Here is a 102,015-nt window from a genome sequence, read left to right as displayed (position 1 = left end):
TTTCTAAAGAGGATGGCCAGCTAATGGATGCTTTCCTAATTATGGTGTTTGTTCACAAAAGTACCCCTGCAAATTATATGCACGAGGAAAATCATGGTGTATGAAGAATTCATACTCCTATCTACGCAGGTGTCCGACAGGTTTGTATTTGAATTCAGTGGTCCAGAATTAAGAAATAAAAAGTGAAACTCTAAGGTATAACTACTGGGAGGGGCTGCAGCTGTGCAGTAGCAATTGCATTGCAGGTGTGAGACCTCAAGTTCAACCTCAGCAGATCCAGCTAAAAGTTTTCATGCAACAGAGCTTGGAAGAAGGTCTTCCTGAGATTTTGGAGAGGTGCTACCAGCCCAGGTAGGCAATAATGAACCAGATGGATCATTAGCCTGTCTTATAAACAATTTGCTTTGTATTCTTCTCATGGGTGTAGCTTGTGAGATCGTTCTCACAAACAAAAATTGTAATATTCTAGAGACAGAATAAGAACCAGATTTACCTATGTGTCTTTAGCAGAAAAACCTCCCAGCTTACTCAAAACACAGGTATATTCACATTAAGCTATGGATAACAAACTCTTAAAACCCATGGGTCTCATTTGGATTTTGCTCCATAAGGTATGAATAAAGCTGGTTGGATATGTATCTGGATGGATACAGCTAGGAGCTGTACCAATCACTGCTTCTCTGCTGTAAGATACAAGTGGAATTGCAACTGACTTTCCACACTTCAGAATGGGGCATAGCACTTTTTTGGGAGGGGGGTGTACATTCCCCTGAACAAACTCCCTCCACTGCACACCAATTTTTAAATTCTATTCTTTAATTTGCATGAATGTGCTTATTTAAATTACAATTTTGTGATTACTTTCAGGATGTCAAAAATTATTAGAGGGCATTTTAGGGCAAATTTCATACATGGGGTGGGGTGTGAATTCATATATTGCTAAAATGGCAGCAGCCAAAAAGGTAGTGGAGGTTATTATAGTCATCCCCATCCCCACTTGAACATGCTAATGATATTTCATTTCAGCATTATTGCACAAATTTTTCCTTTAAAAATATAGCTGGAGACATTATAGCTCTAATTAAAAGACTGAATTTAAAAATAAGCATGATAATAAAATGGCACCCAGCCTGTGAAGGTGCACAGAAATGGCAATAGGTTCACCCTGCCTGATATATCACTGCACATGTCAGAAACATGCCTCTTAGAAGGGTGGAGGAGGAGTCTAAAGCAGCAGAGAGAGTGACTGTTCCATTTTGTGGGGGAGTCAGATTTGGCAAGTCTTTTTGGAAGGCAGTCTGAGAAAGGATGGAAGCAGCGTAGGAAAACACAGGACCACAACAATTTGATGATGCCATCGTATGGATGCCCCATAAAAGTGGAAAGCATGACAATTACACACTAAATACTTACAGCGCAATCTTAGGCATGTCTACTCAGAAGCAAGCCCCAGTGAGTTCAATGGGACTTATACTTGGGTAAATGGGTATAGGACTGAGCCTAAGGCACCCTGAGAAAGAGCTTTCATGTGAATCTCACATTTGTACTTGAGAACTGATGTATTACAAGAATCGGATAATATTTAACCAAGTTGCAGAACAAGTCTTTGACTTGGTATAAAAGGTGCTTGGGAAAAATGTATTTCCTCCTGTAGAGAGGCTGACAATGTAGTAAATACTTCTACTGATAAGAAAGTATGTGAAGTTGGGGGGGGGAGTAGTTCTGACTAAGCAAGATGTCTAAACGCTAACTTTTTAATCAGGTGTGTTTAACAAGAGGGTGGAGCTAAATATATCCCACGTCACCACATACTAAATCAGGCTGGAGACCCTCAAGCCCAGTGCCAGTTGCAGCCTTCCAGGCCTCTGTCTGGCCCTCACAACTCTCCCCTGACTGCACCCTCCTCCCCAGGCTGTATCCCTCACTGGTTCTGCTCCATGGGCTTTTATGTGACCAAAATACATCCTTGGAGTATGATTATCCACTTGCTTGCTTGGATGGGGAATGAAGAACTGTGTACATGCATAGACTTCTGACTTTTGTAGGGGTGCTCTATAGCCTCTTGTACAGAGGTAAGAGTCATGTCCATTACTATACTACTGCACATTTAGAGGTATCCTAAAACACAACATCACTGTAGTGCGCAATTGAAAAGCACGTTGTCCTAAGGACACACTGAACACCCTACCTGTCCATTAGGTCAATTTTATCATTAAGGAAATTGTATCTAATTTAATATTGTCATATTGCTTTTCTGCCAAAACACAACCAACACGTTTTTCTACAATAGCACAAATTACCATATTTTTCGCCCTATAGGACGCACCGTCCCATAAGGCGCACCTAGTTTTTGGGGGAAAATAAAGGGGGAAAATTATTTTTTTTCCCCAGGCGCAGGGCTGGGGCGGGGGAGGCCCGAGCTTCCCCCGACCCCAGCCCCCAAACAGGCAGCTCTCTGCAAGCCGTGGGAGCCCAGCGCTGGCTCCCGCTGCTTGCTGAGAGGTCCGCGAAGCCTGGACGCTTTGATCTCAGCGCGCGCAGGCTTCGGCATGCAGGCAACTCTCCGCAAGCAGCGGGAGCGCTCCCGCTGCTTGTGGAGAGGTCCACGAAGCCTGGAGAGCGAAAGGGGTCAGTGCGCACCGACCCCTCTCGCTCTGCAGGCTTCAGCGAAAGCCTGCATTCGCCCCATAGGACGCACACACATTTCCCCTTCATTTTTGGAGGGGAAAAAGTGCGTCCTATAGGGCGAAAAATACGGTACATCAAAAATATGTCAGATACCTTGGAACAGAACAAAATTTTAAAACACAATAAAAATAAGCAGCACTATATAAAACATTAAAGCCTTAAAACAGACAACAACAACAAAAGCATTAACAGAGTGAGGTTCTAATCCTAAACCTTATCTGGAAGCATGTCTCAATGAACTCCATGGGACATAGTTCTTAAACTGACAGGTATAATATTGCACTGTAAAACACAGTTCATACTTTTAAAGCTGACTGGAATAAATGGAGTACCGTATCTGCCTCCAGTTTAAAAAAGAGGAAGTCTGGCAGAGCTTCACAAGCAAGCAGCTCCACAAACCTGATCAAGGGTCAGCAAACTTTTTCAGCAGGTGGCCAGTCCACTGTCCCTCAGACCTTGTGGGGGCCGGACTATATTTTTTTTGGGGGGAATGAATGAATTCCTATGCCCCACAAATAACCCAGAGATGCATTTTAAATAAAAGCACACATTCTACTCATATAAAAACACCAGGCAGGTCCCACAAATAACCCAGAGATGTTTTTAAAATAAAATGACACATTCTATTCATGTAAAAACACGCTGATTCCCGAACCATCCACGGGCCGGATTTAGAAGGCGATTGGGCCAGATCTGCCCCCCCCCCTGATTTAAAAGAGCCTTGCAGCCTTAGGTTACTCGTAGCAACTGTGTTAAGGATAATGCCAAACACAGAGAATAAAAATCCACATTAAAAAAATAATAATAATAATAGTGTAGTGCACTAAACAAATCAAATAAGGGGCTGATGCTGGTGAGTGCACCCAGTGAGTTTTCTAGGTTGATGTGAGAATACAGAGTAAGCTAAGGTGTACAGCTTCATACATTTTGAGAAACACTGACGCAGTGAGGTTACTATAACATCCTAAACACTTCGCCCATAGGGCCAAAAAGTGTTGTTGCATTTGCCAGTGGATGCACACCCTCTCTTAACATAAACATCTGCAAGGACACCGGCAAGTGGATTGGGTTATATGTTTTAATCTCTGGATTTGATTATAACCATGGCCTGTGTTTATATATTTTAATCTTTGGATTTTATTATCTTTCCATTGTGGTTTGAGGATTTAACTAATACATGCCACCCTCCTAGAACAACCTCTAATGTCAGTATAATGCTGCATGATTCAAAGAATACAGCTTGAGAACTTTTGTCTAAAGGTTTTGAAACTACAGATCATCTTCTAAACCAAATCCTCACGTAGGGCATGCCCCAATTTTCCTTGTAGTAATGGGCATCTTTGCAGGCAGAATCACAATCTGCCTGTCCCCACTCAACTTCTCCACTGAGCTGCATATGACTTGAAGTTGCAGGAAGGAATGTTTAGTGATAAGAATCAAACCTTCACCACTCAATGAGTATTACGGCAAGCAGGCTCTGCTGACAGCCTGGCATATGAATGGACTGTTTCTTGTCTAGGGAGAGCTCAGCAAATCCCTGGCTTAAGTGGCTCAGAATTTGACTCAAAGGAAAGGATGCAACAGGTGGCATTATCACTGCTAACTTTGCCTGCCCCCACTTTCTTACCTGTTGCAACAGTGTCTTTTGGTTCTTGCATAGGGCACACTTATGACCCTTCTTAAGTGCCCTAACAAGAAAGTAAATTACTGCCTTGCGCAGATTACCCATAAAGCCTTGCAGTTAGGAGGGGGGAAATGAAAAGCTACTTTTGCAACAGTGCCATTCCCTTTCATTAGCAAAAGAAAGCAGATCTCATGAGGTCTGTGGAATGTTAAGGAATGCAGTAACTAATGGGAAGGAAAGCGCTCAACAGATAACGTTTGCAGCAGTTTGAATTTTCATAAGACGACCCTGTGAACTAGTATTTCAGAGGCTTACTTATGAAGAGAAAGAAAATGTGGGGGGTGGGGGGCAGCAAGTTCTGTTAAGTTGTGGGTCGACATAGCAGACGACACAGCGATTTCTCCAAAGCAGCTCTTTATTTGTAAGCTGGAACAGAACTGAACTGAAGGCCTCAGTCAGCCTGCTTATATAGAGATCCAGTACCTTGTTACTGTAACAACTTTCTAAAACTATCCAATCACTGAACGTCACTTTCGATCCTTCATTTGCATACAAACTATCCAATCACTGAACATCACTTTCGATCCTTCATTTGCATAACTATCTACAGTATCCCCCTGCTGGCCCAGGGTGAGAACTTCAGTACATAACAAGTTCCACTCTCCTAAACAAATTCAAAAAGGTAGAGCTAAAGGAAAACGCTCAATTCTGGGTTACCAAAACATAAAAATAACATTTTAATATTCTAATAGATAAAATATATGCTACAGATAAATATTTGGCCAGTGCAAAAGGACAAAAGAAGTGCAGAACTTCCTCATCTCACCTCGTTGCTTTAGGGATCCCTTAGGCTGTGATTGGTTTAGAGCCATAGACATCCCTTCCTGGGTGTGCGTAGCATCAGTCCTGTGCTATCTCGCTATGGAAAGGTCAGGGACACACTGCTTCCCTGCAGTCTAGATCTGCCTGACACGGCTTGTTCACACTTCCGCTTGCCTAGAAAGCATGAGGCTGAGAGGTTTCCCCCTTGCTCTGCTCTTTCCCAAGGAAAGCCCACTCTTTAGCTCTACATTGGAACAAATGGAAATCTGTAGAAAACCTGGTGTGTTTGCTTCAACTGAGCACTGAAGAGCAGTTTTCCCTTGGCAAAAACCGTGGGACAAGAGGAAGAATGGATCAGCCCAGTCTCTCCCTCTCCCCATCTCCATCTGCTCCACAAGACTGACACCCCCTTTGAGTCGCACCAGTCACTTTGCCTTAGAAAAAAATGACCAGAGTCTGTTACTATAATCAATAAAGCTGTTTATCCCTTGACAGCTTTGACTACATAACACAGCACAGTCACTAAGCAATCCAGTAATCGCAAAGACAAAGTTTGTCTCCAGGTTTTCCATAGTTTCATATAGTGAGTGTTCACATACCTGTGTGTATTAGGAAAATTTGGTTTGCAGTAAGATGCTGGAGGATTTTCAGGAGGATTTAAAAAAAAAGAACCCAAATTCCCAATGAAACCATGTGGAAATGGGGAGGACTGACTTTAAGATTTGAATAGTGAGAAACCGAAATGGACAGATTCACACATCCCTATACTGAAGTCAGAACAGCCATGTTAGGGTAGCAACTATCAACCTTCCGGAAAGCAGAACTGGGGAGAAAAATGTTTTGGTGTGAGAAATTGGGCTGACGGGGTAGCCACCAGGTGGCGCGTTGGAAGATGGCTGACAATAACATCTCTCTGACCCATACGAGGTAATTCAGGGGCTGCTATGGGAAGTAGGCAGCCTTCGCTTCCCCCCAGGAGGTGGGGGGACCCTGTCTTGCCAGCGGTGTTCATAATGCACCCCCTGATCCGAGAGATGGGGGTGCCGAACACTTGGCACGAGCCCTCGGTGAAGTCAGCTCTTCCTGACCCCGATTCCAATTAGCGCGTGCTGGTTGCTTCAGCTCGGAATTATAATTGGAAACATATGATTGGAAATGAAGCTGAAGCACATATATCAAGTAAAGCTCGACGATAAGGCTGCTGAGTAATGGATCTCTGTGACCGGGAGCGACGGATGGATAAGTAAAACTTTTGATGTGTCACCACTAAGAGACTGTATGTTTGGAATGAAGGGGGGGTGGAGGAAAAACCCTTTTTTTTCTTTTATATGATGTGACAAAATAACCCTCCACCCCAGAAAGAAACAAGATCGTCGCGTTTTTTAAGAATCATAAGCAGGATTTTAAGAACTGTGTGGGGATGGATTACAACAGGAGAGAAGATTTGAACAGTGAGAAAGTGGAAAAAAATTTATGACACAGTTAAAAAATGGCGTCTCGCCAAGACAGGCTTGCCAGAGAAAGAAGGACGGGGGAGGAGAATCAGGAATGTTGGAAAGAGGAGGAGTGTCGGAATTGAAAGTTTGACCTGACAGAGCCCTCTGGCCTATTTGATTTATTTGGCTAGCCTGGAAAAATAAAGGACAGACCGAAGATTAACCTTGTTTATGGAAGCGTTAAACAGAGGCTGTCCTGTGATATAGCTTTTGAAGAGTACAAAACCCACACAGAGACGCCAGCTTTCAGTCTGCTTGTGAGAATCATCAGAGATCGCAAAGAAAGGAATATATGACTACAACAAGATGAGAAAGAAAGAAAGTAATAAAGGACTATCCGGATTGAACGGGATAGAACTGATTAATTAATGCAGTAAAATAAGTGATGTCTGGACTTATCCGGAATTTTGGACTCGTGCGGAGCTTGATATATGGGTACCCTCAAAAATTTAAAATTTGGCTGTATAATTCGGAACCAATGTGATTTGAATAATGTGATGTGATTGGCCTGTTAATAAAAAATATTTTTTAAAAAGAGAGAAATTGGGCTGACAGCTGTTGCTTTATTACACGCTAATTTTCAAATACAGAAGCAATACCCTTTTCCAGGTTTCCTAATTAAATCAGCTGCGAAAAAAATCCATAGATAGAAGTTGTTCTGCCACCTTTTGGGGGGTTGCAGGGGCATTCAATTTGCCAAATGTAATCCTGAGCTTAAATTTAAGAAAGTAGGAAAAACAACTGGGCCAGTAAGAGACAATCTAAATCAAATCCCTTATGAATACACAATGGAAGTGAGGAACAGGTTTAAGGATTTAGATTTGGTGGACAGAGTGCCTGAAGAACTATGGATGGAGGCTCGCAACATACATGAGGCAGCAACGAAAACCATCCCAGTGAAAAGGAAATGCAAGAAAGCAAAGTGGCTGTCCAACGAGGCCTTACAAATAGCGGGGGAGAGAAGGCAAGCAAAATGCAAGGGAGATAGTGTAAGATACAGGAAACTGAATGCAGATTTCCAAAGAATAGCAAGGAGAGACAAGAGGGCCTTTGCAATGCAAAGAAATAGAGGAAAACAATAGAATGGGAAAAACCAGAATTCTGTTCAAGAAAACTGGAGATATGAAAGGAACTTTTCGTACAAAGATTACCATAATAAGGGACAAAAGTGGTAAGGACCTAACAGAAGCAGAAGACATCAAGAAGAGGTGGCAAGAATACACAGAGGAATTATACCAGAAAGATATGGATGTCTCGTACACCCCAGGTAGTGTGGTTGCTGACCCTGAGCCAGACATCCTGGAGAGTGAAGTCAAATGGGCCTTAGAAAGCACTGCTAATAACAAGGCCAGTGGAAGTGATGATATTCCAGCCGAACTATTTAAAATTTTAAAAAATGATGCTGTTAAGGTGCTACACTCAATATGCCAGCAAGTTTGGAAAACTCAGCAGTGGCCAGAGGATTGGAGAAGATCAGTCTATATCCCAATCCCAAAGAAGGGCAATGCCAAAGAATGCTTTAACTACAGCACAACTGTGCTCATTTCACATGCTAGCAAGGTTATGCTTAAAATTCTACAAGGCAGGCTTAAGCAGTATGTGGACCAAGAACTCCCAGAAGTGCAAGCTGGATTTCGAAGGGGCAGAGAAACCAGAGACCAAATTGCAAACATGCGCTGGATTATGGAGAAAGCTAGAGAGTTCCAGAAAGACATCTACTTCTGCTTCATTGACTATGCAAAAGCCTTTGACCACAGCAAACTATGGCAAGTTCTTAAAGAAATGGGAGTGCCTGATCACCTCATCTGTCTCCTGAGAAATCTCTATGTGGGACAAGAAGCTACAGTTGGAACTGGATATGAAACAACTGATTGGTTCAAAATTGGGAAAGAAGTACGACAAGGCTGTAGATTGTCCCCCTGCTTATTTAACTTATATGCAGAATTCATCATGCGAAAGGCTGGGCTGGATGAATCCCTAGCTGGAAGGACAGATCCTGAAGCTGAGGCTCCAATACTTTGGCCACCTCATGAGAAGAGAAGACTCCCTGGAAAAGACCCTGATGTTGGGAAAGATTGAGGGCACAAGGAGAAGGGGACGACAGAGGACGAGATGGTTGGATAGTGTTCTCGAAGCTACGAACATGAGTTTGATCAAACTGTGGGAGGCAGTGGAAGACAGGAGTGCCTGGCATGCTCTGGTCCATAGGGTCACGAAGAGTCGGACACGACTAAACGACTAAACAACAACAACAGTAAATAAGCCATCCCTGAACACAAGCCTCTTTCTTGGAAATAACGAGGGAAGAAACTTAGGAAAGGAGTGACATTTTTATCAAGTTACAACTGACAAGGAAAGGGGGTTATTTTATGTATTCTTCTGCTGAAGCAAAACGGGGAGGAGGGAAATGTAAATTAATTCCTGGCTTGTCTTTCAGGGCACAGTGCCCTCACAAGACAGCCTATAAAAGGAAATTTTAAAAGTCATAAAACATCAGAAGCACAATAAAAACAACAGATTACTGTTCAAAACCATTAATTTAAACCACCACCAGCCAAATGCTTTCAAGCATAGCACATTAATGAAATGTGAGCTGGGATAAAAGCATCCTCAAAATTCTCCTGAAAACCAGCAGTGACGAGGCCATACACATCTCCTTGGGGAGGCAGTTCCAAAGATGGGGTTCTGCCAGTGAAGAGACTCATCACTGGTAGACTGCTGTCTATCAAGTCTTACTAGCAGACCAGAGGGCAGGGTGGGAAGAATAGCTTTTCTCCAGGCTTTTCAAAACAGCTCCCTTCTTTTTCCATTCAGAAATCATACAGTTGGTACTTACCTAGAACGTGGGTCGAGATGTCAATCCCTGAAGAGCACTTCTATTGTTAAACTCCATGCAGCACTCTGCACATGGCCCAGGGTATTTTGGGGTAAGTGATAGAGAAATTTTGAAAATGTAATAATAATTCCCAGCAGGTACTTAAATGTCAATGTATTGTCTCCAGGAGAATGCAGTTCCTCATCACCACCACGAGCAAGTCCTTTGTAATTATGCAAGAACAGGGATGTGTTTGTGGGTGTACCTGGGTACCGCGGGTGGCGCTGTGGTCTAAACCACTGAGCCTCTTGGGCCTGCCAATGAGAAGGTCAGTGCTTCAAATCCCCACGACGAGATGAGCTCCTGTTGCTTTGTCCCAGCTCCTACCAACCTCGCAGTTCAAAAACATACCAGTGCCAGTAGATAAATAGGTACCACTGCGGCGGGAAGGTAAACAGTGTTTCCATGCGCTCTGGTTTCCGTCATGGTGTTCTGTTGTGCCAGAAGCAGTTTAGTCATGCTGGCCACATGACCCAGAAAGCTGTCTGTGGACAAACGCCGGCTCCCTCGGCCTGAAGTGACATGAGTGCTGCAGCCCCATAGTCGCTTTTGACTGGACTTAACCAGTCATTACTAGGGGATTTGCACCTTTAAGGAGCCTTTCAATTAAAAGTGAACTAAGCTCATGCTCTTCATATTTTGGTTTAATCCACAAAGGGTGTAGACTTTCTTCATGGTGGCAAATGTTCAATTTGCATGTGCCCATACTCTCCCAGCTTCTTCTTACACTGTTATTAGAAGGCCATTTTAAGTAGCAGCTCACTGCAGGCTGCAATTCATGAACAGTTTTTATTTATTGTTTTTGCATATGGTGGATCTATTAACTACAAAGCTAGATCTCTGTATTCTACCCTACATCACTTCGTTGACAGTCAAACTCTCCTTGTGGAATGCAAATTTCACTATGATCCAAATTCTGAAAGCAGCTGTACTTTTTCAAAATCTGAAAACAGCTGGAGTTTTTTGGTTTGGTGTGTATGTTTGCCAATAGAGAAATTTCACTGGTGCACCCTCAAGAAGAGCCTCATATAATTTGTTAGTTACAGTCATGCCTGGGAGGCCAATAAGAAAGTAAAGGAACCTGGCAATGGGAGCTCACCCTGTTGCGCTCTGTCCCAGCTCCTGCCAACCTAGCAGTTCAAAAGCACGCCAGCGCATGTAGATAAATAGGTACCGCTGTGGCAAGGAACGAAATGGCATTTTTGTGTGCTCTGGTTTCTGTCACGGTGTTCTGTTATGCCAGAAGCAGTTTAGTCATGCTTGCTACATGACTCGGAAAGCTGTCTGTGGAAAAACGCCAGCTCCCTCGGCCTGAAAGCGAGATGAGCGCCACAACCCCAGAGTCGCCTTTGACTGGACTTAACTGTCCAGGGGTCCTTTACCTTTTTACCTTTAGCTGGGTAGCATCTGTGAGTAACAAAACTCCCTCTTCTCATGCCCACTCCATGTTGCAGTCTTTAAAATGTTTTTGGTTTATTTCTGTTTTCAAACATATTTAGAGATCTAATACCACCCTGAAAAAGAAAAGGGGGAGCATTTTTTAAAAAGTGGCGACATTCAATAGAACTACCATTTCTCACTCCACCACCAGAACAGTGCCCTGCCATTTTAAAAAATCTTGTTTCTTCTATTTATCTTTAGGATTCATATTAGTAAAAGAAGAGAAGTGATCCCCCTTGCTACTGCATCTCCCCCATTTTAAAGCATTGTATATCTGTTACCCTGCAGCAAAGCAATCCATCCTTCAGACTTTACTCAGGCTAACCTACTGGTGGATCTTTGTGAGCACAAGCACTGTATGTATGAACAAAGTGAAAAATTTAAAGGTCCTCCGAAGCAAAACAGAGGGTTGGGGAAAATGTTATCTTTGCAACAGAACTACCTTGATGAATTTCTCTGGATCCTCTTTAATAAATGGGTAATTTACAGATATTTGTAATGCATCGGAATATCTAGAAAAGCCCTTAAGGCTGCAGCATCCTTAGAAACACTTTGTATTTGCATTCCAAACTGAATGTTCCTATAGTTACTACAGCGTCCCCTGGTGGCAAGAAGGTGCACCTGCACTAGGCAGGATCTGTGTTCAGCAGGTTTGGACTAGATGAACCCCAAGATTCTTCCTAGCTCTATAATTCTGTTATGCCTGCAACGATTAATGCTACATTGGCATAAGTATATTCATATCAACAAACTGCATTGAAATCATTTATGGCACAATGATCAACAACGTAGGCAAAGCTATTTAATGCTAGCACTACAACTATTTTATGTGAAAATCTAATTCTGCCCATATCTTCAGTAACAATGAGGAAGAAATTTGTTTTGTTTTGCAGTTCAGTGCAAACATATCGATTTATTTCACACCTCCCAAAACAATGCTTAGGCTTAAATAGTTATTCTTTGAAATTCAAATTTCTTGAATTTTGCAATGCAGTTCTCTAATCAAAAACATGTTCAAAAATATTTATACTGAGGGATGATGTTTATAAAAACGTGCATATATATATATATATATATATATAAAATAACACACAAAAATGTCTAATGTTACAGAAAATTGATTGCAAACATGTATTTTAGTCAAGACCGCATACTGAAATATTTATATTAGGGTACAAAGATCATTAAAATCCTGATTTTAATAAAACAAAGCAAAACAAAACACACACCTGCAAACTGATATGGAAATGTGGCAAACTGAATTATAGACAGGAAAAATGAGAAACTGAGATAAGCCAAAATTGACAGATTTGTCCAAACCTAATCTGCAGGTCTGCTTCAGAAATCAGTGGTTGAAATCTGTGGTCCCCTCTCACCTGGAGAACTCAAGCAACCTCTTTCAGAGGAGGCACACAAAGAAAGGCGCCATCCAGGGTGGCGCCATCAGAAAATGGCTGATTCCCTCTAACTCGGAGGGGACTGGCTCCACAGAAACTGGGTCTTTACCGCTACGGCGCAGCAGGGACCCTTTAAAAATCACAGGCAGGTGAAGCCTGTGACCGTGGGACTCGGCAGGCACCTTTTTGCGCCCCCCCCCAATCGGCAAAGGAGTCCAGTTCTGGGCTCCAGAGAGGAGCGGGGAAGTGGCGCTGTGCTGTGAGTCGTCTGCTTCTTCCATGGAGTGAAGCCGCGAAGCCGTTGCCGGAGAGTACTGCCTTCTTCCTGAAAATTTGGCACTAAAATCAACGATCCGTGAGTAGGTCAATTTTGGAATTAAAGGAACTGTATAAAAGATTTGGCACCGAACGCGGAGAGGTATAAACAGGAAGTCTGCCTCCCATTCTTGTAAATGAAGTAAAGCAATGAACTTGTAAGCGGAAACCTCAAAGGACGTTCTTAAGGATTCCAATCCGAACATCAAACAAGTGCTTTCCCCCCTTGGATACAGGGGAGGAGGGGGGAAAGGATTTGAACAGTATTTCCCTGTAAAAGAGAGAGCAAGAGCAGCTAAAATCCACCGCTCAAATCCCTGAGACTGGCTTCCAGCAAAGAGTAAAAATGCCGTATTGGGAAACGTGCTGCTGCTGAAAGTACTTTCTTTTTTTAACAGCTAACTCTGCGCCTGAAGATACAATTAAGATACAATATTACTGACTGGTTTCTCCTGATTTTAAAGTATCAGGCAATAAATTGAAATAGAAATAGAAACTGTTGTCCTTTTGAGACCGGGGGATGAAAGGGGAAAGTAAGTTACTTTAAAATATTATTGACTGTTGTTGCTATTGTGTCCCCCTAGAGGATCTTTGAAATTGCTGCAACTGCAGCTGGATTAAGGGAATTTTCCACTTCAAAACAAACTCTGACTCTGAGTGTGTGACTGGCCTTGACAGACTCTGACTCTGACTTTGAGTGTGTGACTGACCTTGACTTTTATCTGGAGCGTTATGGCAGATGGGAAAGACAAGTTAGAGTCCCTACAAGCAACTAGGTCTGGCAGAGTACTTCGTACAGACGGTGGGCTGCAAAGGAGAGCTTCGACATCCGGCCCTGCTGGCTTGCCAATAACAACCCCATCGGCACAATCTAAGCCTAAAGGTATGGCTGCTGACGATGCCCTGACCCAGGCACTTAGTAAAATAAATGAATCTTTGGATAAAATAAGTAAACAAGTAGCCGAGGCATCAAGTAAAATTGACCAAAACACCACAAGCATTAATCAAAACACTACAAGCATTAATAATTTGGGTCAGAAGGTGAACACTAATACCGAGACTATTCAGAAATTACTACAGGAATCAACTTTAATACGAAAGACAGCTGATGAGGCAAAAGAAATTGCAACCTATACAGCCACCGTTGTTGAAGAGAAGATACCACCGATACACAAACAACTACAAGACCATAGAGCAATATTGTCTATGATTGAGTTGAGGGAGAAACAAGCAAATTTAAGGGTCAGGGCGGTTCCTGAATTGGAGAAAGATAATTTGATTGAATTTCTTACACAGGAATTTGCAGACTTTTGGAATCCAGATTTGGAGAAGGACAGTTTCAAGATAGTGAGTGCTTTTAGACTCAGAAAAGGAGGGAGAAAGAACAGAGCAAGAGACTGTTTGATCACCCTTCGGACAAAAGAGGAGAGAGACAAAATCTTGAGTCTGCACTTCCAGAAGACTTTGGTAATACACCAGTCAAGAGTGGAGATATTTAACGATATTCCGAAACATCTTTTGGACCTTAGGTCCAATTACAGAGACTTGACTGCACTGCTGAGAAGTAACGGAATCTTCTTTAGGTGGGAATTCCCCCAAGGCCTGTCTTTTAGTTACAAAGGCAAGAAGATAAAAATAAGATCAGAGGACGACAAAGTTAAATTTTGGAGAGACCACGGAGAAGACTTGCAGAAGAAAGCTGAAGGAGAGTTAAGAACACTTGTAAGTGAAACTCTGGATATACCAGATCTACCTCCTGAATTAAAAGACCGCTTGAAGAAGGTGATACCACCAACAGAACAGGAACAGGCACTGGGTGCAGTTGGAGGAGAAGCATAGCAACTACATCTTGGCTCTGCAACTACTAAGTTGGAATTGTAATGGTTTGAACTCCCCTCAGAAAAGGAGATCTGTGTTTCACTTATTGAAAAAGGAACAATTGGATTTGATTTGTTTACAAGAAACTCATATAACAAGGCTACACAGGAAACTATTGATTAATAAAAGACTTGGTCAGGAGTTTATTTCATCGGACAAGGTAAAAAAAAGAGGAGTTGTGATTTACGCAAAAGAGAGATTACAACCGAAATTTATATTTAAAGATGACCAAGGAAGATTTGTGGCAGTTGAAATTCAAATACAGGGAGAAAAATTTTTGATAGTAGGTGTTTATGCACCAAATGAGGGGAAGTCTGATTTCTATAAAAAGTTGCATGAGACCCTGATGGACTATTTGGATTACAATGTAATTTTGCTGGGAGATATGAATGGAGTGGTATCTACACATATGGACAAGGCACAAAGACAGGTAGTCACCAAGGATGGTAGACTACCGAAAACTTTTTTTGAGATGACAGACAACTTGGATTTAGTTGATATTTGGAGAATAAAGAACCCCTTGGCTAAGGAGGGAACCTTCTTTTCTGAAGCCAAAATGACATGGACTAGAATTGACCAAATATGGGTAACTAGAGGAATGGCACCAAAGACTAGAAAAGTGGAAATCTGCTCAAAAACCTGCTCCGACCATAACGCTGTCAAGATGGAGATGAAACTAATATCAACTGGTTCCTTCAGATGGAGGATGAATGACACCTTATTTAGAGATGAAGAAGTGTTAAAGAAGGCCCAAAAAACCTTGAGAGACTACTTTGAGATAAATATGAACACCAATGTGGAAAAAAGAGTAATCTGGGACGCCAGCAAGGCGGTTATGAGAGGGTTCCTGATACAACAGAACGCACTAAAAAAGAGAATCCAGAATGAGAAGAAGGAAAAATTTTTTGGAGAAAATAAAGGAAGGTGAAAAAAAATTGAGAGCAAAACCCAAGTCGCAGGAGATTTTGAGAGAAATAAAGTTATATCAAGTGCAACTTATGAAAATGATGAACCAAGAGATTGAATGGAAAATTAAACAAATGAGACAAAAGACATTTGAGTCGGCTAATAAATGTGGGAAACTGTTGGCTTGGCAAATGAAAAAAAGACAAAAACTGAATACAATCACAAATTTAGAAGTGGAAGGAAGGAACATATAGAACCCAGCTGAGATCAGAAACTGCTTCCAGAGGTACTTCAAACAATTATACACACAAGGGCCACAGAGAGAAATCGATGTAGACCGATTTTTGAAGAAAAATGGATTACAAAAAATCTCTCAAGAAAATAAACTAATGTTAAGCTATAAAATAACTGAACAGGAGATAGAAGGTGCCATTCAGAATATGCAATTGGGTAAATCTCCAGGACCGGATGGACTGACTTCTAGATACTACAGATCCTTAAAGGAATGGCTAGTACAACCTTTGAAAGAAGTCTGTAATGAAAATAAAGGAGGATAGAACCTTTTTTATGTACGCTACAACAGCAGCAAGAATACTTATTGCAAAATATTGGAAGACACAAGATTTACCCACCCTGGAAGAATGGCAGATGAAGGTGATGGATTACATGGAGTTGGCGGAAATGACTGGCAGGATCCGAGATCAGGGAGAAGAGTCAGTGGAAGAAGATTGGAAGAAATTTAAAGACTATTTACAGAGACATTGTAAAATTAACGAATCTTAGAATGATGCTGGATTGAAATTAAGTGGTTTCTAGCTATAATGGTTTAAAAGAATATGAAAAAATGGTTTTTTATAAGTAAAAATTCAAGGTTAAAATAATTTAAGATTAAAGATCTGGGTAGAATAAAGAGGGAAAGAAACTGCTGAGCTAATAAATTGAATTGGAATACAAAAAAGGGAGGTATGAGGAGGTCCGAGAAACAAGTAAATGAAAAATAATGTGATGAAAAGATTGATTGTTTTTAACAATTTTTATTTTGTATATATTTTTTCTTTTTTTCTTTTTCTATTTTGTAAGGCAAAGATCTTAATAAAAATTTTATTTAAAAAAAAGAAAGGCTTACAGATTGTAAAAATATTATTCAAATTCAATTAAAAAAATTAAATAAGGTTTCTGATGACAAACCCAGGGTTTATGTAGATTAATACAGGAAGCAGCAGTCCTTGAAGTATTGGTGTTCTTGGTTGCATAAGGCTTTATGAATCAAAACAAGTTGTTTGCATGGAATGCAGAAGTCAATCAATGGCCAATGCAGTCAGGCCAAAATCAGAGTTATATGCTCAAACCATACTAGTCCCAGTCAACAATCTGGCGGCTGAATTCTGCATTAGCTGCAGCTTCTGAACAGGCTTCAAAGGCTGCCCCACATATAATGCGTTCTAACCTAGAGCATACCAGAGAAGAGATAACAGAAGCTAGGCCGTCCCAACTTAGAAAGGGCTTCAGCTGGACCACTAACTGAAGCTGATAGAAGGCACTCCCTGCCATGCAGTCTTCTTATGCCCCCATCAACAGCAGTGAATCCAGCAGCACACCCAAGGTGCACGCCTGATGCTTCAGAGGACTGCAACACAATCCAGAATGGGCTGAACCCCATTCATTCAGTCTAGGGAACCACCAACTAACAGTGTAACAGTCATATGTGGATTAAGCTTACTGGTTCTCATCTAGTCCATTACCAAAGCCAGAAATCAATTCAGCACACCCACCATCATTTAAAGGAGAAATAGAGCTACGTGTCATCAGCACATGTAATGACAATGCTGTCTAAATCTGTGCATGACTTCACCTTAATGCACTTTACTTGTGCAAACCTAAATTCCTAGTTTGACATGGAATCCCTCTCACAAAATGCTGACGGTCTTGAAGCAACCTGATAGTAAGGAATATATATATGTGTGTGTGTGTGTGTGTGTGTGTATATATATATATATATATACACACACACACACACACACACACACACACATATATAGTCATACCTCAGGTTGAAGTAGCTTCGGGATAAGTATTTTTGGGTAACAGAGCACGTTACTTCCGGGTTTCGCCGCATGCGCATGCGCAGACGGTCAAAATGATGTCATGCGCATGAGAGGAAGTGGCGAATTGCGACCCGTGCACACGCAGACACAGGTTGCGTTCGCTTCTGGATGCAAACGGGGCTCCAGAACGGATCCCATTCACATCCAGAGGTACCACTGTATGCCCATAATAAAACAGTGCCAGTTAAAGCCAGTGATTCTATCTGTAGGAGCCTAGTCACTTCTGAGAGAGAAGTTAAAGACTCGGATTTTCAGGGTTCTGCCAATATCACACGTATCAAATCATAGCAAAAGAGCACTTTGAAAATTCTGTCTGGCCCCACATCATGCAAGAACCTTGTAGTGTTACAGGCTTGTTTGACAACAAGAAACCAAGCCTTTAGTATCATCAGCCCAGTCCTGTGCTAATTCGGCAGGTGCTTTCTGGGCCAACTTTTAAACACCTTCTGAAAACGTTTCTATTCTGCCAGGCCTATGCAGGCAATTAAGAGTACATCCCCCACAATGGGTTGCTCTGTTTTTAACATGTTTTTAACTTGTTATGCTTTTGTTCTATGGGGTTTTTTTTATTTTTACTGTTGTAAACCACTTTGATACATTTTTGTGATATAGCAGTATATAAATATTTTCCATAAATAAATAAATACAGTGATCCAACTCGGAGGTTGCAATCCTATGAACAATTACTGTTCAACAAGTCCCACAGAATGCAATGTGGCTGACTTCTGATTGGGCAGACATGAATTCAAGCTGCACAGCTCCAATCCTGGTTTGTTTTTAATACTTTCACTGTGCTTCTACTCAGTGCATTTTTCCCTAGAAAAATAGGTGCCGGTACTCACCATGAAGCTGTTACAGTAAGTGCCACACTTTTTAACAACAAAAATAGGTGCCAGTACTGTGTATCCTTGAGCACCCCCTGGGAAAAAAAACACTGCTTCTACTCATATATGTGAATCAACATTTGATAATGGCTACAAACCAATAAAAGCAAGCTATGTGAATACTTTCAACAAAGCAGAATAATAAGCAGTCATAAAACCCCCAAACTAATCTGATGTACAATTACCTGCAAGCACCATAGAACACATTGGGGACTACATTGGAGTAAAGATGACTTTATATGCAGTGGCTTTCTGCTCAAACTTCACAAGAAACCTCTGAAAGTCAAGGGGTCTTCAAGAGCAGCATCCCATACAGTGGTGCAGTTAAGTAATTTGGGGCTCTGAACTGAATTGTATCACAGTTTCCCCCCAACCCCTAAGATGGGAATGAATGCACCTGACTTCGAAATGTAGCAAGCCAGCACTCTTGTACTTGAGAAGCCCTCGCACTCATTCTGCTGATGAAGCCTGGGATTTCTGCTTCAAAGTCGTCGTCCCCCAAACACATATCTGAAACCCAATCAACGTTATATGGATTAGTCAAGATTTTCTTCATTCCGGGTCAGAGAAATCTCTTTGATGACATTCGTCCTGGCATTTATTTTGGTTTAAACATGCTTAGTTGATTTTTTTAAAAAGTTGTAGTTTCACTGGCCCATTATTAGAGGCAGTATTGATCCCTAAAATTTTAAGAATTAAAAAATGGGCTACTTTCCTGATTCCTTTTATTCCCTTTGGCTGAAAACCTAAATCTAATAGTTAAGATCCATTGGCTTTCCAACCTCTCTCACATTTCATGATGTCCTACACATCTTGTCTTCTCTTCAGATCAATGACCAGCAACCATATGTGACTGTGTTGTGCACAACTATACAGTGGTACCTCGGGTTACATACACTTCAGGTTACATACGCTTCAGGTTACAGACTCCACTAACCCAGGAATAGTACCTCGGGTTAAGAACTTTGCTTCAGGATGAGAACAGAAATCGTGCGGTGGCGGTGCGGCGGCAGCAGCAGGAGGCCCCATTAGCTAAAGTGGTGCTTCAGGTTAAGAACAGTTTCAGGTTAAGAACGGACCTCCGGAACGAATTAAGTACTTAACCCGAGGTACCGCTGTACAATGAAATGTTGCAACTACAGTACTAAAACTAAGCACATTTCCAGAATGAGGTACAATTTAGTTAATTCGGAGCAAGCAAAACAGTACAATCTATGCAAGTCTACTTTGTAGTAATCCTTATTTAGTTCAACTGAGGTTACTTCCAGGTAAGTATATATAGAGCTGCAGCCTTACTTCCAGGTAGGTGGGCTTGGATTTACAGCATTTGCTATACTTACCTAGTTAGCTTACTTAAGCCTTGGAGTGGGGAAGACCTGGCTTAGCAATCAATTTCACAAGCAGAGACACACGCTGGAGTATTAAGATGACCTGTAAACTGGATTATCTCATCAGGTGTATGTTTTTTCCTTTAATGCCTTGTTAGAAAGGAATTACACCTGGATATTATTTAAGAAACCAGAACTGACCAGACCAGAACTGACTGACCAGACCTGCATGTGGAAAGGGTGGTTTCTTTGCTTCGACAAATCCCCATCATGAAGATTTTTGGGGAAGTACTTGTTTGTCTGTGGTCTCTAAGGCAACTTTTTTATGGCGTCTTGTGTTCCCTCAGTCCCAAGGATGAAGGGGGATCTCAGACATCGCTGGTGTCAGAAGCCTCTGAGCTGCCTCCAGTGTTGTTATTTTGTCCAGATGCAGAAAATGGCTATGGCCAGTTGCCTACCCCTTCCAAGATATTGTCTGACCACCATCAGCAGGAGTTGGGAGATTGTGTGCCAGGACCACAACTGGATTCCAAAGCCCTGAGATACATGAAGAGGCTTTATAAAAGGTCTACTACAAAAGAAGGATTCCCAAAGATAAACCATCTCTATAACACAGTCCGACTCTTATCTCCATGTGCTCAAGGCAAGCACCTCACCATAGGGCAAACAAAAGGTAAGTGAGGTGATATTTGATGAAAATGTGCCCCCCCCCAAAAAAAAACCCCTCACATACACACTTGGTGTTTTGGGGTTGAATTATTATCCCATCCGTAGATTTGTTGTTATTATCCCATCCTATACTGTTCTTCTTATAAAAGTGCAAAAAAATACAATTTATTGGTCCTGTATTTGTGTCTGTGCAGGTATGCAACCTTTAGAGGTCAATAAGCTCTCTGGTCATGCTCACATGGATCTTCTCTATGAGTAGTTCATGTTTCCAAGCATGTAGTAATGGGAATTTATCCTTTTCTAATGTGTATCTTCACACTGGATTTCTATTACGGGATTTTTAATGTGACTATTGGGTGTATATCCAAAACTGTGTGAGTTTTGTTTAATTATTTGTGGGACAGGCCAAGTGGGGATTGTAATAAAGCCAGTCTTAATTTTGGCAGAAAACTCGGAATGGGTCTGGTCATCTGGCCACAGTTTGGATTACTGTAATGTGCTCTTCATGGAGCTGCCTTTGAAAAGTGCTTAGAAACTGCAACTTGCTCAAAGTCCTGTAGCCAGACTGGTGACACACTGGTTATAGGGAGCATATGGCTGCTATGGACACAATTCAAAGTGCTGGTTGTCACATATCAAGTCCTGTGTAGACTCAGTCCAAGCTAACTGAAAGACCATATTTCTCATACGAACCTGCCTGAGCTCTTAGATATTCAGGGGAGGCCCTTCTCTTGGCCCCACCATCCTCACAAGCAGGCTTGGGACACGAAAGAGGGCCTTCTTGGTGGCTGCTCCCAAACTTTACAACTCCCTTCCTAGAGAAATTAGACTGGCTCCTTCCTTGTTGTCCTTATGCTGGCAGGTGAAGGCTTTTTTGTTGCTTTTGGGAACTGCCCATTTCTAAGAAAAGGGATTGAGCTGTGGTGTTTTTGTTGGAATGATATGTATGTTTTATTAGATTGTGTGTGCATTCAATTGTTTAATGATTGCTTTTTTCCCTATGTTTTTAGCTGTTTAAACTTTAGCTGTAAGCTGCCTTGAGTACCTGTTAGTGGAAAAAGGAGGGATATAAATAAATATAATAATAATTTTGGTGGCATTTATATAGATCTGTTTAGCACTGTGTGTGAGCACTGTTTGGATTTAATAATTTGTAACAATTGAGCCCTAGTTAGGATCCAAGCCTATTAGTTGTACCTTGGATCCCGAACACCTTGCAAGTTGAACATTTTGGCCCCCAAACGCCGCAAACCTGTAAGTTAGTGTTCCGGTTTGTGAATGTTCTTTGGAACCCAAACATCCGATGTGGCTTCTGATTGGCTGCAGGAGCTTCCTGCAGCCAACTGGAAGCTGCGTCTTGGTTTCTGAACTTTTTGGAAGTCGAACAGACCTGAAAAGTCAAGAGAAAGAAATGCACATTTTGGGCCCCTCTAAAACATTCTGGGGTTGCTCTAGGAATAAACTGCATCTTTAGAGTAAGGCACGCAATTGAAATCTTCCTTGATACTTATAATGCTATGGGAAAGCTGGAGTTGTGTGAGGAAATTGCTGCTTAAATAACATTATATTACGAATAAATTGCTATCATTGGTACAAAGTATTTTTTCTTTCTTTTGGCAGGAGACCTTCGTTCACCAGACTTCCTCTTCAGCTTGGACCGTGTTACTGCTTTGGAGCACTTAGTCAAGTCGGTCTTACTCTACTCATTTGATAAACCATTTCCTAAATTGTGGGCTGTTAAGTGTACAGGTAATCTAGTTATAAAGGAGGGTGGTGCCTCTGGTCACGCACACCCCAATATTGAACATGCCATGGCTTTCCATTTTGAACTTGGACGCAAACGGGCTGAGATTGATGTGACCTCTTTTATCTGGCCTCTGATAGCCTCTAACAATAGAAGCGTTTACATGGCTGTAAATATTGTTTGCCCGAATGACCAGCCCTCCAACGCCAAACAGGATCCCTTTAATATGACACAGGCATCGCTTTCTCTTCTCCTGTACCTCAATGACACCAGTGAGCAAGCTCACCCTACATGGGATTTTGTCAAGCACAAGAGAAGGAACTCCATGCGAGCCAGGCTGGAAAGGGGTCCTTTCGCAGGTCTCGGAGGAGAGGCAGGAAAATACCTCAAACAGAGCGAAAGAAAACCTCGTCACCGAAGAGATGGAGATGGGCAAGAGGAAAACATATCAGTTTCCATAGGCAACTTACGTAAGTACTACGAACAGTTTCTTTTCCCACAAAATGACTGTAAGCTTCACAACTTCAGGCTGAAATTCAGCCAGCTGGGCTGGGACAGTTGGATAATTGCACCATACAGATACAATCCTCGCTATTGCAAAGGTGACTGTCCAAGAGTATTTAGGCATCGCTATAGCTCTCCTATGCACTCGATGATACAGAACCTCATACATGAAAAAATAAACCCGTCTGTCCCCAGGCCCTCCTGCATACCTGCTGAATACAGCCCCCTAAGTGTCTTGGAGGTAGAGCCTGATGGATCAATTGTGTACAAAGAATATGCAGATATGATTGCTACCAAGTGCACTTGCCAATAAAGCCAGTGCTGATTTATTAATAATGTGGTATTTTCCCTTAACAGTAGAAGGAAAGTAACCTGTTGGTTGAAAAAAAAAAAGACTTAGAATGGAGTACTGAGGCAGGTATTTTCAGGACAGCATTTCATTAGCCCCCTCTGATTTGAAAGAGGCAAAGTATGGGCATAAGGAGGTTTCCTTGTTATCTTTTTTCTTCAAAATGGGGGGGGGGAGACATGAATTGTGAAATGTTTTGGCTAGGGGAAGAGTGGAAGCGCTGTTTCTCTAGATAAGCAAAAAAGTAGAATGCCTGTCCTTTCATGCCACTTTTGTAGTGTTCTTCTTTAATCATGTTGAAAATATTTTTTATTTTGAATAAATTTTATGACAAGTGTTTGGGCGCAGAAGGTTTTATTATTGCTAACTGCTCAATCACTTAATTTTAATAAGTACTTTTAGTGATTGAAACTGGTTGTCTGAGACAGCTCCTGTTCTTTATTATGATGACTACCAGATGTAAAGGTTTGTTTAAAGCAATGAATAACCTTTTGTTTAACTTTGAAGGCTCTCATGTTACAAAAGAATGTAATTGTAAAAAAAAAAATGCCCTAGTTGTGTGTCTAGGAAATACCTTACTAAGGTGGCTAAACACTTGACAAAATCCAGTGTGATGACACGTCTGAGTGGGCAGTAACCTGTAACCTGCATGCAGATCATACATGCAGATTTCTACATGGAACACAGGCATGACTTCATGCAAGTTTCTTGCTAAGTTCTACACAGAAGTGCCTTCAAATAGATCGGGGTGGGAAGTGGCTCACATTTCTGTCAATTGAATGGAGGGCACTGGGAAGGAATCTGTTGAACTTGTCCATGAGCCTACATCAGATTGGATTGATGAGCTCTGTTAAATATGGCATTCAGAAATGTTCAAATGCTTGCTGTCTTCTATTCTGGTTGGTTTATGAACAGGAAACAAAATTCACCTAAATACAAATTAAAACACAAAGTTACATTCTAGTGTAATAGTTAAGCGTGTCTGTAAATGAAAAGTAGGTGGGTTTTCCAGTGATAAGCTAGCTTAAAGCATTTTAATGATTCCTTTCTTCTCTTGAGGAACTGAAATTCTGTCTGAATGTATTTGTAAACCTGAACACTTGCTGGAAATAAATGTGAAGCAGTTATAGCTTGGCTTGTTTGTTTGCTCTTTCCAGGGAATAATTGTGATTCACTCATTTTATTTAACAGGCCACTGACAACCCAAGTTCACGATCTCAGTTAAAGGGGAAATGCTGCCACACCAAAACAAGGTAGTGACTTCTAAACCCTTGGGTGGGACTCCCCAGACATGTGAACTAACTAGCTAACTAAAAACAGAACACAAATAACGTATGGGATGTTTAAAGAGAGATAAGAAACCTCTATAACTCACCAGCTACATGGAGAGGAAACTTTGGGGTTCCTGCTGAACACCAAATCCCCCTCTTTGCTCTCCCTTTGTTTAGGGAGGCAGCAGGTGGGGGGGGCAAAGAGGACACATTGCTGCCCAGTCGCAGCTAAACTAAAATCCTGGATTTCGCCATTGTTTTCTATAGACAGTTCTCACTGCCAGGGGGGGTCTAAAGGAACTGGACTACTATAGCCTTGTTCGCATGTACAAAAAATGGTGTGAGAGCTTAACTGCAAAGGGAAAGTTGGTACACTATGACAATGCATGGTCCTTTGAATTCATGTTCTTTTGAATGCATGCATAGGGCTTGTGTGTTGAGCAATTAAATCTGTGGTTGGGGAAGTTGAAACATGGAATGCTGGTGGTTTGGGGGGTGAACAGGAAAATGGAAGTAAAGAGAGGTAAGGCATGCTTAAGCCCCGTAACTGTTCAAGATCTGGGAGGTGCACATTATGAAGTTCAGTGCTCTTGCCCATGCTAAAGAAACAAAAAGTGCTAATTTTTAAAAAAGTAGGTCTTTGTTGACTACCTAAGATTTTTGCAGTGAACACCATAGGCAGGCCTCTGTGAGAATGGAGGTGGGCGCTGTGACAAGAGATGGTTAATTACCCGTATTTTTTGCTTTATGAGACACACCAGACCACAAGACGCACCTAGTTTTTGGAGGAGGAAAACAAGAAAAAAAATATTCTGAATCTCAGAAGCCAAAACAACAAGAGGGATCGCTGTGCAGTGAAAGCAGCAATCCCTCTTGCTGTTCTGGCTTCTGTGATAGCTGCGCAGCCTGCATTCGCTCCATAGACGCACACACATTTTCCCTTACTTTTTAGGAGGGGAAAAGTAAGTCTTATAGAGCAAAAAATACGGTAGTTCTTAGCTGTATTCCTTACTAAACAGTAGGTACATACGTTGTTTCTGCTGCTATTCTGAAGAACTTGCTTCCAATATGACCTCACCAGACTTCATCTCTCTAAAAAGCCAATAAGCAAATTATTATGCAGCACATTGTGTACGTACAGAAGCTTGACACATAGACTATTACTTTGAACGATATATTTTTATCTCCAGTCCTCTAAAACCTGCCTACCAGATCACTGATCCATTTCTGCAACTTCTTTATATAGTGCTCCCCCTTAAGAGAACTATCAATTTGATAATTTAACGTTGCTTTCAAAGTTTTTGTGGTAGTTCAGTCTTGGAGACATGAATTACTTTTCCGTGTTTTCTCATATAAAATAGTGAGGGCATACAGATCTGTATGTTTTTCATCTCGGACATTATATTTAATGTATTTAAATATATACCTGGGTTTGGTCTAGCTTCATTTCATATGTTTGTCCAATTAACCCCAACACCATTCTCCAATATTTGGCTGCCTTTTACATACCGACCACATATGAAACAAGCCTCCTTTTTGTTGCTTAAAGCATCCAATGCTTTCCTTCCCCTTACAGATTTCCCAAGTTTGCCATTGGCTTGGACACATCTGTGTACTCATTTCATAATTCTCTTTATGCTGTGTGGTTATTGCAAACCCAGATTCTTTTGTATACCAGTGTACCAAACAAAATGGGGCCCAGGCTGACAGGAGTGACTGCATAATTTCAAAGGTAGGCAGCCCCACCCCTTAACAAAAGGGGCCTGCAGAGCATGGACTAGTCCTACATCTGGCTGAAAAAGTTTATCCACTCAAGTTATATATTCCATTTGATTAATTCTCCTTATTAGATTTTTCCCTAGCTATGTATAAATAAAGCATTTAATTTCAGAATTGGCAGCCAACCTCAAACCTAAGCCTTTTTTCATTGATGTAGCAGTCAGGTGTGGGAAGGTTTCAGGCTGATGGGAAATATAAAGGGAATTCTCTCAGAGCTTTAACTCCTGTTTCATGTTGGTGGCTGGGGATATACTGACACACTTTTTTGCGGTCCTTTTAATTCTAAATACTGTAGTCTTATTCTAAAAGTGAACAACTTTACACGCTTGCTCAGTCATGCTATGGTGCTGGGCTGCAAACCAGTGTTGGGCAGATTCCTCACCTTTGCGCTCTGCTAATGGCTGCAGGTGACCATGACCCTGACTGCCAAATCTGTCTCCATCTAAATGGGGTTTTTTAAATCCCAAATATGTAGAATAGCAATATATAAACAAGTACCAGTTCTATATGCAGAATAGTACAATTGATGAGTCAACTCTTGCAGCTGAGAAGATGTACAGTGACCATGGGGCCACTGGTGGAGGAAGAGGAGTGCGGGGGGGGGGAGCGCACAGCTCCTGGCAGCATGATCCCAGTGGGGTGCCATTGCAGCTGCCCCTGCCCGTGCTGGGCGCCACGCCCCTGCAGGTGGCATGCCACACCCCTGTGGGCGGTGCACCACGCCCCTGGGACACATGCCAGCCCCACCCCTACCTGCTCTCCGCCCCCTGGTGCTGGAGCATGAAGCTCTGCCACTGCATGGGGCACCCAAGCTAAATTAGTACAGAAGGTGCACGCGCGTGCACACACATATTTGGCTCTTTTTGGACATGCACGTGCCTCAAATATTAGTTTTCACATAACATGCTAAAAAAGGTGCCTTCATGCTACTGTGCTGCACACAAATTTTAATGCAGGATAGAAAAATGGCAAAGATAAATGGAATGCCCATTCTTGTCTGCAGCTGTAGAGTTTACCTTTGAATTACATAATTTCAGAGTAAAGTTCCTTTAAACATATGTGAGTAAACCATAACAAGTTGTTGCACAGACAGAAAAATAATAGTAGTGGAACAGCATATGTAACACAGCATAGCACTCAGTGATGCAAACAGGGCTGGATTTAGGTGTGATGAGGCCCTAAGCTACTGAAGCTAATGGGGCCCTTTATATGTCCAGCTGTCCTTTGTCAACTACAAATGGTCGCTGTTTTTTGTGTTGAATATATGCTATATGGTAATTTATGGACCTAATAGCCATTTGCTACTGTTGATGTATGTAGGTTTTATTTTGTTTTTTATCTTATAATTTGGAAATGTACATCCAGGGGTTTTTTTCGTTTAATTTTTTGGGGGCCCCAAGAGAGTGGGGCCTTAAGCTATAGCTTGTTTAGCTTATACGGAAATCCAGCACTGGGCAAAGCATATGATAGTATGCCTCTGTTCTGTATATGGGATAAATGCCCACTGTCCACATACATGATAGGAGCACCAGAAGCTGCTTTGCAGAGAGTCACACCAGTAGTCCATCAGTGTTTTCTACACTAACTGGCAGCAGTTTTCCAGGTTTTCAAATAGGCATTCATTTTCTCACCTATCTGGTTCGTGTTCTGGCTAATCCCTACTCAGCCAGGAAGGGGTTTTTTTTGGGGGGGGGATATAGAAATGTAATAAGCCAACTCTTCCCCCTCCTCGTCTTTCCCGCCGCCCCAAACAAAACGAGGAGGCACTGGATGCTCCTGCTTGGTGATGCTGGTGGGTTGGGTTAGTGTGAGTTTGGCCCTGCCCGTTTGAGGGTCAGGGTCCCACCAGTCGAGCGTGCGCGACTCTTTCCCTTAAGGTTGGGACTTGCTCGCCACACCTGAGGGGAAGCTGTCAAAGTGCTGGTAGGGGCGGGATGGGGGTGGCGATAAGTATCCTTTCCACTCTCTACCTGGAGCCATTCAAGGGCATTGGATATGGAAGAGGGCGGAAAGCAACGGCTGAGAGGGCTCGGCCCCCCCTTAGGCATGTGAATGTGGGGTTCCCGCCTTTGCCGTCCTGCAGAGGGCGCACCGAGCCCACGTCGCCTCCCCGGCCGCCGATCCGGCGCGCGAGGGGGGCGTCCGGGCTTCTCACGCTGCAAGAAACAGCGGCCTGAGGGCGGGCGCCTTGGGAGCGCTGCTGCAACGCGCGCCTCGCCCAGCCCAGTCCGTTTAATTTCTGAGAAACTTCTAAGAATAAAGGCTGGGACAGGCAAAAAGTCCGCAGCAGGCTTACAACAATGACGGAGGCTTAGCCTCTTTGTGGTGTTTTGGCACCGCCAAAGGCTAACAGATTGCTAATGGCTTCATAAATGCGTCACTCTTTAAAGGGCCGCAAGACTATTGAAAATTGCCAGGGAGCTGACGCGACCTGTGACTTTACCGCCGGCGATTGCTCTTGTTCTAAGGAGTTTGCTTACTGGCAGACAGGCGCATTGCTTGACTGGTTATAACACGTTTGTACAAGACTTACACACACACGTCACTTTTGCACCTTAAGGGCATTCTTTGAGTATATCTGCGTGTTGAACACATATTTTGCTGAAACCTCTAATGACTTCACCCCAAAGAATCCTGGGAAATGTAGTTTGCTGAGAGTGCCCTGCTCTTGTTTCTAATTTCTCTGGTTGCTGGAGGAGAGGGATATGACTATGAAACTCAGGCAGGCACGACTCCATCTTATTCATGTTCACTTGGAAGTTTAGTCCCAAGTAAGCCTTGGCAGGATTCCAGTTGTAATTCTCTGCTGCTGCCACTATTCTGCAAGTTTTGAGTCAAAAGCTGCCACGGCTCTGCCCAGCAAAATTTACCAGTACATTTCCATTTCCAACTTTTAGATTGGTTTGTTGTTTCCCCCCTACAATGTAAAATACAACCTTAAAATACAAACAGCACACTTCAACTGTCTTGCTTATCAATATAACACCACACAAATAAATCCAGTGGGTGAGACAATGCACTATTAAGTGTGTGAATTCAGAGTTTCTTTAGGGGGGGAACCTGTGGTCTTCCAGATGACCCTGGTCTCTCCAACTTCCATCCTTCGGACCACTGGCCATATTGACTGGGTCTGATGGGAGTTGGGGTCCAATGACACCCGGAAAGTCACAGGTTGCTCACCCATCCCTGAATTAAGGGCTTAAGCCTATTCAACAGGCTTTAACATTCAACATTTTTCTGCTTCCTCCCCTCTCCCTCCGTGCTGCACTTCCAGTGGCTTTTTTGAAGCTCCTCTAAGCTTGCCACACAGCACAGGTGACTGCAGTTTTGTTTTGCCTCGAGTCTGTAAACTACCATAAACTGCTTGGAGGTTTTAGTGCAATCAAGTGGTATATAAATTTTGTTAAATAAAAATAGAATACCAGGCATGCACAATTAGATGTGCATTTCTCTGAATTGTCACCATAACACACATTGTGGAATAAAAGCTGCAGAGAATGAATCTTTATTTGCATCAGCCATCGGCCATAGCAATAAAACAACAATACAATATACAAGGAATAGAAATAAAAAGTCAATTATGTAAAATACATTTTAGGGTTTTGAATCAATTGTCAAACAGTGGATCTTATTCTGATTGGACCAGCTAAAAACCTTGCAACCTTTGCTGTCACCTGCTCATCTTGATCTGCCAAGAGAAAGGACATTGGCAGTGGTTGGGTGACCAGGAATGGACAATAAGAGGGGTGATAATCTCATTCCTCAAGCTGCAGAGACCTTTTTTGTCCAAGAGCATTAGAAGGGGGTGAACCACATAATTAAAAGTAGAGTTAGCAAGAGAAAGGAAGTATGTTGTTGGGGCTAAGGGGGAGGCACCAGGTTGGCAAAGGCTGATTAAAGCCAGGGTGTTTGTTTCTGGAGTACTATCTGGAATGTTGATACTAGCTAATGACAAATGGCCTGTCTCCATTATGCAGAGTCTGCTGGGATCCTAAATCCATAGCTCATCCATCTGCCGAGATGACTGGCTGAAGCTGACCAGTTAAGGCAAACTGTAGATAAGCTCTTTTCCATATGCCACACATCCTGCTGTTCCTCCAAAGAGGGCCATAGCAGACTACGTACAGTCTCTCATACAAATGGATGCTTAACTTACTTCAGTGCAGTGGTATAATTTCAATGTGTGCCTTCAAACCGTTTGACAGGAGAGATGCTTGATTTTTGAAGTCTGCTCTCCCACGTTTGCTATGAGACTTTGGTGGGCTGGTGAAAGTAGTCAGTTTCAGCAACCATGCTAGTTCCTTTTTCTTCTTCCTTTGGTAAGGTGAGCACACCCACACCCATGTGCTGCTGCAGCATGTATTATACTTGTGGGGGTTTTTAAAAGTGGTGGTAGGGTACCTTTGGCTCTCCAGATATCATTAAATTTCATCTCCCATAAGCCCCAGCCACTGTAGCCAATGGTCAGGAGTGATGGGACCTGTAGTGCAGCAATGGCTGGAGGCATAGGTTTCTGCAGGAGTTTTTCCTGGGCGTTGGAGAAAAGCAGGTGGGGAGAATGAGGGAGCAGGCTCATTTCTAGCAATAATAGTATGTGTACATTTCCTCACATATCTCAAGTAGCTAGAAATTTCAAAAAAATAAAGCTGGGAATTTGGGGGTTATGATTCATTGAGGTGAGCTTTCCCCTATTCCTATTCCTCTTCTCCACTCACCCACAGATGGTTCATACATGTTGGGTAGATATTTCAGTATTGTCTTTGCATCATTCTGGACATTAGGTCTCCCTTCCTCTCTTTCTCAGGATCAAATGTCAAAAGAACATGCTTTGAAATGATTGCCTAGATGACACTATGGATAAAAAACCAGTGCATTTAAAACTGAAGCTGAAATATTAAGCTGATCTGTATTGGCTTGAAAGCAGCCAGTATAAAAATGAGCTCCATTATCATAAGTCAATCTATCATCTTGCATTCTAATTCTGATTCACTTCTCTCAGTGCCATTGCTTATGTAGTCAAAATCGCAATAGACACACATGAGAAATTAGCAAGCTTGAAGCAACCTCAAGGTTTGCAGTAAAAACAATGTTTAGAGTGGGGGGGGGCAAAGGGGGAGGAAACCCCCTAAAACAACCCAATGAAATCATGCTCAAGTGCCCACAGAAAGCTGGCTGACTGCTGAGAGTGGGGGAGGTAGAAAATTTCAGATAAAGTCTGTAGGGGGAGGAGCAGCCCTCCCATAAAACAGCCCAAAGAAGACGTGAGAAGTCAGTGGAGGATTGCTAAATCTTTAGGTGAAGTGGGGTCAAGGGAAGAGATGGGGAATGGTATGGACTGGAAGAGTACAGAGTACTAGCCCAGCCAGTCACAAACAGGAACACTCCACATTGCAGCACTTAGCTGCAGATCTCACTTGTATTTACAAGTAATCATCCTCTATCACCCTGTTCCGTGTAATTTAAAACATAGGCTTTGCCAAGTGTGCTAATGTTCATTCACCTTGCAAATGGACAAACAACTATCATTCAGGCTAGTTCCCCTTTGTGCTGCCTTGTGCCTGTGGCTATTTTGAGAACAACAAGTCTTAGACTGATTCCGTTAGAACATGGGTAGGCAAACTAAGGCCTGGGGGCCAGATGCGGCCCAATCGCCTTCTAAATCCGGCCCACAGATGGTCCAGGAATCAGCGTGTTTTTACATGGGTAGAATGTGCCCTTTTATTTAAAATGTATCTCTGGGTGATTTGTGGGGCATAGGAATTCGTTCATTTCCCCCCAAAAAATATAGTCCGGCCCCCCACAAGGTCTGAGGGACAGTGGACCAGCTCCCTGCTGAAAAAGTTTACTGACCCTTGCATTAGACCCTTTGTTGTTGCTGAGATCTTCTGCCTCACCCTCCATGAGATGCTCACATCTCTAACCACTTTCTTTTGGATACCTACAGACCATTGTGCATTTTCAGCAGAATACTTTTCCACAGTGCCACTTAAACTTCAGCAGAACCTAGCACTTCTTTCAAAATGAAGCCACTGCTTCCTAAGCTGTTGCCTGATCCAGCCCAAGCAATTTTTATCTCCACCCTCCCAAGACTGAGCTTTTGGCAGTTCTAAAAAGGCAGTGGCAGTAAACATCATGACACTGTGAACAGAGCCCGGCATCCTCCCTGGGTCATAAAATCAAATATTTGATAGGGTGATAGGCCCCTTCCTCATATGACCTGCATGGACCAGCTGAGAAGGGGACGCTGTGTGCCTCTGTGTGTGTGTCTGCAAGATGTGTAGGCAAATGTGGTGTGGCCACACCCACCACTGCCATGTGATCCCTGGAAGGTGGGACAAGGATCAATGTGGCCCTCAGACCAAAAAACGGTAGCCACATCACATCGGCTGTAAAGCAAGGGATGAACCATTAACTGTACTACTTAAGCTTCTGGCATTGCTGAACAACTATGTTGCCATTTGCACTATCTCAATTTCCTTGGTAATCGGAGGCATAAAATACTTGCACATCCTTTGCTTGAATACCTTCATGGGAGCATCCGTTTACAAACCTTTCTTGATCTGTCTGCTTGCTGCTGAATGATAAATTTAAAAAGCAACCCAAAAGGTAAAGGTATCTGTGCTGGCCCGTAAGAAAAATTCTGAAAGCCATATTAGAGCAGTGTGCTAGCTTTCAAGTTCTACAAAACTCTTTTTCAGACTAGGCAGGGGGAGACCATGGTTACAAGTGGCTTTCCGTTATTGACACACAACCGTTGTGTGTTCCACCTTCCCAGCATCCCTACGGGCAACCGGAAACCAGCACCTAACACAGGCTCACTTGAATGTATGTCAGCTCCTCTATGATCCCATCTAAAGTCTTTGAACAGATGCAGAATCCATAACATCACTATAAGCTGCTTTCTCCTCTCGCTCCACCTCCCCGGCTTTTCTCTGTTTACCATCCTACAACAGGGGTAGCAAACTCTGCGCCCTCCACATTTTGCTGGACTACAAACCTGCATTATCTCTGATCACTGTTTATACTGGTTGGGGCTGATGGGAGTTGTGCCCAGTTGCCTGCTTCTGAGCCAGATGAAGTGTTTGGAGAACTGGAAACTTTCACACTATTTTGTTATATCTTTGTTGGCTTAATGAAGTTATCACCCTAATAGGGATTTTAAAAGCAAGTGTCTTTTCTTTGTTTCATGAGTAAGAACTTCCAAAGAGTTGGGAGTGCTTAAAATTTGCAATTGGATTTGTGCACAGAGGCAATGGTGAATCTTTGATACAAACATATATGTGCCATATGTCCGGATTTTCCCGGACTTTTACCAGGATTCCAAAGGTTGAAACAACATCCGAGGGGAATTTCCAAAATACGGCAACCCTACACAAACACATAGCCATTTCTGGTAACTTCTTGGAAGTGGGAGCAAAGTGTGATTCATTTTAACTACATTTATATGCTTCCTTTGTACCAAAGAACTCAAAAGTCATAGAATCATAGAACTGTAGAGTTGGAAGGGACCCCAAGAGTCATCTAGTCCAACCCCCTGCAATGTAGGAATCTCAGCTAAAGCATCCATGACAGATGGCCATCCAACCTCTGCTTTAAAAAGGGGAGTTCACCCCATCCTGAGAAGAGTTACTATTTTAAAACCATGGCATTCAAGCAAATATGCACACTACCACCCCATACCCCTGTACTATAAGGTATAGGAAATTACTTTGGCTTTCAAGAGACTGATCAGCATTGGTCAGATTTCCACCATCACTTCCACAGAAATGCTGGAATGCTCTGGAGGAAGGGATGCTTTGAATCTTATATACTGGATTCCTCAGCTTTTATTTGCCAGTCACAGAATAAATGTCCAAATATTTGAAAGACATTTACAGTGGTACCTCAGGTTACATACGCTTCAGGTTAAAGACTTTGCTAACCCATAAATAGTGCTTCAGGTTAAGAACTTTGCTTCAGGAGGGGAACAGAAATTGTGCTCCGGTGGCGCGGCAGCAGCAGGAGGCCCCATTAGCTAAAGTGGTGCTTCATGTTAAGTACAGTTTCAGGTTAAGAACGGACCTCTGGAACGAATTAAGTACTTAACCCGAGGTACCACTGCATTTCAGTGGTTGTCTGTCCATGCTCTGTTCAAATTGGGGTGAAATACATCTGAAGCCCAGTCAATTGAACAGGCAAGGAAACAAGAGAGATGGAAAACAGTTAAGGGCAGAGAGAGAGAGAGAGAGAGAGAGAGAGAGAGAGAAGTCAGTTCTGCCAAAATAGTATTTTACACAAAACATTATCTATAGCAATGGGCTGCTGTATGTGAGGTATTGTGTATGCTCACCCACTGAATAGATGGCTGATGCATGGCTAGAGGAGGGCACAGAAAGTTGAGAAGGAGGGGCTCAAGTTGAAAAAGAAACCTTGAATGCTGCTGTGGGGGGTGGGAAGGACAAGTTAAAATAAAACTGGCCTGAAAGGGAGCAAACAGGCAGTGAGCTGCATGTCGGGAGAACGCTGAAGCAGTGCCTGGCTGACCCCAGCTGAATGGGGACACCAGTGGCAAAGAACAGGTTGTGGCGGAATCTGGCTGTGACGTGGCGTTATCTTATCTAAATTAAGCACTCACTTGGCACTGTTCAGTATCTCTCTCCTGAGTAATTCTAGGAAACCGATAACCTCTCCGTTTTAAAACTGGGTTTGCTGTCTGAGGAAAAGGACAAAATGGCGCCTCCCCCTTTAAAATGCAGAAGTTGATTAGACTGGCAGCTGACTCTTCAACACTAGCAATAGGATGGAGTTCCCCACCACACCTTGGTTGTGTGACAAACTGGCCAGGGGGCACAGGAGGCACAGCTCGAGGGCTGCTAGTCCACAGCATCAGTCACCTTGGGCTGTTGCTTCACTGTGCCTAATTGTAGGTTCAGCCCTGTGAGATTTTGCTTAACAGAATGCATGGGAGGTAATTTAATACTCTCCCTACAAACCTGCTGCTAGGGGAGCAGAAAAGGTACATCTCCTTTTTATCCTGCTTGCCTGGGAGGTTTCACTGCTGAGGTGAAAGGAAGACATGACAAATGGGCATAGGCGCCGACTCCATGGGGCTTGAGGGGGCCCGAGCCCCCTCAAAAATTCGTTTGGGGGGGCTCCGCCCCCCCAATAATCTCCGGCGCCCCTCCAGCAGAGCGCCATCGCCGCCCCTCCCCCAGCCCAAAATGCACAGGGGGGGCGGGCTGCATGCCTCCTGCCCTCCCTCCCGAGCAAAAGCTCCACCCAATTTCCTTTGGAGCTGATTAATAGGCGCAGCACGCTCTCCCCTATTCGCTCACGAGGAGGCGGCGCCACTTTATTTGCATATTCATGAGCTTATTTATTATTCATGAGCTTTCCCGGGCCCCCCCAATATTTTTTATAAGTCCGCGTCGCTGCAAATGGGTTAGTGGAGACAGGGGCACACACACCCTTATTGCGACCACATCAGAAAAATAATAGTGAAGAGAGCAGTAAAACCCCAATTTTACAGATGAGCTTGCAAGGCTTTTAGCCCATGCTACAAAGATAAATGCTACATGTTGGGATGCGGGTGGCGCTGTGGGTTAAACTACAGAGCCTAGGATTTGCCGATCAGAAGGTTGGTGGTTCGAATCCCCGCGACGGGGTGAGCTCCCGTTGCTTGGTCCCAGCTCCTGCCAACCTCGCAGTTCGAAAACACACCAGTGCAAGTAGATAAATAGGTACCGCTCCGGTGGGAAGGTAAACGGCGTTTCCGTGTACTGCTCTGGTTCACCAGAAATGGCTTAGTCATGCTGGCCACATGACCTGGAAGCTGTACGCCGGCTCCCTTGGCCAATTTAGTGAGATGAGCACCGCAACCCCCGAGTCGGTCACGACTGGACCTAATGGTCAGGGGTCCCTTTACCGTTACCTTTTTACAAAGCTAAGATTCATCAAATTTCTGAGCTATCGGCATCAGATTTTGATGTTACAAGTTACAAAGTGTATTCTTTATGTACCACCAGTGGCGTAGTGTGGGGGGTGCAGGGGGGGCCGGCCGCACCGGGCGCAACATCTGGGGGGGGCGCGCTCGCCGCCTCCGGAGTCACCGAAGAGCCTTGGGTGCAGGCTGTAGCAGAGCCCCATGTTTCGCGGAACCGACGAGCTGTGCGCGCATCCGGGCTGAAGGCGTCCGGCAGGCAGTGGCTCTCAGCGCTCGCCGCGGTCCCTGCGCATCAGGGCCGCGGAGGGCGCGCCAGGCAGCCCCTCCTCACAGTCCCGCCGTTGCAGCTGCTGGGCCATGTTGCATTTTCCTCTCCTCTCTGCCCTCCTCCCCGGGCAAGCGGCGTCGTTTGGGTGGCAGCGCCAGCGGCAACTCGCCTCAGATCACCTGACACGGACCCACCGCCGCCGCCGTGGCTACCTTACCGTAAATACCCCAGCCCAGGCAGCAGCAAGAAGAAGCTGGCAGCGGCGGCAGGTTAGGGGTTAGGGGGCGCAAATTACTTGCCTTGCCCCGGGTGCTGACAACCCACGCTACGCCGCTGTGTACCACCTTGAGTTTTGGACACTAGAGTACAAAAAGTATTCCCTGTTTTATATTAGCTGTACAATCTTGCATTCGCATTTAGGAATGGGAGCAAATTATGTTTCTTGCTTTTTGATATTTGCCCTAGGTAATTATTTATGGATTTTAAGTGTGTGTGTGTGTGTGTGTGTGTGTAGCATGCATAGATATTGGCTGTGTGTACTTCAGAAACACAAAAGTGGAGGGCTTAAGTGTGGCTGACTCTGCAATCCTATGCATGTTTGCTCAGAGGTTAAGTCGCACAGTGCAAGTTCCACCCAGATACATTTGCACCAAAGTCTTTGTTCTTTTTGCACACATTGCACATCATACTGTGTACTAGTACAGGAACAAAAGTTTATGCAATTTAACTACAAACCCATACATTCTGTTCTAAAGCCAGTAAATATTTTTAAAGTACTATTTTGTTTCATCTTATTGTTTGAAAGATTTGTTTGAGTGTTATTTTTATCAACTCCAACTGCAGACTTGCTTTTCTAAAAAGTCCAGTAGTAGGGTTTTGTTTTTTTTTAAAAAAAGACAGGTAAATAATGTAACAAAATAATGTCAACAACATATGAAGTGTTATACAGTGGTACCTCGGGTTACATACACTTCAGATTACATAAGCTTCAGGTTACAGACTCCGCTAACCCAGAAATAGTGCTTCAGGTTAAAACTTTGCTTCAGGATGAGAACAGAAATCGTGCTCCGGCAGCGCGGCAGGCCCCATTAGCGAAAGTGGTGCTTCAGGTTAAGAACAGTTTCAGGTTAAGAACGGACCTCCGGAACGAATTAAGTACTTAACCCGAGGTACCACTGAATACAAAAGATAACTCTTCATATGTTGTTGACATCATTAGTACATTTATTACCTGTCTTTCACCCGCAGGTCCCTGGGTGGGCTATAGCAACTTAAAATTCAGTATTATAAACAGTTAAAACAAGTTACAGGAATAGCATTCTTTTTAGTTTTTATCTTGGTTATTTCTTGAATCAGCCCTGTTGGGTTTCCACCAATCCCATTTAAAAGATAAGGAACTGAAACTGACAGTGACTCTTTTAGAACTCGCTGAGTATAATTTCCTGAACTTAATACAGTTTCACCATCACTTGTCTATTCAGGAGGCAGTACTGTCCCAGTACTTTTGCACTTGACACAATTGCTGTGTGTGTACTCTCACCAGAATTCTTGTCTTTCAGCAAGAGGGTTCAAGCCCTCAAGCCCAGAAACGGTTTATCTTTGTTAGAACTAAGTTACCAAAAATTAAAGAGCCACATGTGAATCTTTAGAAGCTTCAGTATGCACCGTGGAGCAGAGAGAAAGTTTTCAAAAAGTAAAAAAATCTGGGGGGACATTGCTCACCCCTGCCTCACCCTGAATAGACAAATCCTACAGACCTATCCACTACCACCACCTCTGGTGGCTAAAAAAGCTTGATTTAGAAAGTCTGGATGAATAGTTTGGATAAAGCAACACCAAAGAAAGCTTTGCTGTGTTTTCTTCCCTGAAAATGTTCAGCCAGTGTGTTGCACTTGAGAGTCCTATTTGCCAAGGGACAGCACTATTTCTATCTACAGTATTTTCAAACAAGGCAAGATTAGTTTCCTAGAGATTTAATTAATAACCATACTTGGAAACACGTGGACAGAACACATGAAACAGAGTGGACACAATGCTGGAGTCGGAGCTTGCGATTTTGGGGGATGAGGCAGGGGCCATAGGGGAAGTGAAACATTAAATGTTTGTGAACATTTGCAGTTAAGTGGAACTAAGAGAGCCTACACCCAACCCACTGAAAATGTGGCCAGGCATTTTTTGGCATCTTTTGGAGGGCCTGGGTGGGTAAAGTTAGACATATTGTTGCTTATTCATAGTAAATATATTGCATGAGAGACCCCATGAGCATATATGCAGTATGTATATATGTGCAATACAGCGGTACCTCGGGTTACATACGCTTCTTCAGGTTACATATGCTTCAGGTTACACACTCCGCTAACCCAGAAATAGTGCTTCAGGTTAAGAACTTTGCCTCAGGATAAGAACAGAAATCGGGCTCCGGTGGTGCAGGGGCAGCAGGAGGCCCCATTAGCTAAAGTGGTGCTTCAGGTTAAGAACAGTTTCAGGTTAAGAACAGACCTCCGGAACAAATTAAGTACTTAACCCGAGGTACCACTGTATGTGCAATTAGGGGTTTTTGCCCAGATATGCATCACTTTACAGTTGTTTACAATGAATTGCATTTGCCATTTTACTGCCGATTCATTCAGGAGAAATCCTTCTGCAGCTCTTCACAATCCCTTTAAAAAGCCCACTTTGAACAGTTTAAGTATCATCCGCAAACTTAACTACTTCACTAACTTCCTATCAGTTATGAACAAATAAAAAGCACAGGCCTCAAAACTGATACTTGGGGGACTCTGCTGTCTACATCCCTCCACGGGAGAACTGCCCATTTATTCCTACTCTCTACTTCTTGTTTCTTCACCAATACCTGATCCACAAGAGGACCTCTTATTTCATGACTGCTAAGCTTACTAAAAAGTCTTTGGTGGAGTACTAAAAAGGTGGTGGTGATGAAGAGCCCTTCATCTGCACTTGACTCTGCACACTCCCACTGCCTGGTCTGGAAAATTGATTTGTGGGGAAGAATCAGGGCTGCAAGGAAAGGCCTTGGAGAAAAGAGCCAGGCCACAAATGCAATGATTCCAGGTTTTGCAGCTCTTGCAGATAAGGCAGTTTGATCTTATCTCCATTTTCCAGGCAGAGAGAGGGGGCTGAGATGAGAGACAATGGCTTGTCTTGGGGTACTTCCAATGAGTTAATGGTTGGAGATTTCCAACCAGGGATTCATTCCCTTCACCACTGTGCTATGCCTCTAGGTTAAGGTTTCCCGAACTTGGGTCTCCAGTTGTTTTGGGGTTACAACTCCCATCACCCCATCATAGCTAGCAGGACCAGTGGTCAGAGATGATGAGAACTGTAATCCCAAAACTGCTGGAGACCCAAGTTTGGAAAACCCTGATCTCGGTGCTCTGCTAGGAGAGGTTTGTTGCACAGTGTTGCTGCATATTCAGAAGTTATTCCCTATTCAGGCATTGTAGGTTTATATTTTGAAAATCAAATATATATATTTTTTAAAAAGGACTGTAGCCCTTTGGATGGGCATCCAGAGACTGCAAAAAGACACCACCCTCTGGTAAAACCATTGCTTGAATCCTCTCTCTCTTACCATCACCCCACTTCTTTTCAATTAACCCCAAGGAACTGTGTGTAAAAAAAGCTTTCTGCTCTGACCATTGACCCTTTTGCAGGTACACCATGAAACATTGGATGAGATCTAGGTTTTAAAAAAGGAGCTGTTGGCATGTTTGATACATCGATCAAAGTACAAGTGCTGGAAAAGTAAATATATTTAGCCTCCAGGACAGACCTTGGACTATCAGTTTAGTAGACATTAACTTATGAAATCCCTTTGCCTCTCGGGGTGATCTTTGCTCCTTTAATAAGCTGATGCAATACCAATTTGCATCTATAAAAGTCCAAGCAGAACAGCTGGACAAGTATGTCTGAAAGAGACTTAACATCATTTGGGAAACACAATTGTCGTAGGACAGCTATCCAAAGACAATGCAGTGTTTGAAAGTTGTGGCGGTCATCTTCGCTTGTTCAGTCCTGCTGTCTCAGGTAAGAACACTTCTGGTATTTCAATTCCAAACTGGAGGGAGATGCTAGCTTATTTGCATGGCATGCATTTCAGGTGTCTTTATGCTTGGCTATGCCAAGTTCACAGAGACCAGAATTACCAGCCGTATCAAGACAGCATGACCGCTAGCTGTTATTAGCATTCTGCTCATCATTATGCCATGTGTTTTTGGAAGGAGGGTTTGGCTATTGCAAGGACTTTGGAGCAGACATGTTGTGCTGCCACACAGGTTGTGTGTGTTAACTAGGCCAGGCAAAGGCCTGTTTTGCCTTTACTGCAACACAGCCCAAGCTCTACTTTTGTCCCATAGAAATGAATGTCAACCAGTAACTTGTACTGGAAAGAAAGTAAAACGGTGTACTTAATGACTCCAGTGAGTTGTGTATTTTTGGATGTAGGAAGTGTTAGGTTTTGACATTCCTACTGGTCTGGAGAACGGTTGTGCAGAAACAGCAATAAACAATAGCTTCCATATAGAAATGACTTCAGCCAAATTCTGCAGAGAATCAGGAGGGCTTAATAGCTAAATGGACCTCAACAAAATATATAACAGCTGCCTACAATTCTGTTTCAGACACACTGTGCCCCTCTGCATCCAGAAAACTCTCAGCTATTAAGGCCAAAGAGAATGACACCCTTCTGGAGAGGGATCTCAAGACCGATTGGAGCAGCGTGCAGGGATAACAGTGAATGTGCCACAAGACTATGCAGGTAATTTCTATCTCACTCCTCGAAATGAATTCCATCATGCAAGGGGCAGCGATTTGAGTCATCCTGAAGAGAAATGAGGAACATATGTGACTCTTTGAGCTTCCAAATCCAGCAAAAAAAAATATTCAGAATGATAGGAATTGCAAATCTAGACTGTCCCATTTTAAAATGAATAAACTTTAAACTACACTGAGCCTTTAATACAGTCTAGATTATCTGGAACATTTTAAATATTGCCAGATGAATTACCATAGAGATGTCAACTGTGAAAATAGTTTAGGATCAAGACAGTAAAACACAGACTAGTCAATAAAGCTATTTATATTTATGCTAGTCATTACACTATTCCCTGAAAATATACATCAACTGAGCACCAAAAACTAAAAGAAAAAAATATTTTCGGTGTGCTGTTCTAAAAACAAAATTACTCTGTGCTAATGAAATGTTTGATGGTGACACTATTTGCTCTCCCCTTAAGACGAATACCAGACATCGATCAGTTTTTAAAAAATAAAAACCATAACATTTAACTTTGCTTTCATATTACAGAGCTGTATTAAAGTATATTAATTCCTCTCTGTATATTGCTTTTATTTTTCAGAAACAAACACTGTTCTTTAAGAGTATCGCAGGAGTGATTGTTCACTAAGGTGAAGAAACTGCTGCTGCTGCTTTTGATAATGCTCCTCCCTGTTTATTTATTATCACCTCTCCTGAGATCATGTGCTTGAAGATTTTCAATGAAAGCTTCTGTTGTATGGACAGCTACAAAGGACTTCAATGTGTCAGAAGCACATTTTAATTTAGGCTACATCTTTCCATCATCAGTCCTTTAGAGGAAGCTAAAGTAGTTTAAACCAATCTTATTTTTTGTACTGTTTATCATGTTTTTCTATGCAAGACATTAAATAGCTGTTAAGCAAACGCACTTTGCTATGTGCCTAGTATGCCAGCCAAAAGGGAAAGCCAGTCTGGGAAGATACCCTGGAAGTACCCTGAGCAAAGCTGAACTATAGACCTTTACCATTCTACAGGAGCTAAGGGAATGATATAGGTTTTCCCCCATTAAATCCTCAAGCAATTATTCAACACTGGTAAATCAAAAAAAGCATAAGAGCAATAAGCACCTCGGTACCACAATTGATGCCATCTCTTTTACAATGTTTGCCTTTCAAACTTTAATTGTGTGGTGGGGAATGATGTAACTGGCTTAATAGTAAGGAATGGGTAATTATGCGCATACTGGAAACATAAAATGGAGTTTTCCCCACTTGGAACATATGGGAGCAGCATACCACTCTGCCCACTCATCCTCAAAACAGAACAATTCTTTCTGAACCAATGTGTAATGCTCTTGTAGAAAGGCCCATACAAAAGGATTAATTCAAGCACAGTGCTTATAAAGTTTAATACAGAAAATCTATTTGATATTTATTAAACTTAGTTTCTCCAGTTACAGTTTTGCATTGTACAAAGCATTTTAATGACACAGTAGTTAAAAAGATCTTTACAAATTGAAATGTGATACCCTTTTCTCCAAATATTTAATTGCCATAAATTTGTTTAAAAATACACATTAAACGCATATTTCAGACACTAAACTTTCTATAATCTCAATACCACAAAATACATAGATATACTATACAGATGTGGGGGGGAAATCTAGTTAGTATATAATACTTTGCTCACCATTAACATACGTGAAATGCACATACTGACTTAGAAATCCTAATTTGGAGCCCCAAAGTACCCTTTTGAAATTTCAAATATATTGCAAAGTAAAGGGGGGGATCACAGTTTTGTTTTAAAAGTTTAGTTTTGGTTGAAAACAGATGACTAATACATTGATAAGTAACAAAATGTATAAGACATGGACATGTCATGTACAAAGCATACAACAGAGAGCCATCCTGCCAATCATGTTCAGTACCAAGCTGCATGCTCAAGAAGGGATTTTTTTATATTTTTTAATTGATAAGCCAAAGGTTAAAAACAACTTCCCCCTCCCAACACATTTGCCCCCAAAAGGAAAAGAAAAGCCACCTTTACCAAGTAATTTCAAATATGATAAAGGATCTTTAATAAATATATAAGCACTTTATCCTCCATATACAAAACTTCTTAAAACCATTTAAAAATGGAACCAGATACATATGCCAGCAACTGTGCTTGCAGAGGCTTTTGGCCTGGCTCATGTAGCCAAGTTCTATGTTATTTTAGTGCAACCATCTTGGAATGTTGGCTGCCAATACTGATGTGATCTATGAGAAGGAAAACATCTGAGCCCAATTTGCCAGCACCAGTTCTGTTCGGTTACATTACCAGAAACAAATGTGTGGTCAATACATTTACACATGGAATTGGGAAGACAAGCCAAAATTAGATCCACTTTGACAATTAATCTGAGCGGGAAGCAACAAAATGTCTTCGGCTGAGTTTGCTTAAAGCCTCGATGAATCGGGAGAAGCCATTTTGTGAAAACACTCGGGTTTCTACAAAAGTCTCGACTCCAGTGAGAATGTTACAATCAACCCATTTCCCATAACTGCTATTTTTAAAATGCCATAAGCACCCCAGTACCCACCCAAAATAATGAAACTGATTTCTCATACTCTGTACAGTTAACCTGCATTTTCTAGGTCTTGGGGGAAAGTCGCTGAATAGAGCACACTAGTAAAAGCTTTGGCTACACTCTGTTGAAAGATCTCCAACATTAACTTAGCTACCAAAAACCCAAACTTCCCACAATACTGATTTCCACTCAATTTAACGTCATTCTGTCCTTGACGCAAATATTTATGAAATATTTGCCATTCTGGACTCTGCCATATGGTCTGGTTGTTGCTTACTTCTTGTATGGGTAAAATGTATTCAGACTTGATTTGCTCAGGTCCATTGAAACCCCCTTAATAAAAAATACTGCAAAGTTTACAGTGCAGGGAAATGTTACTATATATAGCAAAAGTAGTCTTTCCCGATATTTGCCAGATTTGGCAAGCTTCGTGGTTATCTGCCTACAGCTATGTCTTACTTGCCTTTGGCAATCCCTCCATTATATCCAGACTCCCTACCGGCTGTGGCTGCTCATAACACACACTACAGGGTTTCTCGTGTATAAAATCACAGCAATCAAGCTTCAATAATCTAAAAGAAACTGATAGCACTCCAGCATAATATGCAAAGTTTATCACCATCACCAAAATGAGGATGGCTCAGCACTCAATAAATATATTGATATAGTCAGCTGTACTATAACCTAACACAAGTATAACAAACTTTGGACAGACTTGAGTTCATTCATTTATATATGTATGTAGATATATGTATTAGAAACATGTATATTACAAATTGCATACTGCTGTCAAAGGTCAAGAGCCACTTGCTCTGCTTTACAGCCAAGAGATTTAAATCATATTGAACTGAACACGCTGGGTCATCTTAGTCTGGTACCCTGAATGTTCATTTAAGATACAAAATGAAGTAGCTAAGTGTCAACAAGGTCAGTGTTTCCTAGGCATTTTATTAAGGGGATCTGCCATCAGAACTGATCTTTAGTTTGGGGACATGCTAGTCAGAATCGACTGATGAAGTGAAACATTTGTAGCTTCTAATGCTACAGTGTCTCACCCACTCACTGCCAGCAGGCTGGTGAAACACCTAAAGAATTCCACTGGTGGATCTCGTGCCACCGTTCATGAATTGCTCTCCTATGACCCTGCAACTTTTGAGAGAAAATTCAGAATTACTTGAACACCTGAGCAAGCCTAGTCCGACTATTAAGCAGTTCTAAAAGGCTCATCACTGGGATACACAGCAACATTGATATGTGTGAATACACAACCATAAAACCCCTTATTCCAGAGTTTCCACACAAAGACAACAGCACAATGCCAGTGCCAGTGCTCAAAATATACACATAATGCATCTTAAGGGCAGATGTTAAGCTTGCTTTTGCTCTTTGAGAAGAGAAGGAAAAGCTCATGATGTGTTTGCATTTAACAATTAACTTTGGCAAATTACTCATGCACTTTAGAGACAAAGGAATTCCAAATTCGATGGCCTTTTGAAATTTTGTCTACTCCTAATTTAACTGGTTGGAAACTGCTAGACAGTTTGCATTCATGAAGGAAAAGAACTGCTCATATTTAGGAAATACAAATAATACCTCTGGGAGGCATATATTACAAAAGATAATGCTTGCTAGCTTAGGTATACATTTAAAACTACAGAGGCCTTGCTAAATTATTAAACATACAAATGTCTAGGATTCATCTGAAGAAGCTTCTTTAAAAAAAATCCAATCTGATATAGAGTATTCTACTTCTGAAAACAATGTTTTTTTAAAAAAACGAGAGAGATTTTCCCACTGGCAGTTATGGTAACTGGGTACAAAACCAAGCCAAATCACCCTGCTGATCACTGCAGCACTACACAGCAAGTGAGCTTGTAATCCAACTCCTGCTAACAGTGTAGAGGCTTCGGTATGATAAGTGTGCCAGGCACTTCTGAATGTTAAGGAAAAACCTATCCATTGGATCTGAGTTAGCATCTGTGCTGTACCTCTTGGGACCAAAGCACATGAAAACGTGCCCGCTTTAAAACTGCTTCACGAGACTGGTACCTCTACACAAGCAGCTCACATGAAATGGACCACAGAAACCATTTCTTTTTATTTTTTAAAAAATAATCTGAAACTCTCTTAGTCTGTGTGCCGGGCACATACACAATAAACTGCTTGCCAAGGAAGCGGTTTAAAGAAGGTTCCATATGACAGCAGTTGTATTTGCACTGGCCAAACAGCGACACCAAAAGAATATGTAGCCATTTAATACATCATCACCCATTACTGCTTAACTGAAATTCAGTTTGCCCACAGTAAATCATCCTAGGCTGCATCATTTTCTCAAATATTGTTTGATTTATCATCTTTTGTATGCATGGGTGCGACTTCGTATTTTTCCCTCCACTCTTACAATGCATTCTTGTGGATAAGAGTGCAACAGTAAACAGCATTAATGATTGTGAATACAGAACCAAGGGATAGTTGATTTCATCGGAAACAATTCAAAGTATCAAGGTAAGAGAACCTGTGCATTCCTTGAAGTACAAACCATCCGAACACAAGGCTCCGTTGACTATGCAAGCTATAGTTTAGTGACTATAATTTATGAAGTTTCTCAACGTCCCAAGGACACACTGCAGTACTAATCAATGTAGAATTCTATTCCTTCTTTCAACGTTCGCCATCATTTTGGCACATAGCTATACAGCTAGACATAAATTTAGTGCAATCATTTTCTTGAACATGCACATTTACATCTGGGGTAGGGTTCAGGGACAAGGGCAGGTAAAGCAGCATTCCACAACCCCACACTGAGAGGGGTTCAGAGTTTGACTCTAACGAACAACCAATGTGTGTATTCTCAACAAATGACAGCCACTAGTTATCAGGAAAAGGAAGTGGAATTTTACCAAAGTACTGCAGGAGACCAACTGGATACAGTATACCAGGTCCTAAGTGTAAAACCTCTTGTAAACAGTATTCAAAATCTTCGTCTAAAAAGGCATAAGGCACACCAGACATGTTAGGGATGCTAAGCAGTATTCTTTTCGTCAGGCAGGCACCTCCTATGGAAAGGTGCTCTGGTTAGTAACCTTAAAGCAGTCACTTAGAATTCCACGCATGATTTTTGGTGATCACAGTTATTTCCTTGAAAATTAAAGATTCTGTTCCCATCACAAACACTTAACATTAAGGAAGGTGTCATAAAATGGGGCAAAAGCAAGATTTTAAATCAACTGGACGTTAACAGTTTAAAATGTCCCTGTAATCATAGGTCTACTCTCAACCCCATGTTGCCCCCTGCGTACACCTAACCATGAGAAACCCAAGGGTGTTTAGTTACTGCTCACATTTTCTGATTTACCACTGGAAATGGACAAGCATCACTTCCATGTAGGAGTGAGTTAGTGGCTTCAGTGTCTAATAAAGACAAGCAAGGAAACAGAGGCTGCACCAAAGCACAAGATTGTCCATTTGAAACCATTTCTGGTCTACACCTGCAGACTGAAGCTCAATTGTGAGACCCACATCACTTTGATATTGCATTAAATGCAACTTCCTGGAAGGTTTTCATATTATTAGTGTTAAGACGTGTTTTGAAGCTAAGTGTCCATAGAGATATTTTTTTTACATCTCACTTAAATAAAATGGCTTAATGTATAGAACAACATCCTTGGAACTTAGTACAATAATAAACCTGTGGCTGTCATTTAGGGGTTTAACTGAGATATTCATGAAAATATGTCCCTACACTTTAGAATCTATCAACCCTGACTTTCTCTTACAAGCTCTACCACCACAAGACATTACAGAATAACAAAGCTCACAAAATACTTAAATAAAGTGTCTACATTTTATCTTCACTAAGTACTTGATCAGGTAAAATTTATAGGAAAAATTGCTAAATCTTAAAAAAGCCCAAAAATAGAGCTTTCAAAAACAAATTAAAATAAATATGTTTTAAAACAGATTTGTTAGGCATAATTACTAGAATTCCAATCCAATTGCAGCTCAATGAATCGATCTTACATTAAAACGTTGCAGAGTTTAAACTATTTTTTAAATACCTTAAAAATGGAACAACTGAAAAAGTTCATTAACATGATGGTTGGGAGGTTCTCAAACACATGATGCTGGGAGACACATGAAAGCATTCCTTAATCTCAGTGTCCACTAAGCAATGCATTATGGCAGTCTTCCTTATTTTTTTATGACACAGTGTTGAAAAAAAATCAGAGGCAGCAAGAAAAGTATCTTCTATGCTTTAGATTTCTTCAGTCCAGTTATCACTTGGCATCCAAACGCAACCAATGCAGTCCCTGTCTTGTGTAACGTACTAGGTCTGTCATGACACTTGCATTAAAGATCAGAGGGCCCATCACTTTATCCAGTTCAGCAAAGAATTCTGCAGAAAAGAAGAAGCAACCAGATTGAAATACACCTTTAAACAACATATTCCCCAAGATTAAAACGATGGAAAATTCACATTAAAATTGTATTTTTTCTGACTGCAATGCTAAACAAAATAAAAAAGCACGGAATGGGAACTTTGATTCTCTGAATCTCTTAACTACTCTTGCAGGGATCACGCTCAGTCAGAGAACCTTTCCGGGCTCTGAGCAACTGCTAACTGATTTGTATGCTGGGGCATCTAAATCATATGTTTATTTAGTGATAGTAGGGTAGAAATCTTTCAAGTGCAGATAACTGAAGGTTTGTATAATAAGTGTTCACAGAGTGGGATCTTAGTGTACTTTAGATATAACAAAGTGCTCAAAGTTTCATATAACATTCAAACAATACATTCTAATATTGGTCAATTTTCTCTAAGCCTCAGAACATTTCATATACCTATATAGAAAAAATATTGATATGTGTGTGCGCATGTGTGTGTGTGCGTGCGCGCACACACACACACCCTTTCAACTGAAGATCTCAGGACAGTTCACAAGATAAAAATATAGGATAAAAGCACAAATAAAAGGTTAGAATACGAAACTATAAAACCCCCTCCCACAAACATATTTAAAAGGCCATAGAATATTAATCAGCCAAAGGCCTGGTTGAAGTGGAACGTTTTCACCTGGTGTCTAATATATGTGTGTGTATAGATAGATAGATAGATAGATAGATAGATAGATATATTCAGCTGTCTGCAGTCGCTCCCCATTCGTAGAATGCTCTCTCCATTATAATGATAGCGCTGACAAAACTCCCTGGGGAGAGCATTCTACGAATGGGGAGCCACTGCAGACAGCTGAATACATGAGCTGTAACAATGGGGATGGAGCTGTCTCCTAACATCCACTGGCCTTACAGGCTGGTCCTCCAGACAAGTGAGAGTCTGAAGAGGGTTTCATCTGAATGAGCTTGGAAACGCTCCCTGTGATCTGACAAGACAGGGTTCCTGCTTGTAGGAGGGTTTCCAAGTGTGTTCTACTGAATGAGCTTAAAACCCACTTCTGATCTTTGTGCATCTGAAGAGTAGCTTGCACGCTTTGGGATGAAGCTTGACTCTGGCAGCAGCCCCCATTTTGCAGCTCAAGTGCTCCAGAAAATGCCTGAGGATGGCTTCTTAGGGGCTCAGTGTTATTGGTTTCAGTTATTTAATTTTCCTCCTTCTTTCCCCCCTTTTAAAGTGTATGGGCTGGGGAGAGGCACGGGTCTCTTGAGGTCATGGAATGTACTAACGAAAGTACAGACATTTTACAGTCTTAAGTGAACCAGTACCAGCAATAATTTAAGTACTGATTTTTTAAAAAAAATTAAATGTCATAGTCTATGTGACTAGACCTGATGGTAGATTAACGCAGCCAAGTCTTACCCTTTTGCTCTCTAGCAAGCTGATCAGCTTGGTCCCAAATTTCAGTGGCATACAGAAAATTGGATGTAACCTGGACATAGCTGGCTGCCATCTGGTGTATCCGTTGTGGAATAGTAACTGAAGATGTGCTCCCTGAAGGGTTGGTTGACCCTGAAGAGTAATTTCCTGAATTTCCCGGAGACAACTTCGGAGAGACTGGAGACGGCATGCTGACTGGTTTGCTAATAATTAAAAAGATCACACACATTTGTTTGCCACCATCAACATTAAGCCAAACATTAAGAGAAGGTATGTGATACTGACAAAGTTATGTAATATTAAAACTATATTCTGACATTCACTCTATAGGGACAATTAGAACTATTAAAATTGACATCACCCATTACTTATAGATCTAATTCAGCACATATCACATTGTGCACAGTCCAGGATGCTAGATATGGGATTAACCACCCATATAGCATCCATTTGCATTCATACAAGCTGACGCAGAGGGGGCTAAATTTTCCTGGAGGTTTATGTAACACTACATACAAAAATATTGCCAATATGTTATTGCTACTAGACCCAAGTGTGCAAACTCTTATTTAAACCATGTAGCACTTCCAGTAAGTGCTACGAGTAATATTAATGTTGTGGTAATCTTGTCAGTTAATTATTAGTGTGTTTCCCTCTCAATTTGTGGGAGACTGAATACAGTCCTTTGAGAAATGGAAATAAATCATGAAAATCTGCATGTTTTTCTAGAAGGGAAAAATGTCTATCACATTAAAGCCTCAGAATGCAACAGTGCACAGACCCTTAGAGAAAATGAAGGAATATCAGAGAACACAGAAACCACCACTTATCTGATGATGATCCAAGTATCAACAGCTAGATTTCTCATTTTGGTTGTATCCAACAGTGCTGTTCAACTGACTGGGAGGATAGTAATTTTCAGTATTTCCTCCTGCTGCTGCACTAAACCCCAAATCTGCTCCAGAAGCTTGTGTGGCTTTCCAGAGACGACTATGGAGCACAGAATGGAGGAGTAATTGCTGAAAAATGCTTTCCTCCCTGTTCTGCTGACGAAAGCCTTTCTGAATGGCATCATTGGATACAACCCAGTATTGTGTATAAAAGAAACACTTACCTTCCCATACCAGGTGATGGTGCTTGAGAATTGTTATAGGAATTCTGTTGAGGAAGAACAACCCATTCAATAAATTGTACAATAAAATCTGGAAAATACAGCAGTCACCAAGTATGTTGATGCCAGATGTCAGGGATAATGGGAGTTATTATTCTTCATTCAATTTATTAGTCACCTAATACAAAATGTCTTTCTTACACAATTCATCAAGTTTAACTACACAGCCCCCCCCAAAAAAACCATTCCTGCATAGAGAAGCATGATGATCACAATGAATAACCCTTTGGGTTAGGCAATTTCTTTCCAAAGCTACAATGAACATGTTTTTTACCTTTAGATGTTCAGTCAATGTCTTGGAATACTTCAGGGCACTCTCCTTCTTCAGTTTGAAAAGTCTTAAGTATAACAGGGACTGGCATCTAAGACTAGTAAAAGAAATAACACCATCACTTTAATTATTATATATATAATTTTCTTGTTATGAAATTGTGCAAACAAATAATAAAACACGACATGAGTAACCAAAAATCAGTCTGGGGGGTGTAAAATAATAAATGTATTATTTTATAGTACATAATAATGAGGTGACTACAGTAAGCTAATTATTACTTTGGAATATTGCCAATGGCAGTACAAATAATAACAGCTATGTGATGGGAAATGTACAGTGCACTTCTGTAACATAACCAGGAGTATTAGAACAGTTGAATTCAAAGAAGATTAAAGTGATACTAAATCCCAAGTAGAAGTGTGGACTTCTCCTTGACATCTTGAAGAGCTGTTACTAGTCAAGAACAAAAAGTATTTGGCTAGATAGTAAGCTTTGGATTTTTTCCTTATTACAAAATGTATATTATACAGGTATAGTCTGCCTTCAAAGCTATTTAACTGTAATTGCTCAAACTGTACATACCACAGCACTGCTAGCCTTTTGTCTGCTGCAGTAGCATCTGGTGCTGAGTAATTCTTCAGTTTCATAGTGTACCTGCAACCAAAAAATAATGTAAGCAACTGTCAGGTCAAAACATTCAATTCTTATTCACAATTCTTTAATGAACAAATGTGAGGTTTGTGCTTTATTCTTTGTGCCAAAAAATCTGCAGTTAACCCCAAGTTGAAAAATACCGAGAGTGGAATATTTTTGTTCAATGTTTTACTAAGGCACTCACGCCACAGCTCCTAATCCCCATTTTGATGACAATGCTTGTTGCATGTTCTGTATCACTTACTTGATCAGCTCCACAGTTTCCGAATACATAGGGAACGGGGACTTTGATTCCTGAGCATTTTTCTCTAATGCATTCCCACATTCAATGAACGACACGACGGCATCAAGGTAGTACACAGCTTTCTCAAACCTGTCAGACTAAAGAAATATAAAGCCTTTTGACAATCAACTCATAAAAGTGAGGATTACTACTACAGTGTCAGGCAAAATAGTGGGGGGGGGGAGAGAATCATGCCAACCTAGGACAATAAGCAATGCCTCTAAGTAAACAACAGTTTAGCATTTTCCTTACCAATGCATCGGCATTGTGCTTTAATTTCTTTGCTTCTTGCAAGTAGTGATCTGCTGAGTAAGTCCTGCAACATAAAATAAAAACCTATGAGACTGATAATATCAGAGCAGTCTTATCCTTTGGTGCCTCTCCCATTTATGAAGGAGCTCTAAGCTGCTCTGGCAGCATGCAGGATACAGTGTAAGAAGCCCTAATTTCCTGGCCTGACAATGCTCACAACACACCCCTCCTGCACTGGCACAATGCATTGCATCCACACAGTGGCACTTTGGCTTACAATGTGTTCTCACTGTACTGGAGCAAAGGAATGACATTTGGTTTGGTACTGGTTTGGGTCTGTGTTACTGGCTTTGCACAGCAGATACGTAGTACTGGCCTTCAATTCCACAACAAAACATGTTTGGACTGGTGGGCATGGTTTAAGGGAAATGGCCTTGTGGACCAAAGTGGATCTTCTGGCAGGCCAATATTGGGCCGCAGGCTGGTGGTCCCAGTCCCTGATTTATAATGACCGGCAGAAGCTCTCCAGGGTTTCAGGCAGGAATCTTTCTCAGCCCTCCCTAAAGGAAATGTCTGGGATTGAACCTGGGACCCTTCTCATGCAAAGCATATGCTGTGCCCCTTCTCAGGAGAACAGTGTCTTTTTGGGAGGAGAGGGGAACTAATTCAGCTCAGAGAAGATCTGCAGGTTTGCAGAAATAGACAGCATCATGCTGCATTTCACTCCTGGCAGCTGTAACTCCTTGCAACAGATGAGTGCAAAGGTACCCAAACTATCATGTCACAAAGACAGAGCAAAAAGACTAAAATGGACGACACACAGATGTCAGTATAAATATTCATCACACATTCTTGGTAACATAGAGACCAACTGCCTGACTTCTATCTGTTCTCACCTGTCATCAAACACTAGCTTTGCTCTCCGGGACTTCGAGTTATCTGTAGTCATGGTGGAGGCAGAAGGGCAGTTTGCAGAATTATTTAAAAGCTTCTCCTTGAAAGAAGACAGACCACAATTAGTTAAAACACTGATTTTTGGCGAACAAATATTCACTGCTTGTGCTTCACTTGCTGAGCTCAGGCTGGCTAAATGCAATCCAGATGTGTACCGTCATTCATGTTTACCACATATACAGCTTGACCGACACAAGATGTTGCCATATGGACTCCAACAGATTCAAAACACAACACGGGCACCTTTCTATTAGGAACCCAATTGTTATTGTTTGCATATAATTAATTAATACAATTTATTAGGCATTTTCTAATGCTCACATATATACAGCTTTGTTAGGTCTCGTTCTCAGTGCTGTTCCAAACTATGCTGCAGTGGAACTATGCAGGAAGGATCAAATTACAGTCAGGTGCCTCAGCAACGGCTGAATATTGCCATTATGTAACAGTGCAGCATACAACCAAAGATATTCTACTTTCCAGACGAAGTGCAATACTTTTTTCCAAAGAAAGCTACAAGTTCCAGGGTGGCCAAAGTTCTGAAATCTAATAACTACAGCAAACTTTTCAGATGCCCACCATTCTTATTACTGCTCCCACGTCCCCAACAGTTCTCCGTAATCACTGTTATGTCTCGCTCCTTCTTCCAACCCTCCAACAGCTGTTTCCCCTATTGAACTTGAACTTAAAATACATCACAGTGAGGCAGAGGTGCAATGTGCCAACCCTGCTCCTAGGGCTTTTAGCACCTCTCTGTTCCTCCCGTACTTTTGTGCTTGTGAGTAGAGGCGGCAGCAGAGAAGCAGTCTTTCTAGCTGTCAATCTGCCCGGGAAGGGAGGGGCCCAGCTGGGAGGCTGGGGGGTGTCAAGGGCTTTGAGGGCGCTGACCTGTCCCACCCTGTCAGGATTAAAGAGCCACAAGCAGCCAGTGGGGTGGGTCCTAAAGCTCACCAACAGCGAGAGACTCTGGAGGGAAGTGGAAGCAAAAAGAAGGAAACCCAGCAGAACAAACAACTGTGTGTGCTTGTAGGCACAGAGAGAGGGAAAAGGAAGGGGGGGAATGGGCTGATTGGCTGCTGAGAGAAGCAGCGGGGAGAGAGCATGTAAGTGAGAAATATAGAGAAAAACAGCTAGAGGCAGAGAAAGGTATGGAGTGTGAAAGCACGCAAATCAAAAGGTTACAAGGAATGAAACAGAGAGAGAGAAACCTTGTGTGTGCACTTGAACCTGCGAGTCTGCGTGAAGTCACAAGGAAAATGAGAGTTAGAAGGTGTAAAAGGAAGGGAAGGAGCTTCATACAACACAAGTTTAACTGGCTTGTACTTCCTCCATGAGAGGGGAAAAACCAAGGCAGGGGGTTTACAAAGGATCTCTAGTGTTAATTACGCCAATGGCACTGATAAACCAAGGAAACAGAGAAGCATGGTGACAGAAAAAAGAAAAACCCTCTAGTGTGAGACTCCTAAGGGTTCACCTGGAACCGGGTTCACAGGGGACATGGAGAGCAAGAAGCATCACACTGCCCTTTTAATATATGAAGGGAGTCTACAGTCTTCTTTCTATTCAACTTTAGTTTTTCTTTCAATCATCATCTGTATGTTAAATCTGTTTACAAAACAGATAAACCAAATTCTGCTTCAATAATGAAACTCTGCCAACTAGGCTAATGCTTAATAGAACACATCAATGCTACCCTAGCAGGAGAATTATTAAAACCCAGCAGAACTATGAGGGGATACTAATTACCCTAATTTTAAATTGGTCCAGACATGACTCAGTGTAGGCTTAAAAGAAGGGTGCCAAAAAATCTATTAAAAACCAACTCCTGCCACATACACAAGCTCTTTGGAATTTCCCCCGTGAAAGCACTGTTTAGTCCAACTCTACTTGGCTCAAAAAATCAAGACTTTTGCAGCTACATTCCTTGGTGAAATATTTAGCCACTTGTTTACTTTCTGAGGTCCTCCCATTGTCCTAGTTTCTACAAGGCTCTAGTTTTGCTTGAGGCATAAGCAAATTTACTTTCACTTACTAGTTTATCTACTACTACGTTCCTATTAATGAAACACTGACCACTGATGAACAGAAAATCTCTAATTCAGAGAAACATTTGCAGTCTAGGAACTACCGGCATGCAACATATCAACTTTGTTGTCTACTTAAAGGTGTGCTCATGTCCACAAAGGTTCCTCTAACACAGGGTGATACAACTTTTCATATCAAGTTTACTTCAGCATACAATCCACGGGCTGCACACTGCCTTGTTACGTGCGGTGCGGGGAAACAAGGCCAAAATCTGAACCCCCTGCCCAACCAGCCCTTGTGCAGCCTTCCCAAATCCCAGTAAAAGGGCGCTGCACTTTGGGAAGGAGCTGTGAGGCTCTGGCAGGGTCCTAGAGTCCTCCTACCTCATTCCCAAAGCTGAGAAAGCACTAACTAGGATTTAGAAAGGAGATGAGAAGACTCTAAAAACCCTGTCAGAGCCCTCACACCTTCTCCTTTGCAGGGGACATCAAATGTTGCCGGGGGAACACCAAAAGGCATTGCGGATCATATACACCCCTGGGCCACACATTGGACCACCCTGCTCTAACAGGTATCTTATAAACTCCAAGCTGTCGTGTCTCAATTAGAGAACTCAAAAGCTGTGAAATTCTAGCCTTAGCCAGACAAAACAGTCAAATACTCCTACAATGTCTGAGTGGAAAACAAGCCCCTCCCTCTGACATCTAAAAGCATATAGCATGAATGTCTGCAAAGAGGAACCCTTTGTGCTTACAGCTGTACTAACAAAGGCATCCATGCAACCTGAAATTCTACTGGTTCCAGATTACATGGATGCCTTTGCTGGTACAAGAGTACACAGGAAGGTTACCTCCTTGCAAACGTTTGTGATGTAGGCATGGACAAGAGGGCAGGCCAAGCTAGCATGCGTATGTCAGGTCAGTCAATGCAGCCCTGCTCCCATTTTTTGTTCAACATGTAAGGGTTTCTTTTGAAGAGGGCTTATTTGCTTGGTTTTACAAAAAGTGCAAACGAAAGCTTATGGACAATGGAAAACTATGATGGAAGTATAATCTTTTTACCTTTGCTTCCTTGGTATTACTTGAGGCCTTCCCTTCAGTCTTCTTTTGTTTAGAAGAGCTACCTTTGCTGCTGCTACTCTCCTTGTTATTGTTACTGCTCGATTTCAAGGAAGATGACTGACTGACGGTTCTCTTCCGGGACCCATGCTCTTGCTTGGAATCTTTCTGGGTGGCTGGGGTTGTGGCTGGAGACGGAAGAAGATCCTTCTCCTTAACAGCACTCTGCTTTGATGATCTGCCCCACAGGGAAGGGAAAAAAATATTAACCAATGCAAGTTACTGCAACCATGAACCTATGGAAACCTATTCCATGCTTCAAGTGCCACTAGCAAAAATATCCCATGTAAGAATGAAGAAAATATGGCAGCTCTAAAAGTACAACATTAAACAGAAAAACCAACCAATCGGAGCTTGTGACACCCCTGTCCCCAGATGTTGTTTGATGCAAATGGTTAGAGATGATGGGGGTTGTAGTGCAGCAACATTTGGAGGGCTACAGGTGCCCCCCGCCCCCGCTTTACAGCAACGGTGGTCAAACAGTGGCCCACGGCCATTTTGGGACAGGTGCCCAAAGCATTCTCAGAATTCAAATATGCCCACTGTTTGAAAAAGGATGGTGACCCCTGATCTAAAAAGGTAGAGATAACGAACTATGATCCAGAAAGGTGCCCACTTACAAAAAAATTGGAGCTCTTATAAGCTGTCTCTTCAGAATGGACAAATTGCAATTTAAACTACCAAATGTTGTATGTGTGGTGGGACATTTGACATGGCAGCTTTTTTATAAGAAATACTTGCTAAAAGCAGGTATACATTTCCCCCCTAACTTTACCTTTGAAGAAGTGCTGTGTCAACCCAAAATTGAGATTTCTTTTAAAGAAAGCAATCTGACAATTCTGCAGGGGTAACTGATCAAACAAAAACTGGAACTTTGTGTGCAAATGGACCGCTTTTAAAACTGTGTGCTCTGAGCAAACCTTCTGCTTCATGCATTTCGGATCTTACATAGTGTAAACAGGCACTCACTCTCTGTTACTGGAAGTTTTGTGCGCTGAAGGAGCCTTTTCTTCTAGTTTAGTTTTCTTGCTTTCAACGCCTCGGCTTTCCTCTGCATTCTAAAATGAAACAACCACAAAGTTTGATGATCTCACATTAAATAAGTGCAGCTATCTTTCACAGACCACCACAATGATTTAACAAGCCACTTACAGGATTAAGATAATAATACAGCAAGTAATAAAAACATTCCCTGCAGGAACAGTACAAGATAATGTCAATAAACCTTACTGACAAAATGAACATAAGGCTGAAGTATTGTAGATGTCATACTCCTGCAATACAAGGAGATCTAAGTGTGGCTTTAATAGCTTCATGCATGCAAAAATGTGACAGCTCAGTTTACTCCCACTATAGACTGTCAAAACAGCAACTGGTCTTGTCATGCTGACACAAGAGTCTCTATACTGGATCTCACCAGCGAAAATTTATTCCTATTTACTATGCTAAGAAATGTGCAATTTAAAGACTTACTTTAATGTTTAGCAAAATACACATTTACTATTTGTAAACTGCTCCTTGTAAATGCACATGTTAAACCTTTCATAGCAGAAAAAAATGAAACATTAAATTACTTTTTAAGGGTGTTCATTAATATGGTAAAAATATAAATGAAATAATATAAATGTACTAGGTACTGTGCCCCTGCTCACTCCGCTTACCAAGCCCCTGCCATTCCCCCCCCCATTAAGAGCCTAGAGCTTCCCCTTCCCCTCGTATTTTGCAGAACCCTTCATTTCCTTGCTTTCACCTTTAACCCCATGCCTATGCTTCCTATTACCTCCTTTTTGCCACCCCATTTTCACATTCCCTCCTTTTTTCCCTTTACTCTTCCCACTTTTTCAGCTCTCTCTTGAACACAGATCACTCAATATCCATGCCTTCTTCTCCTATTCTGCAGCTCCCTTGGAGCACACATCCCATAATGATACATGCTACTGCATCTTTTAGATTAACAGAATCGTAAGGAACTAGCCTGTCAGCTTGTTTAGTGAGGGAAAGTTAAATTCAGTTGAAGGATGTTGTCCAAATATTGGCGTATCTTCTAAATTACTATATTGAATATGGAACTTCAATAAGGCAACATGCGGTACCAAGGGTGAAATGCTTTGTGGGAAGGTACTGTGGAATATTTGAGGGATCTATATCACATCAGGCAGCCAAGGAATGGAAGAGGAAGAAGGTTAAAGCAGCCATTCCTCCCCCCTCATTGCTTCTCTCTTCTCGCTGTACTCAAACAACGGCAGAAATTTAAAGTAAAGCAGGAATAGAGGGTCACTGAAATGAAGTTTTAAACAACATCAGAGGTTTAAGTAAATCAGGAAGAAGGGCACACTGAGGTGTTTAAGAAAACCCCAACTCCTAATAGTTTTAACATGGAGAAATAGCAGATAAGGAAAATAGAGAAGAAAACACCAAAAAGTTAATGCAACAGAACCTTTCCCAGTTTCATTTTCACTGTACTCAAAACGTTTCAAACTGCCACTCTACTCAAATCTCTGCCACTGTTTAAAATCACCACTTTCCCCCCTCAGTTTGGTTCCATCTCTGCTTTACTCAAACCTCTGCTGTTGTTAAAGCTTCCATTTTCCTGTGTGTCCATCTTCTGCTTTCTTTTTTGCTCCTTTCTTCTATCCTGATTTCATGCAAATCCAGGATTGTGATTTCATGCAAATCGTCCCATAGGGGTTATTATTTGACTTCATGCAAATAAAGGGTTGTGATGCAGCACTACAAGTCTTCAAATATATGTAATATATATAGATTTCAAGTCTGGCATGCAAAACTGGAAAATAAGTCAGAATATGCATGAGCTGGTTTAAAGTTGGCTTTTGAATCCTGTTTATTTGGATCCCATTAACCATGGTTCTCAGTTCACATAAAATTGAAAACTATGATTAACTGCTTGTCTGAAGGAAGAAGTCAAGAGGCAAGAAAAGAGAGAAATTGCCAATGCACCAAGCTCATACATGTCCTGACTTATTAACCCAGGATTTGGTCATGCAAACACAGCCACCGTAAGAGGGATGTGCCTGCTAATTTGCTATCTGGCCTAACTTGCCCCACTGGCTCTTAATTGATTTAAATTACTCTTAAGATCTCTGCTGTTTGCCGTTCATGAAACTTGTAGGAGACTGGTGGAACCTCTGGTAATTCCCAGTCACCTCCGAGCATGGGCAATGAAAGCTGAGTACTCCCTGAAGGCAAAGGGAATGCTAGCCAAGAATTGGTCCAATGTGAGTTGAGGGCTCTGGAAACACTGGCAAAGACAGAATACAGGGAGACAGGAGAAAGAAGAGTTTCTGGGAACACTGCAGCATGTATGTTCTGTTTTGTAACCACCACCACCACCACCGCGAAAAAGTGGAGGGTATCTGGTGGGCCAGTGAAAAAAGGCTTGGCAGGCTGGTTATGTGACACTAGTTCTAGTCCCCTCCCCCACTTTAAAAATTACTGTTGTCTGAATTACTGTTGTTTGCAACAAATTATTAAGGTGTAGAGATATAGGAAGATGGCCACATCATAAAGTATTGGGAAATAGCAGCGATCCCTTTGGGGCTGAGCTTGATGATTTCAACATCTCTCTCTCTCTTGCTGTTTCTGGCCTGCACTGGTGCTTAGTCCCATGTAGTCTTAGAAGACTACGAAGAATCTTTTGTAGTGAGGAACAGTTGGAAGTTAGTAAGTGTTTGAACTGGAATGCAGCAATGTTCTCCTGCCTCCTTTGTTTATACCTTGGCTTATTACTCTGACATATGATGCGTCTATTAACGTCATTTTGTGATAAAACATGGCTTTTAAAAATACATACATATAATAGTATTGCTGTTAGACTGGGCTTCACAAATGACTAACAGAAAGGAATGATGCCAGTCAGTTTGTAAATTCCTGATTTTGAGAATTTTCGAGACGTGCCTTAAACACTCTATAAAAATCTTATTAATCCTAATTACCCTTTAATGCAAGATTGTGCATATAGTTGCTGAGAGGATTTTGGCAACAGCTGTGACACAACTGATCCAGTTTAAATTTAGTGTGCCCCACCAACAGTCACAATAACAAGAATAACTAGAATTATTTAATGAAGCCTTTTACACAAGAAAAATGGGGGGGGGATTTTACTGTTAGAATTCATATATATGAGAAGTGGAGTGTGAACACTTTGCGCACTCATTCAGGTAATATTTTGCCCCACTTTTAAAATTAAAGGCAAAAGAACTAAGTGTACTTAAATTGCGGGAAGACAGTCAGAACAAACAACTGGCAATAGCCAGTGTTCAATATTCCCCAGGTGTGCTTTGCTACTGGCATGGGTCCAATTACACCTACAAGGATATTCCTGGGCACCAGGTTGGCGACCACAGTTAAAAAACATCTGCCTTAGTTCACAGTTAATATCATTTCCATTTCTACTGCATGTGTTTCTCCTTCTTGCATACTGGGACAAGTGAATTGTTGTAAGGACAGGCTACAGTCAAGCAATGCAGTTGAGATCATAGAATCGTAGCATTGAAAGGGACCCCTAGAGTCATCTAGTCCAACTCACTGGCGAATAGACATTCCACTGCAGTGACAGCAAGCTAGATTTAAGACACCATTTGGTGCCTAGCTAATACACCTGAGTTTCTTACACTGACCATAGGCATCACTGCACAGTGGTCATTCACTTATTTGGCGGGACTTCCCATTACTCCTGCAGCCTTCCCCCAGGTCCCTCCCAATTTGCTCCACAGGATCCCCCAACCCCCTGGAAAAGATTATGGAGGGATGCAGAAGATGTAGGGAAGGAGAATCTGGAACTTCTTCTGCCAACAGTGCCTGCTCTGCTGTTGGACAGATGCCACTGGATTTCACCCAAGCCTCTCAATCCTTACTGTGCTGCTTTTTCCTTCCCAACTTTTAAGACACTTTGAGCCCTCGGAACAATAGCTAGCTTAGCTGTGGATCAACTATCAAGAGGGAATGGTTGAAATGCATGCCATTAATTCCAAACAGATGGCCATATATTTGTTCCAAATACAGCATAGTTTTTAACATGTATAACTTTCTTAAGACACCACAAACTCATTGGTTGTGTAGCTGCTTTACTATAGCCACTGCACACTGACAAACTTCCGAAGTCTTATCTTGGGTCTGCTAAACATTCACAAAAGAAGAATCACCAAATAAATTTTCAACCCGAGCCTACAAGTGTGATTAAGGCTCCTTTGCGTAACTTTCAGGCGGACACTTTTATCCATGTAAACAGGGCATCTACTGGCATGATGCCATAAAGTTGCAAAACTCTATAATGCAAGAAATGGATAAGATCACACAAGCCCATTTTCTTACCAACACAGGACTACATGTAACAATTAAATCTTCTCAGCATGTATCTATAAACTATGTATGGGGTGTAGTTTGCCATATTTCACTACCTTCTAAACCGATTAGCTTCCAGTTTAGCACATAGATTATTGGCTAATGGAGATCTTGCTCCATTCACATTAAAGATCAAGCAAATACATTTTAGTCAGACTACTTACTGACTGAAGCACTACTGGCAACATTTATAACCAACCACAGAAATTTGAGGTGAACTTAAATGCAAAAATCACATTGCAATGGCCCAGTTTGCATACTATAGTAAACATATTTAGTGGTTTGGATCATTTCCTCAGTATTACATCCAAACAAGGAGATCATAATAAATCAAGAACAAAGCTTGGCTTCACAAGATGAAACACTAAGTCAAGGACTATGGTTTGTAGCTCCCACTAAAAAGAACAAAGCAGAAGCCATATGCATGCTCCTGGCAAACTTTTAATTATGGTTAAACAACAGGGAAAGCCAGATATTGCTGGACTTCAGTTCCAATCAATCCTGACTACTGGCCATGCTGGTTGGGGTATGAGTTACACCTACTGCTAGTTTACAGCAATATGCAAATATTGCAACTGAATTATAATGTTTTCTTATTCTTTTGTTTAACTTTTTTCTTTTCTTCATGGAAGTGACCTTAAAACTAAAATTAAAAATGCTAAATCAGTTCATTACATTTTCCTACACAACTTTGATTGCACAGAGGATACTAGGTTTTGAAAGACTACTCCCTTAACCCTCCATTTAGATGACACTAAAACGACATACTGAAAACTGACCTGACATAACTTATGCTTCCGCTTGCCCTTGGTGGAACCTTTCTCGGAGGATGTTTTCTGGGGCTCCCTTGGATGCTTCTCGGACACATTCTTCCTCTCAACTTTTGATGGGTCTGTGTCTTTGTAAGGCTTCCCTGGTATTCTGGTTAAGAGGCTCAAGTCAATCTTCACAATAAGGGGATACCTTTCATCAGGATCACTGAGGGGTGAAAGGAGTTCCTTCTCTTCCATAGGAGAGAACATTCGTTGCCGTAAAAAGCTGTCATCCTCCTCCATGGAGGGTTTAACAGGAGTCCTATTGCTCTCAGAATATTTGGGGGTTTGTGATGAAGGAGGCAAGCTTTCATTCTCATCAGAATCAGAGGATGAGGTATCTGTTTCTATGAATTCCTTGGATTTCTGGGAGGACTTGTTTGCAACCTTGCACTTCTTTTTCTCGGTTGTAGGCCGAGGTGAAGATTTGGGCTCCTTCTTTATGTTGGGCTTTCTAGAGCCTTTTGTGGCTGCCTTGTGTCTGTTAGAGGGTATATTTGTTGTCATGTCCACTGGAGTTTCACTTTCTATTTTCAGCCCCCCTCTGGGCTCTTCCACAGATGGTTTGTCTGTCTTTTTGGGCTGTTTTTTACCTACAGTCCTCCTTTGGGTCATGCTGTCACTCTGAGCAGGTGACTTTTGTCTGCCCCGATTGCTCTCTGATCCTTTCTGGCTGGTTTTTGAATCTCTCCCAGGAGTGGAAGAAATTGATTCTTTAGATCCACTCTGATCTGCATATCCACCCCCTGTGCTCTGATCTCTACCCTCATTTTTGTAGCCTTGTGTTGATGGGATGTTACTGTCCACAGAAGAAGCTGGTGATACTTTATGCGGATTCACCTTGTTCAGCCAGTTGTCCAGCTGCCACTTGTTCGTTGGAGGTGGTTCCGGCTAAAGAAAGAAAACAGGGAATCTTAAAAGTCAATACCTACATTCCCTCCATTTCCCGAGTGGCTAACAAGCTGAACCAAAGAATAAATAATAAACATTTTATTCCAAGCTTGCAAATTTGGAACATGGCCATCCATTATGCAGTTTACTCCTCTGTTGCTATAGAAAATTGAGGAAACTGATTTAAGTATGTAGTCTCTCCAGCCTAGCCATGTCACAACAGGAGAGGGGGGCTGCCACAAGGTGCTAGGTTTTCTTCATCAAATTGCAGCGGGGGCAGCGTGCCACTTATCTACTCATCTGGGATCAATTGCTCCCCTGCTCAGGGCAGCAGATTATTGTCAAGCTGCATGGCTGACTTAGTTAACTGTAAAACAAACAAGTAGGCCCTGCAGCAAAATGTTAAAAAGATATCCCACTCCCTGGGAACCACATTAGCAGGAGCCTTAAATAGGAATACTATGGAGGCCCCAGCCAGCATAGAGCAGAAGCCATGTTCTGGCTGGCTGACAGTTTTATTGCTCTATAGGTGGTAGTGGTGCCTAGAGAGTGGGAAATGGGAAATTCATATTTTCATCTCCTTCTGCTTGAAACACACCTGCATATGTCAGTGAAGGGAATTTTTTAACCTCATGGCACACATGCTCCCCAACACTAATCCCCCTCTCCAATATAGTTTTAAGCTGCTAGGCATGAGCCCTTTGCCTTACATTTCTCTCCAAATTGCCAATGTAATATTCCAGGTCTTGACTGCAGACTAAATCATCATCATCATCATCATTTTTAATTTGTATTAAATGATTCACAGCCTGCCTAACTTCTGGTCCACTTGGCCCCTTTTTGTCCCATTCCCAAGGACGGAAGCAAGAAACTGCTCACAGAAAACAATGGTGATTTGCTTCATTGTGATAGGCCAGCAAGGTGGAAACAAGAACAGGCGTTCAGTGTGAACTCAGATGATCTCCCTATAGACAATGCACTAAGCATTCCACAAGTCCCAGAAGCTCAGAGGCCATGCTGGATTGTGTTTCTATGTATACTTCTGAACACATAGGAAGTCCTGTTCCACCTTAATTCTTGGATATGATTGCTTCTAAAATGAAAGAAGATCAATGAACATTAATAAGCTGGATATAAACAGAGCATAGTCTCCAACATTCATATTTCCCCTTTTGTCACGTTACTGCTGTGCTATGGACACATATGGGAAATATGAAGACCACATGCAAGGGAGGAAAAAAATCGTACCTCAGGAGACGCACTCTGGGATGGCTCATTTGCCTCACTGTCACTTGAACTACTTTCACTTTCAGAGTCGGAACCAGAACTGCTCTCCGATCCGCTATGGCTGCTTGAGTCATCTCTAGAATTATCGGCTCCTTCACTTGTATGCTGGGAAGGTTCAGAATTACTGGGGGACAAAGGTAGAACAAAAATCAAAGGAAGCTATAGGATTTTATCCATAGTTACTTTCAAACTATGGATAAAATAATTTATGCATAAGGCTATTAAGAAATATTTTAATGTTTAACCCAACCAGTTGAAGACCCATGGCAATTCAATTGAAGATGAAATCATAATTGGCTCTTGCTTTAAACAGATATCTTAATTCCCCACAGTTAAATTCTTACAGCACTACCAGTTCAACATAGCTTTATAATGCCAGGTGTATCAACCAATATTTACCTTCCAGGTGTACCTCTTGGCACAGTCTTATCAGAATCCTATAATTGAAATAAAGGATCCAAACTAGAATTAGTGTCCTTGTAACAGGTATAACACACTCAACAAGGGTACTGGAAAAACATATTTTGCTGTCTTTCACTGACATGAACATTATCCATCTATAAGAATGAAAACTAGGGAAAATATTGCATAATTGGCCAAAGTTTACAAGCAACCTATGGACAAACATAATATGAGAGCCATCAGCCATCCTAGCAGGGTTATACTATTTCAAATGTTGTTTGACAGGTTTTGAATGTCAATTGGCATGTTCATTTGCAAGTATTTTTCTCCCTTTCACTTGCAAAGCAGCCCAGCCAGCCCTTCCTACACTCTCAAAACTGAGAGCCAGCATGATGTAGTTGTCCAGAGAACTGGACTAGGAACTGGGAGCCCAGGGTTCAAATTCCCACACTATTTTAAAACAGTGTATTAGCTGCTTGTTTCTATTCATTTTTAATTTTTGCCTTTTTAAATGTTGTGCTTTGTATTACTTATTTTGATGGTGCTGTCAGCTCCCCTGTGTAGCTTGGTAGAAAGGCAGGACAGATTTTTTTTTTAAAAAAACACAAAAATCACCTGCTCGACATCACTGTCTTCGCTGCTGCTGATTTTCAAGTCATTTATAAGGACGCTAGGAACAAACAGAAAAAGGAATGGTTTGGTGTGTGGTTTTTTACCAAATAATACCGTACTATCCTAACAATTTAACCTAATTTGTGATGATTGCCATTAATTGTCCTCCCTTTACATAATGGATTGACGCTCCGTTGAAGAAGCATACTGAAAATCCTGAAATGGCAACCATTACAAGGGCAACAGAAGAAATTAAGACACTTAACATCTTTGTGGTGGGTGACAAAATGCAATGAGCAGATAGGCTCAAAAGAGCTGTTATATTAAGTAGCATAGTTGTCCTGATGGAACAAGGAAAACACACAAGACATTGAATCACTGTAGGAACACTGAGTGGGGCACCATGCAAGTCACATATAGGCAGAGAAGAAGGAGAGCGCTGTGGGCCTGAATTAAGCAGAATCCTATCCCAATTAACAAGGTTAGGGAATTCATAGGCACCAGTGCAATGCTGCTGCTGCAACCACCACCACCCATTAATACTATACTGAAAATGCAGTCATCAAGTGCAAAGGCCAGTACATCACAGACAAAATGTACTTTGAAAAAAGCTAAGACTAAACTTTTAAGAGCATAGACTGTGCGTGACCACACAACACCAAAAAAGTAGGAGACAGGGAAACTAAATACAGAGTAGGCTTCATAAATTCTGGCATAAATTAATGGTAAGTCATTTTTAGTTTTACCATTTGCTTAAGAATCACTGCTATATTTTTAAAACATAATTCAAGGATATTAACTTGAACTCTTTCATGCTTTACTATGAACTCTCCAAGAGCTGGGCTGTGAATTAACATTCTGCATATAACGAAATACGAATAAAATTCTTGCATTAGCAAGAATTTAAAAGCAACACTTGACATCAGTAACAAACATAGCATCTTACTTTGTCTGGTTTGATTCACACCTGGGGGGGGAACAGAAATATGGTTTAAATTATTCAACCTTCTGGGTAGTTCTGCAGTAAAATAAAAGTTGCTTGGCAATGTTAGCTTGCTATATCTAGTTTACAACTATTCATGCAGCTGAATGATGTTCATCTAAGGTATTGGTTCCCAAACTGGACGGTACTGCCCCCTAAAGGGCAGTGGGATTACCAAGGGGGCACTAGGAGAAAGTTGGGCACTCCAGGTGATTCTCTCCAAAAATGCTGATTGCTTATTATTTAATGAAATGAATTTGCAGTTGCAAGAAAATGAGGTCCGTTTTATTAAGGCCAAATATGCCATCTCTATGTTTATTTCGAATACAGGATTTTTCTAGATTGTAAGCTCCTTGAGCAAGGACTTGCCCTCTTATTCCCTGCATAGTGCTGGGTACATGGATAGTATTACCAAGAAAAACTAACTATTATACATTATTTCCCAAGTTAAGTTGCTGAATAAATTCAGGGGAGGGAGATGTGCTAACTCTCAATACTTCTGAAGGTCAGTTAGGAGGTCTGACATTCTGCTCAGCATGCTTTTCATCACCCTCTGAGCAAACATGACAATAGAGGTCCCAGCTTAGAACTAGAGAGGAACTGGGGTTCATCCTCAAGCTTAGAAGCACAAGACAAAAATTGAGGTGATCTTTCAGAAGAAGACTGGGGTTATCCTTTTGGTGCTGGGATACCAAAGTCCTTAGTATATCTCAACAGCCCAGTGCCCAATCAATTCTATGTTCTCCCTCAGCTTCAGGTTTGGAGCAAAATTGGGGACAGACTGACTGCACAATTGTTCTGGGCTGCCAAGGTGATCTAACTGTTTTCAAATCCCAGTGCAATTGTGGGAATACTCAATATGCCATCTATGCTAGGCCTCCATAGCTCAACGGAGTAATGCTTCTGAATACCAGTTGTTGGAAACCATAGGAAGAAGAGTGTTCTTGTGCTCAGATCCTATTTGTTTCCCACAGGCTTCTGGTTAGCCATAGCTGGATTAGATGAGCAGGATTGGAGGAGATGGTCTTTGACATTGAACAAAGCAATGTCATGAACAAAGGACAGATGGGGAGGGCCTGGAGATCACAAAGTTAGGCTTTGCTACTCAAGCTAAGCAAAAATTGTGTAGCCTTGACCATAATAGTCCCCCTTCGTCAAGTGTAAACCACGTTCTTTTATGGCTGTGAAGTACTGAGAATTAAGTGCACCTGGGTATATAAAGTTCAAGTGAAAGTAAATGTGCAGTAAATAATCAAGAAGCAGCACTCAAGATTTCATGTTGAATTACTAACCTGATTAAGAAATCCCATCACTCATAAACATATATTGAAAGTGAGCATATTAAAAGTAAACAGATGTACTATGCAACTATATAGATTTTCTGTCTGTAGCAGTTCCATCTCTATGAATCAATATGGCCATTTCCATCATATATATTTTCAGAATATTACTGTAAATATTGCAAAGAAAATTATAGGACATACTTACGATTTAGACTGGTGGACATTAGATGTTTTTGATGAAGAATTGTATCTTTCTGGAGGTGAGAAAGATAAAATAATTGCTGAACACTAAGTTACAAAAACATATACATCACCCAAATGATATATATGGAGGCAAGCATGACTCAGATGCAGACTGCAAGAGTATTCAGTAGCCCTTTCTTTTGTGACTTACATGCTAAACTTACTACTGTACTCTAGCTATGTCTTCACCCGGTTTCTAAAAAAAAGGAGAGTGAAAGACTAACAGTAAATCAACTACTGAATTCACAGTCTAGGAAGTGATTCAATAGTTTGACTTGTTTGTTTTACAAATATAAACAAGTTCTTCCCTTAACATAAAGTACATATTGTTCCAGACAAAAAATGTGCTGTTTATTATTTCACACAGCTACTTAATGATTTGGCTAGTAATGCTGTTATCTTAGCAGCAGTTTCATTATCACCCCTGCTTGCAGAAGGTGAGCAATGATCCTTTTGTTCTCAAAGGGAAAAGTAATATGCAACATTTCAAAATACCTCATCCTATCATGTTTCCTAAAGTTAAAATATCACATGCTTCAGACCTAGTAACTATCATCACAAGCCTAACAATGTCTTTTCAGAAGTAAATCCTATTTTAATCAATGGGGTTTACTTCTAGGGAAACAAGGTTAGGACTGCAGCCTAATGTAACTTTTGAGCTTCTTTGCTATCTCAATGAGAAAATGTTTACACTTTGGGGATTTGAGTCATGCAATGGTTTGAAGAAATTGGACAATGTTAGCAATTCATTGGTCAATGCAGCAACTGTGTTGCCACCAGAAGAAGGCCTACCATTTTCAGGAATCACTTGAACAGATGGAAGCAACTGACAACAGACCATATAAACAGAGTGGTGCTTTTTGAGAGGGAGGGGAAACAAGATGCACTTGTTATGGATCAGGAAACAATGCACACATTTGTTGGAGGTTCTGATGCAAGATACAAATACTAGGTTGGGGCCCAGTGACCTTTTCAAGTTCACTTTTCCAATAAAATTCTTCTAATAAAACAAGAAGAGCAGCAAGAAGAGTTGAAACCGGTGCTCGAAAATGGAAATAATCAAATACTGATCATCTGCCATTCTAACTGCTGGTATAAAGGCCAGTTAATCTTAGAAATAACCAATCTGTCTGATTCAGATGTCATTCACATGTAATAAAGCAACAATTATCTCATACTATAGAACCCTGTGAGGAAGGAGGGGAAGTAGTTTGCAAGCTTACAGACGTGTGCCGAAATGCCAAACTAATGGTTTGACAATCAGCTCTGTGCCATCTAAATGGAGTCACAGTATATGAATAACTACTTATGCTTTTACAACTTAATCAATTAGTTATCCTAGTTACAGAAGACATTAAGTCAGATGTTGTGAATTAAATGGTGCAGTCCCGTTTCATTCACAGTGACTGCATTCCTAGTCATAATTATTATTTTGGAGAAAGTCAGTTCTTAAAAAGAACGGCCTTTGTTTAAAGAATGGAAGCACTCCAAGGGCAGAGAATAATAGAAATTGGCACAGTCTCACACAAGCTACAGAGACAGGCAAGGACTGCTCTGAGTTATGTCCCAATAAGGGAAACACAAGTAAGCTAGAAGCGAAGCTGTTCTGTTACTTATCCTTCTCACCTAGAGATTACTTTAAGCTCATTCTCCAGGGTGCCTTAACCAGCTGAACTTCCTTAATTCTCACAAACAGGAGTTATGAAATCATTCAGAGCATAATGGCAAAGATTTCTCAAAATGCGGTACAACTTTCAAAGGGAACAAAAATAACAAGCACTAATTCTCAAATCAAACCTTCCTAGTACAGTAAGCACACACACACAAAAATAGATAAAATGAGAACACATTCTGATTCAGGTCTTTTATTGAGCCAGGCATCCTAGCCACAAGACCAGAAAAACTATCAATAGAACTTTTCTTCAAGTAAAGCATCCAAAAGAGAATTTTACTGTAAATTCTTTTTTTAAAAAGAACAGAGAAATAATTCAGTACATAATATAAACACACACTTACTTTGTTCTCCAGTGCCAAAATTAGATTGCTGAGCTTCCTGTAAAAATACAAAAAGGTTACTTATCTGTTTAACAGAGACTCCTAAAAGAGGAAGTGCTTTAGTTGTGCTTGTGCTTGATTATTTAAATTTTAGAAAAAACTACAACAATTCCTTTGAAGTGTTATCCAAGCCTATCTGAATCTTCCCCAGACTTTAGAGCCAAGAGAATCCTAAAATCTGATGCCTTCTTTCCTATGGTTTAAGGCACTGATCACATGCTAAAGTTTCTCATCCTTTTTTCTTTTTTTAATGAACACACACAGTGGTGTCCCCCAAACATGTTTTTAAATGCAACCCACTGAATATGAATTTAAAGTGATGATAGTTGACTATTGGAAAGGAAAAAGGAAATGCCTACTTTGCACATTAGGCTAGGGCTTCTTCTGGATCAAGCTTCCACTTCCAAATTCTGAGGTTACCACTTTTGTGCTACATGACTCATGCCATGCAGTCATTTATACAAGCTAACATTTATATAATGCCAATTTACAACTACAAATGACAATTTACAGCTATTGCATGTAAGATAAATATCTACACTGGGCAGCCACATCAGTCCTGGGCCTAGGGATTCTCTACAGAGGTCAGCTGCAGCCAGACGTGAAGGAGCAGCAAGAGATAATCAGAGGAACATCTGGAGAGCTAATGCTGTAACACCAGCCTATTCCATCTCCCAATATTTGATGTTCTCCTAAGGATGAGTAAACTGCAGTAGGGAGATGTGCAACTGCCACCACCAAAGAAGTGGTTGTGCAGTCCAGAGGGTACCAAGATGCCGGTGAGTTATCTAAGTCTGATTTGTCAGCTTCTAGTGGGGAGTAAGAAGACCTCATCCATACCAGCTTAAGCCCGACACTGTGTGAGTCCCAGAATGGCCAAATACAAATTACAGGCACAATTTATATGAAGGAAACAAAGAAGAATTGATTTGCTTTCTCCATTACATTTTCCAAGAGTTGTCCAGCACTGTTGTTCTGACTAGTGACTAGACAACTGAAGTCCAGTTCAGATGAAAGGCCACTGGAACCCTCAGCCACAAACTGCAACAAATTTGGATACCACTGACTACGTGGGACAGAGTAGGAGACACAACACCAGAGTGTTTTCACTCCAACCCACAGGGTTGATTACAGAAGGTGGTTTGGGGGGATTGGACTTCTGCATGAGTCCAAGGAAGTTGGTCCATGCAGTCCTGCAGGGTTTCTTTATATCCTAAGTAGTATCTAACATATATATGAAGCTGCTGGGTGATGCACTCAAGGCAACTGTAATAAACAGAATCCAGGTAAGATGAAGATGCTATGATTGGACAGTTCTGAGGCCTAGGAATTAGGTGTTTTGGATTGTTGGATTGTTTTGGAAGGTTGCTGGCCTCTTCAAAAGAGCAGGTCCTGCTTCTAGGGTATTCCTTGATTACACTTTATCACTTGAGTCCCAAGTGTCTACAGTAGTGTGGAGTGCATTTTCCCGCTCAGATTACTTTTCCACAAAGGATCTCTTCAGCATTCTACCATCATCATGGGGGCAGGCCTTTTCTGTTGTGCACCCCAGCTTTAGAACTCCCTGCCCTTTCCAATTCAGCTTCTATGCTTCTGTCACTTAGACATCAGCTCAAAACCTGGCTGCTGGCATAGACTTTTGGTAACTGATTGGTAACATATGTTCAGCTGAAAGATGCAAAAAAATGCTCTGCTTTTTGTTACTTTGTTATGGTTGTTCTACTGAATAACTATTATCCATCGTGAGTTCTTTGAATTAAAAATATACATTAAAATGTACTTTAAAATAGCTAACAAACATGTACTAGTCTTCTGTGTGCCAACAGATGCCTATGTTAATCAAGTATGGTAAGTAAACAGCATGAAAGAAATAAAGTAATACAACACACACTTTCTTCTAAATAGTCTCTCTACAGAAGTTTCCATGCCTGGAGGTGATTCATATTTGTCATAATCATGTAGGTACTACATACTGTGTTTATGCTTGATTACATGGAACCAATGAACCTTGGACTTTCCTTTTCAAGAACAGTAGAAAGAATGCAATCATAAAACTAATCTATTGCCATTGGTAACCGTCTAATATGACTTTGAGAAATTCACTACTGCCAGCGCTTCATGTAGTTATATGAAAAATTGAAGTTGAATAACAGAGTCTATTAAGGACTAACAAACACTAGGTTTATGAAATAACATATTTATGTAAGTAATAAACCTTTGCCCTAGGCAGCACCAGAAACCATGTGCCAAGAATGATACAATTTTATCATGTTTGTCTCTTCAGGATATGTTAAAACATGATACTGAAAAAAATACCTGCTATAATCTTTTGATGAGTTGTCAGAAAGTCTTTCAAGCAAAGGATATTAGAGTTTTCCCACAACATGATCTCTCTTAACATGGAGAGATCACTCTGTCACAAACTAATATTTGAACTGAGTAAGAATGAAAGCAAATAGCACAGCAACATTTTTTTTAAATAAATGCTACAAAACAGGAGCATTTTGAAGAAGTCCTGCCTTCTTTGGATAATTTTAAAGTCCTCTTGCTTGATAATTTCTGTACATTTCTAGCCTCCAATATGCATATACTGTAGACAGCTACTGGGGTATTCGTAGGAGACAAGAGTTTACCTAGGAAAAGGGTTTTCTTAAGCATCAACTCAAGTCACCTGCTCAATACAAATTGCTGTTGATAAACCTCACAAATCAACCCAGGATCACTATTGTTGAAGTGGCTGCACCAGATTTTAAGATGTCTAAAAGAACACAAAGTATTGTGTATGGAAACAGCATAGCTGGAGCTTCCTGACAGGAAGAGAATTTGAACAATTCATATGACCTAATGTTCTGAATGCATGAAATAACATGCCTGTTAAAAAGGGTATGTAAATTTGTTCTAGATGAAAGAACAGGACACAATTATAATAAGTTCAATATGAAAGGCAAACAGAGTTAAGGAAAAATAAAGCCAAAGCAGAAGTTTCAAGCAAATAATATAACATGAAGCCAATAAAAACAAAGAGTGAACAATGCTGTAATAATTATAATTAAATTATGAAAATCCTGATCCACAAAAGGTAGCTTCTTTATTTTAGAATCAGCCAACTGCCGCATGCAATCATGATCTTTCTGTTATCCACTGACCTTTGTTGGGAATGGAAACTTTGAAGGTTCAGTTTTGCAAGGTGTGTGAATAGCTGTCAATGGCGGTGGCCAAATATGGGTCATCTCCTGTTCGGAACACAAACCAAAGATTCCAGAAACCATTATACCTTTAACTTAATGCAAACCAAAAAGCACAGCTTACAAGTGTTTTAAATTAAAATAAAGATGCCAATTCATGTAACAAGATTTACTCTTCTCCTGCCCCCTGCAGTCTCCTGTCCCCTACTGATTGACCGGAAGGTTCCCCAAATGCTCCAAAGTAGATTTTACAGGGCTGCAGGGGAAAAGAGAAAGGGTGGGTTGTCCTTGCACAAGCCAAAGTATTTGCTTTACTACAACGCTATCAATGACCAATCCCAACAAAACTTTGTGATCAGAGAATTAAAAAATAATTGTTAGCCTTGTGAACAGGGATAAATTGAACCAACTATGGGTGGAATCCAATGAATGTTGTTCTACTGATAAAAGGCATCCATCAGGAAAAAAGAGCTCGTTCCTTGCATTCTCCCTTGGTCCCATCAAGGGTCGTCACTCGTCATCACCCCGCCCCCCAAAAAATGGGGGTCTTCAAAGGAGAGAATGAATTGTCTCCCTCACTGTCCTGCTGGTATATGTCACTCTTCAGAATAGTAACACCCATGGGGATTCTACTTCATTTGTATTAAGAGTCTTAAATGAAACTGCTATATTTACCAAATAACCTAAAAGCTTTAGGTTTACCAGAGAGAAATGGAAGGAAAAAGTGGAGAGGAAGTTACAACATAATCTTCTTTCAAGACTGACTGTGATTAGTCTTTCAGAATTACATCAATGTCATTTTCATGCAGGATACACAAAAATTATTTGATTGACTTAAGGAAACCTTCCAAGGAAAACAAAACCTATTTATTTAATCCATCAGTTTTATGGCTAATTTAATATATTGATATGCTTTTCCACTATGCATATTCAATCATGGGGGGGGGGGTTAATAACCTTTTTATTTAATTTCTGAAGAGAAAATACAGTAACATACTGATTTGCATACACAGGAAAATATTCTTTTAAAATATTCTAAGACTTTACCAAAGGAAGACTTTAGAAAAATAATCCGAAAGTATTATTAAAAATAGAGAACAAACTGGTGGATACCAATGGTGTACAGAAGAGAAAAAAAAGATAATCAGTTTTTAATGAAATGTTAAGCAATATATGGGGGCAATTGATTTTGGATTTTTTCAAAAAATTCAACACATTTAAGCAAGAAAATCTCAAAAGCCAGAATAAGAGAACAACTTACTTTTAGAATTTCATCCACACTGCTCATGTCACTGGATGCTGATGCCTACAAATGAATGATCAGAACTTAACTGGCATATTTGTAATTCAATGTTATAAAACTTCTAGAAAATTCAATTATTATAAAATTACTTAAAATGGGATTCAAATTCAGTATTAAGGTACAAAGAGCAGCTTTCATACTGCAGATGAAAAGAGACTCTACAAACATCTTTTCATAACTTGTTCACACCTTTGTATTTCTCATCAAAGTTTCCTAAAATGTATGCAGCTGAGGGAAACTATTGTTAACTTTTTAAATTTCTGAGAAAAATGGTAATCTAAGCAATATAATTTTAACGTTCCTGTTTCATAAATGCTTCACTTACGCACTCATTGTTAAAACCGTGTTTATGGAAGACAACCTTACTCGGCTACGAGTGATCGCCAAAGAAGAAAAAGAAGGTAGAACCCAGTTTCTCATATCCATTTCTTTTTGCACTGTCAGATCCAGCACAAAAAAAGAAAAAGGAAACAGTAATCTATGAAGAATTAAATGCCCATATGAATACTGTTTCATACTTGAAATTAAATATCAGATGGCATTTTAATTATATTTTAAAGTGCAAGACATTGCACAACAATGACAGTACACATTCTCTCACTTTTTCTTTTCAAACGGGGTGTTATGTCCAAGTCATATTCACAGTTGACCCACTGAAATCCATCTATTCCAATTAACCTGTAATAGTTCAATTACATTGTTTTCAATTATTCTACTCTGAGTATGACCAAGTAGGAGGGTTGTATCCAATACTGTCTCTGTGTGAGCAGAATGGACTTTTGCTTGTGCAATGGGACTTCATTTGCCCCTGCAGTCTCCTGGACTTCCCTCAAAGCCTGGAAACCCTCCAGTTTTAGGTACCGGAGGGGGCGGGGCTTGCAGAGGAAGGAAAGGAAGGGAAAGTCCTGTTGTGCAAATCCATTCATGAAGCAATGAATTCCAACCAGTCATTTGTGACTGGGAAGTAGATGAGGCTGCTATACGCTTGTTAATAAAACACTGTTATTAAAAGTCAATATTTAGCATAATTTTATCTTCCACTATGACAGAGCAGATGCTCAACTGAGTTGTAAACAAAATAATAATAATGTCACATTAGTGTTTATTTAAAGCTGAAACACCCAAGCAAAAACATGTGCCGGGCCAGACCAGCATAAATGCCCAGTTATTAGAAGCATGGCAGATCAGAAAGCTGTAAATCCTTCAATTGTCAAAGAAATTGAAATTAAAAGAAATTATTGCATTTTAGTTAGGTGTGTTCCTTACATACAACTCAGGTGTCAATAAAAGTATTTTTCTAAGCAGTCTCTCTTATCTATGGAATAAGCACAAATGAGCTTTATTTTATTTTAATTTTTTTAAGGCAACTTACGTCAAGCGGCTGAGACGGAATTTTCAGCTTTGTTAGATGTGCTTTACCAGGTTTCAGTTCATTCATATTGTTGCTGTGTGTCTGGCTACTGTAGTGTTCAGAAGATAGCTTTGGTTCCATGGACTCCTGACCATCCATAGGCCTTACATAGGCAGTAGGCTTCTGCAACATTGTGTTAGATTTAGACATAAGCGAAGGAGGGAAAGCCTGACTACCACTAGAAAAGGAAGGGACACGGGAGGGTGAGTCCCAGTTGGCATCAGGGTCTCGCGGAGATTTGGAGCGCTGATGTTCCTTGCTGTGATGATCATTTCCATGAGACCTGGAATGACTGGAGTTCAGAGAAGAAACAGCAGGTGGTTTTCCAGGGCTGGAAGAACGGGACTTTGAATGTTCAGATCCATGCTGGGCTTTTTTACGGCTACTGCTGCTCCCACTACTGCTATACGAGTCACGGTCATGCCTTTGCCCACTACTGCTAGTGTTATTGCCACTGTTGCGCTGGCCACCATGTCCACTCTGTAAACCTATGGAACGCTTCTGCGACTGGGAAGAAGTGCTAGGTGCTGGACCTACAGGCGTCCATTTGCTGCTCTGATGAGAGCCAGTACTGTGCCTCTGATCACCAAAGAAACTTTGGTTTGATTTTTCATCTGTTGTTGATGGTACTGTTGGTTTAGGAATTTCAACAAGCTTCTGGAGGGACCGGTCACCTATAAAATCCTTCATTTCATCATAGTTTCCAAGCATACTTTGGATACGGCTAGATAATTTATCTTCTTTGCTGGTCTGTGTAAGGAACAAAAACATGATGCAGAAGTTTATTTTAAAATACACTCCTTCTACAATTAAACTTTTGGGTCAGCTGAATGTCCTTTATGATAACATATATTTGAAATTTACCTACAGAATAAAGCGATCAGTCTTTATTTTGCACCAAAAATAAAATTAACGTGGGAACCACTTAATCTGCCATCCACAATGGCTAATGCTTACTGATTTCACCAAAATTCATTTTGTCATGAATATACTAACAGTACTGTGGACTTTTATTAATTGCCACCAGTAAACTAAAGTTTAATTAACTGATGAGGCGCCCTCTATTGTTTATTACTAAAACCAATATAAATTATATCTAGCTCTTCAATCGTATTGAATCATATTGTTTCTTACTAGAAGATGGAATATTCCACAAACTCCATATTCATGACAAAAATATTCAAGATTCAGCAATTACTGGTTACTTATTTATTAAAATGCAATTTATTCTACTCCTGTGAAAGTGTCCTTTCCTTTAGAAAGCTCAAAAGAAGCCTCATTTCAGATGTGCAGTATAAATAATATATTAGAAACATCTCTTTTCTAAAACAGAAGAACATTTTCATATCATACTGACATCCTATACAGCAAGGGTGGCAGACTGTTTCCCCCAGCAGTCTAGATCAGTATCTGCTGTACCTCCCCCCCAGCTAAATCTGAGCTGTGGGCGGGGCTACCCATCTGACAGTGAAAGGTGAGCCCCTCTGAATATGTGCTCCCAGTGCGTTTTCAAAGAGACTTGATTTAGGAGCAGGAAGCAGTTTCAACTAACACCACTGCTTAAAGTCTCCCATTTTAGCTGTGGTTTCAATGCAAACTACTTGAAGATCCTGGAGCATGTCTTGTTCCAGCAAAGGCACAAGAGGGAACTCACTTTAAGGTTCCAATTGTTCCTCTGACACCACATTGATACCTGGGCCCACATTTGATATCACATATGGCATATGGGCCAGAGGTTCCCCACCCCTACTGTACAGAAACAAAACTTGCAGTTAAGGAATCCAACAGCGTAGTCATTAGGAAATATCCAACACTGCACCAGTGAAATTCCCCTTTCTCTTGTCCTCCCCTGCAGCCTCAGTGCCCTCCAATGTACTGGAGGGTTCCTCAACTCTCTAGAGCAGACCTGGGGGGCATGCAGGGAGCTGTAGGAGGAGGAGGAGAAGGGAAGTCACACTGTTCTTGCAGAAATATGTTCCGCTTGTGAATTGGCACCATTGGATATCACCCATTATATTCATCATTCCAGAAATGCACAAATGATTCTCTGTAAAACCCTAACCAGATTTTTCTTCTAACTCTACCATTCACCAAACAAAGTGGCTATGACAAGCGGTCCCTCTACATGTTTCTCAACCAGAACATATAAGGGTCTTTCCTGGTTCTGCTAAGTAACTGTTCAAAGGACCAAAAGGCAAAATCTCCATTTACAGAAGCTTTGAGGATGCTTTCTTAGGAATTCCCAAGATGTCACATTCATTAGGATTTGTATGGTGCTGGGAGCAAAATGAGAAAGGCTCTAAAAGCTTCTTATGCTAGAAGAAAGAGTTTGAAAACTGTTTTTTGCACATTTAGAAACCAATCAGATTTTTAAAAGTAGTAAAGCTCAAGCAACAAAGATAAAAAGATAATTTAAAAATTCCTCTTAAATAACTGAAACACATTTATTATTGTAATCTCTACTCACATGCCTTTCAGGTAGTTTAAGCTGCACTCCTCTTATTTAGTATTTCAGTACACTGCATCTACCTCTTTCCATCATGCATGTACTTTTAAAAAACAAGACTAAAAACATAAAGGACTACTTTCCCTTATTTCAGCTTCTTCCACACCTATGAATATTTTTAAAGGATGGAAGAAGCAAGTAAGATTTCAGTTTTTCTTTCTTTCTAGTGACTGTTAGTCAAAATCAGCATAGCTGGGGGTGAATTCAGCCCTTCTAGAACTGCCCCCGTTGCCCAGGCCAATCCATATATAACATGGCTAAAAGTCTATGCTAGAGCAGTGTTACAGATATCTTAAGTGGCATTTTTAAATGTAAGGTGGCTGAAGGAGGAACAAGATCAGACAGACAGGTCATTGTGCCCTCCTTCCCTCGTGTTTCATGTATTATTATTCAAGAAATTTATACCACACTTTTTACTATGTATCACAAAGCTGCTTACAAAAATAATTAATGAAGCATGAAAGTGAAAAAAATTTAAAACATAGATTAAAATACAAGAGAGCAGAAAACAGCACCCATAATGCAAAGGCCTCCTGGAAGAAAACCATTTTAACCTGATGTACACACAAATGGCAAAGGAGACAGTGGGTCTCCTTACTCCCACCTCACCATGGATAGAAACATACATTGCAATGTATTCTGTAGGCTGCCTGATATCAAATGTTTACTAGTCAACACAAATCCCTTCACCATATGTATTTTTTGTAATAAACAGCACACACTTTGAGACAAGCACCTTGAATGAGTCGCTAACTACTAAAAATCACAGACCAAAATAATTAGATGGTATTGATTGTCCAGTAACCACACCTTGAAGAACACAGAGAAGGAAAATGGTATTGAGAAGGAAAGGAAACATGTACCCAAGTTAACTTTAAATTCAGGGATATGAAGAAAATAGGTCACTGTTAGTGAAATGCAAATGCTAAATGACACACAATTTAAAAAAATTAACCTTTAACCAATCTGTTGTCTGAAAGAGAGGTGTACAGGGATACATTTGCAGCCTCACAAAAACAAGTCAGTATTTAAAACAAAACCAAACCCAAATTTCTCAAACTGACAGTATTTCATAACCCAGTCTTCCTTGTAATTTGGTTTCAATCTTACTCACAACAGCTACAATTAGATTTAACTGCATGAACAAAGCAAATTAGCAGTATTAACTAGTGAACCTTACAAATAAAGAGCTAGCCTAAAAACATCAAGCTCCAACAATTACTTGTAATTAATAGACTATTGTCTACAAAGTTCAAAAATGTTAATATGCTATATTACTCCTTTACTACAAAGGCAAGAGTACTTTATAACAATTAACTGTTCAAATACTTTAGGGCTCTAATTCACATTTATCATTTCTATATTTTCAATTTAGGCTGTTCAACTGCAAGCTAGTTTCAAGTGTGGATAGTTATTATTAGCATAATGAGATACTTAATTCTTTCTTTTTTAAAAAAATGTTGATACAATGTCCTTTTGTTAAAACCAGAGCAGTCATAAAATTCTAGTAATCTTATATTTCAGCAACATTACTTTAAAAATGTTCAAATTATAACAACACAACTTCCAGGTTTCTTTACTTTTTCTAGATCTAGAGCAACAGGTCTTAATCTCTTCCACAGTCAAGTCTCTTGTAGACTCTTGCCTACATCACAGGAATTTTGAGGATGTAAGACTTGGAACCACTATATAAATGACATTTATTCGTATTTTAATGAAACCATATGATACTGAAGTTGTATTACAGGGGAGAAAACTCAAACCATTTTAATTTGGAGTGAGATAAAAACTGCATTTTTAAAAAACCTCATGCACTTACAACTTTATATGGTTCAGCAAAAAGAGGAGAGTTAGGTGGAAAGGCTTCTTCACCCTGCTGAATTTCTTGATTACGCCTCTCTCTTTCTTTGATACGCAGCGCATTCCGGTCTTCACGGTTCATGTTGCTATGAACAAAAACAATTTGATTACCTAAATGGGTACAGAGGTAAAAGAACTGATGAAGGGTTGTCCCCTGGACAGTCTTATGAACCCCCCTCCCCTTTAACACCTTCCGGTGCATTCTTTTTAAGATAGGGAATGCCTCAACACTACAACTTGCCTTACAGATATGACACTGGTATAACTTATGCAATTACTTTGATATATAAAACCGCAAAGCATAATTTAAACGAACTCCTACTCTTAGATCATGTTACCTGCATAATTAGAATAGGCCAATCGAGATGAGAATCAAAGGTTTTTATCAAATAAAACACTTTATTAACTTCAGCTTTCTATTTTTTATGGTTATTCAAATCACCTCCCACCAGCCAACCTATGAACACACATTCCCATATACAACAATTGCCATCTACGTTTGATCTACCTCATTTTTCTTTCTTTCTGTCCCCAACAGAGCCTCCTTGGTGTCCATCCTCCGTAGCATGCTCTCAGCTTTGCTGTTTCTAGGTTCCCTAAAAATGACATTTCTACTCTAAATACATATTTCAGTAAACATCTCCAAATTTACAACAACCTCTAAAAATGCCTACACTTCCTCCCTGAATAGGAGCTTCTGATCCTTGTGGGTTAAGAACTTGGAAGGTTTCCCTTATAAAACAGGCTTACTGACATCTGACGTAACAGAACACTGCTTTAATTTGACCTACTGCTCTAAATATATGCCATAAATCTAAAAGGATTCCCCTTAAGCTCAAGGAAGCATCTAAGTTAAGAACAAGATTCTACTTACAAGAAAGTTTGTGAACATGGTGTGCTGAGTGCAAAGTCACACTAAGAGTGTTTCATGTTCAGAACACTAACTTACTTTCAATTAGGGCTGAGTTTTAGTTTGGATTTCCAAGGTGAGGACAGGGTAGATCAAACAGGGTAGAACAAATTTGGAAGGGGGGGTTAATTCACAGCGGCCACCACTTTTCTTTCCCAAAAGTCATCTAGAGCGATACCACGTGCAACCTGCCTCCATCTAATTTTTGGTCACTGCCCCCTCCCACTGCGGCCCATGTCACATACTGTACTGGGTCTTTCCTGAGTCCTGCAACCTTCAGTAGAGGCTTCTTGAGGGTGCATGGGCTGCAGTGAAGAAATGGTGGCAGGAAAACCTCATTAAATGAGTACACCTCTGATCACAAAGCTGGATATCCTCTTAGGTCAACTTCAATTAACACTATTTTCACAATAATTTGACTTCTGCCTAGGCTGTCAGTCTATTACAAGCAGAAGGAAGTTAAGTTGTGGAATCTCCATGAAATTCACTTACTTTATATAGTGTGGGTGGGGAACTGTAGGCCCAGAGGCCAAATATAGCCCTCTAGGCCTCTGTCTCACCCTTGGTGGCATTCATCCTGGGCAAGTCCCTCTCCCCAGTCTACACCCCTCCCCAGGCCTGCTCTGCACCCACATTGAGTGCTTCTGCCTGGCTGGAATATGTCCTTGACCTCTAACAATGATTCTTGCTAACCTAGATGGAGGGTGTGGGTGTGTGGGTAGAGAACCTCTGACTTTTGTGTGACTGGATAGTAGCCTACTATAGAAGGCAAGAGTCACAATCCATTTTTGCCTCTGGCCTCATCCATCAGTGGCATGAAGCCCCCAGAAGTTCTTCCATGAGAGAATGCAGCCCTCAGTTCCCCACTCCTGTTATAAAAAGAGATTATTTAATGTGCAGTATCTTCTAAACACATAGGTATGCGGTCACCCCAAGATTTCCAGAGCCATAAGTTTAACTGCCACTAATAACCACTTGATGGGGCACAGTGAAGAGCTTCTTCACAAGAAACATCTGGCTGATGACTTATTGCACAGAACGTTTATAGTCAGTCCACTCCTCCCAGTCACAGACTGAGCCAAGTAAACTCTCAAAGGTTCTGGAAAGCTCACAAAGGTTCATCGCAAAACTGAATCTTACGTAACCATTAACAGCTAGTGGAATAAATCTCACTTTACGTATTTTGTATAATCCTTTGCCTTCTCAGTAACACCCTCCTTTATAAACTAGAATGGAAGTACAGTCATACCTCATGTTACGTTTGCTTCACGTTGCAGCTTTTCAGGTTATGAACACGGCAAACCCGGAAGTGTTTACTTCCGGGTTCAGTGCATGCGCAGAAGCAAACTATGTGCTTTGCGCACGCGCAGTAGCAACACTCTACTTACAGACTTTTCGGGGTGCGGATGGCACCCTGAAACGGATCACATTCATAAGTTGAGGTACCAGTGTAATGGATTATATCTAATGCTAAGTGTGACTTATGGGACTTCCTCTCCCCCCACACCACCAAAATCTTCTCCAGAGGGTCTTGCAACCCTCTAGAACAGATGTGGAAGGTATGCCAGGGCTGCAGGGAGGATTTTGTTGTGCAAGTGGAAGTCTGTTGCACTAGCGGAATAGCAGTGTTGGATACAAAATGCACCATTTATCCAGAATGAAAAATATTACTATGAATATTAAAGACAGAATGCATTAGGAAATCATGAAATTGCTCTAGCTATGATGTTTAGCTTTTATATTAAAAAGTATTATTTGAAACATGCCTAGAAGGCAAACAATTAACTTAGTAACTTTAATTAACCTTTAAGCAGGCAAAACAGCAACAGTTATTTACTAAATTAGAAGCTTTATAACAAAAGCAAAAGCAAACTTCAATCAGTAATTATCTTTAAAAACCAAGATTGCAGGTGACTTTTCAAACCTTAAGCTTGTCCTCAGGCAAATATACCTGGAAGGTAGGAGGATAAACACCACTGAAGATCAAATGAAGTGAATACTAAGTGTTAAAACCAGAGTTAAATACATTCACTACCATCAACTATCTATGAAAGGGTGATTTTAGAAAATTAAACTCTATTTATTTATTTTAAAGCTGCAAGACGGTCCAGGAATCAGCACGCTTTTACATGAGTAGAATGTGTCCTTTTATTTAAAATGCATCTCTGAGTTATTTGTGGGGCATAGGAATTCGTTCATCCCCCCCCCCCCCGCAAAAAAATATAGTCTGGCCCACCACATGGTCTGAGGGACGGTGGACCGGCCCATGGCTGAAAAGATTGCTGACCCCTGTTCTATGACAATAAGAACATTTATTCTGAAACACTAAGCATTTTGCCCAAAGGCAGAAGTTTACACATCAATCTTTAAAAGTCATTCTACCTTCATTTGACAAAAAACAAAACAAAACAAAACAAGACATATCACACATACTAGGAAATTGGTAGGATAAAGGATGTTAAGATGTCAAAGGATGTCACCATTTTTGGATGTGGTTTCATTTCCTCCTACTCACCCCTGTCATTATCTAATACGTTCTAAACTACAGTAGTGCCCTCTTAAGAACATGCACAATTGCTATACTGAGTGATACCATTGGTCCATGTAGTTCAATACCATTCACACCAACTGGCAGTGGCTCTCCAGGGTTTAACACTTTCAGGCAGTCTTTCCCAGATCTATGTCAAGATGTCAGATTTAACCTGGAACTTTTGGGATGCAAAGCACATGCAGTATCACTGAGATACAGTGCAGTGCTATTCAAATCAAATGAATGTACTGTATAGCCGACTGCCATGTTTCATGCCCAAAACACAAATACAAGCATTTACGCATTTATGTATAAGGCTTTTTGAAAAACAAGATTTAAAAATTCTATTAAAGAATGTTAGTGAGTTTTGAAGTATCTCCTTGAGAAGAAATCACCATTTCAGTGGTCTTGAGGGCTTTTGAATGGTTTGTTGTTTAAATGCTTTCATAAGCAAAAGCACATTCAGTGCCAGTGAACTAGACATGATGCAACATGAGCTATGTTTGCCAATATTTGGCTATGAATGATAAATAAGCTCCAGCACAGCTATAAATAACTAGGTCTTTGTTATTCCACAGGATGCCTATCCACCTAACTACCACCAGAAATAGTTAGAAGTACAGCAGATCTAAGAAATCATTTCAAAATACCAAGTAAATGCTGAGCTAATGCAGTTCTACACAAACTTGTATAATCTAGTTACAGATAGGTAGCCGTGTTGGTCTGCCATAGTCAAAACAAAACAAAAATTTTCTTTCCAGTAGCACCTTAAAGACCAACTAAGTTAGTTCTTGGTATGAGCTTTCGTGTGCATGCACACTTCTTCAGATACACTCAGTGTTTTGGAAGAGGATGCCCAAAAGGACTTTCATCACACAGGAGGAGGCCAAGTTGCCTGGCCACAAGCCCATGAAGGACCGTCTGACCCTGCTCTTCTGTGCCAACGCAAGCGGCGACCTGAAGATCAAGCCCCTGCTGGTGTACCACTCGGAGAACCCACGGGCCTTCAAGAAACACAAGGTCGACAAGGAGCAGCTGAGTGTCATGTGGCGATCCAACAGTAAGGCTTGGGTCATACGTGTGCTGTTTGTGGACTGGGTCAATCTTGCTTTTGGCCCTGCTGTCAAACAGTACCTGCTGGACAACGACCTGCCGCTGAAGGCTTTGCTTCTGATGGACAATGCTCCTGCTCATCCTAAAGGCCTTGAGGAGGACTTGTTGGAGGAGTTCGGCTTCATCAGCATCATGTTCCTGCCGCCTAACACCACGCCACTGCTCCAGCCGATGGATCAGCAGGTCATCGCCAATTTCAAAAAACTCTACACCAAGGAGCTTTTCAGGCGATGCTTCGAGGTGACTGATTGCACCACCATCACCCTGCGGGAATTCTGGAAGGACCACTTCGACATCGTCACCTGCTTGAAGATGATCACCACGGCCTGGAACGGGGTCAGCCAGAGAAATCTGAATTGCGCTTGGCGCAGTCTGTGACCGGACTGTGTGGCACCAAGTGACTCTGATGCACCAGAGTCAACAGTGGTGCAGGACATTGTTGCCTTGGGGAGGACCATGGGACTGGAGGTCACAGAGGACGACGTCAGCGAGCTGGTGGAGGAGTACGACCACGAGCTGACCACCCAGGAGCTGCTCGAACTGCAGGCAGAGGCTGCGCAGGAGCAGGCCTCGCTGGAAGAGGAGGAAGCAACTGAGGAACGGCTGTCCTCCAAAGAACTGAGGGACATTTGCCAGAAGTGGAAGGATGTGCAGGCTTTTGCACAGCGGCACCACCCTAACAAGCACGTGGTACATGACCTTGCGAACACTTTTGATACGACGGTCATGTCGCCTTTCAGGGAGGTGCTGAAAAGGCGGATGAAGCAGCAGACCATGGACAGGTTCCTCAGCAAGAAGCAAAGAGTGGAAGAGGAACCTTCTTCGAGTGGTCCCCCAAAGTCTTAGAAAATGTACTGCACACTTTGTTGATTTTTAAATGTTTTTCTGTCATGTTTAGAAACTTCATTTATTGTTCCTTCAATTTTTGAACTGCTCTTTACAGTATGTGTGACTTTAAAGAGCAGTTAATAAATTCTTGTTGTACCAAATTTGGCTTTGTTTGGACTTTTTTGACCATAGGAACGCATTAATTGATTTTCAATGCATTCCTATGGGATTTCGTGCTTCGCAAGACGAAAAATTCGCTAGACAAAAAAACTCGCAGAACGAATTAATTTCGTCTTGCGAGGCACCACTGTAGTTTAGTATCCAATGGTTGGCTTTGATGCACAGCAAACTTGTATCAATGCATGTATCTGATATATACAGGCATTCATGTCAGCGTCAGTTACAGACTGCCTCACTCGTAGCAATAATGTTGGCATAGGGCTGTTATAATCTTGCACATAAAAGGGGCTTTTAAAAATCGTATTTCAGCTGAAACTGCCAGGAATGTAATAATGCAGAATAAACTTATGAGGGCATAGTTTGCCAAGTTTGCAATTAAATGCCATAATCTGTTATGTTTGTTTCTCTCACCTTTAATACCAGGTCTGAAAGCTCTGTCACTTTAATAAATATCAGTTTATTTGATAACAAGATAAAATATGGCTTCATGTGACATTATTTGTCAAATAACAATATAATGAATTAAAATAATTAAGTCTCAATATTATGAGAGTATCAGAGATGACAGTTTCTCTATAATTGGAACCTCATTGTTCCAAAGGAAGCATAAAAATGCTGCCAACTTGCTTGGTTGCAGTTACGAGATTCCCCAGTTATGATAAGCCCTGCTGACTGAAGTTAGTAAAGTTATAGTTGCACTGGTCTGTTTCCAAAAGTGGTTCTACTTCATTCAAAATACACAGGATTATTCTAGCCTGGCTGTTCCTTGTTTCACCAACAAAGCAAAAAGCAAGCTAAAAGACAACAAAACAACATTCAAAGTTGGCTTCATCCACTTTCATTCTGAAAGCTCTAATAAACCTTTATCAGCTTTGTCTATCACTGAAATAAAACAAAGTGTCTTTGGTTTCAACAGTTTCCTGTTCAGTTATCCTTATACCAGTGGATGACTTAAGCTTCACTTAATCCTGAATACCTACAGTATTCAGGACAAAAGCCACAAGACAAAGAAATTAATATATCAACACTATTTGGAGAAAAGCTGGATATTATTCCAGAGAATTTGATATTTAGGGTCATATCCAGTGTTAGTCATACTCAGAATGTATTTAAGTTCTACAAGTTCACTGATTTCAATGGCGCTAATCTGAGTATGACGTACTTAGATATCACTCTTAGTTCTTGTAGTTACAGCAGAATGATTAGCATGCAGAGTTTCTGTGGGGCATGCTTTTACATGCCCAAGTACATAGGTCTGACAGTTCCTGATGTATTGTCTTATTTCCATAATTAATTAAACTCAAAAATATATGTGAACCAAAAGTATGTAGGTATTCATCATTTCTCTGTAAATTCAAATACACAGTGTGTACATTACTATCCACTATAGCTTATTCACTGCCTTAATGTAACATTAGTCATATAATCAAATCATCAGGTTAAGACTATTTGATATATGTCAGGTGACTGAGAAACCAACTATGGCAAGAAGTGGAAGTACTGTAGAAACACAATGGAATTAACAGCTCTCTCAATACTCAGGAATTTGATGCCTACAAAGGTATCATCACCTTCTTAACTGAGCAGAGCTTCTTATGAATACATCAACAATTTTAGTATCTTCTCCAATGTGTTACCTCACTTAACTGCAAAAATGAACAAGAATTTGGCTCAACTCTCTTGAAGCATAAACTTTTCCAAAGTCATATGGCCACAAGCTTAAGTCTTAACATATTGTCACAATTACACTCTGCTAACACTTCGGATGGTGACCCTCTATGCCTTTCTGTTGCCATTTGATGTTCCCATCCCCTTTCCTCACTGTCCAATTTCCTTCAAACCTCAGCCCAACATTTGTCTCTTCTATAAGGCTTTGGGCTTAAAGCTGCATTCCAGTACACATTTAGCTGCAAAGAACTCTCACTGAAAGCAATGGGACTTACTTTTGAGCAACATAGGATTGCACTAACCTTAGCCCACATTCCCAACTAAAATTAAGCCATGTGCATGTAGCTACATTTGTTTGCATTCATTCTTCACTACCTGAGCCTCTCCATTTCCCCCAGTCTAACATTTTTACTATAACTATTAAGAACAGGAACCCATCTTCTGCTTCAGTAATGATGAGCGTGTGCATGGTTGTGTGTCAATTGAATGAATGTAAAATGGTTGCTTCCAGTACACGGTTATTCAATTGGATTTTAATGTTAACCATCCTGAGATTTTTCGATTAAGGGTGCTACATACTGTTTGTGTGTGCGCGCGCACACCCACCCACTCACCTGCTTCTTCTGGCAGTCTGCTCAGTTTTATGTTGTATAGGAGGGCACTTTGCCTCCTCCTCACCTAGAACTGAAATCAAGGAGTCTGTCAGTGGAAGGTTGGGTTGCTTTGATAGTCCGCTAAGCTTCTGTTCTGGACACACAGAGAAGAGTGCTTTGTTCCTTGTGTGGCTCAACAAAGAAACATAATGAGCTGATGAAGTGACACAGGGACCCACACCTTCACTTACAAGCCTTCTATACTCAGCAACCAGGCAGTAAAGCCCCTTTCTGCACATCCGGGACAGAAACCAGGTGAGGAGAGAACAAGGCAGGGAACATTCTATGTGCCCTCCACTAGTCAGCTTCATTTCAAATGTTTTCCTCACCTACTCATAAGAAAGGCTAGAAAGACCCCTCTACTCTACCAACTCCTCTTGTAAGTACAAGGCAGGTACTGTACGTTGGTTGGTTGTTTATTTATTTATTGGCTAGTAACTTTGATGGGTAATTCAGACGGCTGGTACACACACTGCCTTACTTCCACTTCTTTATGGATTACCCAGTAAATCTTATACAAATCCTTCAATTCCTCAATCCATTTCTGCCTGAGTGGCTGCATTTCTTTTGCCCAGACACTTATAAGTATGAAGCTTATGCACCTCCCATAGCATGATATCTATGGTCTGTGCCAAACAGAACATGCCTATTGACTCAAAGGATATAATCATAACAGAATGTCTTCTAGCAAACCATACCTGTTACTGCAACAAAATGCAAAAGCAAAGCATAAATTAACCAGGCTTTTCATCAAACCACTGTGACCTGAAGGAAAAATTCTTCATAAATCTAAAACTGAGCAAAAAACCATGACTACATGAACACATTCTAGTTGTTGACAAACAACACTTAACTACTTCACCACAACGTTATTCCTTCCTACTTGCCAATATTGCCATCTTATCTGAAAGCAGAATAAGGATGGGAAGCATATATTCAATACTGCTTCAAAAATAAGACAAAAAGTCTCATTTATATATAGGACTATGTGAGCTATTATATATATTCACTATGTAAAATATGAGAAGGATATAAATAGGTACCAGCTTTTCAGAATTTTATATATAGTTTTATATTCACAGTGGGTTGTGTCCAGTGGTGTTGCTCAGCTGACAGTAAGACGTCAATCAGTGGTACTGGGAGGAAAGAAATTTCACCCCCAAAAGGTATTTATTAAAGCAGTGGTTCTCAAACTTTTTCTCTGTACCAGAGAAAATTTGCTCGTGCTTAATTTATAACACAGAATACAACTATTTTATAATATGATCGTGGGACATCCAGAAAGTGTAAAACAATGCAGCTACATAAGAACTTGAATAACTCCCAAAATATAATTATAAATGACAACTAGGATTGTCCTCAATATTCTTGATGCTCTTGTTCTCATTTTGAAAAAATATTTATCCATATTCTGAAAATAAAAACATATTATGATCCTATACTACATTGAAATGTTTAAATGTTTCTTTGATTATCCTTGAATCTTCCCACTATACTTGATGTCAAACGCCACACCATTTGAGAATCACTGTATTAAAGGTTTCTTAAAAATAAAACAATTCAAATCCAATAATCACAGTGTGATTTAAATGGTAATTAATTATTATTATTATTATTATTATTATTATTATTTATACCCCGCCCATCTGGTTGGCTTCCAACAGAACACTACAATACAATAACATATTAAACATTAAAAGCTTCCCTAAAGAGGGCTGCCTTCGGATGTCTTCTAAAAGTCTGGTAGTTGTTTTTCTCTTTGACATCTGGTGGGAGGGCATTCCACAGGGCGGGCGCCACTACCAAGAAGGCCCTCTGCCTGGTTCCCTGTAACTTCTGGGAACCACCAGAAGGCCCTTGGCACTGGACCTCAGTGTCCGGGCCGAACAACAGGTATACTGGACCGAGGCCATTTAGGGCTTTAAAGGTCAGCACCAACACTTTGAATTGTGCTCGGAAATGTACTGGGAACCAGTGTAGGTCTTTCAAGACCGGTGTTATATGGTCTCAGCGGCCGCTCCCAGTCACCAGTCTAGCTGCTGCATTCTGGATTAGTTGTAGTTTCCAGGTTACCTTCAAAGGTAGCCCCACATAGAGCGCACATAGAGCGCATTGCAGTAGTCCAAGCAAGAGATAACTAGAGCATGCACCACTCTGTGAGACAGTCTGCGGGCAGGTAGGGTCTCAGCCTGCGTACCAGATGGAGCTGATAAACAGCTGCCCTGGACACAGAATTGACCTGCATCTCCATGGACAGCTGTGAGTCCAGAATGACTCCCAGGCTGCACACCTGGTCCTTCAGGGGCACAGTTACCCCATTCAGGACCAGGGATATACAAATGCAAAATATATTTTCCTGTTACAATACAGTGATCACTAAGCAACACAATGAACAGGTAATTTCATATCCATGTAACTCCACATTGTCATATGGTGCAGTGGATGCAGGTGAGTTATTCATGTAACTTATAAAATAGGGCCAGACCTTATCAAACCTGTCATGTTTCACAGTGCTGATACCTAGATCTCCTTTCCACATCTCCCAAAGACCTCTTGCATTACCCATTGATTCGTCAATAAGCAGTTTGTAATTTACAAAGGAAGACCCTCTCAGTTGCTTGCTTGACAGACTGGAGGATCCTCTAGAGCAGGGGTGTCCAACAGGTCGATTGAGATCAACTGTTTGATCCCTGGAAGGTTCCAGTTGATCGCGGTCTCCTTTTCCTTTGCATTGTCATCAGAGCATCCAGCCCCACCCCCTCAGCCTGTCCTCCATTTTTGCATGATAGCTGTAACGGAAGATGGACTTTTCGCTGTGAGACAGATTGTTTTCTTAGCGATCTTTTGGTGAGTGAGTTTTCCCCTTTCCTCAATTTTGACATTTTTGTCCCTAAACGAAGCTCAACAACTTTGACCTGAACACCCCAAAAATGGGGTAGATCACTGCCAGTTTTTTATTCTGTGAGTGGATCGCAGTCTCTTGGGAGTTGGGCGCCCCTGCTCTAGAGCAATCATGGGGGGGGGGAGAATACAGAGGGAGGTTTTCCTCCCTTTCCCTGATGTAAGTCTTACTGTCAGCAGAGTGCCACTAAATTTGCTGCACCATGGTTTCTGGTCAAAGCTCATTTCAGAAATTTGGTATTAGTTCAGTATTTATTAGGATATTATTTAAACACTTTAATAGTGGCAGTTCATGTCCTTAGCATTTCCAAACATTACTAAATGAGAAACAGCTGTTGATTATGCATATAGTTCATTTTTAGTTGCATGTTCAAACTATGATCATCTGATTCTTTAAACAGAAGAGATAAATACTGTTGATTATTTATACAGTATCAGTGAATATAGTGCCTCGTAGACAAACAATCATAAAAGGGCAGGGTACATTCTATAGGAAATATTATGAGAACCAGGGTGCTTCAGAAAATAAAATGTTAGAACTGGACTAGGGAGGCCTATGTCTATTCACTGACCTCTTTCATGGGCTTGCCACTTGCTACTGGGAAGTCACATATTTTTAAATGACAATGATTGCAATCTACCTTAGAATAACTAAACAGTGAGAACACAGCAAGACACAAGCACTGGCAGGGATCTCCTGTCAGGAAGTATATAGACCCTTCATCCAAGTTTTAGCCTAACCAAGACAACTCCCTGTCTCCCAAAAAATGCATTTGACAAAGATCTAAGGACAGGTTTTAGTTCACCATACCATCAGTTTAGAACTGAAGATGAGGATAAATTCATTAAATGGATTCCCTGCTGCATACCAGTTAAACTACAATTTAACAGGTCATTTCCCCTACAAAGCATATATACTTTGCAAATTAAGAATCACACACATTATACGTAAGGAGAGGAGAAATAGTTTTCTAATTCAAAATTACTCAGAAAACTTACATCAACTGGTGCTGGCTACCTGACCTGGCTATCAATATACTGATGAAAACTGTCAACTCCTGGTGAAGCAGTGTCATCTCTCTATTCGTCTGAGGTCAGTGATAGAGAAGATGAGGGTGAATAAACTTAAGTTCCATTCAGGTAAAAAAATAAACCTATATATCGCATGTGAGTTCCATGACATCTTTAAGGAGGGGGGCAATTTGGACTTGCAACCCTTTGCCCCTGTGCTGAAGGCCAAATTTAAATTTGCTCCAACCTAGAGGCTATTATGTGCAGAGAGGAAAACATATGGGCTTAAGAGCTTAAACCAGAAATCAGCCCCCACTTGTGGCTACAGCAGCTTTGAGACAAGATTTAAGTCAGGAGGAAATCATAACTTTATTGACAATAAACAGTGTAATCTCATAAGTATTGGTGGAGTCTTTGTTAAACTTCTGTTCTGGTACATCCCATAGTAATAGTCAAGTGCATACAAAGTAAGCTAAGAGGTTCTTTAGCCTTAATTTTGTGATATATAGAAAATTTAGTCCAAACAAATTGTGGGGCTTAGGTTATGAACTCACCGTCACTTAAAGCAAAGTATTTAGATTTAAACTAGCTTAATCCTATTATCGTCAATAGGATTCTCAGATTTAAATCCAAATGTCCCCATTAAATTATCAGCCTGATAAACAACAGTCATTTGCTGAAGGTAACAGGCACAGTAATAAACAAAGGAAAGAAGTGTGATACTTGTCTGAGAAGTATTTTCCTTGGAACACTACTCTGCTGAATGACTTTCGTTCCTCTCACTCTCAACACCATACATTTCAAATCACAGTGCAGGGATACTGTCCTGATTCCTTAAGGCAATATAGTAAATTGTAAAATGTTTCTTTTTCACATTTCTCAGAGTCAAGCTCTTTCAACAGATGATAAGGAACTAAGTCTGAGTCATTAATATCTCATTCCTGCCTAGAAAGAGATCAACACAACTGAAAGCTTCTTCTATCAACACTGTTGGCCCAGAGCTGTATCATCCAAGGCTTTCTGGATCCCATCCAAACTATAGCTACCATTCCATACTTATACACAAGCAGTTCAAATACATTTTTGCACAAGTAATTATGATTGTTCTTGCTCAGGTGTACATACAGTACTGAGATCAACACAACACATGAACTGTGCCAGCAGGAGTTCCAGTGATAGTAGACCTTTGCGGAAGGACTGCTCTGTTCACAATTACCCAATTCACATGTTATATTTGTTAATACTCATTGTTAAGGATAGTTGGGATGTCCCACAAATACAGAACTAGTATTATGTAAACCTGCCCTCAGTATTACAGTTAAAGAGATAATAGTTATACAGTTAAGATGTATCTTATCTGTGTTACATTGGATAAGACATTTCAAATTCAGATTCTGTGTGGAGTAACAGAGATCAAGACAGTCCTTCCTTCAAATGGTGAGACTACTGCAGCTTTGGGTACAGTAACAAAAGAGATGGTGAAATCCCCATATCACTTTTAGAGGAACTTCTGCTGACATAGACAGATAGGATCTGCCAGAAAACTCACTCAAAAAGCAATCTACAGAGCTACAATCGCTTTGCCTGATCTGTCCTAAGAGCTACTCAGTATTTCAACAACATAACAAACTGCTGACTGATCACTGGAGTGAGTGGGATTAAAACCCAACTATTGCAATAGAGGAGGTGGTGGTGGTTTAGTTAGCAAAACCATCCAAGAACAAGCTCAGATGCACATGTATCTCAAGCTACGGGCACTTCTGGGAAAGAAAGGCAGTGCCATCCCATCTCTGCTTCCATCCTTCGAACACACAATGTATCATCAGAAGCCCTCACGTGTGTGCATTTATGTGATACGGCATATATATGGGGGGGGGGGGAGAGAAATAGACCAGGTGTGCTTATCCCTATGCTAGCACTCATTCTGGGGATACCTCGCTTAAGGATGAAGTACGGAGAGCAGTAAGCGACAGATTAGGAAAGGGATCCAAGGGAGAGGAGCTCCCCTGAATTTCGAAGGAGGGAGGACGGGGAGAATCCGGGGCGTGGGAGAAGCGAAGAAAGGAAGCCCATTCCAAAGTAGAGAGGGAGGAGCGGAAGCAGAAAATGCCTACCCATCCACCACCACCACCCCTCCCGGAAGAAGAGGGAAAGAGCGGGGGAGATACATCCTGAGGCGACTTTCGACGCTTTCTATGGGGGGGGTGTCTGGGACGGGGGTGTAATAAGAGCCTCGGCAGCGAGGAGGGAGGGGCCGTCTCACCCATCCCCAGGGAGGGCTCCTTCTTCCCGCTACCTGAGGGGGGGGTGAAGCGGGGCCTACCTTACCTTGCCTCGCCCCAGCCCAAGTGCCACCGACAGCGGCGCCAGCTCAGCCCCGAGCCGCCCGGCCACTCACCTCCGCTGGCTCCGTCGCTACACCCCGACCATTTCTCGGTTGCCGCCACCGCCGGGCGGGCGTGAGGAGAGCCAGGAAGGGCCCAGAAGCAGCAGCCGCCGCCGCCGCCGCCACAGGCGAGAGGAGGGGCAGGCCGAGGGAGATCACCGCGGGGAGAAAGGCGCGGAGGCGGAGTTCCATCTCCGGCTCCCCCGCCGCTCCATGTCTGGGGGCCGCCGAGCCGGGGCTGCGCTGAAACGCGAGAGGGCGGCGGTGTCAGGGCCTCCCCGACGACGCCAGTCTCTGCCGCCGCCGCCTCCCTCCTTCTCTTTCCCTCTCTGGAGTCGGATTACCCAGCAGCCCCCGCGGCAAGCACAGCCCCACCGCCCCAAAGCCCAGCAGCTGAGAGGAGGGGCCTAAGGCCTCACCACGTGACCCCCCGGCGGAAAGCAGCCAACGCCGCCGGGAGAAGGCGAGCACCGCCCTCGCCCAGAAAGGAAGCGCAGGAGGATTCGAGCGCGTCACGTGACCAGGGATCGCTTCATTTTCTTTTTTTCTTTTTTTGAAGTCGATGATTACAAAAAACCGTTGCTCTCCCGCGCCCTCTACAGGGGAAAGTCGGAGCAGCAACGCGGGCGCCTGTGCTGTGGTCGATCCGGGCGGATGCGGCGAAGTAGGGTCTGGGTTTGCATAGGAGTCTGGGAGTCCCCCTCGGAGCATCCGAGGGATGGAGTCCTGCAAAGCTCAAGGGGCGAGTTAAGGGGGTTAAACGCATGCCTAGCCGCCATTGAGGAATGGATTCAAATCGGGTATGGTGCGCAATTCTTCCACGCAAATGCCCAAGGAGGTCACTGCTTTCTGCGGGAGGGCTTCTCCTTCAGATTCCCTGCAATATCAGTAGCCTCCTCCTCGTTCTCCGCAGTCATTTGCCTGCCCCTGTTTTGAGAAACGGCATTCCTGTTGAGATCCGACCGACAGGCGCCCACTAACTTAAATTGTGGTTTTTTTAAGTGATTTTATCCACCCAGGTAACACATATTATTAGCCAAGAAAGCTATCTAAAGCCTTCATATGTTGACAAGTATTGTACCCTTACTAAGTTTACGAATAATATAATTGCAGGTTCTGACGGGGGGGGGGAAACACTCCTCGCTGCTGCTGACAATTCCTTCCAAAGAGAGAGCCCCTCGACAACATTTTATAGGTGCAACGGGCTCAAATCTCAAGAAAGAGAAAGTTGGTAACAATATCCAGCTTAAAGAACAGAAGTAAACATGGGTTTATCTCTTCGTTTCTGGGTGCTCTAAAACCATTTATGAAGAGAGGACACTTTGCATACAGTGCACTGACAGGATGGACAGGAATAACAAGATCCTCCTTCTGTTCATAGACCTAAAAGGACAGTTGCCTCACCCTGCTGCCTATTATCAGACAAATGCCTCCAAAAAGAGAGGTAGTGTCTGGTCATACAACAATGGAATTTCACATTAAGAGTCCACTAACACACTAGCATAAATCCAGAGGTGGTGACTAGAAATCTATAATAAACCAGAATAATTTGATAACATTCAGTAAATGCAAACAGCCAGATAAGAGCAAAACAACACAGAGAATTTATTGTTCTGTACTACACACACACAAACTTAGTTTAGGGACAGCTTTTTACAATATATGTTTCCTTGTGATAGCCTTATGGAGAAGATGTTGTTTCCACAATATCTGCCTGGAAATAAACATGGGGTGGACTGGACACCTAGCATTAGCTTGTAAAGCAGAATTGGTTTTCTCAAAAGAAACAGCATACTGTACTTCTTTGAACTCTGCCAATGTCGTCTTTGTCAGCCAACTGCATAATTCTGTTTCTCTTTTGCCGGCTACTTTCAAGAATGTCAGCCTATTTCCTTCAGCATTACCACCCCTCCGCCGCCCAGTAGGTGAGATGTATCTAATATAGCAAGTATACTTGGCAATCAACAAAGTGTCTCTATGTGGACGCAGGTGGGTTAAACCACAGAGCCTAGGACTTGCTGATCAGAAGGTCGCGGTTCGAATCCCCGTGATGGGGTGAGCTCCCGTTGCTTGGTCCCTGCTCCTGCCAACCTAGCAGTTCGAAAGCATGTCAAAGTGCAAGTAGATAAATAGGTACCGCTCCGGCGGGAAGCTAAACGGCGTTTCCGTGCGCTGCTCTGGTTCGCCAGAAGCGGCTTAGTCATGCTGGCCACATGACCCAGAAGCTGTACGCTGGCTCCCTCGGCCAATAAAGCGAGATGAGCGCCGCAACCCCAGAGTCAGACACGACTGGACCTAATGGTCAGGGGTCCCTTTACCTTTATGTAAACAACAGAGGATGATATTCTACATTTTCCCTCTATGAATGTCCACAAGAAATAAAACTCTCTTCAACAGAGACTGCTGCTTCTATATTTTATCACAATTCCAAAGACTGAATATGTTTGTCAGAAGGGCTTCATCAATTAATGTTCTAAAAACAGGAAGTGATCTTTTACTCCCTACCACATGGTTCCCATTTAATGCCCACATTTCTCTGGAACTCTAGCTACTGGAAATATAGCGACCACAAACAGTTGGTAGACATAGGAAAATATCTGCACACACAAAATTGCTTTTCTTGTGGTATATAGAACACAAATTACACCAGTTGTTATATTTATTTCAGATGAGGGGAATCAACCAAATATGTGCATAATTCAAGAAGTAAAAGAATCTTTTCATGCAGCAGAACATGTTTTTTAACAATAGAGATGCTAAATACAAGGAGAAGACAATGTCACTTTGATTCACAGTGTGGAATCCACCCTCCTTTCTCTAAAGAGCCTGGTATTCAAATGACCCCCTGCTGTTAGTGATAGCAAGACAGAGCTTGATAGAGACCCCAAAGGGGTTAACAGGACTCCACATTCTGTCAACATCTGTGCATACCATGCGCTGGTCTCAACTGCCCTAGGTTAGATTAGGATATTAATTGCCCTTGACAGAGACAACAACACCAGATTATGGATTGCTTTCATTTTCCCCCCTTTGATGTTCTTTGTCCTCTCCTGTAATTAATTATTGAAACCAATTCAAATTGTTTGTATGATATATAACTCATTCCCAGGCTGAAAAACAACAATAGAAGGTTCAAAAACAAGGTACAGTTCAAGTAATTTTAAACCACTCTGTAATTAAAGTCAACAAATCAAGAGGTATGTTTAAAAGGGTTCTGAATACATATTCTAAGAATAAAAACATGCAAACCATGCCACATAAGACTTCACGAGAAGGAAAGCCTCTACGGTAGGTTCCAGTGTACATTCTTCAAAGTGTCTGTGAAGCTGTATGATGCTCAGGGTTGAACACTAAAATAAATGCCTCCAAGTCTCCAAATGGCTATCAACCCATAAAATCAGTGCAATAAGATCTATTCATTAAATAAAGTCTATTCATTTTCTCAATGGAATGAGTAAGGTTGAATAAATTAAAGTTCAATTAACAACATCTCTTTAACATGGTCAACTTAAGTACACAGGACTTCATTCACAGATAATTAAAACATCATAAAGGAGTGTCCTTAAATATTGCCCCAAATCTATGGTTGTAGATTTTTTGGCACTTTGTCGTTCCAAAATATTACATACTTCACTTTTCAATAAAGCTCTTAGCAGCCTACTCACAAAGTTTGTCAATTTTTCCATGCAAACCATGTCCCTTGTCTCTTAACAACCAATCCATAACGGGGAAGATTCAGCATTTTCCGGTTATAGATTATAGCTATTTTAGCTGCTGTTGAAAAGAATGATAACCAATTCCATGTCCTTGAACAAATTTATCTTAGCTTTTAGATAAATTTCTCAAATTAAATCTGTTTCTTAAAAATTCACTTTTTTGACATTTGAAAGATACCTGCTCCAGAGTTTCTATGTCTTCAGCAAACATTGTTGAAACCCATTTGAGATAATCTATCTGGTAAGGAAGGGACGTGGGTGGCGCTGTGGGTTAAACCACAGAACCTAGGACTTGCTAATCAGAAGGTCGGCGGTTCGAATCCCCGCCACAGGGTGAGCTCCTGCTGCTCGGTCCCTGCTCCTACCAACCTAGCAGTTCAAAAGCACGCCAAAGTGCAAGTAGATAAATAGGTACCACTCCGGCAGGAAGGTAAATGGTGCTTCCATGTGCTGCTCTGGTTCGCCAGAAGCGGCTTAGTCACGCTGGCCACATGACCCGGAAGCGGTACGCCGGCTCCCTCAGCCAGTAAAGCGAGATGAGCGCAGCAACCCCAGAGTCGGTCACGACTGGACCTAATGGTCAGGGGTCCCTTTACCCTTTACCTTTATCTGGTAAGGAATATATATTTTAGGTAACTTGAATAGCTGGAAGTCTCTTTTGCACATAAGCAGGAAAAGCCACATCAACGTTATCATTACAAAGATGTATGTTTATCTGTTTAGGCAGGAAAATCAGACCTGTGAGAATCTCTCCCATTTGCAGCCCAGGCATCCTTGCGCATTACCTTGAGGAAAAGGTTAGTTAAAACACTTTCATGCTTCACATTTAACTGTGTGGTTGATGCCTAATCTTCACTGGGATAATTTACAGCAGGTTTGATTACACTGACAAAGTCGGCATGAAACCTGAATAAGCCACTTAAAACCGACCTATACATTTGGGGAAAGCATATAGTACCATTATCTCCAGGCGGTAGCAGTTCAAAATGAAGCATGACTGAATGGTTTGTCATGTAAAAATCATTGCCCACCAGAAAATACTAGACCAGGCTCTTTTTCCATGACATAAGTTTTCGATAAACAGCAAACTACTAGAAGACCAGCAATATACCACGCCAACCTGTAATCTGGCATGGTAGAGAAGGGGTGGTGCACCTTTTGAGTGGGGCCAGAAGCAAAAGTGGGTGAATCAATGGATGTACCTTTTGCCTTTGCACAGTAGGCTAGTTTCTAAACACACATGCACAAACACACACACACTCCTCCATTCAGGCAAGCAAGAGGCATCACCAGAGTTCAAGGACTTTTTCCAGTCAGGCAAAAGCACACTCAAGGAGGGGACAAAGTACGGATAGTGAAAGCTGTGGCCTATGGTAAGTTCCAAGGGCCAAAAGCAAAGCCTGGAGAGCCACATTTGGCCCTGAAACACAGATCCCCTCCCCTATGGTATATTATCAGAAAGACTCTGTCTTGTGCTTTTTTAAAGAAAACATGTAGATTGGCCCCTAATCTAATATGGTAACATGCTCAATAAATACCTTAATGAGCTAGCTAGTTTGCATGCAGTGGTAAACAACAGTTAGAAGCAAACGATGGCTTACTGGGAACGAAGGTATGGTGCGTGGTGCTTGGTTTCACTTAATCTGTCTTGCCTGCTTCCAGGAGAGGGACCGTGAACTTGGCTTAGCATTACATGCAAAGCACCACTCACAGCTTGGTTCTCTCCAAACCATGAGCAGAAGTCATGTTTGTTTGGAGTGCTACAAACCACAAGTGCTAGTCTACATGTAACACTAAACCAATTGCCATGGTTTTCTTCCAGAGGAAGCAGGGCAGAACGAGTGCGATTAAGCAGCATGCACCACACCCTGCTCCTTCACAACAAGCCGTAATTACTTTCTGACTATGGTTTGCCATCAGGCACCAACAAGGCCATTAACGACTCTTACCCATTTCAATCTCATCCATACCATCTCATCAATGTTTTCTTAAGGTTTACATTTCATTTCAGTTTTGATAGCTATTCTTTTTTTCTCCTACCAGATCTTTGTTGTTCTTCATTCCACATTAGAGAGTTTTCTTAGCAAGATCTCATGCTTATGAAACAAGAGACAAGAGCCTTGGCTGGAGCAGACGAAAACGCAATTAGCCTGGAATTCCATACCCACCATGGACCACCTGACACCTCTGTGAAGTCCACAAGCATGACATGAAGCAAAAGCGTTAACACTGCTGTATGGCAGCTACTCAATTGCCTTTGAACTAATATTAAGTAGCATATTGCATACAAACCATTAGAGCAAGCAGCCATAGAATAACTGTAATGAGTCTCCTCAATATAATCTCCATACCATTCTTGCTCCTCTCATTCTCTTCTGTAAGTGATAAGCCAACAGTAGGTCCCCAACATCTCTTAAGATACTATCTTCATTATTGTCCATGGCTTCAGGTCCTTAAGACTAGAATCAGCTAAGGAAACCAACTGAAATACAGTGGTACAGTGGTGCCTCGCAAGACGAAATTAATTCGTTCCGCAAGTTTTTTCTTCTTGCGAGTTTTTTGTCTTGCGAAGCACGGTTTCCCATAGGAATGCAATGAAAATCAATCAATGCGTTCCTATGGAGACCGTCCGGGGACAGAGGGGAAGCGCCGCGCGCCTTCCCCTCTGTCCCCGGACCTGTTTTAAAGCAAGGGAAGGGGCAGCGGGGAGAATCGCTTCTCCCCATTGCCGCCCCTTGGTTCAAAAGGGGTCCGGGGAGAGAGGGGAAGGCGCACGCGCCTTCCCCTCTGTCCCCGGAGATTGCGGGGCTGGCAACGGGGAGAAGCGATCTTCTCCCCGCCGCCCCTTGCTTCAAAAGAGGTCCGGGGACAGCGGGGAAGACACGCTGCGCTTCCCCGCTATCCCCGGAGCTTGCGGGGCAAGCTTCGTTTTGCGAAGCAAGCCCATAGGGAAATGCGTCTTGTGAAGCGGCTAAGAAAATGAAAAACTCCTTCGTCTAGCGAGTTTTTCGTCTTCTGAGGCTTTCGTCTTGCGGGGTACCACTGTACCTTGGTTGTCGAACGGCTTGGCTCCCAAACAAATTGGCTCCCGAATGCCCCAAACCTGGAAGTGAGTGTTCGACGCGGCTTCCTATTGAGTGCAGGAAGCTCCTGAAGCCAATCAGAAGGTTTTCAAATGGTTCCAGGAGTCGAACAAACTCCCGGAACGGATTCAGTTCGACAACCAAGTTACCACTGTATTGGCACTGAATCTGCACTCTGTTAAAATAAACAATAAAGCCATTTATTTGCATTTAATAATTTATTAATCTTTCCTCTTAAATGATACATTCTTTAGCATGACTTTCAAATAGTTTTCTTGTACTTTTAGAATTACAGTATCTGAGTTCTGCAAAACATAGAAATGGTTACAGACTAAAATGCACAACTTACATAAACATTTAAATAGAACATTTGTATTCAAAAGGCATTCTACACACTACATTTTCATAAAAATATAAAAAATAGTTCAATAGTTAATTCATATTTTAACTAGACTAGGATATTTAAGATCTTCCCCCACATGTTCCCTCTTAAAAAGACTCCCATCAATAAGAAACTAAAAGGAGACTGTATCACAAATTAAGTGACTACTGCCAATTGCTAAAATTTATCACAATAGCAAGTTAGTTCACTTCTGTAACTAGCAAGAAATGTACTGCAATATGATTTTTGCTATTATGTACCCTCCATTTCAAAGTTCATACAAT

General features: G+C 41.4%; 3 protein-coding genes across 7 annotated transcripts; 2 read left to right on the top strand and 1 right to left on the bottom strand.

Annotated features, from left to right (window-relative positions):
• The first annotated feature begins 19,305 nt into the window (after positions 1 to 19,305).
• Positions 19,306 to 23,070, top strand: GDF9 (growth differentiation factor 9). The gene is made up of 2 exons (XM_053376735.1): positions 19,306 to 20,431; positions 22,048 to 23,070. The coding sequence occupies exons 1-2, from the start codon at positions 20,029 to 20,031 to the stop codon at positions 22,986 to 22,988; spliced, it is 1,344 nt and encodes a 447-aa protein (XP_053232710.1). The 5' UTR covers positions 19,306 to 20,028; the 3' UTR covers positions 22,989 to 23,070.
• A 16,994-nt stretch (positions 23,071 to 40,064) lies between these two features.
• Positions 40,065 to 41,969, top strand: LEAP2 (liver enriched antimicrobial peptide 2). The gene is made up of 3 exons (XM_053376733.1): positions 40,065 to 40,311; positions 40,905 to 41,041; positions 41,643 to 41,969. The coding sequence occupies exons 1-3, from the start codon at positions 40,255 to 40,257 to the stop codon at positions 41,677 to 41,679; spliced, it is 231 nt and encodes a 76-aa protein (XP_053232708.1). The 5' UTR covers positions 40,065 to 40,254; the 3' UTR covers positions 41,680 to 41,969.
• Positions 41,970 to 42,420: 451 nt separating this feature from the next.
• AFF4 (ALF transcription elongation factor 4) lies at positions 42,421 to 94,908 on the bottom strand. 5 transcript variants are annotated; one of them, XM_053376719.1, is made up of 23 exons: positions 94,563 to 94,665; positions 80,879 to 80,966; positions 80,330 to 80,456; positions 75,966 to 76,754; positions 74,552 to 74,596; positions 73,252 to 73,338; positions 70,067 to 70,103; positions 68,013 to 68,061; positions 66,489 to 66,509; positions 65,546 to 65,600; positions 64,928 to 64,965; positions 64,490 to 64,652; positions 62,318 to 63,241; positions 57,147 to 57,235; positions 56,121 to 56,355; positions 52,977 to 53,074; positions 52,081 to 52,144; positions 51,790 to 51,926; positions 51,474 to 51,545; positions 50,892 to 50,985; positions 50,561 to 50,604; positions 49,429 to 49,649; positions 42,421 to 48,009 (listed from the first exon to the last, which is right to left on the bottom strand). In XM_053376719.1, the coding sequence occupies exons 2-23, from the start codon at positions 80,881 to 80,883 to the stop codon at positions 47,891 to 47,893; spliced, it is 3,513 nt and encodes a 1,170-aa protein (XP_053232694.1). In that variant the 5' UTR covers positions 80,884 to 80,966; positions 94,563 to 94,665; the 3' UTR covers positions 42,421 to 47,890. The 5 variants fall into 5 exon arrangements, with proteins under 5 accessions (XP_053232694.1, XP_053232695.1, XP_053232696.1 ...); XM_053376720.1 differs by having other exon boundaries at positions 94,493 to 94,570; XM_053376721.1 differs by lacking the exon at positions 80,879 to 80,966 and having other exon boundaries at positions 94,563 to 94,671.
• Positions 94,909 to 102,015: the final 7,107 nt, after the last annotated feature.

Source organism: Podarcis raffonei, chromosome 2 (genome assembly GCF_027172205.1).
Source record: "Podarcis raffonei isolate rPodRaf1 chromosome 2, rPodRaf1.pri, whole genome shotgun sequence".
Lineage (NCBI taxonomy): Eukaryota > Metazoa > Chordata > Lepidosauria > Squamata > Lacertidae > Podarcis > Podarcis raffonei.
This window is presented reverse-complemented; position numbering and strand designations above follow the sequence as displayed.

Excerpts from the sequence above, each read along its gene's own strand:
- LEAP2 (XM_053376733.1), top strand. The coding sequence starts at position 40,255 with ATGCAGTGTTTGAAAGTTGTGGCGGTCATCTTCGCTTGTTCAGTCCTG. Across the intron at positions 40,312-40,904 it reads GTTCAGTCCTGCTGTCTCAG|ACACACTGTGCCCCTCTGCA; the intron begins GTAAGAACACTT and ends ATTCTGTTTCAG. Across the intron at positions 41,042-41,642 it reads TGTGCCACAAGACTATGCAG|AAACAAACACTGTTCTTTAA; the intron begins GTAATTTCTATC and ends TTTATTTTTCAG.
- AFF4 (XM_053376717.1), bottom strand. The coding sequence starts at position 80,979 with ATGTCATTTTTAGGGAACCTAGAAACAGCAAAGCTGAGAGCATGCTAC. Across the intron at positions 53,075-56,120 it reads GTAATACCAAGGAAGCAAAG|GAGAAGCTTTTAAATAATTC; the intron begins GTAAAAAGATTA and ends TCTTCTTTCAAG. Across the intron at positions 50,986-51,473 it reads AAAAGGCTAGCAGTGCTGTG|TCTTAGATGCCAGTCCCTGT; the intron begins GTATGTACAGTT and ends TTCTTTTACTAG.
- GDF9 (XM_053376735.1), top strand. The coding sequence starts at position 20,029 with ATGAAGATTTTTGGGGAAGTACTTGTTTGTCTGTGGTCTCTAAGGCAA. Across the intron at positions 20,432-22,047 it reads CACCATAGGGCAAACAAAAG|GAGACCTTCGTTCACCAGAC; the intron begins GTAAGTGAGGTG and ends TTCTTTTGGCAG.